Source organism: Symphalangus syndactylus, chromosome 8 (assembly GCF_028878055.3).
Source record: "Symphalangus syndactylus isolate Jambi chromosome 8, NHGRI_mSymSyn1-v2.1_pri, whole genome shotgun sequence".
NCBI classification, from domain to species: Eukaryota; Metazoa; Chordata; class Mammalia; order Primates; family Hylobatidae; genus Symphalangus; species Symphalangus syndactylus.
In genome coordinates this window covers 129094523-129216418 of record NC_072430.2, presented here as the reverse complement: position 1 = coordinate 129216418, position 121896 = coordinate 129094523, and the positions used below count along the sequence as shown (strand labels likewise).

At 37.5% G+C, this 121896-nt stretch overlaps 1 protein-coding gene and 1 pseudogene across 3 annotated transcripts; both read left to right on the top strand.

The window, feature by feature from the left end:
* The first annotated feature begins 1543 nt into the window (after window positions 1-1543).
* Window positions 1544-114799, top strand: CUL3 (cullin 3). 3 transcript variants are annotated; one of them, XM_055290796.2, is made up of 16 exons: window positions 1544-2034; window positions 30266-30463; window positions 52358-52471; window positions 73411-73571; window positions 74533-74647; window positions 76872-77100; window positions 81780-81925; window positions 82650-82826; window positions 84937-85107; window positions 85690-85797; window positions 88260-88384; window positions 90915-91011; window positions 92790-92924; window positions 106651-106837; window positions 110381-110526; window positions 114328-114799. In XM_055290796.2, exons 1-16 carry the CDS (start codon window positions 1969-1971, stop codon window positions 114457-114459), a joined length of 2307 nt encoding a protein of 768 aa, XP_055146771.1. In that variant the 5' UTR covers window positions 1544-1968; the 3' UTR covers window positions 114460-114799. The 3 variants fall into 3 exon arrangements, with proteins under 3 accessions (XP_055146771.1, XP_055146773.1, XP_055146772.1); XM_055290798.2 differs by lacking the exon at window positions 30266-30463 and having other exon boundaries at window positions 1612-2034; XM_055290797.2 differs by lacking the exons at window positions 1544-2034; window positions 30266-30463 and adding an exon at window positions 31723-31818.
* LOC129487331 (ankyrin repeat domain-containing protein 49-like) lies at window positions 88473-90896 on the top strand (annotated as a pseudogene).
* Window positions 114800-121896: the final 7097 nt, after the last annotated feature.

The following is a 121896-nucleotide window of genomic DNA, read 5'->3' as shown; positions in this document are numbered from 1 at the left end:
AGATTATAAACTCCTATTCAAGGCTGACATTATCTTATATTGAAGTCAGAGCCTCTCCCAATCTTAGTTTATCAACTCAGTTCTTGATAACCTATTTTTAGCTTCAGTATTTACAGATATTGTCTTAAGCAACATTCTTGTTTCTTAAGCTCCTGCTTTAATTAGCCAATACCAAAAAGCTCCCACAAAAAAAAAAAAAAAAAAGAAAATATGGTATTTGCAATGAGGCGTTTTAAGCAAGAAGGGGCTTTAAGCACAACACTCATAAGCTTAGTCATCAGGATTAAGTTAATTTAGGGCAAATTCAACCTTACAGTCAACAAATGAGTGTATTTCACTTTATATTAAGTTTGCTATTTAAACGTATTAAAATTCCAGCTTCTAAATGTAGATATCCATCCCCCAAACAGATGCTTCTTTAAAATAGGAAGAACACAAACTTGAATAGGAACTCATGTATTCCCTTGCAGAGTCAGAAACCCAAACATAACAGCAATTGGGCAAGCAGGTAAATGAGGAAGTACAATTCATAATAAATGGACAGCAAAATCGATGAGTCAAATTAGACATTTTGACTATAAAGCGACCAAACGCCTCTCCCCCAAAACCAAAAGCCAAAACCTTTTCAAATATACAGCAACTGAATCGGACGGTAATTTTGGCTTTAAAAATCTACAATACTCTTGGTAATGGTAGAAATGATTTATCTGGTAGGTTAAAGATAGGTTTCTATCATTCCACTTAACATCATTTACCAAATGCTGCATTTCATTAATGGAGCTGTCAGTTTATTCTGATGGTAATGAAAAACAGGTTTTAACATGAATAAGCCCTGGGTCCACCAGAAAATATCAGTGAATCAAGAGGTCCCGAAGCTTATGCAGTTTAAGGGAACTTTGTAGATTAAATTTCCACCCTCCAGTCCTGAGAGCTGTGGTGTGCACACCCAGTCCGAATACCTTGTTGAGCATACAGGACACTAATTTCCGACACTGCAGGTAACTCCTACACAAACTCTTCAAGTTGCTGGCGTCTACTCAAGTACCCATCCCTAGTCCACATGCCCTAGAAAAACACAGAAACCAGTTCGGGACGTAGTTATACGTCTAGCACCCCGTGCTCCTCCTCAAGATTACCCTCCTGCAGTCCCAGCCCAGTGGGGCCCAGCCCACTACAATCCCGCTCCCGCTCTCCGAACTTACGTGACCAGGACCCTCCCAACTCCCCGCTCCGAGCTCCACCAATCAGCAACCACCTCCACCCAGAACCCGGGACCTGGCGCTCCTCTTTCAAAAAGGCAGCTTAATCCTCCCGCCCTCAGCCACGCCCCCTTCCCGCTTCCCCGCCCCGCCGGCCCCCCACTTCCTTCAATTCCCTGTTCCCCTCCTCCCCTCCGGTGGCGCCCTCCCTCTCCCGGGCTTCGCCCCGCCCACAAGGGGGCAGCGCGCTCGCCCTCTTCTCGCGAGATCTGAGCGTCCGCCGCCGCGGCCGCCGGGCTCCCCCTCCCGTCCTCCCACCTCCCTCCCCCGGCATCTCTCACTCTCCGGCTCTCCTCCCTCCCTCCTCCCCCCTCCACCCTCTGGGCCGGATCTCGTCTCGCTCAGGCGGAGGAGGAGAAGGAGGAGGACGACGTTCGGCCTGCGCAGTGAGATGTTTGTCCGTCGCCGCCGCCGCCGCCATCGCGGAGGAGCGCGATAAAGGGAGCTTAGCCGGGCGTGAGGGGGACCCCTCGGAGCCGCCGTGCTAGCGCAGCCCCCCAGCCGCGTCAGAGTCGCCGGAGCCCGAGCCGCCGCCGCCGCCCCCGCCGCTGCCGCGGCTGCCCAGGGGCCGGCCAGCTCCCCAGCCCTGCCCGGGGGCCGCGCCGCCGCCGCCCCCCAGCGTCGCCCCTAGCCTGCCTGCCCGCCTTAAATGTGACACCGGCGTCGCGGAGCGCGACCTGAAGCCGCCGCCGGGGAGGGGACGAGCACCATGTCGAATCTGAGCAAAGGCACGGGCAGCCGGAAGGACACCAAGATGCGGATCCGGGCCTTTCCGGTGAGTCTCTCCTCGGCGTTCGGGACCCCGGGGCCGGGGGCCGGGCCGAGAGCCGCACGCGAGGCCCGGGCTGAAGTCCCCCAACAGGCCGCAGGCCCGGCCTCCCCTCCCCCACGCCCGCCGGCCGCGGGGCGCGAGCCTTCCCGGCAACCGGGCGGCGCGGGGCCCCGGCGCGGCCGCCCTCCTGGGCCGTTCCCCGCGCCGGGAGCCCTGGCCTGGCGCCGCGCCCCCGTCCGGGAGCTGCTCCTTCAGCCGCTCCGCGGGCGTCGGCTGCTGCCGGGGCCCCTCGGCCGCCCCACGCCTCCCCACGTTGCCGGGGTTGTAGGCCCAGTCTCCGGCGCTGCTAGCAGCGGCGGAGTCCTCCCTGTGTGGGGCGTGTGTGGAACTTTTCACGTGGGGTTTCGCTACACTTTGAAAAATTACCCAGCCTAGCTTTTAGGGTGGTGAAGGGTCTCCCCTCTCTCTCTGTCCCCCTCCCCGGGAAGGGTTATGCCATCAACCTGCCCCCAACGCAGTGACAGTGGTTCCACGGAATGCTCCGTGGTCATAAACTAGTAACATTGGGTGTATTTATAGCGTCTTTCATCTTACAAGCTTCCTAAGCACTTTACAAAACTCTTGTGCAGGATTGCCTCGCCACTCGGAGGAAGGCCGGGTGGGGGGAAGCAACAGACAGCAAACCGGACAATTGGTTCTCCATTTCTGAGCCTTGGGAGCCCAAAGAAAGTGTAGCCGCCTTGCGAAGTTGCTTTCTTTCATCGCCTTCAGTGACAGCAAACGTGTTCTGCTCAGAAACTTTTTCTTTTTTGGCATTACATTGAGTCGTACCCTTGCGATGTTTAGTATAGAGGATATAACTTTGGGTGTCAAATCTGGTTCAGCTACCCCATGGCAAGCAATTAAAATGTACTGTTAACGAACTGGACATACTTGCCTGTGTCGCTACAATAAAAGGCATACGTCAAGACAGACGAACTAGAAATCGGACAGAAGATTTTAAAAAGTAAAATTAGAGAAAGATTTTGGTCTTCCCTTCTTAGATTCATAAATACTTCATATGATGTGTCGGCGAAAGAGGGGGATTTGTTGTCACTTTTTAAAGCATGCTTTTCCTGAATTGCAGTTGCAGTGAGGAAAGACTTACCTTGATATGATTGCCCCAGTTGAGTCAAGGAGTTTAGTCTCAGAGAACAGGAGGACCTCTCTGAATTCCTAAAATTTAAAAGGATACACCTCCTGTAGAATTCTGAAATTGTAAGAACATAAATACTAAAGTCAGTGTGCGGAAACCTCTGCTCTGTGTAAATAGGTACGATGTATTTAGGAGAATTAAGTGTTTTGATAATAATTAAAAGATTTTTTGAATGTTTCAAACTTTTTTCTAAGTAAACGTGAGAAATGTTGACAAGCGAGTACTAACGAAGCTCACTAGTATGTTTTCCCTTATAATTGGGCAAAGAGCTGGGTTATGAATTTGTAATATAAATTTTCCTACTAAATTCTGACCACTTTAGAGTTTAGAATTAGTTAGAATTTTATGAAGTTAATAGTTTTATACAACAGATTTTCTTTTTTTTGAGACAGAGTTTCGCTCCTGTTGTCCAGGCTGGAGTGCAATGGCGCGATCTCAGCTCACCGCAACCTCCGCCTCCTGGGTTAAAAGCCTCCTGAGTAGCTGGGATTACAGGCAAGCGCCACTATACCCGGCTAACTTCGTATTTTTAGTAGAGACGAGGTTTCTCCATGTTGGTCAGGCTGGTCTCAAACTCCCGACCTCAGGTGATCCACCCACCTCGGCCTCCCAAAGTGCTGGGATTAAAGGAGTGAGCCACCGCGCGCCAGGCCTATACAACAGATTTTCTAGGAGTGTGTGCGGCCTTACACTACTCAATTCTTGAAGTCTCACATTCTAAATAAGATTTTTTGCTAAAATGTGGAATAACTCAAATTTGACATCAACTCATTCAAGTTAGTGGCCTTTTGATTGACCAGTTGTACGTTCATGTATGTGTAATCAAACTCTTTGACCTCTTCATGTTTCCCTGCTCTTACCTGTTTTGCCATCATTTAATTTGTTCAACAAATACTGAATATTACGTACCAGGCACTGTTCTAGGGGTCTGTCAGTATAGCTAGAAAGACCAAGATCCCTGCCTTTTGGAGCTAATATTGTTGGGGAGAAGAGGTGGGAGAGAATTTCGTTATTCATTTAGCTGACCAGTATAATAACATTGTGTGATACGTTACCACATAGTACTGGAACTGAATTTTTTTTTTAGCTTCTTTATGACTATAAGGTAATTTGGACCCATTCTGTCTATAACATTTGCAGGTTTTTCTGAAAACATTACATGAAGTAAGTGACTAGTTTTGATATTCAGTAGTTAATAGCTGCTGATTTCTAAAAGAAGAATTTTCATTACTGTTTAATAAGTATTAATATTCATAAGTGGTTCCCATTGGAAAGAACTATTACAGTTTATGGCCCTTTGTTACAGATAGATGTATATCTCAGTGGTAGGGTATTTCATAGATTTGTCTTACTAACCATGTGCTTATAGACCTTCAAAATTCCTGTCTTCCAGATTGGCAGTCTTGTACATAACTACAGACTGCATGAGTTGCTAGTCAAAAGTAGTTAATGCATAGCGTTCCGTAAAGAAAAAATATGGCCGGGTGCAGTGGCTCACGCCTGTGATCCCAGCACTTTGGGAGGCCGAGGCAGGTGGATCACCTGAGGTCAGAAGCTTGAGACCAGCCTGGCCAACATGGTGAAATCCCATCTCTACTTAAAATACAAGAAATTAGCGGAGCATGGTGGCGGATGCCTGTAATCCCAGCTACTTGGGAACCTGAGGCTGGAAAATTGAACCTGTAAGGCCGAGGTTGCAGTGAGCTGAGATCGCACCATTGCACTCCAGCCTGGGCAACAAAAGCGAAACTCTGTCTCAAAAAAACAAATTGTTTATGGTTATACATATGTACATCTTTAGTTGTTTATGGTTCCACATATGTACATATTTAAAAATTATCGTATTTTACATCTGTTGTTTGGATGTATACTTACTGTAATTTAAGGGAAACTATAGTTTCACCAAAAGTGTCAAGCACTCGGCCGGGCAGGGTGGTTCACACCTTCACACCTGTAATCCTAGCACTTCGGGAGAAGCAAGGCAGGCGGATCACCTGAGGTCCTGAGGTTAAGAGTTGGAGACCAGCCTGGCCAACATGCAAACCCCTGTCTCTACTAAAAATACAAAAATTTGCCAGGTGTGGTGATACACACCTGTAATTTCAGCTACCCGGGAGGCTAAGGCATGAGAATCACTTGAACCTGGGAGGCAGAGGTTGCTGTGAGCCAAAATCGTGCCACTGCACTCCAGCATGGGCAACAGAGTGAGACTCTGTCTCAAAAAAAAAAAGAAAAATTACGTACGTTTAAGATGGACAACATGATGTTTTGATATATGTATACATTCTGACATAATTACTACCATCAAGCTAACACATAATCACCTCTTTTTTTTTTTTTTTTGAGATGGAGACTCGCTCTATCTCCCAGGCTGAAGTGCAGTGGCACGATTTCGGCTCACTGCAACCTTCGCCTCCTGGGTTTGAGCGATTCTTCTGCCTCAGCCTCCTGAGTAGCTGGGATTACAGGTGTGTGCCCCCACGCCTGGCTAGTTTTTGTGTTTTTAGTAGAGATGGGGTTTCACCATGTTGGTCAGGCTGGTCTTGAACTCCTGACGTCGGGATCTGCCCACCTTGGCCTCTCAAAGTGCTGGGATTACAGGTGTGAGCCACCGCGCCCGGCCAATAGTTCTGTTTTTTATGTCTGTGTGATGAGAACAATTAAGATCTACTACTGCCTTAGCAAATGTAAAATATATAATATAGTATTATTAAGTGTTCTTAACTGTGCCGCACATTTGATCTCCACAATTTATTCATCTTAAAACTTGTATCCTTTGACCAAAATCCACCCCCCCCATTTCTTTCATTCCCCAGACTAGCCCACAGAGAAAGCCTCTGTCTTAAAAAAAAAAAAAAAAAAAAAAGTCTCAAGCACTCATCTCAGATTTTTACAAAATTAACTTATAAAAAAGTATAGAATTATGTTTTGAGATTGTTTTGTTTTCATTGCAAAATAGAGTGGTAATTGAACTTACCAGATATTTTATAGATACTACTCCAGATAAATTCCCATCAGTATTATCAGATTCTTTTTAGTGTTTTGAGTGCATTTTTTTTTCTTTTTTGAGACAGAGTCTTGCTCTGTCGCCCAGGCTAGAGTGCAGTGGCATGATCTTGGCTCACTGCAGCCTCCACCTCCTGGGTTCAACCGATTCTTGTGTCTCAGTCTCCTGAGTAGCTGGGACTACAGGTTTGCGCCGCCACGTCTGGCTAATTTTTGTATTTTAAGTAGTGATGGGGTTTCGCCGTGTTGGCCAGGCTGGTCTTGAACTCCTGATTTCAGGTGATCAGCCCACCTCTTTCGCAAAGTGCTGGGATTACAGGTGTGAGCCACTGCACTTCAGCCTTAGTGCATATTTTAAGTATACCTTCATCATTGTCTGTATAAGTTATAATACACAACAGTTTAATGCACAATTTGCAGTTTTAAATAGACCTTTTCCTAGAAATTCTTTTTAAGATGGAAGACAATAAGGACGTTTCTGTATTTGTAAGCTGTTGACAAAGGAACAGTTTATTCCAGTTTATAAGCTTTCCTGCTTTGCACAAAATATATCATTTCACATCTTTTTGATAATGTTTAAATTTTTATTTGTATGCAAAGGAACAACAAGGACCACAAAACTTTTTAAAGAAAGCAGGCAGTAATTGTGAAACTCCTGGAAATAATGTGGTTCTGGATCAAATAATTCTGCCCCAGGGAGTCTCTTCCTTACTCCTGGGCTTTGTTCACTATGTAGGATTAGTTGCTTTCAGGTAAATCTTTTATTATCTTTATCTTTGAAAAATCATTTCTTACCATTTTTACTGTCTGGGGTTTTGCCCACATGGGTTTGACGAGCTTGATTAGAATTGGAGGGTGTATGTTTGAATGAAAATGCTGTTCTCCCCTGTATCAAATGGTAATGAAGCCTTTCTTGGCCTAGCCTTCAGAGTTTGGGAAACCTGTTAGGAAGGTGACTGTCTCCAGAACGTAATCAGGCTCTTAAGATCTCTACCTTGGGGTCCTGGAAGTAGCTTCAGTTAGTTTATAAAAGCTTGCTAACTCATCATGAGAAAGAGTGTTATGATAAAATGCCCACTCCCTAATACTAGATGAACTCCACCTGTGTAGCACGGACAGCAACTGTTTGGAAGTGATTGCTACCTGGAACATACAGGGCGACTCACATTAGTGAAAGAGTTTTATGTTCATTTGTGATATACTTAAGAACAGGAAGAGTCTAAGGACAGATGGGTACGGTTAATCGTTGTTTTTTTTTTTTTTTTTCTTTTCTTCGAGCTACAGAAATGTTTGCCAGATTTGAGGGAACAGCTTTCATCTTCATAGTAAGTTTCTCTTTCTTAGGGAAGGTAGTTGTTGGCATCGTACTACCTGGACTGGTACATAGAGGAAAGCTGGATGGTAGTCTTGCAGATCACACTGAGCAGAGAATTAATTATAAATTTGCTTTTAATTTTTCATGTTATGAAACAAGGTGAAACAGATTCATTAAAGTGTTACTTACACTTCAACTGATACTGTTTGTAGTTTTGGGACAGCCAGCGTTGTCATAGCTGTTAGTACTACTCTGACTTTAGAAGTTAGAAAAATAAAAGCATGCTGTTGTTATTAACAAAGTATTTATTTTGCCTTGTCTTTCTAGATAACAATTCAGAGAACCTGGAAAATTATTAGTACCAATATTGAATTAGAAACTATTTAAGTAATACGAAATATAATGTAAAAATTTGGCTTTTTAAGTAATACGTAAATCACGAACTTGATTCAAACAAATTAGAGAATGCTTCATTTGTTTGTACATCATTCATTAAATGAAGTTAAGGGATGAAAGCATTTGTCCAGTTCAGGAAGATTATATGATTAAAGCTAGAAAAAGTGGTATGCCTTTTCTTTATACATTGGGAGACTTTAGAGGTAATTTTTTGTTATTTTCATTCCAGAGTACATGGATGGTCTTTAGTAGTTTTGTTAGGTTTATATAAAAGTTACTAGACAATTTGTAGTTTTAAATAATGCAACTTTTTTTTTTTTTTTTTTGAGACGGAGTCTTGCTCCGTCGCCCAGGCTGGAGTGCAGTGGCGCAATCTCGGCTCACTGCAAGCTCCACCTCCCGGGTTCACGCCATTCTCCTGCCTCAGCCTCTCTGAGTAGCTGGGACTACAGGCACCCGCCACCACGCCCGGCTAATATTTTGGAATTTTTAGTAGAGATGGGGTTTCACTGTGGTCTCGATCTCCTGACCTCGTGATCCGCCCAACTCAGTTCTTGTTAGCCCATTGTAAGGTCAACAGAATGTAAAGGTATTACTAGTAAGAAGAAATCACTGAGTTAACACATGAATTACAATTAGTTATTAGTCTATCAGTGTCTTGTGAAAACTGTTCAACCATAGTCTGTTAAAGCAATGAATTTATTTTAGTAACTTTTCTAATTATAACAATGATGTATATTCCTGGTAGAAAAATTGATAATTATCTAAATGTATAAGTAGGGAAATAAAAAAATCACTTGTAATCCTACCACTTGGAAACAAACAACATTAACATTTTCATGTGTTTTTGGAATTTTAATTTCATACTCTTGGCTGAACAGACAGTAAAATTAAGATAAGATAATCATTGTATATGCTGCTGTTAAAAAATTTCTTACTGTAATTTTTGAAAACATAGTTTTTAATGACTATCATACTTCAGTTTGCTTAACCATTTCCCTACTGCCAAATATTTTGGTTGATTCCAGGGAGTCCATATTTTTTCTGTCAAAAAAGATTGCAACTGTGACTATTTAGACACATAAATATTTGAGCCCATCTATGATTATGGAATTATTGGGTTACACATAACTGAAATATATTACCTAATTGACCTCCATAAAGGTAATAATAATAGCTAACACTTTCTAAATGCTTATCATGTACTCTGCATATCTAAACTCACTCATTTGAGCAAACTCTATAGAATACTACTATTATCTGTTCTACAAATGAGGCTTTGAGAGGCTAAATAATTTGCTTAAGGTATTCTTCTAAGTGGTAGAACTAGGATTCTGACCCAAGCAATCTGGCTCTAAAGTGAGCACTCTTAAGAATTAATTGTATTTCTCAAGGTTGTATCAGTTTAACTTCTGTGTAGCAGTGTCTTACCCAGCATAATGTATGTTTAATTTTATAGGTGAAAAAATAGTACTTTAATGCTTTAATTTGCATTTCTTTGACTACTTAGGAGAATAAAACTATGAATAGTCTGTAGAGAATTTTCATTTACTTTTGCACTGGAGTATTCAACATATGAATATAGGGATGTGACTAAAAAGTAACGAGACTGAAAGCATAGTAGTTAAGAGTGTGGGCTTGAATACCACCAGCTCCACGTCTTTCTAGCTGCATCACCTTTTTTTTTTTTTTGAGACAGAGTCTCGCTCTGTCACCAAGGCTGGAGTGCAGTGGCGTGATCTCAGCTCAGTGCAAGCTCCGCCTCCTGGGTTCACACCATTCTCCTGCCTCAGCCTCCCTAGTAGCTGGGACTACAGGTGCCCGCCACCATGCCTGGCTAATTTTTTTGTATTTTTAATAGAGACGGGGTTTCACCGAGTTAGCCAGGATGGTCTCGATCTCCTGACCTCGTGATCCGTCTGCCTTGTCCTCCTACAGTGCTGGGATTCCAGGCGTGAGCCACTGCGCCTGGCCTCTAGCTGCATAACCTTTAACAAGTTACTTAACTTCTTGTAGCTTCAGTTTTCCCCTGTGTAAAATGAGACTGCTAATGAGACCCACCTTACAGGTTTGTTGTGTAATAAATAAAATAAAGCTTTAAAATAGAACTTAGCACATAGTTAACTATTGTTACACCAATATTAACCATGATTAGGCCAATATTAAAATTGGATGTTGTTTTTGCAAGCAGTTACATTGAATGCCATACACTTATTTTAGTGATCGTGTCATTTTATTGTACAACTTCTAGAACTTAAGTTTTGAAAAGCCTGCAGAGCCAGTTTGTGAATCGTGCTAAGAAAGCATTCTCAAAGGATATGGGTTTAGTACCACTGGGATACTTAAAGAATCCTATTGGCTCTTGAGAGGTGGCTTCAAAAACAGAAGTTCCTATATGAATCACACATAATCTTTGGAGTAAGTGTGTAACCTCTCGTAACTTTATTGAAGGAGTAAACACTCATTTGGTTTGCATGTTCTATAATATGTACGTTAAATGTGCATCTAAAAACACATCTAGTTTTTCTTTTTTCCTTCCTTTCCTCCCTTTCTCCTCCTTTTCCTCCCCCCTCCCCTTTTTTTTCACTCCTGAACTAGGTTGTGGTCCCTGTCCAAAGCTTATGCCAGACACCCTTTTGAACCACACAGCATTTAGCATAGTGTGAGTGGTTAGTGAATGATTGATTAAATGAGAAACTAGTCCTCTAAGCCAAACTATAGTAATTGATAAATTCAGCAAGTCAGCGCAAATGATGCTCTGAAATGTTTGAAGTTTTTGTAACTCTAAGTGAAGTCTTAAGATGTAGTACAGGGTCGTTAAAGATCATGTGGCACTTTCTGTATGTAGCAGGGTAGTCAGCCTAGTCTCCTGGAAAAATGAGTTGAAATTGTCAGTGACCCTGAATTGGGAGTCAGAAGACTTAGTCTGCGGTCCAGTCTTTCTGTTTACTAGCTGTGCTGTACATTTCACTTCCTCCACCATGACTGCTCTTCGTATCTCATCCCTTCCTGTCACACTGTTAAATTGTACACTCTGGTCCCCTATTTCTCAGGCTTATCTTTTTGAATTGAGGTTTCTATTTTTCTTATAGTCCTTGAATTATTGGGCCCAGATGTGGTTTATTGCCACGTCCATCATCATCGTTTTTGGCTTGAGAATTACTCTCCTGCGCTCTCCCTATGACCATCTGACTTCTGAACTCATGCTCCCTCAGTCATTGAGTATAATACCTTCCTCACAGATACTATGTTAATACATTCCTCACAGATATTATGTCTAGCCTCTATCTTAATTTTGTTCATTGCATGTGGAAGTCATTCATTTATTCAATTTAAAGTACATTTATTGTGTGTTGCTGCTATGGACCAGGTCCTGGATCTACAGTGGCGATCAGACAGGCTTGTATTGCACAGATCTTCACGCTGTCTTAGAGCTTGTCATCCTACTAGTTTAAAAATCTTCAAACTTCCATATTGCATTCTATCCTAGCTCTTCTGTTTGTTAGATGTAGGACTTTGAGCAAATCACTTAGTGTCTTGTCTGTTCCTCTTTTGTAAAGAGGAAAAAATGATGATACCTACCTCATAAAATTGTTCTAAAGATGGAGTTAATACATATAAAGCTCCTTAGAATAGTGCTTGGCACATAATAAGCATTATAAATAAATGCAAGCTGTTATTATTTAATTATTCTATCTTGTTGCTTGGTTCCTTCTCAGGTTAATGTGCCCTTTGATCTCAGGAAGATCCATTTATTCTCCCAAGCCATGATCTCAGGAAGACCCATTTATTCTCCGAAGCACTCACTTCCACCTATGTTACCAGTTGCCCCTTTCTTACTACCTCTCCAGAACAAGGCCAGAAATAGCAGCAGAAAGCATCTTGGATCGTTCTACCTATTTGCCCCCACTGAACATATTTTCTAGCTACTCCTGGAGAAAATGGCAAGACAGTGGTCTCTAATTTAGCTGGATTCTCAGTGCCTCTGAGCAGTATCTTTTCTGTCCCTGGTCAGCTTCCTCTCCCCTTTCTTGCCTGAGCTATTCCAAACTTTAATCATTGTCCTTAAGCTATCTATTGAGAATTCTCTTATTGCTCTTCTTCAAGAAACCTAACTACTACATCACTGTGAAAAGGAATGTAATTAGGTGAAAGTTCAAAGTTCATTCAGCATTCTTCCCTTTGAATTATATTATTTAGTCTGCATCTTTATTCATTCTCGACTCCTTCCCTCTGGTCTCAGAGAAGGAAGATGTCTTTTTCCTGTCTTCTGCATTATAGTAACTACCTCCTTTCACAGCCAAGATTCTTCAGAGAGGAATCTCTATTTCCTTTTTTAGAGCATAGTTTTCTTGAGGAGGCCTCAGTCTTTTTTATGACTTTGATCAGTACAGCAGTATGCACCCAGCATATAGTACACAATATTGAATAAAGGAACTAACAGACTCTTTAAGTTTGTTTCCTCCTCTTTAAGATGAGAACTACAGCAGTCTTTCACAAATTGTGAGGATTAAATGAAATCATATCAGAAAATGCTTTCTAATAGTGGTATCACTAAGACATTTAAAAGAATTTCCCAATCATAAAATCAAAATTTTCAACTATAATTTTGTTTCATGTAGGGCAGTTATTTTCAAACGTTTACAGGGAGTCTGGAGGGTGTCTAGGACCCGGGAGGCCTAGGAAGTGTTAAGTAGAAATCTTCGAAATCTCCCTCTGTGGTCCTTGAGAGCAGCTCCTGTGTTACCATTTGTATGTGGGGTTCTGTAAAAGATCTCATTTTAAGAAATTCTGTTAAATTGCTTTAAAATCACAAGTAATAATTATTAATGAATCTTTTTTAAAGGTGAGGAGAATACTACTTGCTCAACTTGATAACGGTTAATAGGAAATGGAGAACTGATCCTGTAGTTGCCTTAACTCCTAATCCAAATCCGTTGCTACTAGACAGCATTCTTTTTTTTAATTCAGTTTTAAAGTTGAAAATGTAACTAAGCAAAACTTCCTAATTCGACCTCCATTTAGTACTTATAATCATTGAGAAAGGAATGGACCCAAATTTACTCTTTAAATGAGAAATGTTACTGCTGAGCAGATGAATAAAATGACTTCAAAGGGGAATTTTTACCTACATTAAGAAAATATAACATTCCTTAGAGATACTTTTTTATAAAAGCAAGCCATCATTGCTAAGAGGAATTCCTTGACATATGTGTTTGTAAGTCATTCTTACCTAAAACAGCTCTTAACTGAGCAACACTCAGCCTCTTTTGTTTGCCCTGTCCTCTCCAAAGTAATGGTGAAAAATTCCGTTTTCTTTTTCATCTCAATCCCTTTCCATTTCCACTAGAGGTTGCCTTATAAGATTAGTAACAACTTGTTGAATGTCTGACTTGTGGTAGGCTGTTTTAGATACTTTGAACTAATTATTTGAAATCCCCAAAACAATTTTAAGTATAATGTGGTTACTCCTGTTTTAAATCTATTTGGGTCTCAGAGAGGACTAGTAAAATATTTATGATATTACATATACACCTAGAGAAGGGCAGAGTTGGGATTCAGATTCCAGGTATGTCTGACTGAAAAGTTCATGTTGTTTTCATTATACAGAAAATTAATTCTAAGGTTACCTTTTAAATTATTAGCCAGGGGCAGATCCGGGGACGCTGAAGCTTATACAGTGCACTACTCTCTTTACAAAAAGAATCTAACTTCAGGTTCCAGGCATTGGAAGAAGGCTTCGTAAGCTTCCTTCGTAAGCTTAAGTTTTACTGGCTTTAAGTAAATGGACCATTTATAAAAGTTATGAAAAACTTGGGAAATGTGCATTGTTCAGTAACATTTGAATATATAACTTGTTTAAGGGGACCTTAGTGTGTATTGACTTGAATAAAGCAGTCAAAAACATAACCTGTAAGAAAGGCTTATTATTACTAGTTGACCTATTTATGAGTTAACACTTTGCTACTTTAAATTGTAAGGCTGACAACACACATTAAAAAAAATTTGGTTAATAGAAATTTAAGTATATACTTAGCAAAAAGTGATTCCTTGAAGTTAATATGTTTAAAATACTTTGATTTTTAATTTTTTCTTTAAGAATATACTAAAGTGATAGATTAAACAGTAAAATGTATTAGAAATACAAAGATTAAATTCTCTAGTAATTTACTACTTTTGGTGTATGCAAATGAGACATGAAAGAAATATGCTTTTTTGATGAATGCTCTCACTAGCTAAATAAAATAATAATTTGTGTGCTCTTATTTGTGTTAGTATTTTAATTTTTGAGCGCTAAAAGTGACTCTTGAAATCTTTTCGTGGTGCTATAACAAAATCCTGCAGACTGAGTAATTTATAAAGAGCATAAATGTATTTTCTCACACTTGTGGAGGCTGGGAAGTTCAAGATCAAGGTGCTGCAGGTTCTGCTGTCTGGAGAGGGCTGCTGTCTGCTTCCAACACCATGTCTTGATGCATTGTCCTCTCAGAATCCTTTGGTGGGGAGGAATCCTGTATCTGCACATGGCAGAGACAGAAGGGCAAGAAAAAACTCTCTGTCAGCCTCTTTTATAAGGCCACCTAATCCCATTCACAAGGTTCTGCCCTTATGAGTTAATCACTTCCTGAAGACCCCACCTTTTTTTTTTTTTTTTTTTTTTCTCCTCACTCTCACCCAGGCTGGATTGCAGTGGCTTGATCTTGGCTAACTGTAGCCACGCCCCCCAGGGCTTAATGGATTCTTTCACCGAAGCCTCCTGGGTAGCTGGGACGACAGGTGCAGGTCAGCAGCAATTTTTTTTTTTTTTTTTTTTTTTTGTAGATACAGGGCTTTACTATGTTGCCCAGGCTGGTCTCGAACTACTGGGCTCAAACGATCCATGCACTTTGGCTTCCAAAAGTGCTGGGATTACAGGCGTGAGCTACTGCACCTGGATTACCGTACCTTTTAATACTGTTAAATTGATGATTAAATTTCAACATGAATTTTGGAGGAGACACAGGCATTCAAACCATGGCAGAGACTTTTGAGATAATCTGTTCTTTCTCAACAGATGAGGAAACAGAGGTCTGGAGAAAGTGGTTTACCAAGGGATACACTCCTGACTTGAATTTATGGAAGGACCATGACCAGAAGCTTGATTACTGGTTAAAAGCTCTTTTCTCTTCAGCAGACTGAAACAAACATGTAGCCATAGTAACTCAATGTTAACACTGGCCTATTTAATTATAAAATGATTTCTCAGTATTGAGCACTGTGATGATTTGAGTTGACATGGTACCCTGGGAGGACACTCAGCTTAGGACACTTGGACTCCTTCATTGCTCTGTGTGATCTTGGATAAGCTTCCTTAGCCTCAGTTTCTTCTTTGTGGAATGAAGGGGTTTTAACTTGGGGTTACGTTAGGCTTATTCTAGCTCCAAAAATTTCAGTAAAAGACAATTGTGTTTATACATAAATCTAGGCACCGACTACTAGTGTCTTTTCCTGTGGCCTTTTTCTGAAATATTTTGTGTGATGTTACAAAAATTACCTACTTTTTTAGTCTTAGATTTTTCTTTACGAATGGTATGGTTCAGTAATGATGGTTAAGTTCTAATGTGAAGCAGTGGGAAAGTTAGCTGTGTTCTTGTGTACATTTTTTTGGTGAGTTGACAGTTGTAGGAAAGTTTTAAACAGACTTATAGCAGATTTTTGTAACAATTTAGTGTCATAGACCTTTTGCTGTCATATCTTATTTGATTACAGTTAGAGTCATTCAAAGACAGAGCAAACTATGGTAGTTCAGTATTTTGTATGTTTTTTTCCTTTCCCTTTGGGTTATGTGTAATTGATTTAGGTACAATCAATTTGTCATTGTCTTACAGTTTATAGAGTTTTTATACATTATCATAGATGAATGTGTAAAAAGTAATTTTATATACATGTGACCCATGTATAAATAAATACTAGTGTTAAATAGTATAAATAGTAGTGTTGTGGATTTTATAGTATATTGGGAAATGCAACAAATTTTATTTTAAAGTGTTGATTTTAGATATAATCACTAATTTTCTTAATACAGAGTGTCTGTAAGTACGATGTTTGAATTCTGGTTGTGATGACTACTGTGTTTTTTGGATAAAATGTGTTTAAGGGAGTCCTGTAACATCTCTTTTTTTATGGGTGGAAGTAGCACCAATAGTAGGACAGTGACAAGCTTTTTACCTCAGTGAGAATACTTACATTATTGTATCTTATTTGTTGTGGTCATTATCACATTTTGAAATGTTATACATACTTTTTTTCCATATATGCGAAAGTCATTCACAGAGATATAGTTGAAAGAGTTGTTAGTACTTTTGGCTCAATTGCTCTGGACTTAAATAGGCTAATCTGGAAGCTTGACCTTGTGTCTTTGAAAAAATTGTTTCACATTTCCCAGATTCTCAAATGGAGTTTTGGATAGCCTACTCATATTGAGGACTGAAATGCAAATCATAATTGAACCTTCTATTGATGATTTAACTTTCTCATTATGAATGTTACTGTTCTGTAATTTAATGATATTAGAGCCCAATTGAATGTCTATCAGGTTGTGATTTCATGGAGTTGTCCCATGCTGCTGTGCTTTTCTAATTGATAATCTTTTTTTTTTCTTTTTCCTTGACATCAGCTCTTTTTTTGGCAGCACTCCTCCACTCCCATCTGTTCTCCACTGTAACCAGAGAAACCAGTTAACCAAACATCAGTAGTTTTTACATTCGGTTTTAAGTCACTAATCAAGGCTATATGTCTCTTCTGCATAGGCAAGGAAGAAACAAACATGTTTATTGAGCTAGTGCTGTGTGCCAGATGCTTTCACAGACTTCCTTAATTACCCCACAGTCCACCATCTCACATTTCTCTGGCCACTAGCAAATGAGGAAAGTGAGCTTTGAAAGGTTAATTTGTTCAAAGTCTGTTTGAATGTGTCCCACTGGGCTGTTTTTCTCAAAGCTTGGATCTTTGGCTATATTTTTGATGGTTGACGTTGCTTAAGGAATAATTGATGGATAAATGGTATTATTGCAGATGTCATAAGTAATTATATACTGGTTAGTCATCAAATAAGACTCATCATTAACTGCAAATGGACTGTATTCAGATCATATTTTTTGAATATTATCTATACATTGTGCCACGCATTGTAAGGGGTACAATAACATAAAGAAAGACCTTATCTGCTCTGAGGTGCTTACAGTTTGGGAGGGAGCTTCCTTACATAATTAATAGCTTAGTTGTATCAGATTTAAAAAATACTACCATTCCTCAGATACTTGTACCAAAGCATTTTTTTTTCTTTTTTTTGAGGCTGGAGCTTGAAATTAAGATCAAGTATTTTCCCTTGTTTATTTTTTTTCTAGCTGTGTCATTCTGAATTGCCTGGAATTTCAAATTCTCACCCTTTCCCCCACCCACCCTGTTCTAAATTTTTTCTTGTAGAAAATTATTCACAGAGGACTAAAGACTTCTTGTCCTTTGTATGTAGTAGATGTTAAGAATTCACTTCGTTTGGTTTTAATTTGTCTCATGATGTAGTTCTCTCAGTAATCACAGAACCTTCAAGATGTGTAAGTATATAATAGACTGACATCCTTTCAAATTCAGGCATTTTGAAGGTTATATTTTTATATCATCTGAAGTAATGTAAATGAAAAGATTTTGCTTTAAAGAAAACAAACACAATTATAGATGTATTTTTGTTATTGATACTTTTCTGATGAGAAAATTGTAATCCTGGATTGGAGGGAGGTAAGGAGGCAAAGATCACTTTTAAAAATTAAATTCTTGACTTGGTTTTTAAAAGTCTCACTAAACTGTAAACATTTAAGAATCCTTAATTATATCTTTCCTTTAAAAAAGCTTTTGTTTCTTTTTCTGCTGAGTGATTTTACTTTGTTTGCTGATCATTTTGTAACTTGGCCTTCTTGGGGAAGGGTCCTGTATACATCTGATATAATTAGATAGCAAATATTATATGTTTGTGTATATAGATGATAAATGTGTGTGCAGTTTATTTTATTGTTTTGCTGACGCATTGGTTGCTAGATCCCTTAGTGTATTTGCAGTTATTGCAACTTAATCAGTTTATCAATGGGATTAAAGCCCTGCTCAAATAATTTAGAATGTTACTTTAAAAGAATGTTACTATTCTTTTAAAAAATATATTAATACATAAAGTTAGAGCCTTTAAATTTTATTGCTCCTGGAATGAAGTATAGCCTAAAGTTTTTATTGTTAACATATTGATGAGGTGAGAGTTGAACGTTAGTCATTTAAAAAAATTTTCAGTAGCAGTTAATGTTGCTTCTGTGTCAGGGATGGGCAAGTGGAAAGATTAAAGCTCATTAGTAACATCATTATTTTGCCAAGGCTGTTGACGTGCATTTGATGCCAAGACCCCATCATGTGTATGTGTTAATCTGCACTTGAAGCCCATTTCATTTGATATGTAGTTTTTGGACTTGTTTGATTTAGGGAAAGATTGTAGCTTATTGATCCACTTCTGAAGGGCCTATTTCGTCTACCGTTTTTTTCCCAGTTAATATTTATTACTAAAATTAATGATTAAGCAGCCTTCTGAGTGAGGCCTTTAGTTAGGTGAATGGGAAAAATCTGACAACATTGCTTGATGTAAAATTTAAAAGTGTGTTACTTGTACATTACTTCTGTTAGAAAAAGATTTGATCATTTAAAAATTAGATTAATTGCTGAGGGTAAACACATTCAACCGTTTTCCTGTATCATTGTGCCTTATAAGTAAAAAGTTTGTGTTGTCAAAATTACAGTGGTATAACATGGATAAAGTAGTATTCATTCAACAGACATTTGTTTACAACCTTCTATGTGGCATTGAAGAAAAATGCATAATCTCTTAAGCTCATAGTCTAGTGGAAGAAGATGCATGAACAGATAATTAAGCTATATGGGAGTGTAGTGATGATTACAAACTGTCACTAGTAGTTATATTATAGACTATCACCACATTCCCATATAAACGAAAATACACTACAGTTTATTTAGTGTATAGTTAAGTAAATATAGTTTACACTATAAAATATCGTGGAAGAACTGAGGAGTTGTTAACTTTGCTTGACGAGTTCAGTGAAGGATTCCTAGAGGTTGTGACACCTGAGCTGTGTTCAGAAGATATGTGTAAAGAATCAGATAAAGAAAAGGCAAAGCAAAGGAGGACCAAAAGCAGGGGGGAAAAAAAGACATGGGAACTGAAATAAGTGGGGAGGGGCTATGACAGTGATGGAAATAGAGTGAGAAACAGCAGGTTGTATATTTAAGAATTCCCATTGGTTTAAGGTTGTTAGGAAATACATGTCAGACAGGTGTGGAGAAGTGAGCATAAACTAGGTCTATGCTATGCTACCATAGAAGGGTTTTCAACAGGGTCATGGTATGCCTATGTTTATTTTGATTGTGATTTTGAGGGAGGTAGATTCCATGAGGTTGGAGTTCATACTGTTTGGAAGGCTCTTGCAGTGAACTAGGTGAAAGCTTTTTTTTTTTTTTTTTGAGATGGAGTCTCACTGTTGCCCAGGCTAGGGTGCAGTGGCGCGATCTTCGCTCACTGCAAACTCTGCCTCCCCGGTTCACACTGTTGTCCTGCCTCAGTCTGCCAAGTAGCTAGGACTACAGGTGCCCGCCACCACACCCCGCTAATTTCTTTTATATTTTTTAGTAGAGACGGGGTTTCACCGTGTTTGCCGGGATGTTCTTGATCTCCTGACCTAGTGATCCGCCCGCCTCAGCCTCCCAAAGTGCTGGGATTACAGGCGTGAGCCACCGCGCCCGGCCTAGGTGAAAGTTTTAAGACAGTAGTAAAGTTGACCCTTGAACAACATGGGTTTGAACTTCATGGATCCACTTACTGCATGGGTTTTTTCCAATAAATATATTGGAAAACTTTATGGAGATTTGAAAATACAGATGAACTGTGTAGCCTCAAAATAACAACAAAAAAAATAATGTTACGAATGCATACAATATATGTAGATGCTAGTCTGTGTGTCATTTACTACCATAAAATATACACAAATCTATTATAAAAAGCTAAAATTTATTAAAACTTAGGCATGCACTTACAGATTGTACATGGTGCCATTTGCAGTCAAGAGAAATTTAAACAAGTGTAAAGATGCAGTATTAAACTGTAACTGCATAAAATTAACTGTAGTACATATTGTACTGCTGTAATACATTGTATAGCCACCTCTTGCTGCTATCAGGGTGAGCTCAGATGTTGCAAGTATGCACTTAATATGCTTTGTGGCTAGGTGCAGTGGCTCACACCTGAAACTGGAGCACTTAGGGAGGCCGAGGTGGAAGGATTGCTTGAGCCTAGGAGTTGGGTTTTTTTTTCTTTTTTTTTTTTTTTGAGACGGAGTCTCACTCTATTGTCCAGGCTGGAGTGCAGTGGCATGATCTCGGCTCACTGCAACCTCCGCCTCCTGGGTTCACGCCATTCTCCTGCCTCAGCCTCCCGAGTAGCTGGGACTACAGGCACCCACCACCACACCTGGCTAATTTTTTTGTATTTTTAGTAGAGATGGGGTTTCACCATGTTAGCCAGGATGGTCTCGATTCCTGACTTGGTGATCCGCCTACCTTGTCCTCCCAAAGTGCTGGGATTACAGGTGTGAGCCACCATGCCTGGCCCAAGCCTAGGAGTTCTAACACCACCCTGGGCAACAAAGCAAGACCCCCATCTCTACAAAAAAAGTTAAAAATATTAGCCACACATGGTGGCACACACTGGTAGTCCCAGCTGCTCAGGAGGCTGAGGCGGAAGGATCCCTTGAACCTGTGAGTTTGAGGCAGCAGTGAGCTATGATTGCACCACTGCACTCCATCCTTGGTGACAGAAGAAGACCCTGTCTAAAACAAAAATGAAAACAAACAGAAAAACACCTTGTGACTAATCATCTTCGTGTGAGCAGTTTCTCTCTGTAGTGTAGTAAAAGTTTTCTTTTGCGGTTTTCACATATTTTTCATTATGTTTAGTGGAATACTGTAAACCTGGAATAACACGATGGAACCTATTGGACGTGCCCCCAGTGAACCTGGAAGTGCTCCCAAAAAGCAGAGAAAAGTCATGACATTACAAGAAATTCTTGAATTGCTTGATGTGTACTAGATTAAGTTCTGCAGCTGTGGTTACCTGCCATTTCAAGGTAAATGAAGCCCGGACCATCGTTAAAAGGAAGTTTGTGAAGCCGTTGCTACACCTGTGCCAGCTGGTGCGAAAACCTTGTGCGTTTTGCAAAATACTTTTTTATCTCATATTGAATATGCAGCTTGTATGTGGGTGCAGGATTGCTGTAAGAAAAGTATACCTACTGATTCTAATATGATTTAAGAAAAGCAAAGTCATTATATGACAAAGGAAGGTGAAGGATCTAAAGCTGGAGAATATAATGCCAGCAAAGGATGGTTTGATAATTTTAGAAAGAAGTTTGGCTTAAAAAATGTCAAGGTAACAGGAGAAGCAGCTTCTGCCAATGAAGAGGCAGCAGACAAGTTCCCAGACACCATCAAGAAAATCATTGAAGACAAAGGATGTCTGCCTAAACAGGTTTCTGATGTAGACAAAAGTGCCCTATTCTGGAAAAAAGTGCCACAAAGGACATTGACTAGTAAGGGAGAAAAGCACATACTAGGGTGTACAAGGCAGGAAGGAATAAGCTAACTCTACTGTTTTGTGCAAGTACAGTCAGGTTTTTGATCAGGGCTGACTTTATCTATAAATCTACTAACCCCTGAGCCTTGAAGAGAAAAGATAAACACTAGCTGCCAGTCTTTTGGTTGTACAAGAAGGCCTGGACAGTGAGAACTCTTTCTCTGGATTGGTTCCATCAGTGCTTTGTCCCTGACGTCAGGAAGTACCTTGTCAGTAAGGGACTGCCTTTTAAGTATTTTTCTATTAGACAGTGCACCTAGCCACCCAGAATTTCATGAGTTCTTCAACACTGAAGGTGTTGAAGTGGTATCCTTGACCTTAAATAAAGTGTTTTTAATTCAGCTTGTAGATGGGGAAGATGGGGGGTTAATAAGGACCTTTAAGGCTCTTTAAACGCAGTAGTAGTAATCTATGGAAAAGATAGTCATTGCTATAGAAGAGAACCTCAATAGAGGGAACATGACGAAAGTCTGGAAGGGTTACACCATTGAAGATGCCATAATTGTTAAAAAGCCATGAAAGCCATCTAGCGTGAAATGATACATTCTTGCTGTAGAAAACTGTGTCCAGATGTTGTACATGACTTCCCAAGATTTACAAGAGTCAGTCAGAATCATGAAAGACTGTGATAAAGTGGGGCGTGAAGGGTTTCAGGATACGGATCTTGAAGAAATTCAAGAGCTAATGGACATCACACCAGAAGAATCAACAGAAGATGACTTGATGGAGATGAGCGCTTCTGAACCAGTGACAGATGATGAGGAAGATGTAGAAGAAGCAGTGCCAAAATCCAAATTGACATTAGAGAATCTGGCAGGAGGTGTCTGATAAGAATGCTTTGACTTTTACGACATGGACTGTTCTATGATGTGAGCACTGAAACTTAAAACAAACAGTGGCAAAATGATTGGGACAAGATAGAAACATTTTTAGAGGAATGAAAAAGCAGAAAAGTCAGGCAAATTACAATGTGTTTTTGTAAAGTTACAGAGTATGGCTGCCTCTCCTGCCTCCCCTTCTACCTCTACCTCTTCCATCTCTTGTGCCTGTGCCACCCCTAAGAGACCAACTACTTCTCTTCCTCCTACACCTCAGCCTACTGAATGTGAAGACCAGAAGGATGGGGACCTTTATGACAATCCACTTCCACTTATTGAATACCAAATACATTTTCTTTTTCTTACAATGTTCTTAATATTTTTTTCTCTTTATTCTAAGGATACAGTGTGTGATACATGTAACATACAAAACAGGTGTTAATAGACTATGTTATTGGTAAAGCTTTGGGTCGACAGTAAGCTATTAGTAGTTGGGGGACTTAAAAGTTATACACGGTATTTTGACTGCACAGGAGGTCAGTTTTTCCTAACCCCCGCATGGTTCAGTGGTCAGCTGTATTCGGGATGAAAAAATGGGAACATATTTGAGAAGTACCTTGGCCTTAATGTCAGTAGTACTTGATGATTGGATAAGAAGGAGATGAGAGAGAAGAAAAAATGTAAGGCTTATGCTTCTAGCTTGTATAATTAGGTAGTTTGTATTGCCACAACTTAATTAGAGATTACAGGAAGAAGGTTTGGGCAGGTTTGGATGGTGAGTTCATCAGGGATTTTTGACATGATGAGTTTGATCTGTCTCTGGAGCATTTGATTGGAGATGTGTAGCAGGTGGTTGAAACAAGAGTTTTAGACTTTGGGGGGAAGATCTGGGCAGGCAGTATAGGTTTGGGAGCCACTAATGTAAATGCCAGTACAGAAGTCCCCACCCCATCCACAGGGAATCTGTTTATTCCAAGACCCCCAGTGGATACCTGAAACCATATAGCCCTGAGCCCTGTATGTACTATGTTTTATCCTCTGACATTTAATTTACAATTTAGAAACAATAAGAGATTAGCAACAATAATAAAGTAGAACAATTATAACTATATTGTAATAAAAGAACATGAATGTGGTCTCTCAAAATATCTTGTACTGTACTTAACCCTTGTGATGGTATGAGATGATACACTGCCTATGTGATGAGATGAAGTAAGGTGAATGATTGTGGCCATACTTCTGTAGTTTTGAGTTGCAACAGCAAGACTAGTGCAAATTCTTTTTTTCTTCTCCACAGTTTCATGGATAGAAGAAGATGTGTTCTTTTTTTTTTTCTGAGACAGAGTCTTGCTTTGTTGCCCAGGCTGGAGTACAGTGCCACAGTGTCAGCTCAGTGCAACCTCCACCTCCTGGGTTCAAGTGATTCTTGTGCGCTAGCCTCCCAAGTAGCTGGGATTACAGGTGTGTGCCACCGCACTCATCTAATTTTTGTATTTTTAGTAGAGATGGAGTTTCATCATGTTGGCCAGGGTGGTCTTGAACTTGTGGCCTCAAGTGAACTGTCCATCTAGGCCTCCCAAAGTGTTGGGATTATAGGCATGAGCCACCACCTGGGCCAGAAGATTTGTTCTTAACATAGATCTTAGCAATCTCAGCATACCTTTTTTTTTTCCTTACTGAGTAGAGAACTTTCACCTTTTCACTTAAAGGAAGCACTTTATTGCTTCTCTTTGACATTTCTGAATTGTCAGCATCACTACTCTTGTGGTTTGGGGACAGTATTAAGTAAGATAAACATTGCCTGGACATAAGCATTGTGATTTTGATCTGATAAACCAGATGGCTGTTAAGTTACCAAGTTTTTAATGGGTGTGGGGTGTGTAACATAGTGTGGAAATGCTGGACAAAGATGTAATTCAGGATTCACATCCTGAGTGAGATGGCATGAGATTTCATCATACTACATAAAATGGCATGCAATTTAAAGTTTATGAATTGATATTTCTGGAATTTTTCATTTAATATTTTCAGGCAGTGGTTGGTTGCTAGTAACTTAAACCAAGGAAGGTGAAACTGTAGATAGGAGGACTGTTGTAGTTTATCTTCTTTAAGATATGGACAAACTTGGGAAATCTGATAGAAATTAGGGACCTACCCTCCAGAAAAGAAGTGCACACACAGTATACTTGGAAAGTTTTGTTTATTGTTTTAGGAACCTCTGGAATCCCTCTTAAGTTTTAGAACCCTACATGTACTGATACTAGATGTAACCATGACAACGAATGAAAATACATAGGGACCCAGTAGAGAGTGACAAGAGCCAAGGACAGAGTTCTCAGGATGAAAATGATTTAAATGGCTCTGGAAAAGTAGTATACAAGAGATGTAGGGGAATAATGTTTTCTAAAAGAAAGCTACGTCATACTGAAGTGCGTTTATCATAGTGTTACTCTTAAGGTGCCTTTGTTTTAGCTCATATCTGTATATTTGCTAAGCTTGAAAAAGCTATATTTCTTTCTGACATTTATTTGATGACTGTTGATGAGAGTTCAAGAGATTCTATCATTGGGCACTTCCGTTAGTTGATGTATGAGGGATTATACTGTGCTCTGGGCTGCGTTAAATCTACTGACATTCTCATTTAATCTTCATGACAGCCCTTTGAGATAGATACTGTTATTGAACCCAGGACTTAATTTTCTCAAGGTCACATGGCTTGTGAGTAACAAAGCTGTGGCACAAACTTAAGCCTGTCTGACAGCAAAACCTATGTTTTCTACCAATATACTAACTATGTTTACCAAGATAATCAGTGACTGTGATGTTACTTTACCATATTAGCACGATGGAATGTGACGTTAGTCCACTGATTTGGACTAGGTTTTGGGATATATAAGTTCTAACCCCAGCTCTGTGATTTGGGGTAAGTCATTTAATCTCTCTGGGTCTGTTTTCATTGTCTTGTTTTGTTTTGTTTTGTTTTTTTTTTTTTTTGAGACAGAGTCTTGCTCTGTTGCCTAGGCTGGAGTGGGCTGGCTCGATCTCGGCTTACTTCAGCGTCTACCTCCCGGGTTCAAGCGATTTTCTTGCCTTAGCTTCCCCTGTAGCTGGAATTACAGGCACGCACCACCACATCCGGCTATTTTTTGTATTTTTAGTAGGGATAGGGTTTCACCATGTTGGCTAGGCTAGTCTTGAACTCCCAACCGCAAGTGATCTGTCCACCTTGGCCTCCCAGAATGGTGGGATTACAGGCGGGAGCCACTGTGCTTGGCTCTTCCTCTCATTTGTTAAAAAAATTTTTAACCTTAGCTATCACCAGAAGGAACATTTTTTCCTGCAGCCCCATCTCTTATCTATCAATAAGGCATGAACTTAAAAAGAATAAAAACAAAACACTACATACAACCTTGTGTAGTAAAACAGCTCTTGATGTATGTATGTGAAAATGGTTGTTATAATAATGTGAGAGTAATTTTACAATGTTTGAAGCCTCTTGGTTTTATAGTTTTAAAATTCTTCAGCTTCTAGTAGAAAAATTTAGTAATTTACTCTGGGTAGAGACATTTTAATACTTTTTCTGGCTTTCAGGGGGTCTTAGGTTATAGAGCCTGAAAAGATGATTTGATGTTTTGCTTAGCTATTAGCAGTATAGGTATCTTTGAGGCTTATAGTTGACATTAACTTTGCTCTTTTATGAAATTGTTCTGACTGTTTTACTTTATCTATTTGTTACTCAGTGTCAAGAAGGTAGTGTCTTAGTTTGCTTTATTAGAACCTCAGCATATGCAGTCAACAAACTAAAACCACATTGCACATACATAGCTATGGTATTTGAGGCCATCATTATTACATGGCCTTGAATCTTCCGTTTGTGAAAAGTTAGCCACATCAGTACATTTCATATGGATGACATCCTGTCTACCAGGATATCTGATTAAAAAGAGGTAGCAGTATAGGTGTAGGGGTAAATTCTTTTACAGTCATTTGATAAAAGTCTCTGACAAACTTAGGTCTAGCATAGGATTTCGGTAAAAGAAAAGAAATTGTTCTGTTAAAGTTCCTTCTTAAGCTCTCCACAAAAGATTAGAATAACAAGACTCAGTTTGAGTCATTTGCTTAAGGATCCTCTTGATTGAGAGTTGAGCGGGTATTTTACTGCCAGGGTGACTAAAATAACGATTTTGCCTACTCCTTCCTCTTTTCACATTCATACACATCAGACATGACTTGGAGAGGATTCCACTAACTCAGTAATTTTTATCCAGTTCAGATCAGAAGTATGTGTGAAGCTCATCAATGTTGCTTAGGTTGTAAATGCAGAACTTGGAGATTTTAAGTGGCATTTACAAAGGGGTCATTAGTCAGATATTAGCAGAAAATCAGTCACCAAGTATGAATGCTTGTTATGTGCCATATACTGTTTTAGAGGCTGAGGAATTTGGCAGTGAAAAAAAGATCCCTGCCATCATGAAGCTGACATTTGGTTGTAGAGAGGGAGACCAGGAAAATAATGAAGAATGTGGGTTGGAGTTGGGGATCAATAGTGAGGTAAGGCTGTTACTGTAAATAAGGTGGGCATTTAAAACTTCACTGTAAGATGACAGTTGAGTAGAGGTTTGAGCCATGCAGGAAACTGAGGGAAGAACATTTCAGACAGAAAGAATAGCAAATACAAAGACACTGAAATCAGCTTGTTTGATGTATGCCAGGGAGTGCATGGAGCAGAGTGAACAAAAGGAAAAAACAGATGAATTTGAGAGATTATCAGATTGAATAAAGCTTATAGAACATTTTGTAAGGACTTTGACTTTAACTCCAGGGGAAATGAGAAATCATTTGAGGGTTGTGAGCAAATGAGTGACATGATTTGATTTATGCTTTTACATGGTCACCCTGGTTGCCTGATGATAGCAGGCCAAGAGTGGAGATGGAGACCAGTTTGAGGTGATGGTGGTTTGACCAGGATAGTAGCAGTGGAAGTGGTGAGAAAGAGTTGAATTCTGGGAATACATTTTGAAGTTAGAGACAACAGCATTTTCTGTTGGATTAGTAGTGGGGTCAGACAGTCATTAATTATGATCACAAGCTTTTTGGCCGGAGCAGCTGGAAGGATGGAGTAGACATTTGTTCAGTTGGAAAAGACTTCAGGGGAAACCAACTGAGGGAAAAGATGAGGAGTTCTGTTTCAGGCTTGGTAAGTTTGAGATGCCTACTACGCGTTCAAGTGGAAACATTGAGTAGGTAGCTGGATATATGACTGGCATGTGACAGAGGCAGCCAAACAGAAAATGTATCAATTTTAAGATTGATTTAAAACCATGAGAATAGATGACATCAACTCCACCTAGAAACTGAGTGTGGCTAAAAAAAAAAAAAAGAAAAGAAACTGAGTGTGGCTAGATAAGAAATCGAGAACTTGAGCTTTAGGATTGGAAGTTTAGGTGATAATTAACAGCCAGTAAAACAGATGAATAGGAGACAGAAGTGGAAGGAAAACAAGAGATTGTAGTGCTTGGAAGTTAAGTGAGGAATTTGTTTCTTTTTTTTCTTCTTCTTTTTTGAGACGGGGTCTTGCTCTGTCATCCAGGCTGGTGTGTAGTGGCGCAGTCTCCACTCACTGCAGCCTTGACCTCCTGGGCTCAAGCGATCCTCCTGCCTCAGCCCCACTAAGGAGCTGGGACTACAGGTGCATGCCACCATGCCTGACTAATTTTTGTATTTTTAATAGAAACGGAGTTTTGCCATATTGCCCAACCTGGTTTTGAACCCCTGGACTCAAGTGATCCTCCCGCTTTGACTTCCCAAAGTGCTGGGATTACGGGTGTGAGGCACCATGCCTTGCCAAATTTGTTTCAAGGAGTAGGAGTGATCAGCTCTTCGAAATGCTGCTGGATAGGTCAAGTAAGAGGAGAACTGAGACTTTGCCCATTAGATTTTGGCAATATAGAAGTCACTGGTGGCCTTCTCAAGAGTAGTTTCAGTGAAATGGTGGAGATGAAAGCCCTATTGGAGTGGATTCAAGATATAATGGAAAGATGGAACTTGGAGACAGTGTATGTACAATCTCCGCTTCTTGCCTGTGATTTTGCCATAAATGGAAAGAGAGATTAGATGGTGCTGAAGGAATATATGGGTTTGTGAGGATTTGTTTTTGACATAGGAAACTGACAATTTTCTTTTTTTCTTTTTTCTTTTTTTTTTTTTTTTTTTTTTTTGAGACACGATCTTGCTCTGTCACCTAGGCTGGAGTGCAGTGTTGTGATCTTGGATCCCTGCAAACTCTGCCTCCGGGCTCAAGTGATTCTCCTCCCTCAGCCTCCTGGGTAGCTGGGACTATAGGCATGTGCCACCATGCCCAGCTAATTCTTAAAAAATTTTTTTGTAGAGACAGGGTCTCACTATATTGCCCAGGCTGGTCTCAAACTCCTAAGCTCTAGTGATCCTTCCGCCTCAGTCTCCCAAAATGCTAGGATTACAGGCATGAGCCAGTCCATGTGGTGAAACTGACAGTTTTCAGTGTGAATGGAAATTATCTACCAGAGGAAAAATTTTGATGATGCTTGGATGAGTGATTACTAAAGGGAGGACTTTCCCTTTTTTTTGAAGATGGAGTCTTGCTCTGTCGCCTAGGCTGGAGTGCAGTGGCGCGATCTTGGCTCACTGCAAGCTCCACCTCCCGGGCTCACGCCATTCTCCTGCCTCAGCCTCCCGAGTAGCTGGGACTACAGGCGCCCACCACCACGCCCGGCTAATTTTTTTTTTTTGTATATTTAGTAGAGACGGGGTTTCAACGTATTAGCCGGGACGGTCTCGATCTCCTCCCGCCTCGGCCTCCCAAAGTGCTGGGATTCCAGGCGTGAGCCACCGCGCCCGGCCAAGGGAGGCCTTTTCAATAGGTGGTTTGGCATAGAACTAGAGATTTACTTGTCAAATTTCATTCTGTATAATATTACCTTGGGTTCTTGTTAAAATGTCGATTCTGTTTCTGTAGGTCTGGAGTAGGGCCCGAAATTCTGCACTTCTAACAAGTTCCTAGGTTTTGCTTATGTGTCTGGTCCTTATGCTATACTTCGAGTACAATAACTTGGCACTTTGAGCACAAGAACCTAGCAGGTTTTATTGGCATAAAATCAGGTTGATTGGTGTGTGAATATGATGGGAATTTGTATAGTGTCTCATCGGGTTGTTTTTATTTTCTCAGTGGAATAGGAAGCAGTCATAATCATAGAGTGAGGATGGAGGAGGTGGTATAAAATCATCCAGAAGAGTAGACTCAGTAGACTGATTAGTGGAATTGTGGGGTTGCATGAAGGCTGCGCTTAACGTTAGTGGTTATGAATTTAAACTCAGATGGACCAAAAATATGGGCATATGTTATTCTTCATTTTCTTTCAGCTATACGGATATATGTCAGGAGTATGTGGGCTGTTGGGACTTAATTTGGCAAGTATTTTGGTGGGAGAGAAATAAGGGGTAAGTGACTTACGGGTATATAAATCATTATGATTTTATTTAAAGTGAAGAGTTCTGCTCCAGGTAAGATTGGAGGGAGGTCTTAAAAGATTAGAAATTGCTTCTAACAGATCTAGAACGTATTTTTAAATGTATCCCTTTTTTTCCCCTGTTAAAATAGGTTGTTAATGTTCTTATGTGTCATAGATTTATAATCATATCTATATAATACAATATTTACTATATATGGACAAATATAGAAAGACTTTCAACCATTGGTTTTTTTTTTTTTTTTTTTTTTTTTTTTTGTCTCTTCTCTCTCTTGGATGTTACAGATGACCATGGATGAAAAATATGTAAACAGCATTTGGGACCTTCTGAAAAATGCAATTCAAGAAATCCAGCGTAAGAATAACAGTGGTCTTAGTTTTGAGGAGCTCTATAGAAATGCATATACAATGGTTTTGCATAAACATGGAGAAAAGCTCTACACTGGACTAAGAGAAGTTGTTACCGAACATCTCATAAATAAGGTATCAAACTTTAAAGGACTGTTGCTAATACTATATTGAATGTAGAAAATCCTTTATACTATATTGGACTTTGACCGGAAGTGTTCTTTTTAAAGGTGCCAGAAGCCTATAGAAATTACTAATTCGTGACTATTATAAGCACTCATGAAAAATTTGTAATCAGCTAAATCAAAAATTTTGATATTTGAGAGATGAAGTTTGTGAGCTATAAGAAATGCTTTCTATAAATCATAATGAAGCAAACTCAGTAATTCACAAATGCTTATTAATATGTTAATTACAAGGAATTTTTTCCTTAAAATGATTTAATCAGCCCATTTTTACTTTCTCATTTTTCTGTATATTTGAAAACAAACTACGTGTTTAAAATATATTTCTAAGATGGATCACTAACTAAAATTGACTTTATTTTAACTGAGTTCTGTGGTACATTTGAATTTTTTTTTAAAGACAAATTATTGTTGGGCTGTTCACATTATTAAAAATGGTTCTCTGATTTCAGAAAGATGTATTTTTTTAGAACAAATGTTTTTATAGAGCGAACTCTTCCAATGCATGTAAAATGTAATTTCATTTAGAAAATAACTTTTATTACAATGCCTTGCTTTAAGATTGTCAAATAAAATGTAAAATACCACACAGACTGATAAAAACTTCTCATAGTCTTTATGTGGTATTGGGGTATTATTTTTTAAGTTTTATTTTGAAAAAAAGTTTCATGAATAGCACAGTGTGAACTTTTGTGTACCCTTCACCTAGCTTCACCAGTTGTTTACATTTTGCTATATTTTTTTGCCAGTTTTTCTATTGATATGTGTTATGATTACTGTTACCAATATTGTTATTGCTGAACCATTAGAGAATAAGTTTTAGATTTCATCTACCCTAAAAGACTTTGCAACATTTCTTTTAAGAATAAAGAAATCTTACTTAACCAAAGAACAGTGATCAAAATCAGGCAGTTTAACAATATAATACTGTTGCCTAATACGTTCCTTATTCAGATTTCACCAATTGTCCTGTTTAGCAGTGATTTCCTTTATAGCAATTTGTTTTCTGATCCAGGATCCAGTCCAGGATCTCATGTTCAATTCCTCAGCCTTTCTTTGTCTTTCAGCACATTGACATATTTGAAGAGTATAGGTCAGTTGTTTTGTAGATTATCCCTCAGTTTTTGGTGTGTCTGATTGTTTCCTCATGACTAGTTTCAGGTTATGCATTTTTGGCAGGAATAATACATAAGTGATGTTGTGTCCTCAGTGCATCACATCAGGAGGCACTTGATGTCAGTTTATCCCATTATTGGTGATGTTAACTTTGATCATTGGTGTCCGCCAGATTTCTCCACTGTGAAGGTACCTTTTTTCCCTTTGTAATTCATAAGTAATCTGTTCAGATATATTTTGACACTGTATGAATATCCTGTTCCCTAGAAACTTTCATGTGATGGTTTTAGCATCCATTGATGATTCTTGCATGAATCATTATTACTATGATGGTTCCAAAACAGTAATTTTCTATTCCTGCTCTTTCTTCTATAATTTCTTTCTCTTAAAGGGAATTACATGAGCCAGGCAGTTAGTATCTTATAAAGCAAGGTGATTGTGTTTTTCACACAATCAGCAGTTTTTTATTAAGTGCCTATTATGCACAGCTTTCAGTGATAATGTAGTGGATGCAAAGAGATACGATACTGTCCTTTCCTGGGGTTTTTATTGTGATGTGAGAGATGGATGATACACACATTTAGATTACCGTGTGAGGCATTATATAATTAAGTGGCAAGTGAGTTGCATAGGCAATAAATGGCTTAAGAATTCAAATGAAGGAGAGGTTGCCTTGGGCTGTAAGATTTTATGGGAAATAATGAAATTGAGTTGAGCCTTGGAAAATATTTGGGATATAAACAGTGTGGTAGAAGGCATTCCATGATGGCAGATGTTGTGAAATATATAGAGATAAACTGGTTGGTTAAACTTAGGTGGTAAGTAGAGTTTGACTGAGGCATATAATAATTACGGGGATTAGTGGATTGTAGTGTTACAAAGATGGTTTGAGAACAGATTGTAGAAAAATTTGGGAGCCAGGCTAAGTAATTTGGACTAAACCATAGACAGTTATTGGAGGTTTTTAAGTGGGTGATAAAGTGACAGAATATTTGAAGATGTGATTTTAAGTGGGTGATTATGTGGCAGCATATTATGAGGATGCTATAAATGTAAAATTGAGAGGAGGTTTATAAAAGCAGGAGAAGACCTGGAAAGATCTGGGTAAAGTGATAGGCTAGAAATGAATGGATGATGTCAGAAATTCTACACTAAGTCTAGACAAAGCTTGCTTACTGGGAGAATTATAGTGCCACCAATAGCAAATACTGTGAAGTAATAGTGGGAAACTGATTTGAAATGGGTAGAGAATATGATATTCTGTTTAGAGTATATTGAAAATGTTTATACCCAGAAGATACCTTAGAAATCATTTTGCATGTGAGGAAAATTGAGTGTGAGATCATAGTAAGATGCCCAAGTAGAGATATCGTATGTTTGGAGACACATAGATTTAGAGCTTGGGCAGGAACTCAAAATTAGATGTGGAGATTTGGCATTTGGTAACATATACTGAGGAACAAGTGTTGGAGTTCAGAAAACGAAGAGCCCAGAGCCAAGGGATGAATCTTAGGAGCAAACTATAGTAAGTAGGTGTGGGAAATGGAAAAGACCAATTTAAGAAATTTGGCATCAAAAGAAGGACAAGTGGAAGAATTTTGTTTAAAGCTGCTGAAGGAGAGAAGATTGGAACAGCTAAGTTATTGAATATAGAGAGTATGGGATTAAGAACAATGGAAAAGAAGTAAACTTCGAAGAGGGGCATGTTCTCATTTGCCAGAGGTTCTATAGGGAATGATAATGAACACAATTAACTTTTATTTAGCATTTACTGTGTGCTAGGCCCAGTTGTAGTGCTTTTACATGTTTTAACTTAGCTAACAGTCACAGCCCAATGTTGCAGATACTACTATTATGTCTATTTTACAAATGAAGAAACCAAGGCACAGATAATTGGTCATTTGTCCAGATCCATATAGCTGTTAAGTGGCCTAGCTGGAACTGAATTCAGGCAATGTGGCTTTAGTCTGAGCCCTTGAATTCTCTGTAGATCTGCTCCTAAGGTAGAATGATCAAGTTGGAGTATGCTGAAATTCAGTATAAGGGGCTTCAAGTTAATTGACTTACTATCTGTAAAGCTCTAGTCCTTTAAATTCTAGGAATCCTTTAAATTTACTTAATGTACAATAATGGAGTTGGAAATAATATCCTTTATTTCTAAAATTATGAATCTAATAAACCATCCATCTTCTGAAAATGAGATGAAGAGACTTGGAGTAGCCTTTGTAAGGAATATACTAAGGAATTGGCAAGTGCAGAAGAAGATAGCTTAATAGGAGTTGGCCTGAATGTGTGCTAGGTCAGTTTTTTTAAACCTTGGGCACAGATGCAGAAAAAAACATCAGTAGTTGTGTGTTAGGGTTGAGAAGTGGCTCGTCCAAAAAGTGAGGAGAAGAGAGAAGGCCAGAGTGTGAGATCAGTGTTTCGGTGACCAAGTTTTGGGCTCCAGTAGGGTCAATTGGATGTTGAAGATATGGTCCAGCAGATACAGAAGTTATGTGAGCAGTCACTCCACGAGAACTCTGAGTTTCAGTATATTATAAGTTGCTTAAAGTGGTCCCATATTTAAGGTTAACTGTTGTCTTCCTCATCTTAAGCTACTGTAACAGATCTTATAAACCAGGTGGCTTAAACAAATATTTCTCACCATTCTGGCAAGTGAGAAGTCCAAGATCAAGGTGCTTGCAGGTTCATTTTTCTGGTGAGAGTCCCCTTCCTGGTCTGTAGACAACCACCTCCTTGCTGTGTCTTCACAGGGCAGGGAGGGAGAGAGGTCATGTCTCTCATGTATCTTATAATGGTACCATCCTGTTAATGAGGGTACCATTCTCAAGATTTAATTGCCTCCCAAAGGCCCCACCTCTAAATACTATCACATTTGGGATTAGGGCTTCATAATATGAATTTGGAGAACACAAACATTCAGTCCATAGCAATTATCATTTCAGAATATAGGCAATTTTTATTATACATTCCTCAAAACATGCATTCAGGTTGATTATACTAAATAAATTTTAAAATATACAGTATATGCTAAATTCTTAAATTTACTTTCCTTATACATAGTCATTAATGATCATTGCCAGCATCTGAAAATGTTCTTTTATTTATTTATTCTTTTCTTTCACACTCATTTGACCAGTCAATTTTTGACTAGGAAATGTACCAATTTCAGTTATGTCTGTTCTCTGTTCATTGATTATTTAAAGTGAATTAGGTTTTGAAGCCTTTGCTAGTTTCTGTGCTTTTGTTTTCATGTTTACTCCTATTTTATGAAACAATTATAATAATCATATAAACACAGTACTACTGTATTGAAGGGGACACTATCGAAAGAGAACTATTAACTGATAGGTAGGACCATCTGACATGTTTGTTTCCTAAGGTAGTAAGTCTCAGTTTGTTCTACTAAATGAGACTTAGAGATGTTACTGATACAATGTGCAAAAGCGTAGTTTGCATGAAAATCAGTATTGCCTATCTCTGCATTGCATCTTTTGACTAGAAGGTGAGATATTCTTTCAGGGTTCTGTGGTATCAGAATACCTATCTTTAATCTCACAGAATATACCTTTTTTTTGTTGTTCTGAAAGCATTACTGTTTGGTCTGCTCATCAGTTTTTAATTCATAATGCTTTTGGAAGTTAGCTGAACTGCCTGACAAACCATATATTTATTTATTTTAAAGCAAAGTGCCTTTAGTGCTATGGTATACATAGCCAAGACCCATCTTTTCACATTGAAGAATTCCAAGGAAATATAGTTTTTACATGGACTGAGGGCTGGTTTGTTATATAGTTTGTTGGTACTTTGATTTCAAGGTGAGGATAGTGACATTTTGGTAAAATAGCGCAACACAGACTACCAGACAGCAGATGACAGGAGGCTTCAGAGAGGACATCTCTTTGGGATGAAAGTAGCTGATTGTTGGCTTTCAAAATAAGTTCACAAAATTGAAGCAGGCATAGAAAATATAAGTACTTTTTCTCCAATAAAAGCACTTCTGGTAGGATATTATTTTTCTTGTCTCTGGAAGAATGTTTCCTTTGAGGAAACTGACACCCATAGGAATTTAGTTCATTTCTCAAGACCACAAGGCAAAATTTAGGGTGTAATGTGGCCTTTGTACCTCACCATAAGAAAAATCTTGATTTAGAAAATGAAAACATTTCAACTTACACAGGAATTTGTTTTTTAACTTTTTTTCTAAATAAAGTAAAAAAGCATAGTAATGGAGGAAAAAAGTTCTGCTTTTCAGATTTAAAGACGTTTAGAATATATATCATTTTGTCAGAGTGTCAAAGGTATCCTGTAAGACTTTTCCCATCACAGAATTCAGCATTCAAAACCGTTTGCCAGGCTCTGTGCTAGGTGTAAGGAATATATTGGTAAATAGAACACATCTGATTCCTGCACTTATGAAACAGTAAACAGGTAAACAAGTATTTAGTTATAAAATATAATCAAGAAAACAGGATACAGTGATAAGAAAACAGGATACAATGATAGAGGAAAAAATGATAAAGACAACCACATAGGTCAAGAAAGGGCTGTTTGAGGAAGTGATAGTGTTTAAACTGGGATTAGAAGAATGAGCATGCACAAGAAAAGTGGGTTGAAGAGTATTCTAGGCAAAGTGAATGGCCGTACAACTTTTTTCTGTAAAGGACCAGATAGTCAGTATTTTTGTTTTTCTGAGCCATACATTCTCAGGCATAGCGCCTCAGAGTCTGTGTTTGTAGCACAAAAGCAGCAACAGACCAAATGTAAATGAATGAACATCGCAGTATTCAATAAAACTTTAAAAAGGCAGCAGGCTGAGTGCAGTGGCTCATGCCTATAATCCTAGCACTTTGGGAGGCTGAGGTGGGAGGAACACCTGAGGCCAGCAGTTTTGAGAGCAGCCTGAACAACATAGTGAGACCTTGTCTCTGCAAAAAAAAAAAAAAAATTTGACCGGGCGCGGTGGCTCACGCCTGTAATCCCAGCACTTTGGGAAGCCAAGGTGGGCAGATCACGAGATCAGGAGATCGAGACCATCCTGGCTAACACAGTGAAACCCCATCTCTCCTAAAAATACAAAAAATTAGCCGGACATGGTGGCGGGCACCTGTAGTCCCAGCTACTCAGGAGGCTGAGGCAGAAGAATGGTGTGAACCCAGGAGGCAGAACTTGCAGTGAGCCGTGATCGTGCCACTGCACTCCAGCCTGGGCGACAGAGCGAGACTCCGTCTCAAAAAAAAAAAAAAAAAAATTGCCGGGCTTGGTGGCACACACCTGTAGTCACAGTCTCTCAGGAGGCTGAGGCCCAGGAGTTTGAGGCTGCAGTGAGCTGTTACTGAACTACTGCACTGCAGCCTGGGCAACAGAGCAATTAAAAAAAAAAAGCTGGAGGCTATTCTTTGCCGCTTCCTAAAGACATTGAATAAAATCTCGTCATAAGTGGGGAGCTAAGAGTTGGTAATGGAGAGGAATGGGACAAGGTGGGGTTGCCGAGAGAAGCAGAAGCCAGATCATGCCAGACCTTGAAGCCATGGCAGAAGGCTTTGTAGTTAATTATATGTACATTAGGAAGTCATTTAAGGATTTTAAGCAAGATAAATAAGTTAGCATAAGAGTTGAAATAAGGGGACCAAGACGGAGTAATCCAGAAATTCAGGTGAATAACAGTGATGATTTATACTAGTGTAGTGACAGTTATGATTGAGAAAAGTTTTAAAATACATTTTGGATGTAGAAAGAACGTTACCTGCTAGCAGATTGATTGTAGGGAATAAGAAACAGGGACAAATCTAAGATCAGTTTTAGGTTTTTGGCTCTTGGCTAACTGGCTAGGTGATTTAATTTTCTGATACAGATTTGGGGCAGACAAAGGAGCTCCATTTTGAACAGATTAGTTTTAAGATACCTGTAAAATTTGATATGCAAATCAAATTATCCGAGAAGTTTGAACTGGAAATGTGTATTCGGGAATTGTGAACATATGGATGGTACAGGTTGAACATCCCTAATCCAGAAATTCAGAATGCTCCAAAATCCACAACTTTTTGAGCGCCAACATGATGCCACAGTGGAAAATTCCACAGCTTATCTCATGTGACGGAGTCACAGTCAGAGCACAGCCAAAACTTTATTTCACAGACAAAATTACTAAAATATAACATTACCCTCAGGCTATGTGTATAAGGTGTATATGAAACAAATAAATTTCATGTTTACACTTGGATTCCATCCCCAAGATCTCTCATTATGTATATGCAGATACTCAAATCTGAAAATTGAAACACTTCGGGTCCCCATGCCTTTAGGGTGAGGAGTACCCAACCTGTATTTAAAGCCCTGGAAGTAAATGAAGTCACAGAGACAAGAGAAAAGAGGGCCCAGGATTGCACCCTGAGGAATTTAAACACTTAGTGTTCAGATACATTGAGGATTGCAGTGGAGACTGAAAAGTTGCCAGAGTTAGTGGTACTTAAGACTTAGCTCTAATCTTACATTATAAGATAATAATATTTGACAGGTATTTAGCAGAGTTACAGTTTTTCACAGCCATTTTGCGTGCGTGTGTGTGCGCGCGCGTGCATATATGTGTATATGTATGTATTTCAGATACTAAAGCGTGGTTTTAAATTTAGAAATAGTAATAATTAGTTTTGCTACTTGTGGGCATGTTAAGGGTGGAGCCATCTTCTTTCATTCTCCTTTCGTAAGGTTCCTATTTGGGATTCAAACCTAACAGTCTTTAAGCTTGTTGTAGAGTAACGAAGAACTTGCCTTTTCTTCTTCTAACTCCTGTTGGGCACTTTAATAGTAAGAAATAACCTAGATGCAGCTGCAGTGGGAAAAGTAATAGGTAGAAAATAGAACTGAGCATTGGGACTAATTCTCTCACTAATAATCTTGAACAAATTACTAAACGTTTCTGGAATTTAAAGTATTAATCTATAAAATGAGTTTGGAGTTGGTTGTTTTAGCCCAAAGAACTTTAAAAATTATGATTATATGTCTTGATAAGTTTAGGTTATTAAGACTTAGGAAGATAATAGTCTCTAAGACTGTTTATTCCTGTGCCATGTGTTTGGAATAAAAACATTACAGTTTTTTTTTAAATTTATATTCTGAGACAAGGTCTTGCTGTCACCCAGGCTGGAATGCAGTGGCGCCATCTTGGCTCACTGCAATCTCCACCTTGTAGTTTCAAGCAAATCTCCTGCCTCAGCCTTCCGAGTAGCTGGGATTACAGGCGTGTGCCACCATGCTTGGCCAATTTTTGTATTTTTAGTAAATATGGTGTTTTGCCATGTTGTCCATGCTGGTTTTGAACTCCTAGCATCAATGATCCACCCGCCTTGGCCTCCCAAAGTGTTGGGATTACAGGCGTGAGCCACAGCGTCCAGCTTTGTTGTTGTTGTTGTTGTTGTTGTTTTTTGGAGACCAGGCCTTACTGTGTTGCCCAGGCTGGAGTACGTTGGCGCAGTCTCGGTTCACTGCATTCTCCGCCTCCCCAGGCTGTGGTGATTCTCACACTTCAGCCTCCTACATAGCTGGACTACCGGCATGTGCCACCAATCCCAGCTAAATTTTTGTGTCTTTTTTTGTAGAAACAAGGTTTCCACCATGTTGCCCAGGCTGGTCTCGAACTCCAGGGCTCAAATGATCCATCTGCCTCCCAAAGTGCTGGGACTACAGGCATGAGCCATTGTGCCTGGCCTCAATTTTTAATTTTCTTGAAGTCAGGGAAGAAACTTTAGTTTTAATATGGGAAGAGCTTTATTATCTCAATTTTGTAATGCTTAGCAGTTTTCTTAGATTTACCTTATGCTTAATTCTTCATCTTTAATACTCTATAGTAATAATCAAATAACATGGTAACCTCATAAATGAACCTATAAAAATTATTGAACTTTGAAAGTTGGTTTCTTAGAAAAATAGCTGAACAAAAAAAGTTAACATTTAAAATTAACTTATCTTTTTAGTTATTATTGGAAAGAACATTTATTCTAGTGGTTTTCAAAGTTTTTCTATCCGTATGTCCTATTCTTCAAATAATATCTTACTTCGATTGAATGGCAGGAAGCCAGAATAAGAGGAGCTTCATCCTGCTCACTTTTCCTTTATTCAGAAAACTGCCTGTTGAGCAAGGCACTGTTGTGAGCATTTGTACTATATCGAGGAAAGATGCCTGCCTTTGTGGAAGTTATGTTTTAGACTTCCATACTTGGCTCTATGCCTTGTAGTCCTAATCTGTTCTAAGCACTTTTGTTTTACCGGTAGGGAAGTTGCAGCCTTGAAGGGGACATAGTTTCAAGTTTCAAGTGACTTTCTTTTTTGAATTTCTTTGTAAACTGCAATGTCTTTTTGTAGAACAAATAATTCCTCACCATTTATCTTTTGTACCTAGGGTCTTATTTGCTGAAAATGCTGTCTCTGTGTAAACTACTTTTTCAATATACTTTTCTCCCTATTTCTAGATGGGGAAGAAGAACCAGTTTTAAATTTTATGTTTGTAAGTAAGTTAAGATATTTATGTGGACATGAAGTTGGTAACTTTAAGGTAAACTGTGGACTCTTCTTTATGTCAATTACTTAAACAGACTTCCTTTTATAATAAAGCTTTTGGAGTGCTTTTCCCTTTCTAGGCAAAAATTAATTTAATGGAAAACATCAAAATTAATGTTTTTAATGGCATTTATATCCAATATATAATGAGTGCAGTGAGTTAAGGATATTGATAGAAACACTTGGGAATAAGATTTTCCTTAGCAAAGACAGATTCATTTCAGAGGCCCACAGAGATTGAGTTTCTCCTATGTTTCAGCCACCCAAAAATAAATAAGACATGATTCTTGCCAGCAAGAATCCCATAATTTTAGTGAGGTCATCAGATTTGAGGGGGAGTTATTTTGCCTGAGGAATTCAGGGCAAGGTAGAAAGAGGAGGTCACTTTCGATTATACTTAAAGCATTACTCAAGATTCATCATGTGAGCAAAGCCAAAATATTGTCCTGGTAGATAACAAGGAGAGAAAGTTGAATGAGAAAAATGGCTGGTAGGTATGAGCGTAGTGAGACAGATGAGTGTAGATGGAAGGTGAACATGTTGTTGTTCATAAGGATGAACAAAAGCATCTTCAAATGTTTTTGTAGGAAATGAGGATAGTAAAGTGGATTGGGCTAGATTTTGAAAACCATTGTAGGGGATTTGAGTGTTATTCTGTTGGTGGTGAGAGCCATTGCTTTTTAATCCTTAGAAAGGCTGACTGCAGTGGAGAAGATGTAGTCAGGTATTTAGGATGAGTGCCATTTTCAGTGCCTTGTTGCTGCTTGCTCATCTTTAGTTTTCATGCTATCTTGTCTTGATGTTTAACTTAAAAGTTGTTGGAAGGTACTCAACCCATTATGTTTTTTTGGGATGGTGGTGACAGGAGTGAGAAGAGACTGTGAGCTAGGTGTGAAAACTGTTAATGGGTATGATATGGGGATAGTGACCTAAATATAAATAGTGTAATCCCAAAAGAGACAGAGATTTGTCGGGGATAGCATGTGAAAAAGGGATTATTGGAGAGTCAGGAAAACAGCAACCTTGGGATGTGAAGGACATTGGAAATTGAATTGTTTCTACATTGAAAGGGATGGAAGAGAAATGATGTTGGGGGAAAGTGAGGCTTAAAAGTGTTGTTTTAACGAGTTTGCCCATGTTAAGTATCAGCTGTTTTGCTTAAGTTGTTAAGTAGACTGTAAGTACTTTGAGGGCAAGTACCCCCCCCATCCTATTTCTGTTGTATTTTTTAGTGATATTCTTCTATTACTAAGTAAATAAATGAAGTAGGACCTGTTCATTTATCTTTGTGTCTCCTGCTCTTTGCATGTGGTCGGCACACAGTTGTCTGTTGAAATGAATCTTTGAGAATACTACCAGCAGTCAAAATGGAAACTACCTTGGTTCATAGCCATAAATAGCTGAGATCCATTTTTTTTTCTCTATGTGGGGTAACACCTCTCCCTACTCAAGTTAATTACTAAATCTAACAACCATTTAAAAACACAGGTGATTATCGGGATATATGCCCGTTTTTTTGAGATTGAAGTCTGTCAGTCGGCTTAGAACCAGATCATGTAATCTTGAGAAACCATGGTTTTTTCCATCATACCCAAGAGAACAAAAATACTGGTAGCTATGTTGTCATGCTTTGTGTATGTTTTCCTGATTAATTCTGTCAGTGTGCCTGTTACTAAGTTTAACCATGATACTAATGCTATAATAATAGCTTTTAATGTATATCTTAACCATTGGGAATAGGATACTTTACAAACGATAAGTCATAGTGGTGTTTTTCTGTGGTGTACTGTCATTTTTCTTTCTGCATTCCTTTCCAACCAGTAAGTAAAAAGCTATCATTTTTCATTGTAGTATTTTGTACTGATTGAGAAATCCTGATTTCTCTAAGTCATACTATTTTAAGACCAGTTTAAAAGCATATTTGAACTAAGAATACCTTTTTTAAAAATGTCAAATTTTATGTGATTTTTAAAATAGTATTTGCTTGAACATGTAGCAAATTATCTTTAGGTATGAAATTGTGAAAGTGTATTGTCCTAACACCTGTTCTGTGTTCCTTCTTTGAACTTTGTAACTTTTCTGTAGTGCTATTTATTGTATTCTACTTTGTATTGAGGTCGTTTGAATGCTAATATTAGGCTCCCCCTTCTCCCCTCTCCCTCAGAGATTATAAAGGGGCTGAAAGTGTCTTGTATCCCCCATAGTGCCTAGCACCCTGCTTTGACTGCTGGAAACAAACATAAATACATGAATTGTCAGTCTGGGGAAATACTTTGTATACTTTTGAATGAGTGGTTGATATCTGATAATAGGACCTGATTTCTTTAAGAGCTTCATTTTGGACACTTAAAGCAAAGAGTAAGAATGGGGAATATTTCCACTGAGAATGAATTTGATTTTGAAATTGAGAGTAGTGTGCTTTTTGTGAAATGCTGTTAAGTTACATTACTATGTACATTAGAAAATTACTTAATGAAGAATCTTCTGGCAGCAGTGGAGAAAATTTTTTCCCTACAGTGGCTGTCTTACTGTATTTTTAAGGATACTGGTATAATTTTTCTGATCACTATTGCCATCTTAATTATTAAAGTTAATTAAAAATAATGAGAATAACACAGTCTACTGTATGAAAAGGATAGTGAATTTTATATTATTCAGGAATCTCATCATTAATTCTTGGAAAGTTTAAAATGTGTACAAAACTTAAAATTAATTATCTTGGCCTTAGTAGAAGCTTGTTTGAGATACAGAAATCTTAAGATTGCTATATGTATTATAACAGCAACATCTGTTAACCAAATTTATATTAATTATACAAATAATTGGAGTTTGACTGCATTAAGAATTCCTCAAAGTACGAGGTAAGAGTTCCTTCCAGTCATTCAGAAATTTCTATCCTTTAGAGGAAAGGAAAGCAAGTGTCCTTATTCCTGGCTTGCCCCTATTTATTGTATATGACTTCTGTAAAAATAGCAGAACATTGCAGTGTTTCTTTTTAACCTTTTAGATCAGGAATTCTCAGGGTGACGGAAAGAGCCATGAAGCTTTTTCCCCAAACAGTTGTGTCAGCTGTCCTCTATACCTTATGGCTTGACTCCCATTGAGATTCACTTTCTCTAGTAAGCCACTTTTATTGATAGGTTTGTGTCATATCACTGTGGTATGATAAGGTGGAAAAATTTTGAAATCTTCAAGAATTATTTAATGGCATTCCTTGGAAGAATAAAATTCATGTAACTGACACAATTTATAAAGTGACAAACCCCCAGACCACATGTGATTAATGCAGGACTGAAAAAAGTATGTTTTAAGTGGAACTTTAAATGCTATTTTTATTTTTTAACTTTTTTATATGTATAAGAATGTTTTTGTAACATTACTTATAATGGTAAAAAACTAAAACAAACTTATCCATCATTAATAAAGTGATTGAAGAAATTATGGCATTAAGTGCTATTTTTGTAGATCATAGTAAATGTTGCATGCTTTTGTATTATGCTGTCTTTAACAGATGAAACAGGCAACATGTTTTGGAATTTAGAGCCAGAAAGATAGGCATCCAGTGGCTGTCATTTATTTTAAAATAGAAGCCCCAATTTAAAAAATCATACAAAACTATTATAAATCATATTTAATCAGGGGAAATGAAGTCTTTTCTGCAGTGGTGCTAAGTAAGGCATTTCAGTGGAACATGATGTCATTGATCTAATCAACCATAGTCACATCACAGGTAAAGAGGTGCTACAGACTAGATAGGTTAGGTGACTTGGTCAGAGTCCTTAGTTAGTGACTTCCCTGGGCAGTTGTCTGCAAAGAGGTTGAGTATCCCTAATCCAAAAATCCAAAATCTGAAACTCTTTTTTTTTTTTTTTTTTTTTTTTTTTTTTGAGATAGGAGGGGTCTCACTCTGTCACCCTAGCTGGAGTGTAGTGGCATGATCTCGACTCACTGCAGCTTCCACCTCCTGGGCTTAAGTGATGCTCCCACCTCAGCCTCCTGAGTAGCTGGGACTACAGGCACGCACCACCACGCCCAGCTAATTGTTTGTATTTTTGGTGGAGACGAGGTTTTGCCATGTTGTCCAGGCTGGTCTTGAATTCCTGAGCTCAAGCCATTGTGCCCACCTCAACCTCCCAGAGTGCTGGGATTATAGGCACTGAGCCACCACACCTAGCCAAAATCCGAAACTTTTTGAGTGCTGAGATGATGCTTTAAGGAAATGCTCATTGGAGCATCTCAGATTTTGGATTTTTGGATTAAGGTTGCTTACCTGCTAAGTATTATATTCCAAAATCTGAAAAAATCAAAAATCTGAAACACGAGTGGCCTCCAAGCATTTTGGATAAGTGATACTCAACCTTAGCTGATTTTGATTATCTTAGCTTCTGGGTGAATGTTAAAATACTATAGATTTATAAAATGACACACCTTTGAGTTATTATACCTCTGTGATACTTTTTAATGTCCTGGTATAATCAGGATGTGCTCCATGTTATTATGTCTCATTTTATGTTTTTAATACATGATTAGTGTTTTTTTGATGGACAGTAATGCCAAGTATAAATTTCTGTACTTTGGGGATTTGTCTATATTTGGACCTAATGTTGTCCTGAATTTGGAGACTTGTTTACCAAGGAAGTCCTCAGTTTTCAGTATTCCACATCATCATTGATTATGTGACTCTGTTTTAGTTTCAATGAACTTTAGAATTAAAGTTTTTAATTTGTTTTAGCTGATGATTTCTTTGTTTTACCTAGACATTTAATTAGGATTGGCTGGCTGGGATTTTGCCCCAGGCATTGAAATTTAGAGTGTGAAAAAATTTTAATTAATGATTAAAAACAATTATGTGTGTTGTGGGGTATGGGAGAACTGCACATTATGTCCTTCAGCTCTCCAACTAGCCCAAGAGCTGCTGGCCCAGTATCAGCTTCCTTGTCAATCCATGGAGATACTTGGGAATGAAAACTCAAGGGCAAAGTTTGGGAGCCTGTAGCTCCTGGTCATGCTAATGCCTGCACTTCTCTCCTGTCATCCTCCTTTCCAACTCCTTTTGTTTCTCTTTACCGGTAATTTGACTGACTTGAGGATGTGTATATTGCAGCTTGGACATTAATTTATCATTAAGCAGGTTTTATTATACAGTTGAAAAATAGGCCAGACACGGTGACTCATGCGTATAATCCCAACACTTGGGGAGGCCAACATGGAAGGATCACTTTGAGGCCAGGACTTCGAGAACAGCTTGGGCAAAACAGTAAGACCCCTTACCTACACACGCACACACGCACACACACACACACACACACACACACAAAAGCCAGAAGTGCTGGCACGTGCTGCTGAAGTCCTAGCTACTTGGGAGGCTCAGGTGGGAGCATCACTTGTGTCCAGGAGCTTGAGGCTGCAGTGAGCTATAATTGTGTCACTGTACTCCAGCCTGAGTGAAAGAGTGACACCCTGTTTCTTAAAAGAAAAAGGTTTCCTTTTGACAGTAATTCCACTTTAATCTTTGCTAAGGATTTAATTTTTTAAAATGCAAGAAAAGCTATATCCACAGAAACAAAGAATAGTGGTCAAGTTTGAATTGTTGCAGAGTGCTTCATACGGTTGATATACTCAAATTGTTTAACAATTATTTCATTGTTTGGAATTTAAATTGCTTTTATAAATAAAACTTGTGGCATCATAGCTTATGTTTATGATAAAATAATAAGGAAACAGGGCCCAATTTTCAAATAATAATTACTTCAAATTTTTTAAAATTAGTGTATAATAAAATTGACCTTTATTTTCATATATCTCTGTGAATTTCAGCACACATAGAGATTCATGTAACCACTGTCACACTTGATACAGAACAGTTGCTTGACCCCAGTAAACTCCCTCTGTTATCCCTTTATAGTTCTCTTAACCCCTAGTTCCTGACAACCACTGATCTGCTATCTAACACTATCGTTTTGGATTTTTTTTTTCAAGAATGTCATATAATTGGAATTATAGTTTGTAATCTTTTGAGTCTGGTTTCTTTCATTCAGCATAATTATTTTGAGATTGATCCAAACTATTGTATCAATAATTTGTTCCCTTTTATGGCTGATACTCTATTGTATGAATTTACCACAGTTTGCTTATTCATTTACCTATATACTTCTTGAAAGACATTTTGTGATTGCGAGTAGAGCTGCTATGAACATTTGTGTGTGATTTTTGTGTGAATGTAAGTTTTCATTTCTCTAATAAATACATAGAAGTAGGGTTGCTGGGTCGTGTGATGTTATTTAACTTCCTAAGAACTGCCAAACTGTTTTCTGGTAAAGCTGTACCATTTTGTTTATGGTAGTTCTAGTTGTTGCAAATCTTTGTCAGCACTCGATACTGTCAGCATCTTTTATTTTAGCCATTCTGGTGGGTGTGTAGGGGTTTCTCATGGTTTTAATTAGCTTTTCCCTAATGACTTATGTTGTTGAACATCTATTCATGTACAAAATTGCCATCTGTATATCCTCTTTGGTGAAGTGTCTTTTCAAGTCTTTTGCCCATTGTTAAATTATTTGCTGTCATCGCTAAGTTCTAAGAGTTTGTTTGGTTTTTTTTAATATGTTCTGGATACAGTCATTTGTTTTTTTCTCCTATTCTGTAGCTTCTCTCTGTTACTATTTCAGTGGTGTCTACAGAACAAAAGTTTTTAATTTCAGTAGAGTCCAGTTTAGCATTTTTTCTTTTATAAATTATGCTTTTGGTATCATTTGCTTAAAATTACCAGATGACATTTTCTTCTTACATTTTATTGTAATATAACCTTTTTCTTTGGATTACTATGGTGCATTGGAAATGATATGATACAGCTAGGTATTTTTCTCCTAAACCAAAGGTTAATATTAAATGTTAATCAGTGGCATTAGAAAAGCAGGACTCTTCTCACTCGTAAGTGGGAGTTGAACATTGAGAACACGTGGACACAGAGAAGAGAACAACACACACCAGGGCCTGTTGGGGGATGGGAGGTGAGGGGAGGGAACTTAGAGGATGAGTCAATAGGTGCAACAAACCACCATGGCACACATATACCTGTGTAACAAACCTGCACGTTCTGCACATGGATCCTGTGTGTGTTTTTTTGTTTGTTTTTTAGAAGAAAAAAGCAGGACTTAGAATTGTATAAATACTATTATTACAACAATATAAAAACGTATTCATGTTGAAGAAGTTCTGCAAAGGGAAGAGACAGAAATGGCTAGTGTGGGAGCCAGTGGTTTCCTAGTCCTGGATGTTGTATCAGAATCACCTGGGTAGATACTTTAAAGTTAGGGTTGTCTTTTGATCTTGGGTGGCCCCCAAATATTTCTTCTGCTTTCTTCTTTCTTCTTTCTTTCTTCTTCCTCCTTCCTCCTTCCCTCCCTCTCTTTTTTTTTTAAATACAAAGTTTGGTTTTTCGAGCAGTTTTAGATTTACACCAAAATTCAGTGGAGAGGCTGGACACAGTGTAATCCCAGCACCTTGGGAGGCCAAGGCGGGTGGATCACTTGAGGTCAGGAGTTCAGGACCAGCCTGGCTAACGAGGTGAAACCATGTCTCTACTAAGAATATAAAAATTAGCCAGGTGTGGTGGCACACACCTGTAATCCCATCTACTTGTGAGGCTGAGCCAGGATAATGGCTTGAACCTGGGAGACAGAGGTTGCAGTGAGCTGAGATTGCGCCACTGGACCCCAGCCTGGGCAAGAGAGCGAGACTCCATCTAAAAAAAAAAAAAGGTGGAGGATGGAAGGTACTAAGATTTCCCGTATACACCCCTACCCCAGCATATGCGCAGCCTCCCCTCACTATGCACATCCCACACCAGAGTGGTACATTTATTACAATTGATGAACCTACATTGACACGTCATCGTCACTCCAAGTCCATAGTTTACATGAGGGCTCACTTTTGGAATGAACTCAGTCTGTGGGTTTGGACATACATTCACTAGTATAGTATTATACAGAATAGTTTCACTGCCCTGTGAATCCTGTACTTTGCCTGCTTACATACCTATTTTTTTTTTTTTTTTGCTATCTTTTTAGTTTTGCCTTTTCCAGAATGTCATATAGTTGGATCATACAGTATATAGCCTTTTCAGATTAGCTTCTTTCACTTTTTAATATGCATTTAAGTTACCTCCATATCTCTTCATGGCTTAAAGGCTCATTTCTTTTTAGTGCTGAGTAATATTCCATTTTCTAAATGTAGTACAATTTATTAATCCACTCATCTGCAGAAGAACATCTTGATTTCTTCCAAGTTTTGGCAATTATGAATGAAATTGCTTTAAACACTTTGTGGGTTTCTGTGTGGACATAAGTTTTCAGCTCATTTAAGAAAAAAGGAGTGTGATTGCCAGATTATATGGTAAGAGTATGTCTAGTTTTGTTAGAAATTGCCAAACTGCCTTCCAAAGTGACTGTACCATGTTGCATTCCCACCGGCAGTGCATGAGATACTCTTTTGCTCTGTGTCCTTGCGAGCATTTGGTGTTGTCAATGTTTTGGCCATTCTCAAACGTATGTAATGGTATCAGATTGGTGTTTTAATTTTCAGTGTCCTAATGACTTATGATCTTCTCAGATGCTTACTTGCCGTCTGTATATCTTCTTTGGTTAGGTGTCTGTTAAGATCTTTTGCCTTTTTAAAAATTGAGTTACTTTCTAAGTTTTAAGAATTCTTTATATATTTTGGATAATAGTTCTTTATTAGCTTTGTCTTTTGCAAATACCTTCTCCTAATCTGTGGCTTGTTTTCTCATTCTCTTCACTTAAGTCTTACTTATTTTTAGAGATAGGGTCTTGCTGTGTTGCCCAGGCTTGCCTCAAACTCCTGGGATCAAACGATCCTACCCCCTCAGCCTCGTGAGTAGCTGAGACCACGGATGCACTACTGCATCGTACTTAAAATCTGTTTGTAAAAGCTCTTCGGGTGACTCTAACTCTCTGCCTGATTTGTGATCCGCTGTTTTGAGCTTTCTCTTTCTTCTTTGCAAAGCTAGTGCCAGGCACAGCCATCAGTTCTCCATTACTTGTACTTCATCTTTTTTGTCACAGCTGGTCCCATCCTGCTGTCAATTGCTCTGGTGTTGCTACTTGTTCTCCCATGTCTCTCTCTTCAAATTCCAACTCTTTATCTGTGTAATTTTAGTATAGGTTTTCTTTAATTATCTGTTCATACTTAATCCGTAGGCCGTTTTGGTTCTGGTATTACCTGTACAGCAGGGTTCCCTCCCATTTGCCTTGCTGGTACAGAAAGTAGGTGATTGTGTTAGGCCATGAGATTAACAATGTTACCCCTCCCACCATATTTCCCACGCTTGCTTTCTTTTTCAATTTTTTTATAAGATGTTAATAATTTGTAAAATAAAGATCCTTTTTTCACTTAATGTGTAGTTTATGTGCCAACTTAGCCATCTTTTTAAAAGCCTATTTTAATCTTCATAATCTTCATCTCATTCCTACCATTTTATTGTGTATGTTTGAATAAATAATCTGTTCACTTTCAACTATTTTCTACAGAAATGTTAGAGGAAAAATTTTTTGTTCATAGAGTAATCTGAATAAGAAGACATTGCAGCAGTGTATCTAAGGCATTCATTTTACTTCTTTCAGCCATGAGTTTGTGTGTATGTGTATGCATAATTGAAAAATAAACATAAAATTAGCTCTTAATTGTAGCTGTTTTCTGCTAGTAAAATTCACTGTTATTGGTCAGGATAATTTTTTGAGGTATGATGCAAATAAGGCAATTATGACACATTGTACTAGTAGATCACATTTTATTTTGCTGAAAGGCAGGTATAAATATAAATGACAAATATGTAAATCCTTGATATATTTTATTAGAAAATGTACAAATCAGTGATTTTAAAGAACATGCCTTATTTTATAACATTAACTTTTTATTTAATTGGTCAGTTTTTCATTCATTCAACAAACATGCAGGCACATTTATGTGTTCCAAATTCAGGGTGATTTTAATGTAGTTAACATTTAACTTAATTTTATAATATAGCGGTATGTAGAAGTTCATATAAGTCCTTAAGAATAATTAATGGGCTTGATATTCTGATGTTTGAAATACGTATTTTTTTTGTATGTAGTATAGATTGCTCTTGCATTGTCATGATTTTAATTTAGTTGCTACTCTTCAGTAAAGGAATACGGAGCTTGGTGTAAAATTTTGAAAATAAGCACGTTTTCAACTTGCTGGGTTTTTGTGGGGGGGATTTGCATCTGACAAGTGCTAGGTTTAATGAGTTGAAACAAATGATACATTATTCATTTAGTATAAGTATTTCTATTAACTAACTTGATATAGTTAACATTTTTGGAGGAATTTCTGGATGATGTAACTTGAAGTCATGGAGCTTAGTCTTGTGAACAAAAGATTAAATATATGATAAAATTCTAAATTATGTGGTATAGGCCTAGTGATTTTTATACTGTACATTTAGTAGACTAGATATATTGTCTCATCATTAAATGTAATAACCTCGTTTTCCCCAATATGTAGGAAAAGATTCTGTTTTCTTAGTTTGAATTTATTCTTCTACAGTGTGTCGTGTGTATTTTCTTTGGCACTTTTAGCCACTTGTTCATATTAGATCTGATATAGAATGGCGTTTTATTTATGTGTATTTAGAATTGTTTTAGAGGTGTCTGTATATCTCAACATACATTAAATAGTTGATGTTTCTCAGAAAGCACCATGACTTCAGCTTTTTCCCAATCTGAAAAAGTGTAACCACTAATAGAAATTCTCTATGGTAAAGGATATTTGGAGATAAAAGAGTTTTGTTTAGTCTAGAGTTATTGAGAGTTTAGCTGGATTGTGGAAGGTTGGTTGGATTTGAATAACTGTAGAAGTTGGCAGTATAGTCCCAAAGTGTTACAGGAACTTGGAGACAAACGCATGACGACTTTGTGATAAAACAAGAACCAGAGTCTAGATTCTGTTTCTGAGTGAAATGGTCTTTCTTTTGGGCAGATAGCATAGCAGGAAGGGGTAGTGGTCAATAACATTTTATCAGAGAGGATAGTACTAAGCTTGTGGACTGTGGAAAGGAATTTTTGAAGTCTTGAATAGTCTTTTATCAGGGTTGGATTGGAAAGACATTTCAGGCTCAAGGGAACTTTATGTGCAAAAGCAGATAATCCTGAAAGTGCTTGTGTTGGAGGTGAATCATGGCATTGGAGGGCAGGGATATGAAATAAATGGTATTATATATACCAAGCACTATTCTAGGTGTGGGATAGACACATGGAAAAGACAGAAATCCTGCCACCATGGAGACATTAACATTTTAGTGGAAGAAACAATAAACTGTAATATAGTAGGTAATGATGAATGCTATGACGAAAAACAAATCGTATGGTGAAGAAGTAGAGCTAGGGGTTCTTTGAAATAATTGGTTGGGAAAGACCTCTCCAGAGATGAAATTTGAGCAAAATAAAGTGAGTGGGATGAGCCATGTGAATTGAGGCAGAAGGAATGGCAGAGCACAGTTGCTGTATTTAGTAAAGAGGCCATTGTAGCTGAAGCGTACTGAGTAGTTTATTATAGAGTGTTTACTGAGTACTAAGCACTGTTTTAAGTGTATTACTAGCATTAATTCAATTCTTAAAACAATCCTACAAGAAGAATGCTATTTCACATATAAGGAAACTGAGGTACAGAGGTTAAATATTTACCCCAGGTCACACAGTTTGTTAGGGAGCTGGGATTGGAGCCCAGGTAATTGCCTCCAAAATCAGTATTCTGAACCATTATTCAAAGTTGGGGAAGGGAAGGTGTAGTAGGAAATTCAGCAGTAGCCTGAAGCCAGTCTTACAGGCCCTTGTAACTTACTATAAGAATATAGGATTTTACTCTGACAATGATGTCAAGTCATTGGAGGGTTGGGAAATACCTGGGAAGTTGATTTATGTTCTGGAGATCAGAAGAGAAGTCTGTACTATACATATACATTTGATACTCATCTGTGTATAAGTAATAGCTTAAAATACTTCTACTAGCCTGTAACATTTCTTTGATTTAAATTAAGGATTCCACTTCATTATTTTATTAAACAGATATGTGCATGCTTATATATATGAGTGTGGATGTGTGTGTGCAAACTAATGAGCTCTTCTGTTACTAGGTGCGAGAAGATGTACTAAATTCATTGAATAACAACTTTCTTCAAACGCTAAATCAAGCTTGGAATGATCATCAAACAGCTATGGTGATGATTAGAGACATACTAATGTACATGGTAAGTAGAGCTTTTTAAATGTTTTCTTCCTTTAAGCAGTTAAGCATTTGAAGGCTGGGAACGGTGGCTCACGCCTGTAATCCCAGCACTTTGGGAGGCCAAGGTGGGCATATCATTTAAGGTCAGGAGATTGAGACCAGCCTGGCCAGCATGGCAAAACCCTGTCTCTACTAAAAATACAAAAATTAGGTGCGGTGGTGGGCACCTGTAATCCCAGCTACTTGGGAGGCTGAGGCAGGAGAATCGCTTGAACCGGGGAGGTGGAGGTTGCGGTGAGCCGAGATCGTGCCACTGCACTCTCACTTGGGCAACAGAGTGAGACTCCATCTCAAAAAAAAAGGAAATTAAACATTTCAAAACACAATGACTTTCTGTCTAACTTAGTTATAGTAAGTCTCAGTGTGGAAGGTGGTTTTTATTTTTTAAATGAACAGTACTTTCTTTGTAAGGGCCAACCGAAGCCTATGTGAATAAAAATCTTTTTATTTATTTATTTATTTATTTATTTTTTGAGACGGAGTCTCGCTCTGTTGCCCAGGCTGGAGTGCAGTGGCATGATCTCGGCTCACTGCAACCTCCGCCTCCCAGATTCAAGCGATTCTCCTGCGTCAGCCTCCCGATGAGCTGGGACTACAGGCGCCCGCCACCACGCCTGGCTATTTTTATTTTTATTTTATTTTTATTTTTAGTAGAGATGGGGTTTCACCATGTTAGCCAGGGTGGTCTCCATCTCCTGGCCTCGTTATCTGCCCGCCTCGGCCTCCCAAAGTGCTGGGATTACAGGATTACAGGTGTGAGCCACCGTGCCCGGCCATCAATAAAAATCGTAATTGTTGACATACTTAGTGAATGCTTAGAATGAGAAACTGAAAGGGAATGATTTAATTTTTTTCTTAGTATTTAGCACTTGTCCTTTAAAATGGAAAATATGGAAAAAACCATATTAACATCTCCTTAAGAGTTGTTAAATGACAGTGAGAAACAAAAGCTGAATATTCTTACAAGTTTTTAAATCCTAAATTCTTACATCTTCAGTGAGAGAGGATGTCATATTAATACAAGTATTTTTTCTGATAGTCATACGCTCATAGCTGCCATCTATTTTTCTTAATAGTGTATTATTGCAGTGCGATATTGCAGCTGGTCTTGTTTAAGGATATTAGCTTCTTCACATGTATATTCCATTTTTCACTGGCTATTGCTGTGTTTTGTTTTTATCAGTCAAGAAAAAAATCCTGTTCAGCAAGATCATTTGGAAAACACTGACTTTGATCTAAGCTGTTTAATAACTTTCAGAGAGATTAAATTCTCAGCTAAAAAAATTTGGTGTTATAGAATGACGCTAGATTCATTAAGTTTAATTGTTGTATCACTCCAAAATTAGTAAGTTAATGACTTGTTTTACTTCAGTGTTTATGTTTGTGTATTGGATATAATTATTTTTCCCCAAGGTTTTACCTTTTTATATTTTTATTTCTAGTTTTTTTAGTTTTAATGTAGTGATGAGAGCTTGTCCTAGTTTCTTTCACTTGGTAGAATAAAGCAATGTTTGGAAAGAATTTCCAATGAGAACAAACAGCTGTAAAGTTTTTTGTTCTGCTCTGTGAATTCAGTCAGGCCTATTACCCCTGGTTTTGTAAAGGCTTAGTGGCAAGGGGGTCAGGGAGAGGACACTTCACTTTTAAGGGATTTGATAAAAGGTATAACAAATTATTTAGCTTTTCTGAGCATCATTTTTCTCATCCGGTTATAAATTAACCTTGTGTTATCATTTTTAAGTTAAATGAGATGGTATGTGACAACATATATCATAATGTCTGGTATATAAATTTGAAATAAGTTAGCTTGTTGTTTTCGAAGTTCTAAATATGGTGAGTCTTTAAATTACATCCTAACTAACATTAAGATAGAAAACCACTTGTAATCTTATGGTTTATTCTTTTGACAAAAGAAGTATTTTAAAATTTTATACATATGCATACTCTGATGTTATTTTTAAAGTGTTTTGTTTCAGTCCTCCTCCTCCCTTTTTTTCTTTCCTTTTTCTTTTCTTTTTTTTTTTTTTTGCAATGAAATCTCAAACGTTGAATTCTGGCTCTACACATGGTCAAGAAGTTAATTAGTTCACGCCTCAGGTCCCTCATCTATAAAATGAAAATAATATTGGGTAGAGTAGTCATGAGGCTTAAGTGGAACAATTCATGTAAACCACTTGTAGGGCTTGGCCCATAGTAATATGCTCATTAGAGATTAACTGGTATTATTTCTTGTCCCTTCATCTTTTCATCAAACCCATTCGGTAGTACCACAGTGCTGCATGAACTGAAAATTCATACAGGGTAGATTGATGCCACTGTTTGACACATCACAGACCTGTGGTCAACCCTTCACACTGCCCAGCAGTTTCACTCTTTTTCTTTAGTCAGCTTGCTCCAGCAGTTATTTCTCTTCAGACCTCCATCTCTCCCTTGGAGTAAATGATCTTGCCTTCTATTTCTCAGAGAAAAGAGAAAGCATCAGGTAGGAACTATGTTCATTTTTTGCCACTAAATCTAGAACTTGTGTTTTCTCCCCTTTTATGTTTTTCTTTTTCCCTCCTCTTTTAGTAGAAGGTGGTGTCCTCTTCTGTCAGAGGCCACGTCTCAACCTGTGCTGTGGGTCAATCCCTTTCTACCTTGTCATGAACCTTAAGTATTTTAGAGTTCTGCCTTTCATACTGGATCTTACTCAACCAGCATTAAACATGTTCAAGCCACTCACTCAGTCCTCAAAATACAATTCTATTAAATTCTCTGGTGAACCCCTGCGCTGTCTCCCAGGATCTGTCATGTGTCATTCATAGCTAAATGTGTCATAAGAAATGTTGACATTTGTCATCTTCCTTTTCTCATCTTTCATACACTTTGAATACATTACAGTTAAGCTTCTACCTCAACTATTATGTTAAGTTTTGCCTTTACTAGTATCACCATGGTATGTTTTCATCTCTGAATACAGAGACTGCTAATCCCCATTCTCCTTGTTTTTTTTTTTTTAAGCAGCATTTGCCACAGTTGGTCATTCCCTCGTTCTTCTAACATGTTTCCTTGATTTCTGTAACAAAGAACTCTCTTTGTATGCCTCCTACCTACCTTCTTACTGTTTCTTAGCTTCTCCTCCTCCTCCAACGACTACTAACTGCCCCCACTATCCCCCCTTAAATAGAGGCATTCTTGGGGTTTAGTCCTAATTCTTCTCATGGTACACTGTCTTCACCTTATGTAGCTTCATGTGCCTCTGCAGATGATTCCCAAATTACGTCTCTAGCTTCATTTTCTGAGATTCAGACTCATATATTCACTTGTCTGGTTAATGGAGCCTTCATTCTCTGAAGTACTTCAAACTTGGCATGTCCAAATGAGCTCATAATCACTATCATTCAGTTGTTCATACTGAAACCTGAGAATTATTCTTATAAGTTCCTTCTTTCTCCCTACATCATCTGTTGCTAGACTCTCCAGTTTTCTCTTTATTGTCTGTTATTCAACATCAAGCCACCTTCATTTCTCTCTTGAAATATTCAGTGTTGCTAGTCTTACAGTGTTCACTGGGCTCTTCTCTGTTTTCCATATTGCTCCCAGGATTACTATTTTAAAGCCAAATCTGATCATGTTACTGCCCTGTTGAAATCCTTCTCTCTCATCTTGGAATTCTTTTACGTGTCTTCTGTCTGGAAATGTTTCTATAATTTTTTTTTTTTCCTTAATGTCACTTGCTCTACTTATCCTTTATGTCTTACCTTATATTTCTGGTAAGCTTTCCCTGACCCACGTACTCTCCACTGGCTGCAGTTGCTCTCATTGTACCTAGTACTATTCCTTTGCAACATTTATCACAGTCATTAACCAACTGTTCAGTGTGTAGTTTGCCCACTGGACTGTATGAGGATGGAAACAGTGTTTGTGTCACTATTGTGTTTTTAATACCTACCACAGCTCCTTGTACAAACTAGGCACTTACATATATCTTTAATGAGTTGGTGCAGAGTTATATAGTATTTTTTTTTTAAATAAACTACACTTTTTAAAAATGCTTATTAAAAATATGCTATTTTAGGCCAGGCACAGTGGCTCACACCTGTAATTCCAGTACTTGGGGAGGCCTAGGTGGGTGGATTACTTGAGGCCAGGAGTTTGAGACCAGCCTGGCCAATGTGGTGAAACCCCATCTCTACTAAAAACACAAAAAATTTGCTAGGTGTGGTGGTGCCTGCCTATGATCCCAGCTACTCGGAGGCTGAGGCAGGAGAATTGCTTGAACTTGGGAGGCAGAGGTTGCAGGAAGCCAAGATCATGCCACTGCAGTCTAGCCTGGGTGACAGAGTAAGACTCTTAAAAAAAAAAAAAAAATGGCTACTTTAGTTTCAAAAAGAAAGTGTTTACCTTCATGTTCTGCAAGATTTTTTAAATTTTCATATCCTTCATTTACTTATATTGCCTTTTTATGTGTAGTGTTCTAGGCTTAATTAAAATGTACTTAAAAGTACATTTTTATGTTTTTTTTTCTTTTGTTTTGTTTTGTTTTGTTTTGTTTTGTTTTTTGAGACAGGGTCTTGCTCTGTCACCCAGGCTGGAGTCCAGTGGCGCAGTCTCAGCTCACTGCAACCTCCGCCTCCTGGGTTGAAGCAATCCTCCTGCCTCAGCCTCCTGAGTAGTTGGGACTGCAGATACGTGCCACCACACCTGGCTAATTTTTGTATTTTTGGTGGAGATGGGGTTTCGCCATGTTGGCCAGGCTGGTCTCGAACTCCTGGGCTCAAGTGATCCACCTGCCTCAGCCTCCCAAAGTGTTGGGATTACAGGCATGAGCCACTGTGCCCAACTGAAAGTGCATTTTAAAATTAAGGTAAAATTTAATATGCATTGAAATGAACTAAAGTGTACAAAATGATTTTTGACAAACATATGCACCTCTCTAACTGATACCTCATTTAAGATAAAATATGCTTTTAATTTTTCAAAAATCAAAAAAGTTTTTCTCTGTGGACATCTCCACTTTTTTTTTTTTTTTTTTGGTAAGACTTTTATCTTCAACCTAGACCCTTAGGTTCTATTACCAACTATGCAGGTTTCTTGTGGTTACTGGCTCTAACTATTGGGATTTTAGATCTTAGATCCAGAGCAGGAGGAGATAAGAAACTTCACTGTCTGCCCACCCACTACCTACTCAGCTAGCTGACTTTTTTTTTGTTTTGTTTTGTTTTTTGTTTTTCGAGATGGAGTCTTGCTCTGTCGCCCAGGCTGGAGTGCAGTGGCACGATCTCAGCTCACTGCAAGCTCTGCCTTCCGGGTTCACACCATTCTCCTGCCTCAGCCTCCTGAGTAGCTGGGACTACAGGCGCCTGCCACCACGCCTGGCTAATTTTTTTGTACTTTTACTAGAGAAGGGGTTTCACTGTGTTAGCCAGCGTGATCTCGATCTCCTGACCTCGTGATCTGCCTTCCTTGGCCTCCCAAAGTGCTAGAATTACAGACGTGAGCCACCAGCCTGGCCTAGCTGACTTTTACTCTTAACAAGGAGGTGTCTATGTCTAAAATGTTATACATGATACTGTGGGACACACTGCCTCTTGAAAATGTAAATGAAGTCACAGGTTACATGGAGGTAACCATTGTTCAAAATTTGTCCCACATAACTTTGTTGTTTGGCAGGTTTGGTGTTGCAGAAAGTCAACTCTACATGTCTCTTGATGGAACATGTGGCCTCTAGTTTCTGCCACCCCACCCCTTCCTAATGTTTGAGACTTGCATTACCTGTTTGGCTCCTGAAAGCATTAAGAGTTTGTAATCCCCGCTTTACTTACGTATGTTAATTTGATTCATTCTTTTTTTTTTCTTTTTGAGAGGGAGTCTCAGTGCAGTGGCACGATCTCAGCTCACTACAAGCTCCGCCTCCCGGGTTCATGCCATTCTCCTGCCTCAGCCTCCCAAGTAGCTGGGACTATAGGCACCCACCACCACAACCTGGCTAATTTTTTTTTTTTTTATTAGAGACGGGGTTTTACCATGTTAGCCAGGATGGTCTCAATCTCCTGACCTTGTGATCTGCCCACCTCGGCCTCCCAAAGTACTGGGAGCCACCACACCCAGCCGATTCATTCTTTTATTAAAGAAATAACTCTATGTTTAGCTTATAAGATAGTTTGGGACTGGTTAATATGTTTCACTTTCAGTTTTAATTATTCAAATGATTAATGATTGGGAAAAGATTTGATGTTACAGAAAGTTTGTTATATACATTATATTACAGCCTGAATTATTGATGCAATCCATAAGTATTTATTAGTATTTGGTTCATTTTTCTCTTTCAAGCTATGAAAATGAATATAATATTAAGGGAAAATTATAGAGAGTATTCTATAGGCTACTCAAGCAATTACAGTTAATGTCAGAGGGAACAAAATGATTTTCTATCTTGATCTTCTGTTAAGAAGGCTAATAGAAGAATTGCTGCGCAAAACTTTATGGAGAATTTCAAAGGTATTTTTGTGTTTCTTCTTGAATTTGTCTGTATTTCCAGTCATTTTCACAAACAGCAAAGGTAGAGTAGTATTGCAAATTATTCTGAAAGGAGATCAGAGGTAATCAATTCAAAGGAATGGGGAGAGAGTAACCCAAGAAAGGAGGGTCACTGCTTCTTTGAGCTATTTGGAAAGTCATCAAGGATGGGTAAAGAGATGAAGTGGAGTGTAAAAATAACTTTATGAAGAGGAGAGAAGCTGAGAAACTCTCTTTTGTTATTCTAGTCTCCTTAGTAAGGTAGAAGGTAGGACCATCAGTTTAGGGTGACAGAAGCATGTGAGTTGTTGAGCCCTTAAGGAGTGTGGTAGGCTACCCCCTAGCCCCCCAATCCCAAAATATGTCCATGACTAATCATTGAAACCTGGGAATATTACCTTTATATGGCAAAAGGGACTTTGCAGATGTGATTATGTTACGGATATTTAGATGAGATTATCCCGGCCTGTTCCCCTAGAACTGATGTAATCATACTGGTTCTTACCAGAGAGATGAAACAGTCAGTCAGAGAAAAAAGGTGATATGATTGTAGAAACAGACTGGAGTGATGCACTTTGAAAATGGAGGAGGGGGCACTAGTCAAAGAAGACAGATGGCCACTAGAAAAGCAAGGAAATGGATGCTCCCTGAGAGCCTCCAGAAGGAGCCAGCCCTGCCAGCATCTTTGCTTTAGCCCTCTGAAACTGATTTCAGTTTTCTGAATTCTAGAATATAAGAGAAGAGATAAACCACAAATTTGTGGTAATTTTTACAGCAGCAATAAGAAACTAATACAAGGAAAAAAATGGAATGCTCACTGTGCTGTGATCAAGTAGGTGTAAATAAATGGATTATCTATAGTTGTGAGGGGATAATTTAGGTGAGTTGGCACAAATTTTATATAGTGGAGCCAGTTAGAGTTTGTCCTTTTTCCAGGGTACTTAGCCTCAGAGAAGAGTGTTCAAAATAAGGAAGACCCACTGATAGAATTTTCCCTCTTGGGTGTGGGGGAGAATTCTAAGATAGTAGCATTTTTTAAATGGTTGCTGTGGGTCTGTGCTATTAAAGGAAGCAAGTGAATCTCATATCGTCCATGTAATAGAAGTATTACGTATTTGGGATCAGTAGACCTGGAGATCTAGTGAGAATGAGAAACGGGATCATTCAAGTGTAACAAAGTAGGACAGGTGGGAAGAAAAAGATGATCTTCAATGCCAGAGTTATTTGATGTCTTCTAATGATGAGGTTCAAGGTTTGCTTATATCAATGTGTGGCTGGAGGGAATCTTGATAAAATGCAAGATTAAAATTTAGGCATCTTTAAGTAGTGTGTCAGGTTGCTCATTAGTGCGAATGTTGTGGTGCGAATGTTTCTCATAGTGCGAACCAAAGGTAATAGGTGGCAAGGAGCAGAGTTTAGATGAATACTATACTCTATTTGATAAAGCTACTGTGGAGAATTTGTGTGCCTTTTTGGAGGCCAGAAGATAGGATGAGAACATAGAGATGATGGAGTCTGTGGGTCTGTATTTTCTCATGTAGATTTTGACGATTTTAGCTCTTTAAAAAGTTTGTTCACAATATTCTAGGTTGCACATTTAGAGAATTTTGAAAATAACTATATTCTGGAAAAGCACAGATAGATTAAGAATTTTCCTGGCACCTTCTCTGCTTTCAGAATGATGTACTAGAAGAAATAGGATGCAGTGACTTTTGGGCTATACCTCTTCAACGTTTTGACTGACTTTGCTTTTGTAAGAAAGGTCTTTTTAAGACAGGCTTTCCCCATTTGTGCTCTAATTTTTTTTTTTTTTTTTTTTCTTTGAGACGGAGTCTCGCTCTGTCGCCCAGGCTGGAGTGCAGTGGAGCAGTCTCGGCTCACTGCAAGCTCCGCCTCCCGGGTTCACGCCATTCTCCTGCCTCAGCCTCTCCAAATAGCTGGGACTACAGGCGCCTGCCACCACGCCCGGCTAATTTTTTGTATTTTTAGTAGAGACGGTAAACACCGTGGTCTCGATCTCCTGACCTCATGATCCGCCCACCTCGGCCTCCCAAAGTGCTGGGATTACAAGCGTGAGCCACCACGCCCGGCCTCATGCTCTAATTTTTATAGCTATGACTGACCAGTATCCAGTACCCCGGCATCTTTTTATAGTTAGAAGCCAAGTGCTAGGCCTTCTGTCAAGGAAACCAGGGCATCATGAAATACTGTAAAGGTTAAGAATGTGCCTGATAATAAGGGTTTCTTCCTTCCTTAAATTCCTGCTTCTTTTTTATTTTATTTTTCTTTCTACTTAAAAATGTTATTTAATATTCTTCAGCCCCTATCTGAAACAGATTAATAGAACAGTAAACTTTTTTTTTTTTTTTTTTGAGACTTAGTCTTGCTCTGTCGCCCAGGTTGGAGAATGATGAACTTGATTGCTGTGCCTTGTGAACTGTTTTCTGGGTGTATGCAGTGATGTTTTTAGCAGTCCATGACATTAAGTTTAGGAAGGCAAGTATGCAGTGTTTACACTGCCTGTGGTCAGAAATAGAGCACATTATTTCTTTTCCTTTTCTTTTCTTTTTTTTTTTTTTTTTTTTTTTTTTTTGAGACGGAGTCTCCTTCTGTCACCCAGGCTGGAGTGCAGTGGCGCAATCTGCAGCCTCTGCCTCCCAGGTTCAAGCGATTCTCCTGCCTCAGCCTCCCGAGTAGCTGGGATTACAGGCGCCCACCACCACGTCCAGCTAATTTTTTTGTATTTTTCTTAAAGACGGGGTTCACCACGTTGGCCAGACTGGTCTCGAACTTTCGACCTCAGGTGATCCACCTGCTTCAGCCTTCCAAAGTGCTGGAATTACAGGCATGAGCCACAGTGCCCAGCCCAGAAATACATCACATCTTGATAGAGTAAAGGGAATGAACTTGTGTACATAAAGTGGACTCTGTCAATGTATATAGGAAGTTTGGAGTAGTGAGAAAAATGTTTAATGTGAATTGAGAAACTAGTTCCTGCTTTGTCATTAATTTGCTTAAGTTATTTACCCTCTCAAGACTCTTGTTTCCGTATCTGTAAAATTATTGGACAAGAGATCTGATTGTTATCTTTTGGGAGTCATAGATCCTTTGGAAAATGGTCATATTTCGTGAACTCTCTCCTGGAAGAGGCAGGCATGTGTGCATGCACATACCATAGAACACATACTTTGTGCAGTTTCAAGGGGTTTATGGGTGCCTGAAACCTATCTATGGAATCTGTAAGGATATGTTGATTAGATTATTTTAAATGTTAGAGCCCTTTTAGCTCTTAAGTTTTATACCATCTTAAAACTGAAAATGAACAGCTAGGTGTGGTGTCTGAGGAATTATGATAATGAAGGAAGAAAACAGGGTAGATTAAGTTGATCACAGTTTCTTTAGGAACTCTTCAAGTAGGTTAATATAAGCCTTCTTTGGCTGTAAGTCTCCCCAACACTGCTACTCAAAAGAGCAAATAATACTTTCACTGTTGGTGCACGCCAGGCACTGTTTAAGCACTTTATGTATGTTAATTTATTTAATCGTAACAATATTATTATCTTATCATTATTTTTATTTTTAAGCAATACTTCAGGAGATCAATAAAACAAAAAAAATTTATTGTGTTTCTTTGAAGATGAATGTTTTTACGAATACATAACAACAGATATCGTTTATTACATACCTGTATCACTGTGCCACATGTTTTAAATACTTGACCTTAAAGTTGAATGTTATCTCCATTTTTGTGAATGAAAAACTGAGGTTAGAAAGATTAAGAATGAGGTTAGAGAGATTAACCTGCCAAAATCATACATTTACTGAATAACTGGAGTAGAACATTGGGTTTAAGCCTTTGAATTTGCAGTGTTTGATTTTTGATTCAAATTTGAATTTAGAATTTGATTCTAAAGCTCATGGTCTTCACCACTGTGCTCTATCAATCACCTCAGTGCAAAAGAATTACATTAATTGACTGTTTAATAGTTTATGATAAACTCAGAGTTTTAAGGTGTATCACTTGTTCTATGTATTGAAGCATTTAGTTTGTTTACATTTAAAATAATTACTGGTACATTTGGGTTTAAATTTACTGTCCTATTTTTTTCTGTCTCATCTGTTCTTTGTTACTTTCCTCAGCTTTTTTTTTTGCTTTCTTTAGATTAATAAGTGTATTTTATTACCCCCACCCCCCATTAGCTTATTATTTACATGTTATTATTATTTTAGTAGTTACCTTAGAGATAATATGCATTAGATTAGTTTTTTGTTTTGTTTCTTAACCACTTTCTGGGTAGGGCAAAGGTCTTAGAACATTTTGACTTCTTAGGGTTTTTCCCCTTTGGTTTTTATACTTTTGATCCTGGGTTGTTTTTGTTTTGTTTTGTGGGGGAAAGGGGCAAGCATGGTGTTTTAAAATTTGAATTCCAGTATTATGTGTGAAAAATTGTGGAGGCCCTGGATGATACCTTCCTCCAAAGTAAATTTAATTTTGTTCCGGCAGGCAGGTAAAGTACAGTCAGCTCACCATGATCTAGTTGAGGCTAGCTTTTAGTTAGCGTTGGTCTGTTAACAGTTTGCCTTTATTTCCAGGAGACAACTATTCACAGAGCATAGTTCCTCTGGGGTCTGAACTGAAAGAAAGCCCGAGGTGTTTGCTGGGTTGCCTTCTGAATTAATGTTCCTAGAATTCTAACAGTTATCTCTTCAGCACAGATCTTCAGCCTCCTTTTGATACTTTCTGTTTGGATTCTTGGTGTCATCACCCCTTGCTTAGGGTGCTGTATCAGTAAACATCTCAGTGAAAAATTTCTTGCAGAATTTGCGGCTCTTTGTATTTCTCTCCTCTTCAGAACCTTGACCTCTTCAGTCCTAGCTGCTTGGTAACCAACCCCACTTTTGTCTTTCTGGTTGGGCTCTTATTTCCAGTCCTCCAAATACAGCAAGTGACTGAAGGGAACCAGTGAAGGCTGGTATGGGACTCCTCTCAGTATGTTTGCCTTTTCCCGGAATCTTGGCCCCACAAGTCTAGGTTGCCTTTGTTAGTCTTGATGCTTTTAAACACTGGGGGTTTTTGGTTTGTTTTTTTAATTGTGGTCAAATACATATAAAATTTACCATCCTACCCTTAAGTGTGCAGTTCAGAGCTATTAAGTGTATGTTCATATTGTTGTACAGAGCTGTTAACACCATCCTCTCCAGAATTCTTTTCATCTTGCGAAACTGAAATTCTTACCCACTAAACAGTAACTTTCCATTTTCCCCTCCACTAAGCCTCTGCCAGCTACCGTTCTACCTTCTCTGTTTATGATTTGATCACTCATTACCTCACGTAAGTGGAATCATAAGGTGTTTGTCCCTTTGTGACTGGCGTATTTCACTTAGCATGTCCTTAAGGTTCATCATATTATGGCATATGTGAGAGTTTACTTCCTTTCTAGGGTTGCATAATACTGCATTGTATGTGTAGACCGCATTTTGTTTATCTGTTCATCTGTTGATGGACACTTGAGTTGTTTTCACCTTTTGGCTACTGTGAATAATGTTGCTATGAACACGAATGTACAAATACCTCTTCAAGACTGTGCTTTCATTTCTTTTGGGTATATACCCTGAAGTGGAAGTAGTGGATCCTGTGTTAATTGTTTTTGTAATTTTTTTAGAAACTGCTATATTGCTTTCCACAGCAGCTATACCATCTTAGGTTCCCACCAACAGTGCACGAGAGCTCTAATTTCTCCACATTCTTGTCAAAACTTGTGTTTTTTATTTTGTGTTTTGTGGTTTTTTTTGATAATAACTCTTCTAATGGGTATGAGGTGGTAGTTTTTTATTTTCATCCAGCTTTTATAGTTGTTCTTCCAGGGGAGTTGGTCTTACAAAAGCTTTTCTTTCAGTACTAAAGGTGGAATAACATTTTGAGGTAGATGTTATTTTACAGATGAGGCAACTGAGACAGATACTAAGGTCACACCTAGTAAATGGCAGAGACAAGACTGAAACAGAGGCTATCTGGTTCTTGAATCAGTGCTCTTAACCACTGAATTGTATTGCTTCTCTAATACAGGTCTTCTTTCCTGAAAGATAGTCTTATAAATTCATTGCTCTAAGACCTCAAAGTGTAATTAACTGTTTTTTTTTTCTCTGACCTCTAGATTATTAAATTTGAAGTAGAGAACAGTGTTTTTATTTTATTAATTATTGCAGTTTACACAACTTTAGAGAAACATGGATTTGATTTGTCCACTATCTTGGTAGACAATTCTTAAATGGAAATTATTTTTAAATAAAATGTTTTCACAACTGTTTTTCTTGTTAAAATTTTTCAGACCCCTGAGAAGGATTTTTTTTTTCTTTTTTTTTTTTTTTTTGAGACAGTGTCTCACCCTGTCACCCAGGCTGGAGTGCAGTGGCAGGATCTTGACTCACTGCAAGCTCCGCCTCCCGGGTTCATACCATTCTCCTGCCTCAGCCTCCCAAGTAGCTGGGCTACAGGCTCCCGCCACCACGCCCTGGCTATTTTTTTTGTATTTTTTAGTAGAGACAGGATTTCACTGTGTTAGCCAGGATGGTCTCGATCTCCTGACCTCGTGATCCACCCGCCTTGGCCTTCCAAGAAAGATTTTAAGAAAATTTTTACTGTGGTGGAAACTCTGAGCTTTTCAGTAGTGGCTAAGCCTACACCAGGTTTTTTGACACCATATCATATGCTTCTCTACCAAATTTATCAGTAATATTTATATATCTAGAAATGTTTATTTGTACAGTTTACTAATTCATATGTTACTGGTGCTGTTTTAGAAGTGTAGTCAGTTACTGGTATCACGGAAAGTATTGAGACAGTTCTTTAAACTTTGATCTAATTATAATTAGACTTTTTCCCCCATTATGATTCTGCAGTAGAAACTTTTTGCTACTTTTCTGCTCATTTAAAATTTTTCTATTTCTGTCTTCATTGTGTTAAACCTTTTTAAATCTGTATTTATTTCATGATTCGAAAGTGAACTCTGTTTGAAAATATTTTATTACTTGTTAATAGAGGATTACCTTAGTGATTAAATTTGGTAAGGCAGGTTCTAACATGTTCTGAAAGACATGCCATAGAGTTATTTGCCTCTTTTTTTTTTTAATTTTAAATGTGAGTTTAACTTTTCAGGGTTTATCTCTAGCTTACTAGCAGAGTAAGTATTTAATATTTATAAAGGTTTTTTAACCCTGTTTACATTTGTCTTTTCCTATTCTCTTTTACAGTAGTAGACACAAACAGTTACAGATGTTCTTAGTATGAGGATAAGAAACTGAAAGAAGAACTATTTAAGAGTTTGATTAGCCAGCTTGACAGTTAGCTAAAAAAACCAACTTTCACAGGAATTCACACATTGTTTAACTTTTTTTTTCCCCTAAATAAATAGCTACTGCTGGCCATATGTGGGACCAGGCAGAGGACAGATGAATGAGTACTAATAAATAACCATCCTTGGTCTATTAGGAGTAGTATTAAAAGTACTGAACTACTTTGAGAGGCCGAGGCTGGTCAGCAGTTCGAGACCAGCCTGGCCCAACATGGTGAAACCCTGACTTTACGGAAAATACAAAAATTAGCCGGGCATGGTGGCACATGCCTGTAATCCCAGCTACTAGCGGGGCTGAGGCAGGAGGATCACTTGAACCTGGGAGGCGGAGGTTGCAGTGAGCCAAGATCGTGCCACTGCACTCCAGCCTGGGCAACAGAGCGAGACTCTGTCCCAAAAAAAAAAAAAGTACCAAACTACTGGACTTTAAAGCAAACATGTTATTAAAAGCTCCCTTAAACTTTGTAATAGAACCAGAGGACTCTTGTATTTATATTTATACTAAGCTTTCAGAGTTGAATGTGACCCAAAGGTTAGTTTTAGAATTTGTTCTCAAACACCTGTTTACTCATAGTTACAAATGAAACATTAGATAGGAATGATAAAATAACAATTTTTAAGTTGTTTCTTTCCTTGGGTGCACCATTGATTTTGCCCAGAACCCATTTATCCTAGCTTGCTTTTCTGTAACATATGACTATTAAAAATATTTACTAAACTTTTTCTTGCAAGTAAATTAAGTAGTAAGAGTTAAGTTGTTTTTTTGAACTTCATTTTCACATTTGTTTTTATTTTAACTTTTTATTTAATTTGTTTGTAATGCCATTCCGTGAGTAATGAAACAATTTAGCGCACTTTAAGAGATACCCCTTGACTTTGCGTAGGTTTAGCTTCAATAGGAACTGTATTTTTGCATTGTGTGTCTTGACACCTTTGAGCATACTTTTATGTGCTGAATTTGATTTCTTATATGTCATTTAACTATTTAGATATGTTGGTAGGGTGAAGAGGAAAAGGCACATCTTTGCCAAGATGGTGGAAGTAGTACTATCTGTGGTCTTGTAGGGCCAAGCATTTTGTTGGTGTCCTCGTGGCTTCTGGGCATGCAAAGAGCCCTAGGCCTTGAGTAAGCATTTGCAGGAGTTTTCCATGGAGGTCACCTGGTTGAGCTTTCCTTTTCTTGTGGCTTAGAAAGACTCCATCTCCCTCCACTCCAACTCCTGGAGACCTGCCTGTCCTAGTTGATGTTTTAAAACAGGTGGTGCTTTTGTATTTTTTTATCCAGCCTTTATAGTTCTTGGCAGGGAAGTTGGTCTTAAAAGCTATTTATTTTCAGGACTAGAAGTAGAAATGAGTGGAATAGCATTGTGAGATAGATATTATGTTACAAATGAAGTGCTTACGTTACAAATGAAGTTGGTTTATGAAGCTTACTGTATGGATGAAGTCAGATGCAGAACCAGCTGTGAAAAGGGGGTCATGAGATGGGTCCCCACCATTGGCTCCTGTCTCTCACCACAGGTCCACCTAGGTTGTGAAAGTTTTTGCTCATTGCAGGCCTGCTTGGCCAAGGAATAGCAACCCTTGAGAGAGAACTGTAAATAGAGATTTAAAATGTGATTTATCTCTGTGGTGATGAAACTCACATCCCTTTATGTAAATATAATGCTTGACTCACATTAGGCTTTCGAACATGTTTTTCAGAACATTTTATATTTAAAATGCCTGTTTTTGGCTTTAAAAAGGCAAATAGAAAAAGCCACCAACTTTCTATCTCTGCTAAGCTCTCTTTAGTAGATAAGTGACTAATGTCAAACTCATACTACATTTTGGTCAAAGCCTGGGATTAAGACATTTTAAAATCAGTCTTTAATTTTTTTTTTCTCTTTTGGAATGATTTTTAAAATCTTGTTCATACTTTGAGATTGCTAGTTAGAGGTTAACCGGAGCTGGGACTTTTAAAAAAATCTTAAAAAACAGACACATAAAAATTAAAACCTCACAAGAATTTAAATGATATTAGAATCATATCATGTGCATATCACAAGTTTACTGTGAATATATGTATGCATTTCTGTTTAACATATGCACACAAATACTCAAGGGTTACGCATTTGTACCCTTAATTGTACGTGATGGTAATTAATCATACATGTCAGACATTTAATATAAATGATTATTTAGTATTACTATTAATAGTTTTATAGAGCCACACTTAAGTTTCTGTGTTTCTTCTCCATTGATTAGCTCTTTTTTATCTATAATGAAATTTTAGGGTTATCAAGTTTTTCTTAATATTATATGTCATTTAATTATAATCACACACATCTTGACAGTCTCAAGTTGAAAGACAAAGGCTTAGCTCTTACACCACAGTAACCCATGGCTTTAAACATTCTATGTTCTGCCTACACCTTCCAGATTCAGGTTGATTTTATCTCTTATCCGAAATGCTTGTGACCATAAGTGTTTTCAGATTTCTCATTTTGGGGGGATTTTGGAATATTTGCATATACATAATGAGAGATTGTGGGGATGGAACCCATGTGCTAAACATAAAATTCATTTATGTTTTATATACATAGCCCAAAGGTAATTTTGTACAATAAGTAATTTGTACATGAAATAAAGTTTTGGCTGCAACCCGATGCATGAGGTCAGTTGTGGAATTTACTTGTGGCATCATGTTGATGCTCAGAGTTTCAGAGTTTGGAGAATTTTAGATTTCAGATTTCTGGATTGGGGTGCTCAAAACTGTATGTGTTCTCATCACATGCCTTGGCTTCCTTTACTGAAGCATCATTTTCCTCTATACACAGCATTCCTGAAGAATTCATCAGTTCTGACTGATGTCTTTCTGCCTTTTTGCCAGAGGGCTTTAGATAGCAGACATTGTAGGCCATAAAGTAATAGATTTACCTCCTTTAGTAGCGATACCATCACTGTGCTTAAAGTTGGGACAGGAAATCCAAGCCCTGGGAGACCAGTAACAAATAGAAAGGGAAGAAGTAGTGAAGTATACATGTATTTGATCCTGTGTGTATATTATTTTTTGGTGAGAGGATTAAGTTTCATAGGAAATGATATTAATGTTTTAGGGATTATCTTTACCAGCCGTTTGTTTAACTGAGGGCCACAATGAATGAGTGACTTACTTAAGGTCACATAGCCAGTTAACAGTAGAGCCAGGATCATATAAAGAATTCCTAACTTCACATCAAATATTATTCTTATTATTAGAGGTTTTGTATTTAAAAAGTTACCATAAGTGATAGATCCCCCTTAGAAAAGTTTGATAATTTCCATACAGCCCAGTAATTCCTCTTAGAATCCACCCAAGAAAAATGAAAGCATATGTCCACAAAAATATTGTACCCGAATGTTTATAGCCACATTATTTGTAATAGACAAAAAATGGAAACAAGTCAAAGTATCCATCAGCTTATAGATAAGCAAAATGTGGGGTATCCATGCAATGGAGTGCTGTTTAGCCCTAAACAGAAGGAAATACTGTTGTATGTTACAACATTAATAAACCTTACAGACTTTATGCCTAATGAAGGAAATCAGACACAAAAGATTATATATTACGGGATAATTATATGAAATGACCAGAAAAGGAAATTTATAGAGACTGAAAGCAGGAGTGAACAAAGGACTTGTCAGAATTGCCAGTACTTTCTATTCTAGCTGCAAATCCCGATAAAAGGTTCTCTCACTACTGTTAGGCTACTTTTCCAGTATAATCTTCCGTATTCTTCACTTACCAGTTGAACTTTGTGCTTATTGAAGTTCTGTTGTGTTTTTCAAACCTGTGTATTCCAATTGTACTTATTATTAATATACAATTTAATATTGTGTAAATTGATAAAATCTTGTGGAAAAAATAATTTTTTATTTGGCAAGCTAGATTGGATGCTTTGGAAAGACTTCATAAAAGCAAATGGCTACATACTGGTTTGAATTAAGTGTAGGTAATTTAAGACATTGGAGTGAAAATAGTAAAAAAAAAAAAAAAACCTAGAAGGATTTTACATTCAGATTACTTCACAGATGCCTCTAGTTCATGCTCCACCTTAATGAAACTGAGCTAGGAATGCTAGACAATTTATTATGTATGAGTGTTTATAAGTACACTATTTGTTTTCTTTTTGAAATGGGGTCTTGCTTTGTCGTCCAGGCTGGAGTACATTGGCACTGTCTCGGCTCACTGCAGCCTCCGTCTACTGGGTTGAACTGATTCTCCTGCCTCAGCCTCCCAAGTAGCTGGGACTACAGGTGCGCACCAACACGCCCAGCTAATTTTTGTATTTTTAGTAGAGACAGGGTTTCACCATATTGGCCAGGCTGGTCTCAAACTCTTGACCTCAAGTAATCCGACTGCTTCGGCCTCCCCAAGTGCTGGGATTACAGGCATGAGCCACCACACCTGGCCTGTATGTATACAATCTTGAGCTTCAGTCACAGGACTCATTTTCAAAGAAAGTCCTGATGTCTGAATGAACGTTTATATTTTTAAATTAAAATGTTTAGGATGCAAGTGTGTGTATATGTTTAATAGTTTCCCTGTTTTACTACCTGTCTTTAGCCATTCAGATAGTGGTTTTGATCACATTGGTTAAAAGGTATTCTCCTGTCTCTGGTGCTTTTCTATACAATATATACTTATATGTAGAACTTAGAAAAATCAAATTTGTAAAATAGTTAATTTAAGCAATAATAGTGATCATTTTTATAATAAAAGGGATTCTTGTTGGTTTTTGAATTATTAAAGTTATGCTAGTTTTTATTATGTACATATTGTTCTGTGCTGAGAAGTAAAACACAGTTAGTTATGACAGTAGGAAAAGGTTGGGCCTGGAGGTCATGTGAGATGAAAGAGGAGGTTTACAGGCGGTGGCTCACACCTGTAATCCCAGCACTTTGGGAGGCCGAGGCGGGTAGATCACGAGGTCAGGAGATCAAGACCATCCTGGCCCACATGGTGAAACCCCCGTCTTTACTAAAAATACAAAAATTAGCCAGGCCTGGTGGTGGGTGCCTGTAATCCCAGCTACTTGGGAGGCTGAGGCAGGAGAATCACTTGAACCTGGGAGGTAGAGATTGCAGTGAGCCGAGATCGCACCACTGCACTCCAGCCTGGCGATAGAGCGAGACTCCATCTCAAAAAAAAAAAAAACAGTGTCAGCCATCAAAAGAAAGGAGGGAGGCTGGGCTCGGAGGCTCGCACCTGTAATCCCAGCATTGTGGGAGGCCAAGGCGGGCAGATCACAAGGTCAAGAGATCGAGACCATCCTGGCCAACATGATGAAATCCTGTCTCTACTAAACATACAAAAATTAGCTGGGCGTGGTGGCAGGCACCTGTAGTCCCGGTACTCAGGAGGCTGAGGCAGGAGAATCGCTTAAACCTGGGAGGCAGAGGTTGCAGTGAGCCAAGATCGCACCACTGCACTCCAGCCTGGTGACAGAGCGACACCCTGTATCAAAAAAAAAAAAAAAAAAAAAAAAAAAAAAAAGAGGGATGTGGTCAGAGGGAAACTTGGAATTTAAGATCTTGAGGATGGAAGTATGAAGTCCAAGAAGTTCAAAGTCATCAATAAACATTTTGAAATCATGAAAATTGATGTTAAGATTTCAAAAATGTGAGCTTGTGCCGAGATTATATAGAATGTAGAAATGTGAGCACTGAAGAAGATAATATAAAAAATAGCTTTCCTTATCATTAGGTGTATACGATCATACAAGATGAATGAAAGGAGAAGGTTGGAGGAATGATGTCATATGAAGCAAGGACTGCATGTAGAGAATTTAATTAAAATTGTTTGGGGCCGGGCATGGTGGCTCACAGCTGTAATCTCAGGACTTTGGGAGGCCAAGGTGGGCAGATCACTTGAGGTCAGGACTTTCGAGACCAGGCCAACTGATGAAACCCTGTCTCCACAAAGAAATAAAAAAATTAGCCAGGCATGATGGTATATGCCTGTAATGTCAACTACTCAGAAGGCTGAGGCAGGAGAATTGCTGGAACCCAGGAGGAAGAGGTTGCAGTGAGCCGAGATGGCACCACTGTACTCCAGCCCAGACAACAGAGTGAATGAGACTCCATCTCAAAAAAAAAAAAAAAAGTTTGGAAAGTTGATTAATATTATTCTGGTTACATTGTTAATATGGTAGAGCTCTGTTCGTGTTCACCTTATTGTTAGCTATAACCTGTAGATTCATTTTCAAGAATCTGGTGAAAGATACGGACTTTCTTTCCAAAGTACTTAAACGTGAACAAACATATAATAACTTACTAATTTTAGAAGGCTCACAGACCCACCAAAGCCCAGAGAGATCCCTGTTGAGACGAGAAAGGAGTTATATTGCTAATCCTTCTGTGCATTACAAAAAACAGTAGTTTTATTTCAGTGTATTTTGCTATCAATATGGATTTTCAGGGAATGCACAGCACTTGTGGATTATCTGTGCTCTATAAACTGAGATATCTATAATCATGTTGGTAAGAACTTGAAAGTAATAATCTGTTTGAAGTGACAGTAAGTAGAGGTGTTTTAATTATGTAATACTTAATGCTGTTCTATTTTATGCATTAAAGCCTTTTAATATTTATCAGTAACAATCAATCTAAGTTGTATAAATCCATACTTTATTCAGCTCTCAATTTTACCTCAAAGAATATGATCTTCAGGTACAGTATTTAAGAACGAACCATGTTTGAGTATGCTGTAGCTTTGGGGAGAAAGTGTTCTACCTTACTATTTACCTTTTTTACTCTGCTTTTTTCTTCCTGGCTATGATGCTTGCTTTTTACCCTTTTTCTTTAGGTAAATGGGCCACCATTTATAGCCATTGTCAATTGTAAAATCTTAACTTTATATAACTTGAGAGGTGCTAGAAAGTTGCACATTGCTTAAGATTGTTTGAAGTGTTTCTCACCTGAAAAATGATTGCTTTTGGAATTTTATTTCCTTTATTTGTTATTGTAGCACACAATAATTATTATGTTCACAAGAACTGTACTCACATTTATATGACTTTAACTGTAGGACCGTGTGTATGTACAACAAAATAATGTGGAGAATGTCTACAATTTGGGATTAATTATTTTTCGAGATCAAGTTGTACGTTATGGGTGTATTAGGGATCATCTACGGCAAACTCTATTGGATATGATTGCAAGAGAGCGGAAAGGAGAAGTTGTAGACAGGTAAAATTTCTCTCTTTACTCTTGTGGTTTTGGTTTTAGTGATTATATCCTGAGAACGATTCACTGTCTTAGTTTTATTAAAATAAATAAAAGCTTGAATGTTCAGCACATTGGGAAAATCCTCAGAAACATAGTATCAGAGTTAAGTTACCCAGAATTTAATTTGAAAGCACACATCTTTTATATTTTTAGAAGAGACTATGTAAGCTTTTATTTAATATGCTTTTCAGCTAGTCACTTTTGGCTTTTCATTTATTTTTCATGCCAGCATTTTTTTTCTTTTTTTCTGTGTAATAACATTTGTATTTTTTTTTCTTTAAGGGCTTTTGTCCTTCATTCCTAACATTTTTGAAGAAAACTATTGAACATAGTCTAAAATGACTAAGAACTGCTGTGCCCCTTTTAAGTCAGATTTCATCCCCCTTCATAACAATGATTGCAGTGTCATTTTGGTGATGCTGCAGCTAAAGTGGCTTGAAATGCAAGATTTTTTTCTCTCCTTATCTGTTTTCAGAACAGCTGTTAAATGAAAATGTGTAAAGTTCTTTTTATTTCGTCTTTGGTTCTTGATCAGGATTGTCCAAAATCCATGTAGTGCAAAAAGTTATATTGCCCAGGAGTAGCTGTATATTGGACCCGTGTCTGGCAGTACAGCTTAATCTGTCTATCTCCCTGTCTCCCTTCTTCCAGATGAACAGCCTCTCTGTGTTTTCAAATACATAGAAATATTTAGACATTTTGGAGTAAGAACACCTTGAGAGAAATAGCTGTGCAGTCAAGATATGCTTTGCAACTTAAAATTAGGCTAAATCCTTTTGTTTTACATGAGTGGCCTATTGGAGATTGGTCACTTCAATAAGAGTTAAATGTCCTGAAGATATTTTTACCTACTTCTTTTGTAATTTTTATATGAATTATTTAATGTAATTTAATTATGAAATGATATAACTTTTTTCGACAGAGGCGCAATAAGAAATGCTTGCCAGATGTTAATGATTTTAGGTCTCGAAGGAAGATCAGTCTATGAAGAAGATTTTGAGGCTCCTTTTTTGGAAATGTCTGCAGAATTTTTTCAGGTAATCCATGAAAATGTAAATAAATAATCTTTTAAGATGTTCTTAATGTTATTTAATATAGTTACTAATTTAACTATTTTGACCTTTTTTAACTGAGGCCCATTAAGGGAGGGGAGTATGCAAAAAATGCCCATCAGCACACCTACCTCACATTCTGACCATTCCAGTTAAGCAGCTCATCGATAACAAATTGAAGAGCTTGAACTTACGCACATGGTTTTTAAAATAACAGAGATGACCCTTGAACAGTGTGGGGCATAGGGACACTGACGCCCCTGTGTAGTCGAAAGTCCACATAAAACTTTTGACTCCCCAAAAACTTAACTAATAGTGTGCTGTTGACTGAAAACCTTACAGGTAATATAAACAGTTGATTAGCATATATTTTGTATATGTATTGCATATTGTATTCTTACAATAAAAGTAAGCTAGAGAAAAGAAAGTGTTATTAAGACCATTACACGGAAGATAAACTATAATTTACTGTTCACTAAGTGGAAGTGGATCATCAAGGTCTTCATCCTTGTCTTCACATTGAGTAGGCTGAGGAGGAGTAAGAAGAAGGAGGGCTTGGTCTTGCTGTCTAAGAGGTGTCAGGGGAGGAAGAAAATCCACTTCATGGACCTGTGCAGTTCAAACTTGTGTTGTTCAAGGGTCAACTGTATGTTATAAAACTGTAAACTTAGAAATATCCTTAACGTTTTACTATATCTAATATTATAAATTATTTAAGTACTATAAAGTCACAGCAGTACATCGCCAACGAAGTCTTATCTGCAGGCTTTTAGTCACTTAAATTACTAGTAAAACACACATAAGGATATGGATGATTCTGTAGTGCATATTTGCCTTAAAGGTTGTTGATTAAAATATTACAGGCCAATGGTACTGTTGGTAGAAATTTGCAACAGTGGTCCAACAACTAAATTGCTAAAAGTAAAGCTAAACTGGTACTGATTTGTAACGAAATGATGATAATAACAATAACTGAGTACTAGTAAACATAAGATAGTATTTATAAGGTAACTGTGACAAGGCATTTTTCCTGAAAACCGTAACTACCTGAGCAGTTAACAGTAGGAATTTTGTAGTGTTGCCAAAACAGATGTATTAGTAGGAAGCTAAAGTGTTGGCCAGGCGCAGTGGCTCACGCCTGTAATCCCAGCTCTTTGGGAGGCTGAGATGAGTGGATCACGATATCAGGAGATTGAGACCATCCTGGCTAACACGGTGAAACCCCATTTCTACTAAAAATACAAAAAAATTAGCCGGGCGTGGTGGCAGGCGCCTGTAGTCCCAGCTACTCGGGAGGCTGAGGCAGGAGAATGGCATGGACCCGGGAGGTGGAGCTTGCAGCGAGCCAAGATCACACCACTGCACTCTAGCCTGGGTGACAGAGCGAGACTCTGTCTCAAAAAAAAAAAAAAGAAAAAAGGATTAATAGTTATTTAAAAGCTCTTATTCTCAAACTTTAGTGTATATGTTTACTGTTTTTAGACTGGGAGTGGGGTGGCAGGAAGACTTAAGTAACCAGCAGTATGCCAGCAGAGCTTATGATAAACATGATGAATCTTTCTGGTTATAATTTTACATGAAAACAAATCAAGGCCGGGCGCGGTGGCTCACGCTTGTAATCCCAGCACTTTGAGAGGCCGAGGTGGGCGGATCATGAGGTCGGGAGATCGAGACCACAGTGAAACCCCGTCTCTACTAAAAAATACAAAAAATTAGCCAGGCGTCGTGGCAGGCGCCTGTAGTCCCAGCTACTCGGGAGGCTGAGGCAGGAGAATGGCGTGAACCCAGGAGGCGGAGCTTGCAGTCAGCCGAGATCGCGCCACTGCACTCCAGCCTGGGCGACAGAGCAAGACTCCGTCTCAAAAAAAAAAAAAAAGAACGTCCCACTGTATTTTGGAGTCAGATGCTTCTAAACTTTTGACCCTCACTGGTGTGTATTTACTTTTTCTGCTGTTTTTTGGAGTATATTGGCACAGTTTGAAAAACATTGCTTACAGATTATGTTTTAATTTAGTATTACGTAAATACCAAAGGCTTTAAAGGATATAATTCAGACTATATCAGTCTTTTGTGTAATGAGAAATTACACAAAATGCTAATAGTACTTATTTTATTTAGGCTGATTTATTATAAACACTGTAGAAACCCAGCTAAAAGCAAAAACACACTTTTCTTCTATGTTAAAAAAATATGTTTTTTTAAATTGCAGATGGAAAGCCAGAAATTTTTAGCAGAAAATAGTGCTTCAGTATATATAAAGAAAGTAGAAGCTAGAATTAATGAAGAAATAGAACGAGTGATGCACTGCCTTGACAAATCAACGGAAGAACCAATTGTAAAGGTGGTTGAAAGGGAACTCATTTCCAAGCACATGAAGACTATAGTTGAAATGGAGAATTCTGGGCTAGTACATATGTTGAAAAATGGAAAGACAGAAGGTAAGTGTTACCGATTGAAAAATAATTAAATCCTTTTTCTGCCTTATCAATATTTTTTAAATTTTCCTACAATTAAAGCAGATAATATTAGCTTTCAAGAAGTTGTGGTGTGTATTGTTAATTTGTCTCCATTGTTAACTTTGATGGGATTTCCAAGCTTGATTCTGTCTTACTAATGAAGATTTTAGATATTTCTAATGAATTGAGCATTTCCTGTCTTTAAGTCTCATTTTACATTTCTCTTAATCCAGAAGATAAAAGGTGTAATAGTATTGGTGAGCCCAATGAGCTCCTCATTCATTCCTGTACTTGCTGTATACCAAAGGGTGTGGGCTCTCTTTAGTCCTACATACTCTCTTGGGATTTTGTGATTCTCTTAAAACTTAAGTTTCCACCTTAAGATTTTTGTAGACTTTCATTTGGGATTTAGTTGTGACAGGGTGCTGAAAATGCAAAAATACCTATGTCTTCCATATTGACATACTGAGATAAATTAGATTGGTTTGGGGAACACTGAAGTTACAGAATGGAAAAGGAGGAAGGAGGAGTGCATAAAAGTAAAGAACATTTTTGAGATAACTAACATTTGTTTTTTATAGCTATTTATTTTCCTAGGGTAAAAAAAAAAAAATTGTGACAAGTATCCTAGAAGAAATCACAAGTTAAAAGAACAATAACCATATCCTCTATTCTTAGTTTCTGATGCTTTGTTTTAAAACTTTGCCTTGGCCGGGCGCGGTGGCTCACGCCTGTAATCCCAGCACTTTGGGAGGCTGAGGCAGGCGGATCACAAGGTCAGGAGATCGAGACCATCCTGGCTAACACGGTGAAACCCCATCTCTACTAAAAAATACAAAAAAATTAGCCGGGCGAGGTGGCGGGCGCCTGTAGTCCCAGCTACGCGGGAGGCTGAGGCAGGAGAATGGCGTGAACCCCGGGGGACGGAGCCTGCAGTGAGCCAAGATCGCGCCACTGCACTCCAGCCTGGGTGAAAGAGCGAGACTCCTTCTCAAAAAAAAAAAAAAAACTTTGCCTTTACCCACTGATAAGGTATTAGGAAATAAAAAAGACATGGTCCTTTGTTCTCCCGTTTCCTAGATGAAATCTAAGCAATATTTTATCCACTTCTTTTTAGTAAAAGAAATACATACTGCCTGTTGGGGTCATGAGCTATGTAGGGAATGAAAAAAGTTTTTTAAAGGAGAATTATAAAGAGAAGGAGGATACAAGAGAAAGGAAAACGAAAGCTGGTGGGAAGTTGAGCCATGTTTATCTCTAATGGAATCCTTACCTTGTGTTTTAAAATTGTTAAATGTTTGTATATATGAGAAATCCCTGAAAAGTTATATGTAATTTTCAAAAAAAAAAACAAAACTAGAGAGACTTCCTTTTTAAAAGACGCTTCAGTTAAACCTTTTTTGTAAAAGCAAAAAAAAAAAAAAAAAATCAGAAGTCATCTAGTATGTTTGCTGTGTTTTCTAAAATTGAGTTCCAAGTCCGGGGTTGGCAAGCTTTTTTGTTGTTGAATAAAATGGCTTGTGAGCCATGCAGTCACAGTGAGAAAATAGTCCTAGACAATAACAAATGAATAATCCTAACTGTGTTTCTATAAGACCTTATTTATGGGCCCTGAAACTTGAATTTCATGTAATTTTTATGTGTCACCAAATAGTATTCTTTACAGTTTTTCCTCAGCCATTAAAAATGTGAAAACCATGCTTAGTTCATGAGCTGTACATAAATAGATGGCAGGCTGTATTTGCCCCACGGGTTCTAATTCGATGACCCTTCTCTAAATGGTCTCTGGTAGACTAGGACTTTATGCAAAGCATTTGCCCTGCTTAAACAAAATGAGTATTGATAAATTATGTAACGTACTGTTTAGGTATTGAATGAATGCTTTCTTACCTACCTTAGGGGCTAGGAAATGTTTGATGGAGAGGTTGTTGGGCATACCTGAAATACAGCATCTCTGTAACCTGTGTGGAGATGTATGTAAAAGGTCTCAGGTATGCCTATCATGGCGAGCACTTACGTGAATGAAGGAATACCATAACAGTACTCACCAGAGTTCTCCTTTATTTAGTACCTTAGGTTTCCAACAACACAGTAGCTATCTGTGATTCTAAGTTAAATTTTAAAATCCTGTTTTTGTCCGGGCAGGGTGGCAAACGCCTGTAATCTCAGTACTTTTGGGAGGCTGAAGCAGGTGGATCGCTTGAGCTCAGGAGTTCAAGACCAGCCTGGGCAAATTGGTGAAACCCTGTCTCTATGCAAAATACAAAAATTAGCTGGGCATGATGGCACATGCCTATAGTCCCAGCCACTTGGGAGGTTGAAGTGAAAGGATCATTTGATCTGGCCTGGGAGGTCAAAGCTGCAGTGAGCCAAGGTTATGCCACTGCACTCCAGCCTGGGCTACAGAGGGAGATCTGTCTTAAGAAAAAAAAGGTGGGGGGGTTAATTTTTCTGAGCTTCCACTAGAAACCTAGTGGCAAAATGTCTTAATTGTGGTGGGCCCTGCTCTTGGAAAAAATGTTGCTCTTGTTGAGAATATAGCAGAGGCAACTTCACCATTATGAAGCCAAATTCTCATAAATTAGAAAACGAAAAACAGTTTTCTCACTGTGAATGGAGGATAAATTGGATTGGTTATTAGATGCAGGTAGCACTGTGAAATTAAGTTCAAATGGTATCTTTTTTTTTTTTTTTTTTTTTGAGATGAAGTCTCGCTCTGTTGCCCAGGCTGGAGTGCAGTGGCAGGATCTCGGCTCACTGCAAGCTCTGCCTCCCAGGTTCATGCCATTCTCCTGCCTCAGCCTCACGAGTAGCTGGGACTGCAGGCGCCCGCCACCACGCCCGGCTAATTTTTTGTATTTTTAGTAGAGATGGGGTTTCACCATGTTAGCCAGGATGGTCTCGATCACCTGACCTTGTGATCCACCCGTCTCGGCCTCCCAAAGTGTTGGGATTACAGGTGTGAGCCACCGTGTCCCACCAGTATCTTATTATTTTATGAAGTGTATATAGAAATAATGATATTTAATTTTTGAATGCCAGATTATTTTCATTTACTTTTACATTCCCTTTACCCCAACATTTAAATACAATGAAATTGTAGTAATTTATGTACAACTAAATACACAACATGTAATATCTAAGCAAAACTTACAACAACATAGGAGTGAAATAGACAAGTTGTGAACCATTTTGTTAGAAGTATTTGGTGTGCCACATTTACTGTAGTATGTGTCCATAAATTGTTGTTGCATTTGTAATACCTGTTCTAAATATGGGTAACTTGGTTGTAATTTATGGTAAGTATGTGAGAAGCTATAAAATTGCCATGTGTGGGTTACTATGGGCATATATTATTAATGGAAACTAAAATTTGCTGCTGAAAGTCACTGAAATAAACTTTAGTGAAACTTTGTAAATCTTGCTTCGAAATATTTTTAAAATACATACAACTTTAGTTTAAGCTCTAAACTACTCTTAGAACTGTAGACCAAGGTAGGCAAATTAGGGCCTGTCTGGTGCACTACCAGTTTGGTTAAAAAAAAAAAAAATCAAAAGTATTTAATTGCACGTGAAAATTTATATAAATGTTCAGTGTCCATGAAGTTTTATTTCAAACATAGTCACACTGATTAATTTATGTATTTTCTGTGGCTACTTTCTTGCTACAGTGTCAGAGTAGAGTCAGAGCTCTATGGCTCACATTTTAAAATATTTATTATCTGATACTTTACAGAAAAAACATTGGTCAGCCTCTGATCTACAAACTCTTAACTCCATTTTAAAAAGTTATTGATTGTAAAACTTTTAAAATTATCATTGTAAAGTTCTGACACTGTGTTCTCCCAGTAAGTTGTTATTGCAAAGAAACACTAGACATATGGGAAAACTGTATTTTAAAATCTGTATTTTAGTCTTGTGAAAAATGATATTAAAAAATGGATAGGATCCAGAGTTTTCATTCTAAATTTAAAAAGTATAGTGAGATAGACCAAATTTTGAAGTACAGATATTGGCTTAGGATGCCACCTGGGAAACATTAGGGATTGCTCTCAGGAAAATATTTAAGAAGTGGTGTTTATGTTATACATTTCATAAAAACTTTACCTGAGGTGTAATGAAGTAAATCCTGGTATAGTTCATTTGATTTGTTTTCATGATTATCAGTTAAACCTTTGGAAATACCCATAAGACTTAAATTGGTTTTAAAATTTCTTCCTCATTACAGGGACTACCAGTTATCTCTTAATTAGTGACCCTTTTTGTAGACGTTTTGTAGTGTCATTAGGTTTGCATTAGAGTTATGGAGGATAAAGTATTTATGAACTCAAAACTGCAGTTGCCATGTTTTTGTGACATTACTTGTTTATTATGGTTTTTGGCATCTCTTCTTCCATGTAAATTTAAATTTGCTAGGACATTTAATTGATGCTTTCAAAGCATCTCATCTAAAAGTTGTGTTTTATAAATTACAATAATAACCATTAACTAGCCTACTTTTTCATGTTTTCATTTCAATATATGTATATTTTTAATAGTCGTGTGGTCAGCAAATGGGGGTAATGGAGAAATTAGCCTTTCTAAATATTATAGCATGAACAGAGATTCGTGTTTTTTTCTTTAATCTTTAATGTAGCCAATTTGTGTTTTCTGATTTGTAGACCTTGGTTGCATGTACAAGTTATTTAGTCGTGTGCCAAATGGTTTGAAAACAATGTGTGAGTGTATGAGTTCCTATTTGAGGGAGCAAGGTAAAGCTCTTGTTTCTGAAGAAGGAGAAGGAAAGAATCCTGTTGACTATATCCAGGTAAGTAAACCCAGAAGATTCTCTGGGTTTATGATAAAGGCATTTTGACAAGTGCTAAAAAGGCCACTTTTACCATGCTGTGTATTGTGTACTTTCAACTTAATTGTCCCAGCAGTAAATTAATATTTGTAATTATCCTACATATTTTAGGATTTTGCAAGGTGTGCGTATTTGTATCAGGGAGCTAAAATTCAACTTCTACTTTTCATTTAACTTCTTTGATGAAGACCTTGTTTAAATAGCCTCAATAGTGAATGTGAGGTTCTTTGGTATGCCTTAGTGTTTGTATACTGTAGTATATTGGAAAAAACAACTAGTTTAAATATTTTTTGTTTGAAAATGTTTTGTTTTCAAGGAGTACTATGAATAAATTATGTGCCATGTTTTGTGTTTTAATATAATCAGCTTTTTTTGGTACTTTTTTAAGCTAATTTTTTTCCCTGGCTAACCCATTCCATCAAGACAGGAGAATGAGAAACAGTGAGGAGGTTCTTTGGTTCGTTTGCATTGTATTAATACATATATGGAAGTTATAATACTTCTCTCATTGACATTTTTAATAGAGGCTTAGATATAGGCTTGAAAATAATATCCAAACTATAAGTTTAAAAATCAATATACATGTTTATTACCAGCAAAGTTAAGATATACATACATGGTCATAAGTGTATTATTTATGGAAAAATTATTATAATGTGTCCTAAATTTTGTTTTTATTTCTAAGGGCTTATTGGATCTGAAGAGTAGGTTCGATCGCTTCCTTCTGGAATCATTCAACAATGACCGGCTCTTTAAACAAACTATTGCGGGTGACTTTGAGTATTTTCTCAACCTCAACTCCAGGTCTCCTGAATACCTCTCATTATTTATTGATGATAAGCTGAAAAAGGGAGTCAAAGGGGTAAGTAGTAATGCATTTGAAAATAACATTTAATTTTATTTAAAGATATAAAATTATATGTAAAATTAGGACATTTCACAGATAAAAATTAAGCATGACCCATTGCTGTGCTTAAATGTGTGCCGTGGTCTGTTAAAAAATATTGTTTGAAATACTTGACATGCTCAAAAGTAGTTAGACATTTCACTCAATGTGTAATTGGCTTCAAAAACAAGCAACTGGATGGGCTTGGTGGCTCATGCCTATAATTCCAGCATTTGGGGAGGCCAAGGCAGGAGGATCTCTTGAGGCCAGGAGTTTGAAATTAGCCTTGTTAACATAGTGAGACTCCATCTCTACAAAAAAAGAAAAAAATTAGTGGCGCACAGTGGTATACCCCTGTTGTCCCAGAAGCTGAGGCAGAGGATCACTTGAGCTCAGGAGTTCAAGGCTGCAGTGAGCTATGATTGCATGACTGCACTCTACCCTGGGCGACAGAGCAAGACCTTGTCCCAAAAAAACTGAACAACTGTCCAGGTGTGGTGGCTTATGCCTGTAATCCCAGCACTTTGGGAGGCTGAGGTGGGCAGATCACCTGCGATCGGGAGTTTGAGACCAGCCTGACCAACTTAGTGAAACCCCATCTCTACTAAAAATACAAAATTAGCTGGGTGTGGCGGTGGATGCCTGTAATCCCAGCTACTCAGGAGGCTGAGGCAGGAAAATCACTTGAAGCCAGGAGGCGGAGGTTACAGTGAGCCGAGATGGCACCACTGCACTCCAGCCAGGGCAACAGTAGCGAAACTCCATCTCAAAAAAAAAAAAAACTGAACAACTACACAGCTGTAGTTGGTAAACAGTCATGTTTATGACTGAGAATTAGGCATGCTGAAGCTAAAGAACTAGAAAACTTTCTAGTACAGAGTGTTGTTTGCTCTCATCTGGTTCTGGAGGTTATATGTCAAACAATAATTGGATGCCAAGAATGTTAAGGCATAGATAGAGTAGATCTCAGAAAATAGTTGGTGTAGCTCAGTTTCAAGCCTTTGTGATATATGATATCTCTGTAACATGAGGAGCTCATGACAGCATAGAAAATCAACTGAAGCATAAAACATGCTCACATCTGAATTGGTCTCTTTTGACTTCATTTTGGAATTTGTGACAACAAAGGGAAAAGCAACATGTCACAGGTTTTACAGGCAGTAGCTGCAATAAGGAAACAAAATCACTAAGGATGCACAGAATAGAAAGGTGTATTAATTTATGCATTCATTTGGTCTTCCATTTTTCAAATATGTTAGTACAACCTGCCACAGAATCCTTTTGCCCTCATTTAAAAGTAAGGGCAGCCGGGCACGGTGGCTCACGCTTGTAATCCCAGCACTTTGGGAGGCCAAGGTGGCGGATCACATGAGGTCGGGAGTTCAAGACCAGCCTGACCAATATGGAGAAACCCCATCTCTACTAAAAATTCAAAATTAGCCGGGTGTGGTGGTACATGTCTGTAATCCCAGCTACTCGGGAGGCTGAGGCAGGAGAATCACTTGAACCTGGGAAACAGAGGTTGCAGTGAGCCGAGATGGCGCTATTGCACTCCAGCCTGGGCAACGAGTGAAACTCCATCTCAAAAGAAAAAAAAAAATAGAAATAAAAGTAAGGGCAATGGCCTTTTTACTGTTTGGATTATAACAAATTATTGCCTTTTGTTTGCACAGTTTAGGCTTTCAGTGAGCTTAAATGAAAAATTCCGTCTTTTGGCTGTGTAAGTTTTTGCCTGCATATGCAAAGGCTTCATAAAATAATCTCTGTGACTAAAAGTTCATTTCATCTGTTCTCAGTCATCCCTTAACCCAGCGCTATATTACCTTATGCCTCCTATTCAGTGGTAGCCCTCTATGGAATAGAATTCCACTCCAACCCCTCATTCATGATGCACTAAATGAGAATGTAAGAATGATGCTACTGTGTGAAGTAGGAGACACTTTCTCAAACCGTATCCCTTTTTCTGATGTATGTCAACCAGATATCTATGTTTTCAAACAATAGTGTTTTTAAGCTGTAAATGAACTGTAGTACTACTTTTGTAGAACTAAAATTGTATAATTGTTACATCGTCTTAATTTTGCAGCTAACAGAACAAGAAGTAGAAACAATACTGGATAAAGCAATGGTCCTTTTTAGGTTTATGCAAGAAAAAGATGTATTTGAACGTTACTATAAACAACACTTGGCAAGGAGACTTCTCACAAATAAAAGTGTTTCTGATGACTCTGAAAAAAACATGATATCTAAGTTAAAGGTAAGGTGTGTTTTAGATGGAATAGAGTGCACCTAACTGAGGTTTATCATGATTGTGTACTGACAACATGTGATTGGAAATTATTTGGTTGATTATTAAGTGTTTATTTCTAGAAATAAAGGTAGACTGTTTTGGAGAAGAACACAGACTACACTAACATTTGTTCAAGTTCAGGGACATTCAGAGTTTGCTGGAATTTCTGTTGGTGTGTCAGAATACATTCATGGAGGCCTGGAAGGGAGGATTAGTAAAAGGGAAACAATAAAGAGGCTATGCCATGTAGTTCTTTTTCGCAAACTGTGGTCCATAGAATACTTGCACCTGAATCACCTGAGATGCTAGTTAAAAACAGAGTTCTGGGCCCTGCCTTTCATGGGGATATATTGGAATCTCTGAAAGAATCTGGGAATTTGCATTTTAAAATCCTAAAGTTTGGTAACCACAGGCATAGAGCAACTATTGGAAAAATTTACAAGAAGGTTATCAAGGATAGCAATAACATGAAATAATTTATTTCTTTCTGTACTTTCTCATAGAAAAATCTACCATTTATTTGTGTTTATTTGTGTTTTTCCTCCACAGACTGAATGTGGATGCCAGTTCACGTCAAAACTGGAAGGAATGTTTAGGGATATGAGCATCTCAAACACAACGATGGATGAATTCAGGCAACATCTACAGGCAACTGGTGTAAGATTCTTCATTAATTTCTACTTAGATATTCATGTAAAGTCTTTCGTAATGGGTATTTTCATCCACTTAGCAGATGACAGTTGTTTCTATAAATGTCATTAGTGACAACATGTGCTTTATCTGTGAGTACTTAAAATTATTTTCCTTCACATTGCCTCTTTTTCTGTGTTTATGTTAAAACTTTTTATTCTTTTAAAATTTAGTTGTTTCTTCCGACTTGAAGGAATACACTGACAGTTTAATAAAGAGAATTATTCTGTTGTTAATAAAGATAATACAAATCTATTATAAATTGTGGAAAGAGTACTGGGCTTAACAGAAGTTTACTAAGTTTCAGTACTCTTCTTTTCACTTTACCCCAAGATTGTGTCATCTTGGGATAGTCACCTGACCTTCCTATACCTCACTACTATCATTCTCCTCTGTAAGTTTAGCTTAAATGGGACTTACATCCTAAGGGTGCGTAGCAGGTGAAGTGAGACTATAAAAACACAGAAATTAATGTATTATAAATGTGTTTGGTATAACTCCCCAAAGGTGGTGAGCTGGAACTTCTTTGGCTTTGGAGTCTGATGGGGGTTTTGTGAGCATTTAATGAAATTCAGAATTTAGTTTCATTTTTTACTCTGATTTTCAACTTAACCTTAAGTTTAGAGAATTCTACAGTTTTTAAATTTTTAAAATCACCGTGTACTACTTTATGGTTAAAATGTGTCACAACCATGTAACAGATTTGTGAGTCTTTTCCTTTGTTATCTAAATATGAGATCGTCACTTCTACTGGTCTCATAGTCTTGCAAACCAGATATGTGAAAATACCTAGTTCTGTAGAATAACCATTCATTTCTATGAAAACATTCTGACTCTAATGTAGATAGTTGTATGATTTGCTTTATAAATATCAGTGTTTATAGTGGAGAAGAGCTGAGAGGAGGAAAGATGCAAGTCCATGACAGAAATTTCGGGTGGACAGGAAATAGTAGTGTAATTATCCTGGATTTTTATTTTTAGAGTGTTTAGGAATTTGTAATTAAATCTGATATATTGATATATTTTCTTGTATTTTTTGTTTGCTCTAGTAAGTTTTTTAATTTTTTTCTTCCACTAATCTTACACATTGAAAGCTATAGGGAAGATTGGGGTAGATCCCATGCATATTGATATGGGATGGATGGACTGACCACTTTGTGACCCTCCCTTCCCCTAACCAACTTGCGAATGTATAAACAGTTCTCCACCTCCCCCAGTACACCATCTAAGAGTCTCCTCTATGATCCTCTCTTCTGTGCATCATCTAAGTTTATTTTCAGTTTCCTTAAAGTTAAGTAATCATTTAGTGGATACTTGTGAAGAAATCTGAGTGTAGAATGCTTCTTGATATTCATAAAATCTGATTCATCCCCTTAAAAATTTATATTACTAAATCATTGAGGTAAGATAAAAATGGAATGATGGTTTATAACACATTCTGAGTATCAATAATAGAAATAATATTTAATCTTTAAGAGTGTTTGTTGTGCCTTGTTTACATAAAAATTTAATTTGTTTAAAGGAAGAAAATAATTGTGACAGTTGATACTAGCATAGTAGTAGTTATTCATTGTACAGCTATTTATAGAGCACCTGCTGTGTAGCAGTGGATCTATAGTGTCTTATGCAGAGGTTGTTAAAATGTGAGCTACATGTTAAAACATAAAAGTTTTAATTAACTGTAGTTGAAATAGGTGCTGGAATATTAGAAATATGTATTAAGATAGTAAAAATATTTTAAAACTGAGATGAAGGATATTACGCTAGAATTTTCTCTAAAATGATGTAATTGACCCCCTTGACCTTTTATTTAAAAAGGCCCAAACTTTTCAGTTCTCAATGATAACAGTAAGACTTGATTTATGTGCCATAAACTATTCTTTGGTCAGTGTTTTTAAATTAACATCATAAGCAATAATTACAGCTATTTATCATGTAGTTAAAATTTGGGAAACACTGGGTGGGTCTAACCTTTAAGAAAATCTGTTTTTTTGCCAGGTGCGATGGCTCATGCCTATAATCCCAGCACTTTGGGAGGCTGAGACGGGCAGATCATCTGAGGTCAGGAGTTCGAGACCAGCCTGACCAACATGGAGAAACCCCGTCTCTACTAAAAATACAAAATCAGCCAGGCGTGGTGGGCATGCCTGTAATCCCAGCTGCTCGGGAAGCTGAGGCAGGAGAATCGTTTGAACCTGGGAGGTGGAGGTTGCAGTGAGCCGAGATCATGCCATTGCATTCCAGCCTGGGCAACAAGCGAAACTCTGTCTCAAAAAAAAAAAAAAAAAGAAAATCTGTTTTTTTTTTTTTTTTAATTAGATATTAGACATGGAGCTAACTGCTTTGGTAAATCTAACACAATGTCTAAACAGAACAGAAAGCAAATCCTAGTTAATTTTGAGGGGAATATCTCTTTCTGTTTTACATAGGTATCTTTAGGTGGTGTTGATCTTACAGTCCGGGTGCTCACGACAGGATATTGGCCCACTCAGTCAGCCACGCCAAAGTGCAACATCCCACCAGCACCAAGACATGCTTTTGAGATATTCAGAAGGTAAATCAAAATCGGACTTTGTATCACTATGTACAAATAAGTGTTCAAAATTAAAAATGAATTTGAACATTAGTATCCGTAATTGAGGATGAATGTATTCCATTTATTACCTCGTGTTCAAAAGGAGCATTTATCCTGGCATGCAGCAGTTTTCCCCTCTATAGGATCTTGATGAGTAAAGTAAAGCAGGCATAATTTATCTTTAGAAAGATTGTTTATATGCTGGCATTTGAAATGCCTTTTATTTAGAGCAGTAGTAAAAATGGAAAAAGAGTAAATGATGATGGAAAACTAGACCCAGAGAATTCCTTGGACTTTTCTGAACACTTCAACTAACTCTAATTGTTGGAAATACGTGGATACCTTATTCCCACTAGTACTCAAGAGTCCCTGAGATGACAGTTTTGATGAGGAAGAGGAGCAAGATGAAAAAAACAAGAGTGATATGCAAGAAAAAAAACAGAGAAAGATCCAAGCAAGTATCTTTTTCGGGCTGCTGAAAATAATTGGCTTACCCAGTGTGGAGACTGCTTTGTGAAAAGACCACTCGTGTGAACACTAGGGATGAAGATGAGTATATCACCCCCTTCATCGAGCAGCCTAAGGTGGACACTTAGACATTGTCTTTGAACTGATTGCGCAAGGGGCAGATGTTTTTGCAGTGACCGTGGATAGCTGGACACCCCTGCAGAGTGCTTATAAGTGGAATAATACCAGAGTGGCTTCTTTATTTCTTCAGCATGGTGTAGATTAGTTATCAGTGACCAAACAGAAGGCCTCTTGACCCACTTGCATCTTGCTGCGGGGATCAGAGACAGCAGAGATACTCTAGAACATCTACTGGTGAACTGTTAACCTCAAACCAGATCTGAAAAAACAACTGGGAAGAAACTGCATTTGATATTGCCAGGAGGACAAGTGTCTGTCACGACCTCTTTGAAATTGTGGAAGGCACTGTACAAATTCTTCACCTTAGTCTTAATGATTCTAGTAATTGTCTTAAGTGTCCAAGTACCAGTGCCTCCTTTGTGCGAGATGTAAAATATTCCCATAATAAAAGGTTGACATCAAACATCTTACTACAAAAAATTCATTGGTACTTATTAAGATGTTCTTCCAGGTGAATTGCCTGACCTTGATGTCAAAATGTATTTGAAAGTTGTTTGAATATATCTTGAATGATTTCTGTGGAGTTTGTGATTTTTATCAGAAATAATTTCGACTTGCCTATACTTAAAAACTTGACGTGGGTTGTACAGAAACTAAAGATATTTTTGGTGCTGATCCAGGAGATAATGTATTTTTAAATAGCCCATATTCTGGATCTTTGTTGAATATTCAGCATATTGACATGTATCTTTGTAAGGCGAAGTAACTAAGAATTTAACTTAAAAAGCCTCAAACATTCTGGTGCTATTCCAGCTGTCTCCTCTACATTACCATAGCCAGTTGCTTTCATTTTGAACCAGAAGCACTAGCATATTATTGACTTGTAGCTTCATAAATTAAAAAAATAAAAACTAGATTTGTCTTTCAGAACATAGGCCATTTTCCAGGAAAGCAGCTAGGTGTTTAATCCATTAATCTTGTATACTGTCTCCACCACCACAATTCACATAATCCTGTGGACAGTCCTCCTTCACCCTGGTCAACTGCATGATCCTTATTGTAATAGGGAATCAGTATAACACTTTAGACTTGCACACAGATAACACCCTGTTGCAAGAGTTCACGATATGTCTGCTGTCCAACTAGTTTTACTTGCCTAATTCTACTGGTTTAGGCACTGCTTATAGTCTCTTGAGTTCACAGAAATGTTGGTTTTTTTCCCCTCCCCAAAGTCCTCATTTTTTATAAACTGTAGAAAGGCAAAACGACAAGGGAAAAGGAATTCTAAGAGTGAAGGGATGATTGTTATATTGGGGCAAGAACCACAGAGTGGCTCAGGCTTTGGAAAAAATATGGTGTGGATAGTGACAAAAAACAGAAATATAAAAATTCAAGAAAAAGTATCAGTTTTGAACAACAAAAACTAAGGGAGAATTTATCCTTTATAATTTTAATATGTAAGAAAGTTACATAAACTTTTCCCAGAGGAATATTTTATAAATGCCCTTCGTTCAGCATTAGTGCATTGAGTATTTTTTGTACTGTGGTATAGGAGTATATTTTGTACTGTTGATGTCTGCTACTGGCTTAGAACAAATTGATTATTGGGTTACCGTGGAGAAAGGTGGTCTTAAGAACAGCAAGGGCTGAGCAGCAGTAGGTTGGGGCAGAGTATACAGTAGAAATGATTTAGTGTGCTGCCTTTGTCATTTAATATCTAGCTGAGTTACTTAGGACTTTCTCAAGATCTCGCCTATAGAAAGTTGAAACTGAACTTGATTCCTAAAGTTTCCTTTTAAGTTTTAAAGTCCACACACACACACACACACACACACACGTTTAAGGGATGTTATCCTGTAGTTTGTAATTTCAAATGTGTAAGTTTGTTTGATTTTCTAAAACCTGGTTTGATTTACTGAAGGTTCTACTTAGCCAAACACAGTGGTCGACAGCTCACACTCCAGCATCATATGGGTTCTGCAGATCTCAATGCCACATTTTATGGACCAGTTAAAAAGGTAAATATTGACAGTTTGAACGTATTAAGTAACTTAAAGTTAGTCTATTAGAGCTGATGTATGATTTATGTTGACTTGGGTAAATTACTTACTTCTCCTGTTTCTCTGCCTGTCTCACATGTTAGAAAGGTTAAAAATCCTAGCTTTGATTTATTACTTCTGTTCTCTCATTGCTAACTGCAACTTTGAAAATATGAAGACTACACCAGTATAGTCTTCCCTAAGGACTTAACATTAGGATAAATACATATTTTATTCATAAAATTAGGTTTGAGAAAATACTGCATAAAATAGTAAAATGTAAGTTGATTTAAGTGCATACAAAGCTGTGAGCCCCTTTTCAAAATTCTGTCACCTATAATCTTTATTTCTAACAAGTCAAGATTGGGAAAATTAACATTTGAGATTTGTTAGATATATAAATGTTATTAATTTAAAAAATTAGTATTAAACCAGTGATTTGCCTTCATTTTTAAAAAGCAATCACATTTTTATATCTAGATTGTGAGATTTAGAGTAATAATTTATTTTCGTTACTTGATATGAATCAGGATTTTTTGCCTTCAAAAAATATTAAGTCTTCTAGAAAAACTGTAGAAATATACTTAATTGTCATCTAGGTGGCAAATAAGCTTTAGATTTTAATGAGAATTTTACTAGTTTGATGTGATGAATCACTGTTAACATCAGTTTAAGTATTGCTGAAAATGCCCATAAAAATATTCTAATTTTGATATTTAATTGAAATGGGAAATAGTGCTTTACAATTTAGTTAAATAATATTCAACACATATTTAAGTGTAAGTGGGAAGGACAAGGAAACTAAAGAACTCAGCTTTTAATTACTGCCTGCTTTTGTTTTAAAAGAGAGGGGTTTTTTTTCCCTAAATAATCATGTTCTTTTAAAGTTTATTAAGCAGATCAGTAGATTTTTAAAACATATGCATATGTTAATTATTGAAGAATTAGAAAGTTTCACTTTGTATCCCTTAAATCATAAAGCAGGAATAGGCTTTGAGAATGGCAGTTCCCCCGTCCTCCCCCAGCCCCCATGCTATGCTATGCTATTTTTTGATCTCTTACTGTGATCAGGTCACACAGAAACCTAATCCTGTTACTTTTGGTGGTAGTATAACAGTAGTGGTGTTTTGTAAGTCTATTATTATTATCATCCCATAGTGTACTGTTAAAATAATTTTAGCATTAAATACAGGGAATTGATTAGTTACTTGCTCAGATAACATTAAAATGTTCACAATGGGAGGACAAGGGACAGTCCTAAATACTGTTTGTGTGTGTGTGCACATATTTTAAAAAATAGATTTCCTTTATATGAATAAGTTATGTAGTTTTATTGGGGGAGGATGAAGATTATGGGACCTATTTCTGAAACATACCGTTAAAGTTACTAGAAAATTGGTCAGGCATGGTGGCTCACGCCCATAATCTCAGCACTTTGTGAGCCCAATGCAAATCACTGGAGCCCATTAGTTTGAGACCAGCATGGGCAACATGGCAAAACCCCGTTTTTACAAAAAATACAAAAGTTAGCTGGGCGTGGTGGTGCACACACATGGTCCTAGTTACTGGGGAGGCTAAGGCAGGAGGATTGCTTGAGCCCAGGAGGTTGAGGCTGCAGTGAGCCGTGTTTGTGCCACTGCACTGCAGCCTGGATGACAAAGTGATACCCTGTGACATACATATGTACATACATACATACATAAATGTTACCAGGAAATGATTGTATCTTTGTTTATATTTTTTAAAAAATGAAACAGGAAGATGGATCTGAAGTTGGTGTTGGAGGTGCACAAGTAACTGGCTCTAATACACGGAAGCACATATTGCAAGTTTCCACTTTCCAGATGACGATATTAATGCTCTTTAATAATAGAGAAAAATACACGTTTGAGGTATGGATTGTGGTTATATACGTTTTAACTGTGTTGTTTCTAACTCTCACTTGTTACTTGAGTCTTTCTTATTTGAGTAACCTTTAGAGAGTCTCTTTGGATACTTTTAGATTAAACTGTATAAAATGGATCATGGAACTGTATGAACATCATACATTTATTGAGTTATGTCTTACTATTTTTAAATTAACTTTATAGAAGTACTTTTATATAAAACATACCTTATATAAGTGGACAATTTGATGAGTTTTAAATGAGTGCACCTTTGTAACTACCATCACAAGAATATTGCCCAAAAATACAGAGCATTACCTCCAAAATTGCTTTGTACCCCTTGCCAGTCCATTCCCTCCTACCACCTCCAGCCCCAGGCAGCCAGTGACCTGCTTTATATCACTATAAATTAGTTTTGTGTTTTTTAGACTTTCATGTAAATGGAATCATACATGTTGTCTGTATGCTTTAATCCTTTGCCAGTTCACCTGTTGATGGGCATTTGGGTTGATACCGGATTTAGGCTAAGTAGAGCTATATGTTTAACATTTTAAGAAACTGCCAAACTGTATCCCAAAGCAACTATACCATTTTCCATATTTGCCAGCAGTGCAAGATGGTCCAGCCCCACATCATCCGCAGTCTTTAGATTTTGAGCCGCTTTAGTTGGTGTGTAATAGTGTCTCATTTTGGATTTAATTTTTTTTTTTTTTTTTGATGATGATGTTGACCATCTTTTATGTGTTAATATGCCACTGATATATCTTGTTTGGTGAAGTGTTTGTATCTTTTTTGGGTTGTTTTCTTACTACATTGTAAAAGTTCTTTATAAATTCTGGATACAAGTCCTTCATCAGATATATGTGCTCTGAGTATTTTTTTCAGTCTGTTGCTTGCCTTTTCATTTTCTTAATGGTGTCTTTTGAAGAGCAGAGTTTTAAAGTACTGAAAAAGTCCAGTTAATCACTTTACTTTTTGTAGTTCATGCTTTAAGTCCTAAGAAATTATTGCCTACCCTGAAATTGTAACGATTTACTTTTATTTTTTCAGTAGTTCGTCATTTTAGCTTTTACATGTATGTCTACGATGAATTTTAGGTTAATTTTTTTATATAGTATAAGGTAAGGATTAAGATACATTTCCCCTCACGCTGTCAGTTGTTTGTTCCAGCATCATTTGTTGAAGGCACTATTTTTTTCCCACTGAATTATCTTGTCATTATTTAAAAATCAATTGATCATATATGGGTGGGTCTATTTTTATGCTCTCTGATCTGTTTCATTGATTTCTATGTCTGTCTTTATGCCAATTTTATGCTGTCTTGATAGTGCAGTCATTTTCCTCTTTGCACCCATGTTTTTTCGTTAGAGTAATTTTATAATATGCTTTTTTTTCCTTTTTCTCCCAATTAAAATATGATTTGATTACATTAAATCCAATTAGTCTTTTCCTGTACATTTAAAGGATGTTTTGGGGTTAAAATGAAGGTCGTGTGATTCATATTAAGTTTAAATTTAAGGTAATGAATGAATATTTTGAAAGGCTCTTAAAATTAATTCCATATTTGTACTTAATTGAAAACCAATTTTCATATACAGGTGAGCACAAGAAAAAACATAGTGTGTTTGAAATTAAGAGCAAGTTCTAGGCCTATTTAATATTCATGTCCATACTCCCATTTATGTATCCCATTTATATGGGAGTATGGAAATTAGTATAATTAAGAGAGCATCATTTTTATGTGATATATTTAAAGAGAATGCTTGAAATCTAGGTATTTGAGTAGCTCAGTGGCTAAATTGAGAGGTTTTTCTTACGGATTTCCATGTGGGTCTTACCTAGGGAGTAACCTTGAATTTTTTTTACTTTTATTTTTATTTTATTATAACCTTGATTTTCAAGCGCAAGTTATATTTGATTGAGTCCCAAGAATATTGATTAAGCAAGCATTGAGTACCTTACTCAAACCTAGGCTTTTCAAACAGAGGTGGAATTAAATTATCTCTAACAGCTGTTTTTGTGTAGTCATTTTTTAATCTGCGGCTCTTCGTGGTTAAAATATTTTAAACAAAATTAGCTGCTTGGTAAATGCTAGAGTTGGTTTTCAGAATCCTGGCTTATAAAGACCTGGTAAAAAATAATGGGATAATAAAAAATACAAATTCATTTTTTAAAGCTGTTATTGGAATTGCTGGAAAATTTAGTGGTTCAAGCTCTTCCCTTTCCCATCTGACTTGGGATCATTGATGCTAATAAGCAGTTATTAGATGGAAGGTTAAAATTAAGTGGAAAACATCTGTAAGTTTTCCGTCTTTACCCAAGTCACAAAGCAGAAACTGATTGTAGTGTATATAGAATGCCATGCCTATGGCTCCAAAGCCTGCTGGCTGCTGACACCTCAAATCTGGGGCATTGTGAGAAGGCACAAGAAATGTATCTTTACTCACACCACATGTTTCTCTACAGTCTGTTGCTAATGTTTTATTAGCCAGCCTTTTTAAAGAAATCACCTCCACAAATCAGTGGAGATAGTTAAAAGTATTTAATTATAATAATTTAAAGGAAGGTAAACTTTTATTTTTGAATATTCTGTATGAGTTCAGTAAGATGGTGTGTTGTTTAATGCCGCATGACAAATTTCAAAAGTTAGTGATTTAAAACAACCACTAGCAATGTATTGTCTCTCATGGTTTCTGTGGGTTAGGGATTGAGAAGATACTCAGTTGGGTAGTTCTGGCTTGGGGTTCATGAGGTTGCATTTAGATGTTGTCTGCAGTTTTGGTCGTCTGACGGTTTGACTGGAGCTGGAGAATACACTTCCAAGGTGGTTCACATGGCGGGCAAATTTGTTCTGGATGTTGTTAAGCGGCCTTAGTTTCTCTCCACATGGGCCTTTTCATGTGGCTCTTTGTCCTCAAATCTTGGTGGCTGAGTTTTCCCAAGTGCGAGCAATCCAGAAGACCCAGGCAGAACCTGCAGTGCCTTTTTGATCTTTCCCTGGAAGACACATAGTGTCACTTCTCATTTTCTTGGTTGACCAAGTCAGCCCTGATAGTGAGAGGACCACACAAGATTAACATATACCAGGGTTATTACGTGCTGTCATAGACGCTGGCTACAACAGGTGGCATTAATTTGTAGGGTCATATTTAATCTGTAGTAGTCAGACTGCTGCTGAGGTTTTTTCTTTTCGTGTTTTTTTTGAATGAATAAAGGTAAGTTTATTATGATTTAGAACAGCTAAAAATAGGAAATATATACAGTGTTAGTCTGTACCATGGACTTTAGTAATTAGCAGTGGGTTTTTGAAAGAGGTATGGATAAGAACTATTAATACATATTTTTGTTAATGTTCTTTTTATAATTTTATGAGAATGAATCTGAAATTTAAAAACTACGGACAATAGCACTCTTAATGTCAGAATTTAAATAGAAAACCTAACAGTAATATTTGATATTCATCAGTAATTTATAGCAATCATTAGTGACATGACTTCACAATATAGAAAGGAAAATGAAAGTACAAGGGAAAGTAGACAACTTGAGAATCATGGAAATCCCTTACAAATTTATTGACTAACCAGAGTTGAAAAGGGGGATATAGGAAATTTGAATAACACAATTAGCAAGTTAAAATTGAAGGCTGTTTAGTGAACTTTGAACTCAGCAAGCAAAATAGACATACTGCTCTCAGGAAATATCTGAGGCTAGTATAATTTTTTTGCTAAAACTGAGCAAGGAAAATACAAAAGAGAAAGAAAGCTGAAGGTTATTCATCATTCTGCCTTGCTCCTTAGATCCTAATACACTGAAAGCATAAATCTCAGTATTAGCAAGTCATATTCAGTAGTGTATTGAAAGAATAATGCACTGTGTTCAAAAAGGATTTATCCCTAGAATACAAAGAAGGGTCAGCATAGGAAAACTTTTTGAAAAGATCGTTATCAAGATATTGTAATAATTGTAAAAATAAGAGTTGCCTAATTGCCAGTCACCATTTTAAGGAGAAAACCATTTGATCTCTATAGATGAACAAAAAGTATTTGATAAAAGTCAGTCCTCATTCCTTATAAAAGTGGGGGACTCATCGCCACCTTAGAATGGAATGCCCTTAATGTCATAAGATTGTATCTGATGACAAACTAAATCATTAGTTAGTAGGAAAATACTAGACACCTTTCTATTAGACTTAGGAACAAGATGAAGATGCCTATCTTTGCTACTGCTATTATGCCTTGCTCTGCAGGTCCTAATATACTAAGAAAGGAATGAAATTCATAAGTATCAGGAAGAAATTGAAAAAATTGTCAATCTGTAGATAATATGATTGTCAATTTGGTAATACATGATCATCAGTGAGAAAACATTTCTTTAGAAGAGTTTTGTTGGAAAAAAAATACCCTTTCTGTAAACCAGCATTAATCAGTAAATTACATGAAGAAAAGGATGTTTTATTAAGAATCATAACCTTCCCAGGAATCATTTTAACAAGAAATGTGTAGACAGGTCACTTATACCAAGAAGACAGTAAAAGCTAAAGAATATGAAAGGGTAAATGTACCCAAATGGGAGAATTACATGTTATAAGTGTGCTGTTTTTAAAAGTCACCTATAAATTCAAGGAAATCGGAAATGAAATTTCCAAAATATATATATTTTTAAATAAAACTTGCCAAGCTGATTCCATAATTCATCTGGACAAGAAAATGCACAAGATTAGGCAAAACTACTTTTGAAAAGGGATGGGTCTTGGGTAGGAAAGTTCAGTGAAAGGGGAAGGAATTTGTCCTAATAACAAAACATACCATATCACGTTTTTTTAATCTATAATTTTTATGGGTACATAGTACATGTATATATTTATGGGATATGTGAGATATTTTGATACAAGCATATAGTGTGTAATAATCACATCAGGGTAAATGGCGTATCCATCTTAGCATTATTTGTGTTATGAAAATTCCAGTTGTATTCTCTGTTATTAAAAAGTATACAAGTTAACATTATTTAAAATGCATAGACAGACAGCTCATTTGAACAAAAGAGAGTCCAGAAGCAAACTAATGTATTCGTGGGTGTCTGGGATGTGATAAATGTCTTTTTTTTTTTTTTTTGAGTTCTGGGATGTATGTGCAGAACGTGCAGGTTTGTTACATAGGTATACATGTGCCATGGTGGTCCGCTGCACCCATCACCCTGTAGGGTCCAGCCCTGCAGGGTCGGTGGTTTTTCTCCCCTTGTGCGGAGACGAGAGACTGTAGAAATAAAGACACAAGACAAAAGAGATAAAAGACAGCTGGGCCCAGGGGACCACTACCACCAAGATGCGGAAACCGGTAGGGCCCCAAATGCCTGGCTGCGCTGTTACTTATTGGATACAAGGCAAAAGGGGCAGGGTAAGGAGTGTGAGTCATCTCCAATGATTAATAAGGTCACATGAGTCACCTGTCCACCGGCCAGGGGGCCCTTCCCTGTTTGGCAGCCGAGGCAGAGAGAGGGGGGTGGAGAGAGAGAGGACAGTTTATGCCATTATTTCTGCATATCAGAGACTTTTAGTACTTTCATTAATTTTGCTACTGCCATCTAAAAGGCAGAGCCAGGTGTACAGGATGGAACGTGAAAGCGGACTAGGAGCGTGACCACTGAAGCACAGCATCACATGGCATGAGATGGTATCTCATTGTGGTTTTGATTTGCATTTCTGTAATGACCAGGGATGATGAGCTTTTGTTCATGTTTGTTAGCCACACAAATGTCTTCTTTTGAGAAGTGTCTGTTCATATCCTTTGTCCACTTTTTGATGGGGTTCTTTTTTTCTTGTAAATTTGTTTAAGTTCCTTGTAGATTCTGGGTATTAGAGCTTTGTCAGATGGATAGATTGCAAAAATTTTTTCCCATTCTGTAGGTTGCCTGTTAACTCTGATGATAGTTTCCTTGCTGTGCAGAAGCTCTTTAGTTTAATTAGATCCCATTTGTCAATTTTGGCTTTTGTTGCAGTTGCTTTTGGTGTTTTAGTCATGAAGTCTTTGCCCATGCCTATGTCCTGAATGGTATTGCCTACGTTTTCTTCTAGGGTTTTTGTGGTGTTAGGTCTTATGAGTAGTTTTTTCTCTTTCTGTGAAGAAAGTCAATGGTAGCTTGATGGGAATAGCATTGAATCCGTAAATTACTTTGGGCAGTATGGCCATTTTCACAATATTGATTCTTCCTATCCATGAGCATGGGATGTTTTTCCATTTGTTTGTGTCCTCTCTTGTTTCCTTGAGCAGTGGTTTGTAGTTCTCCTTGAAGAGATCCTTCACGTCACTTGTAAGTTGTATTCCTAGGTATTTTATTCTCCTTGTAGTAATTGTGAATGGGAGTTCACTCATGATTTGGCTGTTTGTTATTGGTGTATAGGAATGCTTGTGATTTCTGCACATTGATTTTGTATCCTGAGACTTTGCTGAAGTTGCTTATCAGCTTAAAGAGTTTTTGGGCTGAGATGATGGGGTTTTCCAAATACACAATTATGTCATCTGCAAACAGAGACAATTTGACTTCCTCTCTTCCTATTTGAATACTTTATTTCTTTCTGTTGCCTGATTGCCCTGGCCAAAACTTGCAATCCTATGTTGAATAGCAGTGGTGAGAGAGGGCATCCTTGTCTTGTGCTGGTTTTCAAAGGGAATGCTTCCAGCTTTTGTTCATTCGGTATGATATTGGCTATGGGTTTGTCATAGATAGCTCTTATTATTTTGAGATATGTTCATCAATACCTAGTTTATTCAGTGTTCTTAGCAGCACGGGGTGTTGAATTTTATCAGAGGTCTTTTCTGCATCTATTGAGATAATCATGTGGTTTTTCTCATTGGTTTTGTTTATGTGGTGGATTACGTTTATTGATTTGCATATGTTGAACCAGCCTTGCATCCCAGGGATGAAGCCAACTTGATTATGGTGGATAAGCTTTTTGATGTGCTGCTGGATTTGGTTTGCCAGTAGTTTATTGAGGATTTTCACATCGATGTTCCTCAGGGATAATGGGAAATTTTCTTTTTTTGTTGTGTCTCTGCCAGGTTTTGGTATCAGGATGATGCTGGCCCCATAAAATGAGTTAAGGTGAAGTCCCTCTTTTTCTGTTGTTTGGAATAGTTTCAGAAGGAATGGTACCGGCTCCTCTTTGTACCTCTGGTAGAATTCGACTGTGAATCCGTCTGATCCTGAGCTTCTTTGGGTTGGTAGGCTATTACTGCCTCAGTTTCAGAACTTGTTATTGGTCCATTCAGGGATTCGACTTTTTCCTGGCGTAGTCTTGGGAGGGTGTATGTGTCCAGGAATTTATGTATTTCTTCCAGATTTTCTAGTTTATTTGCATTAAAGTGTTTATAGTATTCTCTGATAGTAGTTTGTATTTCTGTGGGATCGGTAGTGATTAGATTCTTCTCTCTTCTTTATTAGTCTGGTTAACAGTCTTGTCTATTTCGTTAATCTTTTCAAAAAAACCAGCTCCTGGATTCATTGATTTTTTTTTTTTTTTTTTTTTTGAAGAGTTTTCCGTGTCTCTTATCTCCTTCAGTTCTGCTCTGATGTTAGTTATTTGTCTTCTGCTAGCTTTTGAATTTGTTTGCTCTTGCTTGTCTAGTTCTTTTAATTGTGATGTTAGGGTGTCAATTTTAGATCTTTCCTGCTTTCTCCTGTGGGCAATTAGTGCTATAAATTTCCCTCTACACGCTGCTTTAGCCGTGTCCCAGAGATTCTGGTACATTGTGTCTTAGTTCTCATTGGTTTCAAATAACGTATTTATTTCTGCCTTCATTGTGTTATTTACCCACTAGTCATTCAGGAACAGGTTGTTCAGTTTCCATGTAGTTGTACGGTTTTGAGTGAGTTTCTTAATCCTGAGTTCTAATTTGATTCCACTGTGGTCTGAGAGACTGTTTGTTATGATTGCCATTCTTTTGCATTTGCTGAGGAGTGTTTTACTTCCCATTATGTGGTCAATATTAGAATAAGTGTGATATGGTGCTGAGAAGAATATATATTCTGTTGATTTGATGTGGAGAGTTCTATAGATGTCTGCTGGTCCAGAGCTGAGTTCAGGACCTTGTTAATTTTCTGTCTCATTGATCTGTCTAATATTGACAGTGGGGTATTAAAGTCTCCCCCTATTATTGTGTGGGAGTCTGAGTCTCTTTGTAGAGACTTTATGAATTTGCTTTATGAATCTGGGTGCTCCTGTATTGGGTGCATATATATTTAGGATAGTTAGCTTTTCTTGTTGCATTGATCCCTTTACCATTATGTAATGTCCTTCTTTGTCTTTTTTTATCTTTTTTTATCAGAGACTAGGATTGCAACCCCTGCTTTTTTTTTTTTTTTTTTTTTTTGCTTTCTATTCACTTGGTAAATATTCCTCCATCCCTTTATTTTGAGCGTGTGTGTGCCTTTGCATGTGAGATGGGTCTCCTGAATACAGCACACTGATAGGCCTTGACTCTTTATCCAATTTGCCAGTCTGTGTCTTTTAATTGGGGCATTTAGCCCCTTTACATTGAAGGTTAATATTGTTATGTGTGAATTTGATCCTGTCATTATGATGCTAGCTGGTTATTTTGCCCATTAGTTGTTGCAGTTTCTTCATAGTGTCGATAGTCCTTACATTTTGGTATGTTTTTGCAGTGGCTGGTACCGATTTTTCTTTTCCATATTTAGTGCTTCCTTCAGAAGCCCTTGTAAGGCAGGCCTGGTGGTGACAGAATCCCTCAGCATTTGCTTGTCTGTAAAGGATTTTATTTCTCCTTCACTTAACGAAGCTTAGTTTGGCTGGATATGATATTCTGGGTCGAACATTCTTCTCTTTAAGATTGTTGAATATTGGACCCCACTCTCTTCTGGCTTGTAGGGTTTCTGCAGAGAGATCTGCTCTTAGTCTGATGGGCTTCCCTTTGTGGGTAACCTGATCTTTCTGGCTGCCCTTAACATTTTTTCCTTCATTTCAGCCTTGGTGAATCTGATGATTATGTGTCTTGGGGTTGCTCTTCTGGAGGAGTATCTTTGTGGTGTTCTCTGTATTTCTTGAATTTGAATGTTGGCCTGTCTTGCTAGGTTGGGGAAGTTCTCCTGGTTAATATCCTGAAGTGTGTTTTCCAAGTTGGTTCAGTTCTCCCTGTCACTTTCAGGTACACCAGTCAAACGTAGGTTTGGTCTTTTCACATAGTCCCATATTTCTTGGAGGCTTTGTTTGGTCCTTTTCCTTCTTTTTTCCCTAATCTTGTCTTCACGCTTTATTTCATTAAGTTGATCTTCTGTCTTTGATATCCTTTCTTATGCTCGATCGATTCGGCTGTTGATACTTGTGTATGCTTCACGAAGTTCTCGTGCTGTGTTTTTCAGCTCCATCAGGTCATTTATATTCTTCTCTAAAGTGGTTATTCTAGTTAGCAATTCCTCTAACCTTTTATCCAGGTTCTTAGCTTCTTTGCATTGGGTTAGAACATGCTCCTTTAGCTCAGAGGAGTTTGTTGTTACCCACCTTCTGAAGCCTACTTCTGTCAATTTGTCAAACTCATTCTCCATCCAGTTTTGTGCCCTTGCTGGCGAGGAGTTCTGATCCTTTGGAGGAGAAGAGGCATTCTGGTTTTTGGAATTTTCATCTTTTTTGCACTCGGTTTTCCTCATCTTCATGGATTTATCTACCTTTAATCTTTGATGCTGATGACCTTTGGATGGGGTTTTTGCATGGGCATTCTTTTTGTTGATGTTGAATGTTATTGCTTTCTGTTTGTTAGTTTTCCTTCTAACAATCAGGCCCCTCTTCTGCAGGTCTGCTGCAGTTTGCTGGAGGTCCACTCCAGACCCTGTCTGCCTAGGTATCACCAGTGGAGGCTGCAGAACAGCGAAGACTGCTGCCTGCTCCTTCCTCTGGAAGCGTTGTCCCAGAGGGGCACCTGCCAGATGCCAGCCGGAGCTCTCCTGTATGAGGTGTCTGTTGACCCCTGCTGGGAGGTGTCTCCTGTCAGGAGGCATGGGGGTCACAGACCCACTTGAGGAGGCAGTCTGTCCCTTTGCAGAGCTGGAGTGCTGTGCTGTGAGATCCACTGCTCTCTTCAGAGCTGTCAAGCAGGAACGTTTAATTCTCCTGAAGCTGGGCCCATAGCTGCCCCTTTTCCCAGGTGCTCTGTCCCAGGGAGATGGGAGTTTTATTTACAAGCCCGTGACTCAGGCTGCTGCCTTTCTTTCCGAGATGCCCTGCCCAGTGAAGAGGAATCTAGAGAGGCAGTTTGGCCACAGCGGCTTTGCCACCTGCCCAGTTCAAACTTCCTGGAGGCTTTGTTTACACTGTGAGGGGAAAACAGCCTATTCAAGCCTCAGTAATGGTAGACGCCCCTCCCCACACCAAGCGTGAGTGTCCCAGGTTGACTTCAGACTGCTGTGCTGGCAGCAAGAATTTCAACCCAGTAGATCTTAGCTTGCTTGCTGGGCTCTGTCAGGGTGGGATCCGCTGAGTAAGACCACTTGGCTCCCTGGCTTCAGCCCCCTTTCCAGGGGAGTGGACGGTTCTCTCTCGCTGGGGTTCCAGCTGCCACTGGGATAAGAAAAAAAACTCCTACAGCTAAGTTGGTATCTGCCCAAACAGCCGACCAGTTTTGTGCTAGAAACCCAGGGTCCTGGTGGTGTAGACATACAAGGGAATCTCCTGGTCTGTGGGTTGCAAAAACTGTGGGCAAAGCGTAGTATTTGGGCCAGATAGCACAGTCCCTTAGGGCTTCCGTTGGCTAGGGGAGGGAGTTCCCCAGCCCCTTGTGCTTCCCAGGTGAGGTGATGCCCCGCCTTGCTTCTGCTCACCCTCTGTGGGCTGCACCCACTGTCTAACTAGTCCCATTAAGATGAACCAGGTACCTCAGTTGGAAATGCAGAAATCACCCACCTTCTGTGTTAGCCTCGCTGGGAGCTGCAGATTGGAGCTGTTCCTGTTTGACCATCTTGCCAGATCTCAAATTTGTCATTTTTAAAAACTGAATTTAATTGTTTTTTTATTTGTGGGAGTGAGAAGAGGGTAGTATTAAGACCTCAATTCCATGGATCACATCAAATATAAAATTCCAGATAAATGTGAAAATCTAAATATGAGTGCAAATCTATATAAATAATAGAAGAAAATTTTGAATATTTTGGTAACCTTAATGTGAGAAATGTCTTTTTAAAAATTTATTACAAAAATAACAAAGGAAAAGATTAACAGATTTAACCATATAAGTGATAACACATCTATATGATGAGATATATTAAGTTAAAAATAGACTAGGAGAAATTATTTATAATATAAAAATTGAAAACTATAATCTATAAAGAGCATCAGTAAATCAGTATGAAGACAATTGAGTATAAAAACATGAAGGAATATAGATAGAGAAAGCATAGAAGATTACAGATATCCTGTAAATATAAAAATATTTTTTCCCGTAGTGGTCATGAGAAGTACAAATTAAAATAATGAGATTTCATTTTTAGCCAAACATGAGCAAAAGAAAATCTGGTGTTGAAGAGGGTGTGAGGGAGTGGATATTCATATACTATTGTTGTGGGGGGTTAAATTGTTACGCAACTTGAAAGCAGTTCATTAGTATTTGTCAAATACTAAAAAAAAAAAATTTTGAGAGGGTCTCATTCTTGCCCAGACTAGAGTGCAGTGGTATTATCATGTCTCACTGTAACCTCGACCTCCCAGGTTCAAGCCATCCTCCCACCTTAGGCTCATGAGTAGCTGGGACTACAGGCTATTTTTTAAATGTTTGGTAGAGAGCAGATCTTGCTATGTTGACCAGGCTGATTTTGAATTCTTGGGCTCAAGTGATTTTCCTACCTTGGCCTCCCAAAGTGCTGGGATTACAGGCATGAGCAGCTGTGCTTGGCACAAATATAAAATATTTATAACTTTGAGGAAGCAAGTGCATTTCTAGAAATTTATTTCTGAAAAACAGGCTTTTGTGCTCAAAGTCAGAAATGCATGTACCAACAGAACATTGGATCCAGTCTAAATCTCCACTTGTGTCATGATAGAACAGTACTATGGAATTCCTTGTAGCTTTAATCTCTTTTTGCTAGCTGAAAAATCTGAAGAAATTAATAGAAAAATTCATGTTATGATCTCATTTAACACTAATACTGGTGTATAGGTGGATGTGTTCATGTATGTTCAAGTATATGCATATACTTGTATTCATGTGTATATATAGATGAATAGGAAAACATTACTTATAAAAAGTAATGTTAAATATATAATTGATTACCAGAGTGTGGGTAAAATAGTAATAGTAAAGATAGGCATCCTTATCTTGTTCCTAACTCTAATAGAAAGATGTCTAGTATACTAACTACTGTTATGCTTAACTCTCTCATTATATATACAACCTTATGACTTTAGGGGCATTTCATTCTATTCTTAAGCAGCTAAGAATTCCCCACTATAAGGTTTTAGGACTGACTTTTATAAAATACTTTTGGTAATAGTTACCTCTGGGGAGTATCTGTAATCTTAAAATACCACCTAAGGTATTTCTGGTTCATTGAATATGATTAAGCAATAACTAAAGTATGTAAATAAATCACTTTTAGCATGTATGTAATAATAAACATCTTCATTCTAATAATAGTACCTATTTTCTGGGATTAGCATTTATACTATTTGAAATGTCTAAAGTAGGTAGATATAACCAGAGATTATTTGAAGAAAATGAATATGCATAATCACTGAAAATCACATTTCTCTGAATCCTTGCCTACCTGACAGTTTTTTAGGAGAACAGAACTGTTGCTCAAAGACTTGTCTAGAGAGAATGACTGACTCTCCAGATCAGTTACTCATATAATCTGAATATCGCCATCTTCATGCCCACTCTTCATAAGCTGCTTTTGAGAAAGAGACAGCTGTATACAGTGCATCAAAGGAATAAATCCTAGTGTCAAGACTTTTACTTAATCATGTATCACTATAGACATGTAGAGACTAAATCATATAACTGTACAGTTTTCTTGCTGTCCCACTGACAGAATAGTGAATTTAAAATTACACAGCATTCTTTCCCGAGCTGCTTTTTCTCCCCTAGTATTACACTTTGTTCATACCATTCACATCACTATTCATAATACGCAGAAAAGATTATTACCTGAACTTCAAAACAGATTGCTTGTTGATTTTTATGTTTAATGTAATTTCCAGGTTTTATTTTTTTTTTCTTCATTTGGTCATAGAAGCATACAATACATATGGTCAGTTTGGAGGGTAAATTTTGATTGTATGGTAGAAGGCCTGAGCTCAGGCTTACCTTCCTTTTTTCTATAAAAGAAATTACTAAGCAAAAGAGTAGTCTAGATAAACTTGGATGGAGCATTGTAAAATATTTATAAAATTAGCAATTATATGTTGGTTAACACTTTATTTTTACCTAAATGTTAAAGCAGGTTCCTGATAATCTCTGCTGGATAACATTTTTAGATTAGCCATTGTATCTCCTGAATCAAAAAAGTACATGTTTTTTTAATATTTTATAACTTGAATCACCCTTTGCTCTCGTTTGTTCAAATAATGAGATTTTAATGATGTAGCATAATACTCAAGAGAATTCTTTTTTGTGCATTATTTATATAATGGAATTACCTCTTTTTAACTACTGCTTGGTTGGTTGACTTGCTAATTAACTAACTTTAATCTTTCAAAAAGTCTAATTATGTTAATCTGATGAAATTTCAGGAAATTCAGCAAGAGACAGATATCCCTGAAAGAGAGCTTGTTAGAGCCCTACAGTCCCTCGCCTGTGGTAAACCAACACAGCGGGTTCTTACAAAAGAACCCAAATCAAAGGAAATAGAAAATGGTCATATATTTACAGTTAATGATCAATTCACATCCAAACTACACAGAGTCAAGATTCAAACAGGTATCTGGAATTATATTTTTCCTGTCAAAAAATTATATATTTTTCTCTTTAGAAAAAAAATCTCATCTGTTGGATTTCTTTTAAAAATACTCCTTTTCTGGTGCTGCATGATACTTAGGCTTAAGAAAGAAAGCAGCTTTTATTGATAAGTATTTGTATCAAAATGCATTTGAATCCAAGTACAGTAAGCATTTTAAAAAGTAATTTATAGTGTGAACAAAGTACTTCTTTCCATGTTTTTCAATAAACAGAATACAGTTCATGAACATACTAGTACTTAAAATTGTTTTTAAGTTGTTAACTAATAGTCAGTGGAAGTCTAATTTTAAAGCTGATTTAGAGGTTTTTCAGAATTGGGAGACCTATATAAAAGTTGGATGTTTGGATGTTGCTATTTATATTTTGATAAATATTTTTTGTTTCAAAATCTTAAAACCCATATCATCTTTAATTTAAAAACATAGAAATGATACTGATGTGAGTGATTTTTAATAGAGCCATATAAGTTGATAATGAAAATTTTATTCATTAAACATTTAACATAATGTAAGATGCTTGTTTTCTGTGTATTTAAACGGGAAAAAAGGCACTCCACCCTTGCTTGCTGATTGATGTTTAAAACTAATTGTTTGCTACTTGGCTTAAAAACTAGTATTAGATAGGCTTCCTAGTACTAATATATTCATTATAGCCAAATATGTGTGCAATAAAACAGTGTCCTAAGATAAATAAATCTTTTAAATGACTGTGATTTGTTGATTTAAAAAAAAATGTTATTTATATTGTATATTATGATAGTCTTTTTAAAAGTAATGTTAAATATACAATTGATTACCAGAGTACATGGATTCTAGAGCTTTATATGCACACTTAAATTTTTGTTTTTCATTGTGATCTTTTTGTTTTGTCTGTATACTTTGTAGAGCAGAGTAGTGTCTCTGGCAAGGCTTTGCCCCCTTTGTCTTGTAGTTGTAAACTATATCATAGTAATCTGCATTAGCCAAGATTAGCCCATGTCTTGACATAAATATATATTAAGAATAAAACAAAACTGTGCTAGCCAGTGTCATGGATTAAAATTTATTTTTCTTCCAATACAAGACATAACTACTTTATACATTTGGGCAGATGCAGGTTTTGGATTTTATGGCTCATTTGTATCCTAGAATTAGAGCAAAATATGTGGGAATATTTATCTGGATTACCTTACCCTCACCCTACTGTACCCTAAATAAGTAACAGTCTTTGTTATCCCAGATTCTATCATGTCCAGCAATAATAATACCAGATATTAGTATTATGTTTAAAAAAAAAAATCTTCACAGATTTTTAGATTTTCGTGTTAAGTGTGCACACTTACATGTGTATCTGGAGTACGTGTATGTAGTGTTTTAGGTACGTTCAAAACAAATATATATATGATGAAGAATTTCACTAGAGGAGCTTAAAAGTTCTTTTCAGCAATAAAATTCTACAAAGCAATGTTTTTTTCTTGGGAATGGTTTTTAAATGATCTTGGCTCTTACTCGTAGTTTAAGTCGAAATTTTCTCTTTGGTGGTAAATATTGTGACCACATTGGTTTTATTGTCAGAGGCTCAGTAACATAATCAAATATTCAAAGACTCAGACTCTACCTATTTATGCTGCTTTTACTGTAGCCAGTAGTAAAAGTTCATGCAAAGAAGTTAAAGGAATTACTAAAATAACACAGCCTTTGAAAAGAATCAGATTAATTGTAATCTGGGGGGGATTTCCAGAGTTGACAGTCTTCACCACCACCACCACCACCACCTGCCTTTCTCAAATTCCATCCCCCAGCGTGCATGTAGGTCATATATAGGCACTTTCACAACAACCCCTTCTGCTGCACTCAAGTGAGGAGTATTGTGTTAGGCTCCAGAGTGAGCCCCTCCCCTCACATTTAAAAAGAATACTCATTTTGAATCATCAGCACAATCTGCACATCTATGTTTTTCTGCAGGTATTTAAGAAGACACTTATTTAGGTGACCACATCCAGATGAGCCAAAGGGATTGTGTAAACAATTACTTCTTTCTCTGCAACTTTGTATTTTTTATTTTCAAATCCACAAAGTGAAAAGCACTATAATGAACATCAATATGGCTGTGACCTACGTTTACCAGTCATTAGAATTTTGTCTTCCTCCCTGCCTTCCTCCACGTGTATGTGTGTGTGTTTGCTACAGCATTTGAAGTTAATTTACAAATATCTCAGCAGTTTCCCCCTAAAAAACTTTAGCACACATCTCCTATATCATATCCAAGAAAATTAATTTCATGTCATCTATTTACCACCCATATTGCCTCAGTTGTCTCAAAAATTTCGTTTATATCTCACTTTTTGGATCCATGATTCCATCAAGATTTCCACATTACATTTAATTTTTATGTGTTTTTAGTTCCATTTAAACCAGTACCTCTTTTTTTTTCATGACATAACTTCTGAGGAAAAGCATCATAAGCATCATTCTTAGTAGATTATTTTCATCGAATTTTTTTTTTTTACTAAGATATTGATTATCTTACACTTGGGAAATGACACTGAAAGCAGTATTTTTATCCAAAGGATTCTAATTAGAAACAGCTGAATGGGTACGCGCACCAGAATGATCTTGTAAATTGTACAGTCTGCTGTCTCGTGGCCATCTATGCCCATGCCTCAGTCAGCAGTGCCCCATGTGCTGCTTTGCAATTTTACAGTTTCTACCTCCAGAAACTTCACATCTATCTCCTTTTGATGAACGAATAAAACACCAGTTTTCTTTTTCTGCTATTTCATTCAGAGCAGAGTTGCAGGAGAAGAAGACTTCTGTATTTCCCTTAACAGTTGCTTTGAAGACTATAGGGAAGAATAGAGTAAGACTCCTAAAGATTGGAATCTGGTATGAATTTGTGATGAGGTTGTGACATAAAAAGCATAATAAAATATATGACAAGAAGTGGTTAGATAACAGAACTCTAGGGAGAGTTTTGGCAAGGAGATTTGAGGAACTGACATCCTAGTGGTACTTTTAAATTATTTATTTCACTGACTGAATCTTGGCAGTACATACTCTTGTCTCCTCATAAAGCCTTAGAGATTACAGCTACATTTTGAGTTAGTAAGACAACAGATACTCACCTATCTGAGGTACTTTTGGTGAGCTTTAACTTGGAGCCATGGTAATAAAATAATCAGTTGACCTCTGACAGTCATAAGCAATGAAAATTATTTACTGGTAATTTTACTGCTGAATATATTCAGCTACTATTTTTCTTCCAGGTAAGAAATTATATTCTGCATAAAAACAAAATCGACTTTATTACCTCAAAGTTAAATTCCTCATTTTTGAAAAGGATAATTTAGTATTCAAGTAAACATTAAACGAGATAGTTTTTGAATGTGTACTTGAATTAATAAGTGTGTATATTCAGAGGCTGAAATTGGTTTTTATCTGTGGATTACATTGAATTATAATAAGCTTGCTTGTAAACCAAATTTTAAAATTAGATTTATGATAAATGCCTTTATTTCTATTTTAGTTGCTGCCAAACAAGGTGAATCTGACCCAGAGAGGAAAGAAACAAGGCAGAAAGTAGACGACGACAGAAAACATGAGATAGAAGCTGCTATAGTGCGGATAATGAAATCTAGAAAGAAGATGCAGCACAATGTTCTAGTAGCGGAGGTGAGGACTCTTCACTACTGGGCTAATATAGAAAAAACAGTAACATTATTAACAAAATTATTCAACTAATTTTAAAAACAATTTTACAATTAAGAAATCCTAGTGATGTAACACTTATGAAATGTATGGCACTCACTTGGTAACTAAACATAGTGATACATCCAAATATGTGCACACACTCGGAACCAATGTGTTTATAACAAAAATGATAGTAGAATATTGTCACATGAAGTATTAAGAAAAGATTTTCACTGCTATTAATACCTTTGTGTAAACTCCCTTCTAAAAATTAATGATGGTTACCATTCATTAAATGCTTTCATTTTACAAATTGAGAAACTAAGGAGGGGAAGACCCCTTAAGAGGCCATTTAGATAGGTGGGAGAGGATTAGGACCTGGGTAAAGTATTGGTAGAGGGTAGAAAGCTGAATCAAGATAATTGGGAAGTAGAATTGACAGGCGCAACTGATTGATAATGGGATGTGAGAGGGAGAAGTTGAAGACGCCTTTTAGGTTTCTGGCTTGAATGAGTAGATACAGAGTTGTTTCTTTAACCAAAAAGAGAAGGGTAATGTAATGTGCCACTGTGGTCCAGATGTCACTTAATACTGTTTTGTACAAGTTGACTTTATTGTGTATTGGCACATCCAGGGGCAGGTGGAAGACAATAGACATGAGGGCTAGAAGTTGCATTGGGAATTAGCTGTATGAGAATGCAGTTTAAATTACAGGTGTGGATTAAATTGCTCAGTGTTAGCATGGAGAGCAAGAAAGAACTATGGGATAGACCCCTCCTTTATCATTTTAGGAACGGTGAGTTTAACAACAGAAACTCTTTAGAGCACTGGTTTTCACAGTGTGGTTCTTGGAGCAGCTACCTCAGCATCACCTGGGAACTCATGAGAAACACAGATTCTTAGGTTCCACCAGAGCCTGAGAATTGAATCAGAAACTCTGAGGATAGGGCCCAACAGTGGTTTTTTAACACGAGCTGTAGGTGATTCTGATGTTTTTTCAAATTTGAGAACACTGCTTTAGAAGGAAAAGAAAATGACAGTGTCCTATGACAAGGGAAGAGAATTACAAGGAGTGAGTGGTCAGTAATAATCAAAAAATCATGGAAAAAAAACCAAGTTGAATAAACACTTACTTTGGCAATTACGTGACAGGTTAACTTTCTCAGACATTTTCATTGGACTCGTGAAAGTGGATATCCAATGGTAGTGCCTTGAGAAGGAAATGGAGGTGGAAACCACCAAGAGTGGCTTATTCTTTGAGGTGTTGGCTCAAGGGAAAGGGCAGAGCAGTATTAGAGGATTCAGCATAGAGTTGAAGGGTTTGGGCTTTTTCCCCCCCAAAATGGGAGGATACTGAGCATGTTTATATCCTACGAATAAAGAACAGATTCTTAAAAACAAATTGAAAAAAATGAGATGAAGGGATAAATACCACATTCTAGAAAAGGAAAGGTGAGGATTGTATAGAGAGTATGATGATGGTAGTGTACTGATACATGTTACTGAACGTGCCTCTTCCTGAGAACCTAGGGCAGGGTGCAGGGGTATGTGCTAAGCAAGATTTGGTGTAAGTATGGATAAATGTACATGTGTAGGGTGGGAATTTGAAGAACTTCAAATTGAAATGGCTTCTCTTCTCTGTGTGAAACCCGATATGAGCTTGGTGCAGGACTGGGTTGAGGAGTTTAAGGGGATTGTCAGAAATTTGAAATAATACTTGTCGAAGAATGGTGCTCAGGAACTTGCTGAACTTTTGAATACTATAAATTTGTGCTAGTCTACACCAGAGATTGGCAGATGTTTTTGTAAATGGCCAATTGTAGCATGAAAGCAGCTATAGATAATACATAAATGCATGTGACTCGCGGTGGCTCATGCCTGTAATCCCAGCACTTTGGGAGGCCAAGGTGGGCGGATCACCTGCAGTCAGGAGTTCAAGACCAGCCTGACAAACATGGCAAAACCCCGTCCTACTAAAAATACAAAAATTAGCTGGTGGTGGGTGCCAGTAATCTCAACTACTCGGGAGGCTGAGGCAGGAGAATTGCTTGAACCCGGGAGGCGGAGGTTGCAGTGAGCCCAGATCGTGCCATTGTACTCCACCCTGGGCGACAGAGCAAGACTCCATCTCAAAAAAAAAACTAATAAAAAATAAATAAATACATGTGACTGTATTTCAGTACAATTTTACAGAAACAGGCAGTGGGGTGTATTTGGCCTGTGACTGCAGTTTGCTGACTCCTGGCGTACACAAATGATGTAACAACTACATCTTTACTCAGCAGAGAGCTCTGTGGTAGGTTGATAATGATGTAGTACATAAAGAATATAGGTTTAATCAAATAGTGTTTATGGGATAGGACCAAAAGAATCAGGAGTAGAAGGTCCTGTTGAGAGTACAGCATTCAAGAGAAGTGATCTTGAATTCAGTTTAGGCTCTGTTACAGGGGAGAGAGCAAGTTGATAGGAGCTGTTAATAGGCTGGAAGAAAAGAAGGGCAAAGGGTGGGAGATCTCAGGTGATGGGTTGAGAGCAAGTTTTTCGATACCGGAGTGATAATCCTGGAAGGGTGATAAATTGTAGTTGCAGAATGAAGTGCTGAATTTTCAGATTCCAAAGAATTATCAATCCATTATGGCTTTGGGAAATGAACTGATCAACAAGAGTAAAAGCAAAGCTGGCTCATGGATGCATTAGAGCAAAGAACATAGACTTTGAGGTCAGAAGGTTTAGATTAATCTCTGCTGGCTCTGTTATTTACTACTAGTTGATGTCAGTTTTCTTCTCCGGCTTTATTTTCCTCATTTGTAAAATGAGACAACTTATTTTGCAGGGTTAAGAACATTAAATAGGCCAGGCACGGTGGCTCACACCTGTAATCCCAGCACTTTGGGAGGCCGAGGCAGGCAGATTACAAGGTCAGGAGATAGAGACAATCCTGGCTAACATGGTGAAACCCCGTCTCTACTAAAAGTACAAAAAATTAGCCGGGCATGGTGGTGGGCGCCTGTAGTCCCAGCTACTCGCGAGGCTGAGGCAGGAGAATGGTGGGAACCCAGGAGGCGGAGCTTGCAGTGAGTGGAGATTGTGCCACTGCACTCCAGCCTGGGCAACAGAGCAAGACTCCATCTCAAAAAAAAAAAAAAAAACTCATATATGCAAAATGACTGATGAATAGTGCATAGACAGACTATGACTGCGCTTTAGTTACTGTTTTTTTATTATATATAGCACAGTACTTAGAATCCTGATAGTACTCGGAAAAAAACAACAGAAGCACTTACTATGATTGGGCATTATTATTCTTTATTCTAAGGCATTACGTCTGTTAACACATGTAGTGTACACACCAGTGGGCCAAGGTCCCAAGAGCTAGTAGTGGTAGAGCTGAGTTTATCCAGGTACTCTGAGTCCGGAGTTTATGTTCTTTAATACATAGGCTACCCAAGTTCTGTGAGTTTTGAGTATAACCCAGAAGTCAGTAGATAACGGCATCAAAACGGTTAAACTATAGGTGGCATATACTCACACTACCATAATTCCAACTAATTCAGCTATTCAACTGCTATCCATTTTAGCATTCTCATTCTGATTTGAGGAAGTGTGTTGTAACCATAATATTACATTTTCAAACAGAACCTTTTTAAAGTTTCTGTGCTTTTAGCTTTGGTAATCCAGTTAGTAAAGTTCAGTCTCTGAGTGTTAAAATGACATTATCAGTTCTGTTCAAAGATAGGAATTTGTATGTGTTTATATAAAAATACTATCTACTTTCTTTTTTAGGTAACTCAGCAGTTGAAGGCGCGATTCTTACCAAGTCCAGTTGTTATTAAGAAACGTATTGAAGGACTTATTGAGAGAGAATATTTGGCACGAACACCTGAGGATCGCAAAGTATACACATATGTAGCATAAAATGCGTTCAGAAATTTGATTTATTCTTGGACTCTACTCTTCGCATGGACTGGGAAGTTCTTTTAAATCATTAAATATTAAGACGACCATCTCTTCTATTAAATTACAGTACATGTTCTAGACCATTGAGATCAAGCCTTTACTCCCTTTGAGAGTTTTCAACATCAGTTGATTGAGCTTCAGGCTTTACAACGTTTATCCCTGTAGAGATCATCTTTACAGTTCCTCGGGAAAATGTGAATGTGCTGCGTTTTGTTTTCTTTACTGTATGAAAACAGGAAAATAAAAGAGAAATTTAGAAAATACAGCTTATTACAATAAAATTGTTGGATTTCATTTCCCCAGGTCTTCAGTGTTGATGTAAATGTGTTTTGTAGTGTTGCTTAGCACTTTGCGCATTGTGTAAGTTGGGTAACAAAAATGGCAAAAGAAATGCAGAATTCCCAGTTATCTTGCTCTGAAGACATTTCTTTAGCTAGTCTTATTTAATTGAAAGGTTTGATGAATATACAAAGACCCAAGCATACAATTTGAGCATGCTGTATTCTACCACTTGCACTTACTAATCTTCTAGCCTTATGACCAGGAACCTTTGTTTTGGGCTCAAGTACACATCCTGATTTGGTTTTTCCCTGTTGTAATTTGAGATTTCCCAAATTAAGTCTTATAATGATTAGGTTTTGTTCTGAGTTATTTCTAGAGAAAGAAAATATTTTAGTATGTATAAATTGTACAATAATTTTTTTGCTGTTGTACTCACTGCTAATAGTGGATTGTATAGGGTGGTGTTTTTATTTCATTTATTGTAGACAAAAATAATGAATTTAGTATACACATACCCACTAATTCAAGTGTGTCAGAGCACAAAGTTGGCAGCTGGTTATATTTAATTCAGCCCCTCTGAAAAGCACATACAGTCTATACTTTGTTTATAAATATCGTAGGTCCTCCCTGCCCCTAAATATATATTTTGGTGAAGCTGTGGTGCACTATTAATTTTCTGTTTCAAAATGCAAACTAAAGATGCAATAAATATGATGACCTTGATAGTTTTAATGAAATCTTCAATTCTTGCAGCTAACTGTGTTTTGGAAAGTGATTAAGCAATATTTCTCAAACCTGATGATTCTTGGATATTTAGCTATTGTCCTCCAAAGAGTCATCGTTTCACGTTTTCAAAGATGTGCTTTGTGCTGAAGATTCTTGTCAGATATCCTGTGCTTCCAGAGTATTTTTATCTTCAATTTTATTTAATTTTGTTTCATTTTGTTTTCATAAGACAATGTTTCAGATATGTAATGGGGCAAACCACTATAGATTTCTGTTGGATAGAAAAATGAAATGTTACTAATAAGTTTAAATTGACCCTTCGTTGACTATCAGTACTGTTGATACATTTATTAGAATGTATGTCTCAGAAGATGGTTTCTGTTTAAATTTATGGTCAAGTTACAACAACTGAATTCTAATATGGATTAAAAACTCCACATAAATATTTTTCCCCATGCGTCTTGGGTTATAATTTTCCTTTTAGACTTGCAAATATGCTTTTATTGCAATTTTGTCTCCATCTGTACTGTGGAATTACAAGCCTTGTGCTCTTTATCTCTACATTTTCCACTTCTACATGATGCAATTAAGATGCCAATGAAAAATATTGTGAACATTATTCTCAGGACACTTTTACCATATTTGAGCAGTACTAAGTCAGGTGTAACATGGAAAGCTAAGGGTTTCACCTGATTTTGACATAATTGGAAATTTTCTGTAATGGTAAGGTGTTTATAGGAAAGTAATGGTAGTTCATGTTTGAGAATTTTTTTATTGCTTTCATTTCCCAATTAAATGATATTTAACACCTGGGAAAACAGCACAGCTCAGATTGTCGAGTTAGTAAACACGAACGATGTAAAAACTTTATTTGAAATCTCCTAAGTGAGACATTAAACATTTTAATGCTAATTTAAGCCATTAAAAGTAAAGTTTAAGTTTACATCATTGTCTCAAGTGTAGCTGTAAAACATTTCTGAATTGAAGTTGAGTTGAATGGTTGGAGATTGCTGGCGATGTGATGCTGCACTGAAAAAACTGGTCACACAAAATGTTTGTGTTTGACCGCATAAGTATTATTTTAGGTCATAAAGGTTATAACAAAATACATTTAACATTGCTTTCTTTTTAGCAAGAGGTCACAGATGCTATTTTTTCTCAGTTTTTAATGCTTTAATTTGAAAAAAAAAAAAAATGCCACCTAACCATTCCATCCTGTTGGTACAGAGAAATTTTGGTGATTTATTAGAAGAGTTTTTAGGAGGGTGGATACATAGTTTTTCAACTGCAAAAATGATGTCATCTCTTCAGTAACTGTTAAAGTGTAGTTCTCTGCCTTCATTATCAAGTCCAGGGCAGTGTTTATTTTGAATCGTTAACATTATTTAAAGACTGAAAGTTCATTGCAATTAGGGAATGCACAGCCTCACAAAAAGTGGTTGTGATTGCAAGGATTCTTTATGTCAGTGAATTTAAAAAGGGAATGGTGGAAGAGATGCATGCCTTTCTAAAGGTATGCTAGAGTCACCTGTGTAGCATTGTAATTATGTACTATCAAACCCCCAAGATGCTGATGATAGGCCTTCTCGGTAAGAATCCTTCTCATAATGAAGCACTGTTGGTTGATGTTTTGTTCACCGGATATGTTGGGTAGCAGGAAAGGCCTAGAACAGATTTTAAGATTATGCCTACATCTCTAGAAGACTAGTACACTGGCATCATCTTAGGTTTCTAAGTATTATTTAATTCCTCAATTTGGAAAACAGTTTTAATGTTTACAGTGTAAGATACTCATTTTCAGTAACTAGTATTAAAGATTTTTATCTTTGCCTGTCTACTGTAACTTAAGACTTTTATAGAATAATTTTTTATAAAGTATATGGTATATTGTGTCAATCTTGGAAGGAAAGCTGTTACATATCAATTGTAGGTCATGTATTTTACTATATGTTGCATAGTATTTTGCATTCTATAAATAGGAATGTTAAAAAACATTTCAGGTCAGCAAAATTAGAAGTCATTTCTAGTCCTCAAAGCAGAAATAATTAGAAATGTTAACATTTAAGTGCTTATCATATGCCAGATACTGTTCTGAATATTTTATGTGTATTTAGTTGTCATACTGGCTTTATGTGAGATAACTGTCATTATACCAGTGTTGTCCAAGGTTGCCAGTAGGAAATGGCAGAGCCAGGAGTTGGACCTAGGTTTAATCCTATCCATATTCCATGTTACAAATTGACACGATTTTCCATATTAAAAATTTTTCATTTATTTTGTACCTCATTCACATGAACAGTAATGTGACAAACTAAAGTTAATACTTGAAGCATTGCAATATGGAATTTTGCACATTTTTGTTAGCTTTACATTATTTGCTGATACCAACTTTTGGTAGGAAGGAAAACGGGGAAGGTGATTGCTGCTATTCTGGAATGTGTCCATTGAAAAGAAAATAGGCGCTTTGTCTCCTACAATTTTAGAGAAAGTTTTACATACTTAAGTGGGTACCACAGATAGGTATGTACCTTAAATTCAAATCTACAATTTTACAAAATGTTTTCCTTTGCGTGCCTTTCCTATGTCAAATTAGCCAGAAGGAAGAAGAGACGTAAGAATGGCAGATAAATTTAACAGGTAATGATGCAGAGATTGGCCATTACGCTAGCTCTCAGGAGAAAAACAACTAGGATGTCTTGAAACCCTTGCATTTAATTTTAGAAATGGCAAATTTGTAAGCGTGTCATTTAAGTAATTTGATGCTCAGTTTTAGGGTCTAAGTTGACCTCGAGTGATCCATGCAAAAATAGCTTTAAAATTATACATGAGGAGCTCAAAGTAAAACTTGTGTATTTTTTAGTAACAATGAAATTGTCAAATTTCAAGATTTTAATAACAGGACAGTTCAACTAATAAACTTTATTGCATACAAGATTTATTGCAATGTGGGAAAATTAAAATTCTCAGTCTCAGAATTCTTTCTGCAGTTGTGATTCTTGAATAAATGCCTCAGCACGATGTCTGGTATGTAGTGGGTGTAGGCACTCAGTAAATCTCAGATGAATGTGCTAAATGATCACTAAGTGTCTTGAAAGAAAATCTTTAAAAGAATTGAACTTCACAAATTGAAATTTGTACTGCACTACTGGGGCTATGACATAGAATAAGGATAATTTTATAAATAGAAGTTACTTGATAGTTGACTGTAGGTAAAAAGTGGAAAATACCAGCTCTTATGTGGTTGCAGATGGGTGTGTGTGTGTACAGCGTCTTGCTCTGTCATCCAGGCTGGAGTACACTGGCATGATTGTGGCTCACTACACCCTCAACCTCAATCTGGCCTCAAGCGATCCTCCCACCTCAGCCTCTCAAGTAGCTGGGAGCACAAGTGCACGCCACCATGCAAGGTTTTTTTTTTTGCTTTAAGTAGAGACAGGGTCTTGCTGTGTTGCCTAGGCTGCCGTCAAACCGCTAGGCTGAAGCAATCCTCCTGCCTCGGCCTGCCAAAGCGCTAGGATAACAGGCATGAGCTACTGTTCCCAGCCGGCATATTGTGTTAAATGCTGACTTCTAAGCCCTCTTGCATAGCATCTCTGTGATAAGAACTTGACCAGTATTAGATCATTTGGTCCTATGGAGATCCTATGAAAAAACTCAGGCTTAGTGACATAAAAATTTTTACGAAATCCCACTAATAGTTAATGGGGTGCAGGAATTTGGACCCAAGTCTCTTAATTCCAAAACCTGGGCTTTTAAAAGCGTGTGTCCCCAGTTACCGGCTGTTTTGGCAGACCGCACAGAACCTTGAAAATTGAGTTTGAATCTGAAGGTAGATTTTCTTGGCACGTATTTTGGTGAAAGTTTGCATTGTTTTATTAGAAAATGTTTTTGGAGAACTTGATCTTGTATAACTTTATAGATCCTTCACAAAAAATTGGCAATATTAGCTAGGCATATTGGTATATGGTATAAAGTATTTTCTTTCTCATAAGTTTATACAACTGATGTCAGATATCAATACCTACAGAATGAACCTTTTTATTTTCTATACTATCTTCTGTATTAAAAAAAAAGATTTTTCTAATGGAGTGGAATTGTAGACTGAAAGAGACTGAGGAAACTTACCTAAAGAGTGAAATCAAGTGAGGAAAAGGACAGAATTTGCATTTGTCCCAGTGCAATTCTAGCAATAGGCAACCAGTGTATATGTGTGACTATAAAATAGACGGTCACACACCTATTGCAACGTCTACATCTGATGGGGGAAGAGGGTGCTGAGGAGGCTACCCCTCAGGGCAAGAAAGTCTGTATACATACTGTGTTCGTCCCATTTTAAAGATTCTCCTCTTAAGCTTGCCTACAGACTCTTACACAATACTCATGAGTCCTTACTTTTTTTTTTGTTTGTTTACCAAAATTAGTGTTATCCAAGCTTGTAATAAGGCATCCATATTCTCCAGACTTCCCTTGAGCTAATTAAAAATTAATGCAAGCCACCAGGCGCGGTGGCTCACGCCTGTAATCCCAGCAGTTTGGGAGGCCGAGGTGGGCGGATCAACTGAGATCGGGAGTTTGAGACCAGCCTGACCAACAGAGAAACTCCATCTCTACTAGAAATACAAAATTAGTCAGGCGTAGTGGCACATGCTTGTAATCCCAGCTACTTAGGAGGCTGAGGCAGGAGAATCACTTGAACCCGGGAGGCGGGGGTTGTGGTGAGCCGAGATCCCACCATTGCCCTCCAGCCTGGGTAACGAGCGAAACTCTCAAGAAAGAAACAAAAAAACTTAATGTAAGCCATTTTCAAAGAAATGAGTTTGTAATCATTAAGGCTATACAAGAGTGTTACGGATTTTTAAAAGCTATTCCAAAAGAAGTTTGTCAAGTGCTTTGGTGTTTTTCAATCTAGCTTCACACCAGATTTTCCTAGAGAAGCTTTACAAAGAAACAAAAAAGTAATGTCCCTTGTGGAGATTATTATTTAATAAGCCTGAGGTGATTCTTGTGGGCAGCTAAGTTTGAGAACTATTGCTTTAGATTGTACATGGTACAATAAAACATAAACTTCCAGTTTCACTGATTAGATGAGAATGTTGATGTGATTTGCAAGTTGTGGGGTTTTCTTTAACATAATTTATCTGCACTTACAATGCCTCATCTGGTTAAGACAACATGTTGATCAAATGAGGTTTGATTACAATGTGGACCAGTTAATTTCAAGCTACTCATGGTCACAGATCACAGTATTAATCACAGCTAACCAACTCTCAGTGGATCCTAATGGATAGGGGGAGGAAGAGGGAGAATTGGTAATAGTGTCTTCATAGACAAAGGGCAACCTGTGATCTTACAATTTTAATTAGGTATTCTCACTGGGAGAAGTTGAATTTAGAAATCAAGTGTTCAAAGCTCAGTGACCTCTATCCCATTTCTAAGAGTTTAGATAGCAACACTAAAAGAATGATTCTAAGTCTAAGAAAAAAAGCGAGTGCCTACTGAACAGATTTGGATTTTTTTTCCCCATAGCAACCATTGGTTGTGAAAAAATTAGATCTGGGTGACAAAAATTGAGATGTTTGTACCACCAACTTTGTAAGATCATAAACATAAGTATAAACCTATTGGCTATTTTTATTGCAACCTAGATGGTGCAGTGTTTCTACTGAGATTTAATCTTTGATGATTGTCAATTTAATCTGAAGGAGGTGACTCCCTTAAGAACCATGGTACTCCCTAATACTCAAAAGTAACTTTTGGGTTTTTTTTTTTTTTTTTTTTTTTCAAGACAAAGTCTTGCTCTGTTGCCCAGGCTGGAGTGCAATGGCATGATCTTGTCTCACTGTAACCTTTGCCTCCTGGGTTCAAGTGATTCTCCTACCTCAGCCTCCCAAGTAGCTATGATTACAGGCGTACAACCACCACACCCAGCTAATTTTTGTATTTTTAATAGAGACAGGGTTTCACCATGTTGGCCAGGCTGGTCTGGAACTCCTGACCTCAGGTGATCCACCCGCCTCAGCTTCCCAGAGTGCTGGGATTACAGGTGTGAGCCACCACACTCGGCCCCAAACATAACTTTTGGATTATTTCTCACTAATGAGCTTTCATAGAATGATCCATATTCTCTTGAGCCACAAATTAAGAAAAATACATGTTTGTAAAACTTTTATTTCTTGTAAACAAAATGAGACTCATAAAACTAATTTCATCAAATTGGTACACAGATTAAGGTCTTAAATATGTAAGAAAACCTATGAACTCTTTGGTAAAATCAAACTCCAATTCTCGAGATTGGTTAAGCAGGAAGGGCCCCCTTCCACCTTGTACTTTGGCCCCTAAAGATGCACCTTCCCTTTGGAGACTCACTAATTATTGCTGTTCTCATGA

Coding starts and splice junctions, on each gene's coding strand:
- CUL3 (XM_055290796.2), top strand. CDS start 1,969: ATGTCGAATCTGAGCAAAGGCACGGGCAGCCGGAAGGACACCAAGATG. Junction 85,108..85,689: donor ACATGATATCTAAGTTAAAG/GTAAGGTGTGTT, acceptor TTTCCTCCACAG/ACTGAATGTGGATGCCAGTT. Junction 91,012..92,789: donor TTTATGGACCAGTTAAAAAG/GTAAATATTGAC, acceptor AAAATGAAACAG/GAAGATGGATCTGAAGTTGG.